The 144179-nt window shown below is 43.0% G+C and overlaps 2 protein-coding genes, 1 non-coding gene and 1 pseudogene across 6 annotated transcripts in view; 1 reads left to right on the top strand and 3 right to left on the bottom strand.

The window, feature by feature from the left end:
• Positions 1 to 11352, bottom strand: part of MAB21L3 (mab-21 like 3) — a 17832-nt gene extending 6480 nt beyond the window's left edge. Inside the window, exons 1-3 of the mRNA XM_004581874.2 lie at positions 11242 to 11352; positions 1869 to 2009; positions 892 to 1183 (exon numbers count right to left, since the gene is read on the bottom strand). Of these exons, the coding sequence (XP_004581931.2) occupies positions 892 to 1183; positions 1869 to 2009; positions 11242 to 11289 (481 nt within the window). The 5' untranslated portion in view covers positions 11290 to 11352. The remainder of the gene's footprint in view (positions 1 to 891; positions 1184 to 1868; positions 2010 to 11241) is intronic.
• Positions 11353 to 32324: 20972 nt separating this feature from the next.
• On the top strand, positions 32325 to 32431 carry LOC118758673 (U6 spliceosomal RNA). The gene has a single exon (XR_004995774.2). It is a non-coding gene; the product is annotated as a U6 spliceosomal RNA (small nuclear RNA).
• Positions 32432 to 63440: 31009 nt separating this feature from the next.
• On the bottom strand, positions 63441 to 142412 carry SLC22A15 (solute carrier family 22 member 15). 4 transcript variants are annotated; one of them, XR_009244902.1, is made up of 13 exons: positions 142247 to 142412; positions 122246 to 122458; positions 98694 to 98826; positions 97883 to 98047; positions 90059 to 90188; positions 88344 to 88559; positions 84380 to 84520; positions 82269 to 82354; positions 72040 to 72160; positions 68918 to 68990; positions 65781 to 65969; positions 65068 to 65491; positions 63441 to 64144 (listed from the first exon to the last, which is right to left on the bottom strand). XR_009244902.1 is itself a non-coding variant. In XM_058660102.1 (12 exons), the coding sequence occupies exons 1-12, from the start codon at positions 142331 to 142333 to the stop codon at positions 65402 to 65404; spliced, it is 1644 nt and encodes a 547-aa protein (XP_058516085.1). In that variant the 5' UTR covers positions 142334 to 142412; the 3' UTR covers positions 64974 to 65401. The 4 variants fall into 4 exon arrangements, 2 of the variants coding, with proteins under 2 accessions (XP_058516085.1, XP_058516086.1); XR_009244903.1 differs by lacking the exon at positions 63441 to 64144 and having other exon boundaries at positions 64974 to 65491; positions 68914 to 68990; XM_058660102.1 differs by lacking the exon at positions 63441 to 64144 and having other exon boundaries at positions 64974 to 65491.
• LOC131479607 (regulator of G-protein signaling 7-like) lies at positions 106900 to 107732 on the bottom strand (annotated as a pseudogene).
• Positions 142413 to 144179: the final 1767 nt, after the last annotated feature.

Below are 144179 nucleotides of genomic sequence, written 5' to 3'. Positions count from 1 at the left end.
ATGAAAGATTACCATTATGGAAATTTATAGAACCATTCAAGTTAGACACACACATATAAACTAATCCCTTCTGTTCAATACAGAGCTGGACACGAGTCAGTAGTCTTGTTTTTTACCTTGTTATGAAGCAGGTGCATTTTTTCATATCTGAGCATGACGCATGTGAATTCCTCTCTGTTTTTAAAGTCTATTTTGTAATCCATTAAAAACTGAAGCCACAAAATTTGCTTAGCCAAGTTTGCTTTGTAAACCACCAAGATTCTTTCTAGAACTGGAATTGCCACAAGTACTAACATTACATGATAATCCTTCACTCTGTAGTGCTGTCATCCTATATGGGCACTGGTTCATGTCCCAGCTGCTCCACTTCCAATCCAGCTCTCTCCTATGGCCTGAGAAATCAGCAAATAATGGTCTAAAGCCTTAAGACTCTGCACTCAGTAGAAGAAGCTGCTGGCTCTCAGCTTCAGCTCAGCTCAGCTCTGGCTGTTGCAGCCATTTGGGGAGTAAACAAGCAGATATGGAAGACCTCTCTCTCTCTCTATCTTTCCTTATTTCTCTGTAAAATCTGCCTTTCAAATAAAGTATGTCTTAAAAGTATACCTCAGCTTTGAAGCCAGCATGCTGGAAAGCATGTATAGCCCATAGCCTGTCACATCTGGGCCAGTGCTGTAATCTACTGAAGTCCCTCGGGAGTATTCTGTGAGCATGAATTCTACTCTTTCATGTGTCACAACACAACACAGAATGAAACAAAACGAACGAAGAGATGGGGATGAAACTTTGCAGCAAGCACATGACAGCAGCCTCAGGTATTGCACAGACAGAATTTTCACAGAACAAAAGGAAAATGTCAACCGTGTGCCTTGGACACGCCTCTGCTCAGCTCACCTGAGAGGTGACAGGTTCTGATTGCATTGTCCACCAGCTTCCGGAACACCTGGAGAACCTTGGCGGGCACTATGTCTCCCTCAATGTTCACATCGGTCTCGTACCATTGCCACATGCTCTTCAAAAACTGCTCTGCTGCCAGCCACTGCTGCAAGCCCTCAGGGTCCCGCAGGGGACAGGGGAGCCTGGTGCCCTGCAAGGTATAGTAGCGCCAGCGCTGCTCCCTGGCCTCCCTGTACCCGGCCAGGCCCCTCAGAGGGACTGTGACGAGGAACTGGCTGGGGGCCAAGACCTAGGGTCAGGGGAGAAAATGGGCTTTGAGTTCACAGGCTTGAAGCGAGGAGCAGGCCTTGGGGAGTCGGCCCACAGAGCCAGGCGGCTCACAACCCACTCACCCCTCAGTCTTGTGATGAGGTAGCCGGAATGCAAGACTTTTGCGGGTGTTGCAACAGGGATCATGTCTTTGTTCTACCACTAACCCATTATGACACTCTGGGCAAGAAAATGAACTCACTAGGATTTTGGTTTCATGAATCACAAGTACAAAGACCGAACTTGAGGAGGGATCTCAAGTTTAGAGGAGAAGAAATGCGGGCAGGAGGAGCCAGCATTTAGTGAGCATGGTAATCGCCAGCCCCTGTGATCCCTTGGTATGATTATACTATGAGGTGGGCTTTGCTGCCGCTTCCCAGTAGAGGGTCTGAAGGCTCAGAGGGGTTCAGGGAAGGCCCCAGGACACATGGCCAACAAGAAGCAGCCAGAATTTGAACTTGGGTCTTCTGTTCTCATTCATTCAATATTTTTGTTTGTTTTTGCTATGCTGGCTAGTTCTCAGTCAAAGGATCAGGAATGGGTGAAACTTTTGGAGTGAATAAAATGTAAGGGAAAATGGGTGAGCATCTGCCACACACCGAGCCCCAGCTACCCCACATCCTTGCTCTGTTGGTAGGCACGGGGAGGCAGCGAGGCTGGCTTACCTTAATGTTCACATTGTATGTATCAGAGTAAGGCACAGCTTGAAATCGAACATCTTGGTGGCTGATTTCTGTAGTCAAACGATGGACAACTCTCTGCACCTCATCCACAGTTTGGGAAATCTGCTGGTGCCTCAAGTCTACCTGGATGTGAAGGGATCAGCAAAGGTGAGACACTGGCACGGGAAATGACAAGACCAGGGCACAGCAGTAGACGACCGTAGCAGTTCAGCTCAAACTCTCATTTTCCCCAAGGACTCCAGGGGAGCTAGATGTATCGGACTCTGACCTGTCGACACACTTGTCGGTGCTCAGCATTCTCTGCTGAAATGGATGCCCTGAATGCTCAGGGTCTCTCTAGTTCCTACTGAGGACAGTTGAGAGACCAGGTGCTAGGAAAACCTCGTGATCAAGGCAACAGCAAACAAGATAGAGATACTTGCTCTAGTTAGAAATATACCTGACATTACACTGTACATATGTGCACACATACATGCATATACACCTCGCAGGGTAAGACTAGCCAATGAGAGGGCTTTCAGAAAGGGGCCATTAGAGCTCCTGTGCCCTTCATGCTGCTGTTTTTTCTTTCTGGAACCATATTCATGCCTCGTGTCCCTAACTAACTCCTACCAGTCCTCCCAGATACAACTCTAATATACTCTGCCTCCAGGAAGGCCCCTCCATCTCCAACCCAACATCCAGCCAGCACTGGATTACAGGGAGTTCAGCTTCCATTTCTCTTATCTGTCTTTCCATTGGTAAAGCTCTTGAAAATGCACGCTCAGAACTCCACACCAAGCAGATCTTCAACAAACACTGGGCAAGTGGCCTGGAATCACAGCACATGGAGGAAATCCCACACTGGGAAGGACCCTTAAGCATAAGCATTTAAGAGGTTCTTTATTTTGGGCACAGGAAATATCCTTCCCTTCTGTGATCACCTCTCTTCTCCCACTTGCATAGTCTGGAAGATGCAGACTCTCCAGAGGTTAACAATGTTCAAGGAGAGGTCCTTCAGTCCCTTTGTTATGAGCCTAGTGGGATGGACATGAAGGTGTGGAGAGGGGTGGATGGGTGTCTGCTGGTGGCTGAAAGAAGGTGCTAAGAGCTAGAATAGACTCAGGTCCCATGTTCAAGTGAGGCAAGGAATTTCGTGTGTATCATGCAGAGGCTGTGAGCTTGTCAGGACCAAGGGTCCCACCTTGGGGTTTGCATTACTCATTGCAGTGTTAGGCATCTGTGAAGCATCAGTGTGATTTTCATCCACAGTCCCGTGTGTGGATGCACGTGATGTATTGGCCTCAGCCTACTGGCTGGGTCAGCCATCTCTGTCGCACTTGGTGGCCCTACCCAGCTCATGATGCCTGCCCACACCTGCACCATCTGTTTGTCTTCCCCACTCTGTAAGTGCATGACTGCATTGCAATGTTAATGTCCAGCATATATAACAGGGGCCGCATGAACATTTCTTTGTGAGATGACTCTGTGAATGACATATAACGTGAGTATGAGCAGATACACACTCATTCCAAATCCACATGAAGTTGATTTGCTGGTGGATGGGAGACCTGAGACCCCAGAGGCCTGACTAGTTGATGATTTACTACAAGGAAACAGAAGATCTCTTTGACTTAGGCATTTTAAATGACTGTCTTGGCTACTTGATGGGCATCTCAGACCCACACTAGCTTATGTAGAAACAGCCATTATGCCAGATTCAGAAGGACTAGAAAGAATCATAGAAAAGCACTGTAATGAAGTGCCTCTTCAATCTTGGAAGAAACTTTCTGATCCTTCCCAAGTCTTTTTTCATTTGGACTTCTCTGTCCCTCTTGGAGTTTACAAAACACTCCTTTGTGTTTCCTACAAGCATCTATTTCCCTAAACTTTAAGTATCTTATTGATGTTCCATTTTCTTTGGGAACTTCCCAGTTCTCAGTGATTCACTGTATAGAGTTGGAAAAAACACAAATGTGTGGCTTTTCTTAAGAGTCTAGTAGCAAAAGGTGGGGATGAGTACAGAGGTACACAGAACCATCGTTCCTTGACAACACATGTGGGAAACATGCTGGGTGTTCATGCACATGAAGTTGTTGCTCACCAGCCCGACGAGAGGGGTGTTATACCATTCTGCAACATTACAGCAGTCACAAATCCCTTTGTGATGCTCTGGCCCTTAGTATCCATTCCACATACACCTCCAACACTTGCTGTCTCCTTTTGCAAACTCTCACTAGGGCAGCCTCTTCACTGGCTCTTGAACTTCACCAAGGATGCCGTTGCTTGAGAAGCTTTGGAATCAGCTTTCTCAAGTTGTCTGCCTGGCTCATTCAGACGTCAGCTCCTTGGGGAAGCCTTTCCTGACCCAGTGTGGGATTTCCTCCATGTGCTGTGATTCCAGGCCACTTGCTCAGTGTTTGTTGAAGATCTGCTTGGTGTGGAGCGTGCATGTTGTCAAGAGCTTTACCAATGGAAAGACAGATAAGAGAAATGGAAACTGAACTCCCTGTAATCCAGTGCTAGCTCTTCATCTGCACAGGATGTTGGGTTGGAGATGGAGGGGCCTTCCTGGAGGCAGAGTATATTAGAGTTGTATCTGGGAGGACTGGTAGGAGTTAGTTAGGGACACGAGGCATGAATATGGTTCCAGAAAGAAAAAACAGCAGCATGAAGGGCACAGGAGATCTGTAATGGTCCTAGTACAGTTGCTGGAGCAGAGATGGTCTTGCAGGAGGGCAGTGAGCTGTGAGGATAGACAGCAAGAGGTCTTGTAAAGACAGGAAGATGAATTTCAAAAATGCTTCACTCTTGCATATAGAGTTTGGAGCCTGGAACAGGATTGGTGTGGTGGGGGAGCAGGGAGCAGGGGGAGCAGATGGTGGGTTCAGAGTAAACTGGAGACAAGCAGGTGAAGACAGAGATGGGCAACTCTTCCTGGAAGCTTGACTGTGGAAGCAAACACAATGAAAGAAAACAGCAGCACACCAACAGGCTTTTCACAGTGAAACATGGGTTGAACAAGCTCAAATGCTGAGAGGAAAGAGTCCTCAGACAAGGAAGTGACTGCAAAGAGAAAAACTATTGAGCAAGAATTTTCCAGACAGAAGCAGTTATGCAAATCCCGAAACCTGAGTGAAGAGCTCATGTTGGTGTGTCACAGGAAAGGAAGATGAAAAAGTGCAGACGCAGGGAAACAGGCAGGGAATGGTGGGAATCAGAGAACCTTCCTGTCTGGTCCCTGATGTGGTGTCTGGGGTAGCATGCAGGGCACGGGGCTGCGCATGAGGTAGAGAGCTGGAAGGGAGGTGGCAGCCTGCTGAAATAGCTTCCCAAGGAATGTGGGACTGTTTAGGCACATCTGTGCAACTGAGCAGGCAGGACCATGACTCTGCTGTGGGTAAGTCTGTGAGCAATGACCATCGGTGGGCTCAGCTGTAAGATGTTCTGCAGTACCCTTCAGCCCTCCGAATGTAAGGGGGAAGGTGCCAAGACTACATTTCACTAGGCAGGATAGGAGAGAGATTCCAGAGCAAGGAGGATGGGGTAGGCTTCCAGCTCATTAGGGAATGCATTAGGCCGGTTTGGTTAAGTTAGCAAACATGGAGCCAGTTCAAGGACTGACAGGTAAGGACTGATTAGGTAAGGTGAGAAGGTGTAATACCAGATAGTCATACATGATACAAGATGATGCAGTTACAATGGTTACAGAAAAGTATTCTCTAGTGGTTAGCTTCTCAAAATGTGTTAAGGATCAGTACTAACTCCCCCAATCTTCCAAATCCACTTGAGTGATTTCTTAGAGCTCTACTGATGATTACGGAATGTTTCCTAGCTTAACAAACAGGCAACACTTTACTGACAGCATCAGTTTTAACTGATAAAAGGCTGAAGGACAGAGCGAGGTGGAAGACATGATACCATGGTTAGGCAGTGTGATGGAAAATTCTTCATTGTAAATGTCTATACACACTGTGATGTCCTTTGATGATGGGATTTTCTTCATGGGAAGGACAAGCTCATACGCATCCTGCAAGACACTTGTAATTTTCCATCATTACGCAAGACTATTGGCTCAGCTTTATGACCTGTTTGGATTTTCAAAGGTGAAAGTCAGGGTAAGGAAATGTTTTTTTGGAACCTAGAGCCACATATTCCACATTTGATTTTCTGCTTTCATCCCTTCTGATGACATTCAGAAACTCAGGGATTACAGCTGGAAGAAATCTCTGAAACCAACGTGTCCAGTGTCACTTTGCAGAATCCCAGAGCACTGAGCTGGCCCTGTTACTGTCACACCAGCAGTTAGAAGTAAAATTAGGGCCCAGCTCAGTAGTATAGCAAATAAAGTCCTTGCTTTGAATGTGCTGGGATCCTATATGGGTGCTAATTTGTGTCCCAGTAGCACTGCTTCCCATCCAGCTCCCTGCCTGTGGCCTGGGAAAGCAGTCAAGGATGGCCCAAAGACTTGGGAGTCTGTACCTGCGTGGGAGACACAGAGGAGGCTCCTGGCTTTGGACTGGCTCAGCTCCGGCCATTGTGTCCACTTGAGGAGTGAATTATCAGATGGAGGCTCTTCCGTTCTGTCTCACCTCCTCTCTGTGTATTTGACTTTCTAATAAAAATAAATAAATCTTTTAAAAAAAAAACGTAAAATTAAATGGAATGCCTGGGTTGCTCAACTTCTCTTCCCATCACATTGCACCACACCCTCAAGAACAGAAGCCACATAAGAGATTCCCACCTCTATGGTCAGTGCATAAAAACCCACTCAGTTTGGAGCGAAAGCTCACAAAAGAACAAGTCTAATGTCATCGATGGTCACTGACTGTTCTGCAAGGCAGCAGGGGCCAGTGAAGCCAGGCTTGGGCCCAAGCTGTGGGGAGAGACAGTTGTACCTTGGACAAACCTGTGCCCACAGTGCCCGAGCCTTGGGAGTGGAGTCGGGGCCTCTTGGTGGTCGGAGGAGAGACAGCTCCCTGGCTGTCCTTACCTGGTGTGTGCCTGCAGCAGCTGCTGACCTCTAAGGGTCACAGCACTGCTCAGCAGCTCAAGAGGCAGTGTAGGCAGGGGGTTTCCAGGCTCCGTTCCTGGTAGCTCTTGTTACGTAAGTTCACGGCATAAACCCAACCCAGCACTGGCACTGTTTCCCCCCACCACTTCTCCTGGCCACAAGCCTGAAGGGATGCAGCAAGAGGAGTCCACCCGAAGGTGGGGAAAAGCCAGGTCAGGGCCCGAGACAGCTGCACAGAGCCTTACAGCTTTCCTGGGATCTGGATAAAAGGGGCACTCTAGTGCAAGCAGAGCCCTGGCACAAGCCCAGGCAGCCTGCCTTCACTGCCTCTTGAACTCAGGAAGCGAGCCAAGTGCCCCCCATAGCCTTGTTACCAATTTGTTTCCAGGTAAATCTTTGAAACAAATGTAGGGTGTAAAGGTGATCATTTGAGAAAATTGAATCAAAGCACAGTCAAGGCAAACTTGACCTGTGGTGCCTATTCAAGTTTCACCCCCTCCTTCTTGTGATCACTGAACAAAGGTGTTTTTCAAAGACTATTTCTAGATCCATCTGAGTAGAAGACTTGAATTATGCTGAAGCAGTCAGGCACACGAAGCTTAGATATTAGATCAGCGTGTTCAACACCTCTACTGCATTGACCTCGGCAAGGTTCTGCTCCAGGGCCATCCATCTGGCCTGGCCACATCCTTCCTGAGCCACCTACCTATCCTCCTCTCTAGTCTCAGAATCTGGCCAGGGTTGTACTCCAGGTCAGTAATGACTATTAGTAGTTAAAGTTCATGGTGACTTCACTGTTTCAAATACAAATGCCTGTGAATTCAAGGCTGTTCTTTGTAATCACATCACTCTGACTCACTTGCTTTGCATCATGCTTTCTTGAAAGACATGGCGGAGCAGTGCTAAGGAAATTGCTGGAAATGTCACAGGGGGTCCAGTTAGTTACACTCATGGGCAGGTGACCTGTGAGAATTTCATGATGATGAGTGCCCTGGGAGCAAGGCTGAGGATTTCCTTCTAGGAACAGGGAAGTCAGACCTTTAATGCCCTTCAATCCAATCGTGGGCAGGCAGGTGGGGGGAAGTTACTTTTTACCCCCCAGGGGCTGGCAATGTAAAGGATGGAGACTTAAATGCATGAGTCCTTACAGATAAGACAGCAGGCTTTCTGCCAGTGTGTGCCCACCCCACCACACTAAATCTTCCTAGAAACTGATGCTAAGGCTGGCTGGAACCGTGGCAGCACAGGCAACAGCCTCACACTGGAGTCCAGGTCACTGGGGCCTTCCTGTGTACAGGGCCCTAAGTGAGCAAACGCTCTCTTGTCTCCCAGTGATCCTCCATGGTGCATGCCGATTATCTCCATGTGACAGATGAGGAAACGTGGGCTTAGGGGACAGAGGTCATTTGCCCAGGGTCCCAGAGAACAGCGCTCCTTACCTAGGCCATGTATTCCAAAGCCCATGTCATAAATACTGCCCCATTCTGCCTCCCAGCCAACCAAAAACAAACAGTACAAAAGCAATGGGGAATGACATCTCCTCAACCGCTGGGATGGCATTCCCATAGCCTTGACCTTTCCTGTGATTCCTGAAGGCTTGTTAAACCCTAGGCACCCACCAAGGCTTTGTCCATCCCTCTTCCTGAAAAGCAACCCTCTATTCAGAGCACCTGCCCCTCTGGGCCCTCTTGTGCTGCTCGGGCAGCTCTGGAGTGGCCCTCGCTATCTGCACTGGGAACTACCTCCTTCTCCCTTTGGGGTTTTGGCACAGAACTTACAACTGCGACTCATTTGGAATCTCTCATTTACCAGGCTGCATCTCTGCCCTAGCGCAGGGTTTGCGCCAGACTGGTGCTTTGTGTGCGCCTGCAGGGACATAAAAGGCTTGGGAAAGGAAGCAAGGCTTCCAGACTGAAAGGAGACCAGGTGGAAACAAGCCTTCTCTGTCCAGCTGTGCGACTTTGGATCAGGGATCTAGTCTCCATGAGCTGGTTATTGGCTGGATTCGATGAGCTACTGTGTGTGCCTCAACATCTTTTCTGTTACTCCTGCCTTATCTTCGATGAACCTTAGCGACATTTCCGACTTTACATGTGAGCTGCTCTGTATCAGAGGAAGAAAAGATATCCTCTACTCTATTTTTCCCTCCAGCAACTTGGAAAGAATCAAACACTACTGGAGGTATCAATTAAGGTAATCATGGGAAACATTATCAGGCATCAATATCAAATTAATTGCCAAATAAGCAGCATCTGTGGTAATGGAGTGGCAGTTTCCTTGAAGGTCAAAAACATCTTGCACTTGTGTCAGGGAAATCTTTCTGGAGGAAGTGGATTTGAAGCAGATTTTGTAGCATGAATGTGAACCCCTCATCGGCCCACAAAAAGGCAAGGATGGACTCACACCTGAGGATTGCTCAGTACGTAGCTTCTGTGGGGCAGGACACAAATGGGGGAGGGTTGGGGGAAGCTGGGCAGGGGATGGGCAAGGAGGGAAGAAGGACTGAGGTGCTCCTGAGAACTAACCAGCCTGCGCTCCAAAAGTCATTTAGTGGGGCTGGCATTGAGGCATAGCAAGTCGCTGCCTGCAGCAGTGACATCTCATATGGGCACCAGCGCATTTCCCAGCCACTCTCTGCCAATGCGCCTGGGAAAGCACTGGAGGATGGCGCAAGTCCTTTGAGCCCTGTGCCCCATGTGGGAGATCCAGAATGAAGCTCCTGACTTCACCCCGGTGCAGCCCTGGCTGTTGCCAACATCTGGGGAGTAAATCAGAGAACAAAAGATCTCCCCGCTCTCTGTCTTTCCCCTTCTCCCTCTGTAGCTCTGACTTTTAAATAAATAAATAGATAGATATTTTAAAAACAATATCTCAGTTCTTATTTTAAAAAGTCACTCAGACCAAATCTGTGTCTTCCAGTCAAGAAACTGGGACTTGTGGTGAACAAATGTCCTGATTTTATTTGTCGTTTTCCAGAAAGGATAGAAACTTGGATTTCTCTACAAAAATCTTAGTATTCCCAAAGTTTGTCAGACATTTGAAGACGTTAAAGTATAATCTGCAGCCCAAACAGAACACACGCCCATTGGACAGCATCACGACACAGCAAGTGAAGCCTCTGCCTGCAACACTGGCACAGGTTCAAGGCCCAGCTGCTCTACTTCCGAGTCAGCTCCCTGCTAATAGTCTGGGAAAAGCAGAAGAAGGTGGCTCAGTGCTTTGTGCCGTGGATTTGTGGAAAACCCAGATGAAGCTCCTGGCTCCTGGCTCCTATCTTTAGCCTGGCCCAGCCTTAGCCAGTCTGGTCATCTGCAGAGTGAGCTAGAAGAAGGAATCTCTCTTTTGCTAACTCTGACTATCAAATAAATACATAATTTTTTTTTTTTTTTTTTGGAGTGCACAGGCTGAATTCACCCTGGGAAGCACTGGATTTCTGCTATTGGACATGTAAGGGCAGAAGAAAAGAACAATGCATGTTCTTTCCAGATCAGGCTGAAATATTTGGATTTTTTTTTTCATACAGAAAATGCAGGACTAAGTAAAGCTTTTAGGTAGCACCCCTTCCATTCAGATGTCATTCTTCCAGCCCCCAAAGGGGGATTCACAGAAACCAAAAACCACTCTGTGTACCTCGATTCTTACCGTCTCAGGCCTTCCTTGTTTATCTCTCTTAATGGCTTGCTGCTTTATTTATCCCTGTGATAATGATCTTGGCTTTGTTTACTTGTAAAGGAATGAGAACCATAGATTACCCTACCTCTCAGTCAGTTTGAAAGTACAGGTTTAAACATTAATACTCTGGCGTGGCTTCCCCCACAAGTGGATGGGCTTAAATTAGATAGTAGTACTTAATGTCCCTTCTCATCTAATATTCTAAGAACTTCTGACTCTGTGCAGAAGAATTAAACTAGCTCTGACTTGATGCATACTAGAAAATAAAAAATGTAATGAAATCTTCTAAAAGCCTAGGTGTTTCACAGTGTTTAGAAAGTTTTGTCACAGTTTTGTCTTCATTTCACTTGCTCAGTTACAGCATTCCCATTCAAAAACCCTACTGCCACACCCATTTTCTGCGAAGGAAAGCTGAGGCTCAGGCAGGCTACTTGACTTAAAACATGGTCACCCAAGGATCAGTGGCAGAGCTGGAGCTCCAGCCCAGGGTTCCCTACTCAACAGGGACCCCAGAAACCGAAAGAAGAGGCTGAATCACGCCAAGTCCCCCAGCACTGTCCCAGGCGCACGGGCTTTTTGCTTCCTGTGCCTGAGGAGTGCCCTATGTATCTTGAGCAGCTGGAAGTTTCTCTGGGTCTTGGTGAGGGGCATTGGGTAGAGGTGAGGGGTGGGCTCAGTCTCTGTGCTTACCTTACTCAGCAGGGTGTCTTCCAGGCTTCCCACCGGCTGGGATTTCATGGCTTCTTCGTAGTCAATTTGGAGTCAGGCAGCGGCTTCTTGGCTTTTTTTTTTTTTTTTTTTTTTCTTTTGGTTGTTGTTTTTGTTTTTGTCTCCTTGGATGGCAACACTTGTGGGCAGCTTTCCCAGGGATGTCAGTCTCTGGGTACTAAACGTCTTGGTGTACACAGATCAGAGACTTGCCCTTTCAACTCTTCAATCAAGTTCTCCTTTGCCAATCGTGAAACTCCAAATACCACTTTTTGGGAACTTCAGAAAAGAAAAGCAGGATTGAAGAGAAAAAGAGTTGATGAATGTGAGTCCGGCCTCCTTTTATACTGCCTTTAATCTTTTCTACTGACTGGTAATTGACTCACAGGGCAAGTTTCCAAGTTGTGCTTCTCACCTCAGTGCTTCGCAGTTAAACAGAAATGCCATGCAGTTGGCTTCCCCCTGTGGTTATGCTCTTATCCTGGGACCAGCTGCACCTTGGAGCTTATACCTCAGTGTCCTAATCCTGTTGATAGTAAACACCCCTTGCCCTCCCGTCTACAAAAATCCCACAGACATAAACCTGCCAAACAACTGGCCTGCCACCCTCATTATGCCTACAAACAAGTGATCAGCTCTTGTTGAGCACATGAGGCCAAAACAGCATTTAAACACCCACACACACATACACTCGTGAGTGCACTAATGCACACACACGCTAATGCACCCATACAGAAGGTACATTCATACGCATGAATACACACACAGTAGCATGATTATACACACACGCATACGTGCGCGGGCACACACACTCAGCAATGGCAGGGCACAGCTCCTTTGGCTCACCTGCCCAACTTTAACTGTAACTCCCCTCTTCCCACTTGAAAGCTGTCATAAAAAAATCAAGTCAGTGTAAAAAGGCCCCTTGAGAGTCCAGGAGACACTCCTGCTTTGCCAGTAAAACTGCAGGAAAACAGCTCAGGCAGTAAATTCCCAGTCCGGCTGGCTGGGGCTAGCTTTACTACAGAAAAAAAAAAAAATCACAAATGTCCTGATCTCTTTGAAGCTGGTAAACATCCCAGCATCTGCTTGGCAGCTGAGTTCAGGCAATCTCAGCGCCTCTGCTGAGCAAAGCTCACTACGGAGTCAGGTTTCCAAGGCAGAAGTCTTTCCAAACCCACCTCTGAGTGCCACCTCCACTGACTCGGAGATCAATTTGGCCCTACGGGCAGCACACCGCTTTTTGTGGCCTCAGCATTTGCATATCCTTGCAGGTTCCAGCCCCAGGTGAGAGTCACCTCCAGGCTTCCAGCTGCTCCGTGCCCCACCCACCCCATTGTCCCAGCTTGCAGCCCAGCTTCTGCCAAACACCTTTCCCAACTCTGCAATCTGACACCGTACGTTGGCCCTCCAAATGTCTCCCTTAAAACAGCCATGATCTTCCATTTGTTTCTGTATCTAATTATAATCATCTTCTTATAACAAGTGCTCCCAAATATTTCAGAATCTTATCTCCCTACAGCTGCTCTTATCATACCAAACTGTCTGCTTTTCACAGATAAATCAAGAGTCTCGCCTGAGTCTGATGTGATGACCCAATAGCTAAATCATCTTGCAAGTGCTGGGATCCTATATGGCTTCTGATTCATGTCCCAGCTGCCCCACTTCCTACCCAGCTCCCTGCTTGTGGCCTGGTAAAGCAGCAGAGGATGGCCCAAAGTCTTGGGATCCTGCACCCACCTGGGAGATCCAGAAGAGGCTCCTGGCTCCTGATTTCAGATTATCTCAGCCCCAGCTGTTACAGCCATTTGGGGAGTGAACCAGTGACAGAAGATCTTTATCACTGTCTCTCCTCTTTGTAAATCTGCCTTTGTAATAAAAAAAATTTTAACAGATTAAAAAAAAAAAAGAGCCTCTCCTTCTGAACTTGGAATTCCAATCATTAAAGCCCCCTTGTTTTGCCCATGGGCTCTTGTTTTTACTCTCACTTCTCTCTTCACGGTAATCATTAACCTGGGAGTTCCTTTCCTCAGGCAATGCCTTTCCTAATGCCCCAAGGTTACCCCAGACTCCCCACCTAAGACTTTCACTTTCATCCTTTTGGTAGCTGGGATTTCCCTATCTCACTGGCTCCAGCACTGTAACTGCTCAAAATGTTACACCTGCCATCTTCTGGGACCTGAAGACCCAGGGACAATTGCCATACCTGAGTAAGGCAAACAAAGCACAGATCCACCTGAGGAGCTAGGGAGCAGAGGCAGGTGCCCTGGGCAGCTGGATTCAGCCTGATCTCCCCAGGGTGCCGGCTGTAGGTAAGAGGCTGTTATACGACACTACCTAGCTCCTCATCCCAGGGGAGAGTTCTTTAATGGCAAAGGCTCCAAAAAACAAAGCAGTCCCACAAATACAGCCCATTCACAGATTAGTGAAGACAAGCTACCTCAGTTACAGAGATCACTGGCCATTAGGACATATTGGATTAGCAGACATTTAAGAGGCAGCATGTTCAAGGCACTATGCTAGACCACTGGGGAATTACCTGAGCGGCCCCGGGGCATAGCAGGCTAAGCCTCCATCCATGGCTCTGGCATCCCAAGTGGATGCTGGTGCATGTCCTGGCTGTTTCACTTCTAATCCAACTCCCCTGCCTATGGCATGGGAACATAGCAGAGGATGACTGAAATTCTTGGGCCTTTGTATCCATGTGAGAGACCAGGAAGATGTTCCTGGCTCTTGGTTTCACGTTGGCCCAGCTCTGGCTATTGCAACCATTTCGGGAGGGAACCAGCAGATGAAAGATCTCTCTTTCTCTTTAGAATTGTGCCTTTCAAATAAAAATAAATAAATCTAAACAAAAAAAGGTCTAGATTTATTTTCTTCCTCAGGAAATAAACTGCTGCATGTCCCATGATGCACAGCAAATGCAGGTCAGGCAGTGGAGATGAGTTTGGGCTGAATTTCTATTGTGGAAACCAAGGGCTTCATTTTCTCCACAAGCTATTCCCAACCCTGGGCCATCAATGGGAGTAGTCCTGGGAAGACCATAATGTCCTTGTTCAACAGAAGTGTCTGTCACTGACTTGCTCAGTGGCTGAGATTTTCATGCCAAGAAGGATAAAGGGGTTGTTCAACTCAGACGAATCTTAAACATGCAGATGTGTTAGAGTTTGCTAGGCGACAGACCCCAGCTTACTCTTTTAAAGACTACCTTTTAATCCTGCGATGACTTCAATCTGACACCTCAGAAGACCTGACTGAGATATTGATCACATGAAACCCACAGCGGAACAATAAGAGGAGGGACCCCATCCGGAGAAGTTGAGGCTTCTCCTGACCCTCGAGAAATATTGGCTGCTCATTAGATTGCAGCACAATTGAAACTAGCATTCTAATAAATAAAATAGCTTAAGATGCATCAACTCATTCTCTAAATTATAAATTTGTAAAATACAAGATCCACAGATATAAAGGTAAACAAATACAAACAAATATTCACCTAAAGGAACTGTATAATGGAGACTAGCATACTGAGAAATGAAGATATGTTGCAGTATGCATCCCTGCTTCTGAATAAAAGGTGGACTCCCAACGAAACTATTACATATGTCTTGACATGGGCCTCCCATGTGGGTGGCAGGGACCTGGGCACTCGGAACCACGCACACTGTCTTTCCAGGGACATTAGCAGTGTGCTGGATCAGAAGTGGAACAGCCAGGACTCAAACTGGTATTCTGATATGGGATGCTGATATCTCAAGTAGTGGCTTAACCCACTGCACCGTAAGGCCAGCCCCAAGGTAAACAAATTCATAAAGTGAGAAAGTTTACTTGGTTTCTCTATTCTGGAGGCTCAAGATCAAGGTGAGGGGAGTAGGTGGCAATGACAGGACATGTGTAAAAAAGGATCATATAGCAAACCAGAAAGCACAGAAGAGAGAATGGGCCAAATCAGGCTTTTCTAACAACTTTCTCTTGCAACTCCCCTAGCATCATAATAGGATTAAGACTCCCACCCCTGCCTCCAGCTTAGTGCAACTACTAGCTTACGACTTGGTGGTATAAATTCCTTCATACGTTTAGTGGACAAATCACATTCAAACCATAGAAACTCCTTTCTCATTCTGTAATTGAATCCCATTCTGTCTATAAAGGCACAAGGTGAAGTGAGGAAAGTAAAAGACAAGTGATAAATAATACAACTGCCTTGGTCAATTTGAGAACATAATTAACAACATTAGAAAGGGAATAGGGAAATGTCCTTTGGAAAAGGTGACTTCAACTCAGAACGACCAAAGCAACAGGATAAGGTGGGTTTACACCTGAAGGAAGCCACTACTTACAGCCTAAAACTGCCAGGAATGCTGAAAACATTGCTCAAGGATTAGAACACACCAAGTGGTGTTAAAGGCCAAAGACCCATCTGTCTTTGTAAAAGTCTGGCTCCATCTGGTCATTTCAGTAAAAACTGCATCACTTCTCAGCTGCATTTACTATTTCAATATATCCACAAAGAAGGGGTAGTCCTCCAACATTACACTGACGAAAGAAGCCAGCACTTCCCTTAACACTAATGATCTTCCACTTGCGTGGTTTCAGCTCAACAACAAAAAATAAGAAATAATTAGTGCTGTCAACTCCACCTTCCTCTGCAGCAAAAATTTTCTACTTAGGTGAGAAAATGATATAAATGATCCTAGTTTGGGCTGAAGAAAGAGAAGCTGTATCTAGCTCTGAATCCATCCGCCCATTGCTCTGTGCACTAGAACGCGATCCTGGCTCTTTCTCATGCATACAGCTCACACTGGAAGGTGACACAGAGACCAGTCGGCAATGTAATAAAACCCCTTGGATGACACCTCTTTTTTAAATCCAACAGTAAAAGGTATATACATCGTCAAATATTCATTCCTGGTTAAAAGTAAACATTTGTGCTTGAAGCTGAAAATTCCTTCAGTCAGGGCCCTGAGCCACATGAGGGTAGCACTTGTTACAGAAAACACTGAGAGTGATGGGGGCATTTAAGGAAGCAAGCTTTTGGCTGTATTGTTTCTTACAACTTGAAGCTAACTGGGAATTTTCTTGAACCATTAACCTTAATTCCTGAAATGTTTGAGAGGAGGGACAGTAAAGAGCTTTCTGGGGAAATTACTTGTGGCTAAATCTTGGGCAATACAGGAACTGTTTTCCCTCCTGCCCTCTATTGCTCAGGATGTAGGGCAATATTTGCCAGTGTTAGTTTAAAGAGATCCAGGCTGAAGATGTAGACACAGATATCCTTGAAACAAAGCAGAAGGCCCAGCTACAGATTCACTCTAATCATTCATTTGGTCTTTGCCAGAGTAAACACAGTCCAGTGAAGGTTCTCAGCTGACAGTAGTGGAACAGTTGGTCATCTATGGCCATGCACAAGAAAGAGACAACCCTGCATGGGAACTCATATTTTATATTAAGACAAACCCAAAAATGAATTGTAGTTCTAAAGGAAATACAATGTGTCCAGAGGAAAATACAGGATAACTCTAACTCTTTATGATTAGAGACACTGAGAAAGGACATCAAACTGATGTATAAAAGAAAAAATATTAATAAATTAGGCTGCATTAAGATGTGTGCTCTTAATCTGGAAGTATTGCCACATACAACTTCAAAACACATTCCAAAGCTATAGTAACCAAAACAGCACAATCCTGGCACAGACCCAGATATATAGACCAATGGAACAGAATACAGCTCCTGCAAACAAAGGCAGCAAGAATATACACCTGAGAGAGGAAAGCTTCTTTCAACAAATTGTACTAAGAATCCTGGGTACTCATATGCAAAAACTAGACCTCTACCTCTTGTCATATGCAAAATTAACTTGAAATGGTCCACAACTTAACTGTAAAACCACAACTATGAAACTACTAGAAAAAAGCATAGAGGAAATGCTTTAGGAAAGTGTTCTGAGCAAAGATTTCTTGGAAATGACTTCAAAAGCACAGGCAACAAAAGCAAAAGTTGACAGATGGGATTATAGCAAACTAAAAAGCACAGCAAATAAAACAATCCACAAAACATACACAAAGTAGTCATATAGCAAAGGATTAACTTTCAGACTATACAAGGAAGTTAAACAACAGAAAAAAAAGAAACAAAACCAGAACCCCCCAAACCCCGATTTAAAAAGGGGCAATCAGAACAGACATTGCTCAAAAGAGGGTATACCATTACCAACATGAGTATGTGAGAAAAGCTGAACCTCATTAATCATCAAGGAAATGCAAATCTAAGCCACAAAGAAATATCATCTTACCCCAGTTAGATTGGCTATTGTCAAATAGAAAAAGCAACAAATCCTGGTGACAATGCAGAGAAAGGAAACTACTGCTACACCGTTCCTGGGAAACATATGAGGGTTCCTCCAAAAACTAGAACTAGAACTGCTATATGATTCAGCAATCCCACAGATGTTGATATATTATAAGGCATTGAAATCAGTATGTCAAAGGGTCAGCTGTACTCACACATTTGTTGAAGAACTATTCACAATAACCAAATGCGGAATCAATCTGGTACTCACTGATGAATGAATGGATTAAAAATGTGATTATAGACATACAATGAAATATTCATCCAACCACAATGAAAGAAGTTGTCATTTGCAACAATGTAGACAGAACTGTAGAACATTAGGTCAAGTAAAATAAGTCAAGCATATTCTCATGTATATGTAGAAGCTAAAAATTTGGTCTTAAAAAAGGCAGACAATGGAACAGCGGTTACCAGAACCTGTGAAGTGTGGGTGGGAGGGAGTTACAGAAAGAGGATGGTTAAGAGTTGTAGGGGTGTGGTTAGATGGAAGGAATAACTTCTAATGTTTTCTAGTATAAGTGGGATAGTGATGATTGATAAAAGTTAACTGAATAGCTCAAAATAAGTAAAGAAGGTTTTGAACATTCCCATCACAAAGATATGACAAATGTCTGAAGTCATAGCTGAGACCATCTAGGCCTGCTGAGGTCTTGGCCACCCCTTCAGGTGGGTGGCACCAGCATTGCCCACCCATTTCCTAATTGATTAAGAGACCACCAAAGGGGAACATCTTACCTGTAGGTTCCCGCCCAACAAGGAGAGATCAAGGAATGCTTAAAATCCCAAGACCCCTCCTCAAATCTTTGGTGTCTCTCTCTCTCCCCTTTCCAGAGGCCCCCCACCTCCTGGCACTCTCTCGGGAGGTGCTTTCCCTTCCCTCCCTTCCCTGCTCACCTGGTTCCTTTGCAAATAAACTTTTCTGTCTGCAACATATTCCCAGCTTTTTATTTCTATACTAAGCTGAGGAAAGAACCCACCTGGCTTTTCTGGTAGCATAACCATTCCAGAAAATAGTTTGGTAATTTTTCTTAAAAATTAATATATCCTTATCATATGATCCTCAGTAATATACTCCTTTACTTGTGTCCTTCAAAAAAACTCATGGAGAACTGAAATTGCAATGTAAGTTTTCCTTGGTGCAAACATTTTGACATCCTTTTCTGACAAAATTTTTGACAAAAATTTTGAAGACATGCCTGTAACTTGTCTTCAAAATGTTTGTACAAAATACATACTATGAAGAAGCTGTGCAGGAATTTTAACATTTCTTTTTTGTACCAAAATAATCTGATTCTGCTTTTCCACAGACTTTTTCAAGTTCCCTCACGTACTCTAAGGAAATGAAAACTTGGTTTACACAAAGGCATGTACGTGAGCTGTTCATCACAGTTTTATTTATGAAAGTCCTAAGCGTGACACCTCAGTGTTCTTCCAGAGGGAAAGGAAAAACCAAGCTGTAATGCACCCACACCATGGACTACTATGCCAAAGGGAACAAACCATCGACACACAACTTGGATGAATCTCAAAGACTTGGATGAATGCTGTGAGAAAATGGAGTGAGAAAACCCAATTTCAAAAGGTGACACACTAGGTGGTTTCACTTATTTGGAATTTTCACAAACACTGAGCTGTAGTGATGGAGAACAGCTCAGTAGCTGCCAGGTAACACCATGGGAGGGCATGACTGTAAAGAGATAGGGAAATTTGGAGGATGGTGGAGTTTGTATCCAGATATTGCTGAGGTTTTCCTGGAACTTTGCACTAAAATTCAGAACATAAGGTTTAACCTAAGATAATTTTTAAGCCAAGATACTCAAGGACATGGTTTACTATGTAAATATAATAGAACCACCAATCTCCTCACAGATTTTATTTTCTGTATCACTTTGCTGGGAAACATAGATTTTGTGTGAAGCATTCCAATTGTATTTGTTTTGAACTCTTATTATTTATATCTCAAATGCTTTTAATTATTAATATCGTGATGGTGATTTTAAACTTTAAAATCAGCTCACCGGTCATAACTAAGTAGTTATATCTAACAGGATGAGTGAGAAATCAGGAGGGCCTTCTGGATATGTAAATGTTCTATTTCTTGCCTTGAACAGCATCCTTTGTTCATGATATATACACAGGTATTCTGGAAAGCATTAACAGTATGTAGGAGAAAGGCGGCCTGGGAATGAAAGGACACAAATCCTTCCATTTGCAACCAAATAGTCCCAACTAGAGACCATTATGCTCAGTGAAATAAGTCACTCCCAAAAGGACAAATACCATATGTTCTCTCTGATATAATGCAAACTTCATGCAAAATGTAAGATTAATAGACCTTTCAATACAGTTTTTGCTGCATCTCATGGGTTTCAATATTTTTGCTTTTATTTTTATTTCTTCAAAATAGTTTCTTTTCTCTTATTAAATTCTTCACTGACTCATAGGTCATACCGTAGCATCATTTCCTCCGAGAAGGTCTTTTATTTTCTTTTTCATTTCTTCAGTGACATATTGGTCATTCAGTAGCATGTTATTTTACTTCATGGCATTGTACATTTTTAAAATTTTCTGCCTGTTGTAGATTTTGTTTTTGGACTTTTCATTTAAAGGAATGTATAGTAACTGTAATGGAGATTGATATCCAAATGTGAAGATACAATATAGTATGCATCTCTAATTCCAGATCAAAGATGGACTCCCAATGTAATTGTTGGCTATATCTTGACAATACCCACAATGTCAGGAAACACTTAAATAGCAGAATGATGGACTTATGACTACTTTTAAAGGACTATACTATTGTAATAATATGGGAGAATCAGTTTGAGAGATGGAATTTGGGGAGGGTGTAAGGGAAGTCCCAGAGCCTACGAAATTGTATCATAAAAAAATAATAAAATAAAAAGAGAGGGACATAGTATTGATAAAAAAATACTATGAAAAATAACAGTATGTAGGAGAAAAGAGGACTGAGAATAAAAGAGCACAAATAATTCAAGAGTTATTACTCTTGGATATTTGAATAATTGTGGGCTTTTCCACTTTCAGTGAGTTTGTTTTTATACATTTACTACAATGAGCATATGCTACTTACAATTCAGAAAAAGGTACAAGTGCCACAAATGTTATTTGAAATAAACAGAACTTATTTCTTGAAACTTCTATTTTATTTGCTCTCCAGTTTTACCAACATTCATCTGCATAATTGGAAAGTAGATCCAATTTCAATACATAAATTTTTGAAAGTAGAAAAATATTAGCATCATGGCAATGTATGTATTTCTGTGTTGGTTGCCCTTATTAAGATGTATCATGCTGAGGGAGAAAAGATATAAATAAAAGAGAATAAAAAATATATGTAGGTCAGAGGCAGTACTAGAATACTCATAAATCATTTTGCAGTACATGTCTATACTTTCAAGGTAGCTACACAATTTCAAGGGCATTTCAAAAAAATATTCCAAAATGTATTATAAAATCTTAAAAGAATCTTCAGATATACAACCAAACTCACTGCACACTTGCATGGTACAAATCAGGCACTGATTACCAAATAAACAATGACTATTGAATCTGTAAGTTCCTCCCTTAGAGGGAATTAAAGAGTCAAGGTCAAAACTTAAGGAATGGGTTTCCCAAGCCTTGCATTGATGGATCTCATCTCAACTTGCCCACACAGTGATTGCTACAGGGAAGCATGGAAGAGAAGGCAGTTGGCTAAGCCAAGTAGATCAAGGAATATCCTAAGCCAGACCTATGCACAGGTACAGTACTTTGTTGGGGTTGCTCCTGGCTTCATTGATCCTGTATTTTATTTTTTACTCAGCTGACACACCCTATCTAGCAATCCTGTCCATTTCCATCATTTCCAATGTTCTGCTGCTGTAACTCCCACTAATGATTTTCAGCCCACACCTCTTTTCCAATCTGACCTCATAGTATCTTGGTTATTTGGCAGCTCTATTTTAGGTACTTCCAAGATTTTTTCAAAACCCACACACTAAAATCTAGCTTATTGGTTTTCATTTTTTACCAGTAAAGTAACATCATCAGGATAACAAGTACAACCACTCAAAGCTACTAAAAATATTCCCCCCCAACACACACACACACACACACACACACACAAGCGTTAAAAATTATCTGAGGGAGGCATTGTGGAACAGCAAGTTAAGCAGCCCCATGGGACATCTGAATCCCATATTGGCAGAGTACCCACTTGGATTCCAGCTAAAGCAGCAGAAGACAGCTCAAGCCTTGAGGCCCTGTCACTCACCAGGAGTTCCTGGTTCCAGAAGATGCAAGCTCCTTTCTCTCACTCTCTTTCTATGTTTCAAACAAATAAATCTTAAAACAAAAACAAAACAAAACAAAACAAAAAAAAAAAAAAAAAAAAGCAAGCACATACCATTAGACAACATTTAGATTTTGTTTTTTTGCTTTGCTTTTTCACAAAAATAGGATATGATTGTATACTTTCTCAGACTCTACCTCTCACAACTTAATATGAAAATTTCCACTCTATCCCTTCATTCTGTTATGTTTACTGCTCCAGACAAAATTCATTCTTCCCATAGCTATGTAAACAGTCTATTGTGTGACTGTGCTGCAATTCAACTGTGAGCAGCATGCTCTTTGTTTTGAGGCTTCTGCCTGGGAATAAGCAATTCTGCCTTTCATTTACACTTTTTAGTCATCTAGAATGGCTTCAGTAAGAGCTGTCTTTAGAAGTTAAATACAGATCAGCTGCTGAAGCACTTTGGCCCCTTGTTTTTAAAAGCATAACATTTATTTTCAAAGAATGCATGTATTAATTTTTATGTATTTGAAAGACAGAGTAACAGAGAGTGTAAGAAAGAAAAAGAGGGAGGGAGATTTTTCATTCGATTGTTCACTCCCCAAATGCCTCCAACAGTCAGGGCTGGTCCAAGCCAAAGCCAGGAAACAGGAACTGCTGGTGAGTGGCGGAGGCCCAAGTACTTGAGCCAACATCTGCTGTCTCCCAGTATCCAAGCAGTTTTATGTGGATGCATGTGTCCCAAGCAGGGACTTACACTTCAATGCCACAAATTAGCTCCGCAAACTTAAAAAAAAAAAATCTGTGTCTTTCCAAAGTAATTGATGTGTTTAAGTTTTCTACCTCTTCTAGAATTAATATTGGCAACTCAAAAATCATCCACTTCCTCTAAATTTTCAGATTAATCATCATAGGCGTTTTTTTTTTAAAGATTTATTCATTTTATTACAGCCAGGTATACACAGAGGAGAAGAGACAGAGAGGAAGATCTTCCATCCGAAGCCAGGAACCTGGAACCTCTTCCGGGTCTCCCACGCGGGTGCAGTGTCCCAAAGCATTGGGCCGTCCTCAACTGCTTTCCCAGGCCACAAGCAGGGAGCTGGATGGGAAGTGGAGCTGCCGGGATTAGAACCGGCGCCCATATGGGATCCCGGGGCTTTCCAGGCGAGGATTTTAGCCGCTAGGCCACGCCACCGGGCCCTCATCATAGGTTTTTATACAATGTTCTTTTATAAGTCTTTTGATTTCTTTCATACTAAACTTTTTTTTTTTTTAATTTTTATTGGAAAGGTGTATATACAGAGAGGAGGAGAGACAGAGAGGAAGATCTTCCATCCGATGATTCACTCCCCAAGTAGCTGCAATGGCTGGAGCTGAGCCAATCCAAAGCCAGGAGCTCTTCTGGGTCTCCCATGCGGGTGCAGGACCCCAATGCATTGGGCCGTCCTTGACTGCTTTCCCAGGCCACAAGCAGGGAGCTGGGTGAGAAGCAGGGCTGCTGGGATTAGAACCGGCACCCATATGGGATCCCAGCACATACAAGGCGAGGACCTTAACCACTACACTATCGCGCTAGGCCCTCATTCTAAACTTGTAATCTTTTCCCCCAATATGCTTTTCCTCCAGTTTTATGAAGAACAAGAAGAGAAAAGTCATCCAAATTAAGGTCATGTGTGGCTACTCTTTGTTCTTAACTTTCCACAACTAATCTTCCATTCAACCCTGTCTTCCTCTTAAATGGCTCTTGAGTCCATCTATCTATCCATTCATCTTGAACATCACTGCCACTGCTTCTCTTCATTGCTCTCATATCCTTCCTGGAATATGGCAATGTTTTTTCACCCCTATTACCCTCCACTTTCCCACATGGCTTGCCACTGTACCACTTCCACACTGTACCACTTCTCATAGAATCATATTACTTTCTATTGAAAACCCCTTAAATGGATTGTATTACTAAGCTCCAAAGTCCTTTTTATGCCTCCATCATCCTGTATGATTGGATTCTTGCCTGTTTTACAGCTTTCATCTCTGACACGCACAGCGAAATGCTAGCTGTCAAGAAGCTGTCAAGAAGTTGTCAAGGACTTAGCGCCATGGCCTAGTGGCTGAAGTCCTCACCTTGAACACATAGAGATCACACATAGGCGTCAGTTCTAATCCCAGCAGCCCTACTTCCCATCCAGCATCCTGCTTGTGGCCTGAGAAAGCAGTCGAGGATGGTCCAAAACCTTGGGATCCTGTACCCGAGTGGGAGACCTGGAAGAAGTTCCAGGCTCCTGGCTTTGGATCGGCTCAGCACTGGCTGTTGTGGGGAGTTAATCAATGGACAGAAGATCTTCCTCTCTGTCTCTCCTCCTCTCTGCATATTTGACTTTGCAATACAAATAAATAAATCTTAAAAAAATAATAAAATTTTGTCTTGTTTAAAAAAAGCTAAATAATATTGCTTATTTTTTTAAATACTATCCTAGTACACATATCAGTATACAAATACATATTAGTACATTTATGTATCTGTACCTACATAAATCTAGATATCATAGCTATACATATACTATTTATAATATCTAAAATACATACATTTTTAATACATTCAAATATTTTTGCAAAATTACATTTTTAGTTATATAAAGCATAGTTTTATGTATTTAAGATTTATGCATTTTGATTTGAAAGACAGATTTTGGTTCACTCCTTAAGTGGCTACAATGATCAGAGCTAGGCCAATCCAAAGTAAAGAACCCCTTCCAGGTCAATCACGTGGGTGCAGAGTCCCAGAACTTTGGGCCATCCTCCCATCCTTTCCTAGGCCACAAGCAGGGAGCAGAAAAAAAGCAGAGCAGCCAGGACATGAACTGGAGCCCAAATGGAAAGATGGCTCTTGCAGGCGAAGCTTTATCTGGTTGAGTCATTGTGCCAGCTTTGCCCTAGTTTTATGTATTTATGGTATTAGTTAAAAATATACTTATTTGCATGTTTATATATTTTACATTATATGTAGAATACAGGAAAAAGTACAGAGGTACACTAACAGGTGATCTGAGTGTTTGGGCATGCGATAAAAATGGTACACGAGTAGGGAACAGAGGGGTGAGGCGGGAAGTAAAGGAAGAAATCAGAAGCATGCTACTCAGCCAAAGAAAATGCCAACTACTCTGTTGATGGTGTTTTCCCATGTTCGTTTTGTATATGCATGCATCACATGCAAGCAGAAAACCTTCCTCATAACCCTATCTTCTTCAGTTCATGTTTCCTGGGAGCTTCAGCACCATGCTGTCCCCCTCTGGGAACACTGCCTCTCCATCCTTGGCCTAGAGTTGTCCATGCTCACATCGGCCCCTCTGGGCTCGCTCACTCCTGGCTCACAGCCCTTGGCTTTGAGAGCACCTGTCATGGTTTGGAATGCTCTATGAGACTTGATCAACGGTGGGGAACTTTTGTTGTGCTAAGGGCCATTTGGACATTTAGAACACCATTCAGGAGCGATACTCAATGATCAACTTAAAAGTTAGACCTCTACACAGAATTGGAGCATTTTCAGTCCCTCCTGCAGTTGCCTCCTACAAAGAATCACAACAAGTGACTTCGTGGGCCTGTGGCCCAGATGTTCCGCACTACTGTTTTAGACTGAAATCTGTTCCCACATTCAGGATAGAACCACCGGAGGACAGGGACCAAGCTTGTCAGTGACTTGGATCAATTTTTGCACTGAACCCCTTTTACACATGCCCTGACTGCATGCCTCACTGAGTGCTCTCTGCTGTGCCAGTCCTCCGGGCATTCCCATATGCTCTACAAACTCCTGGCTGCCTCCTACATTCACAATCCTTGGTCTCTACAGTGCCCATTCGCTTTCCCCTACATGAGACTGCTTCAGTGGCATTCACTTTTGTCCTGTTGCCTAGGAGAAAGCTGGGACAAAGGTCATAAAATACCAGCATTTGAGTTTCAGTTCTTCTGACTGCACTTGGGCCCTTGTGAGTTCAAGCAGGTGGACCCCAGTCCTGAGTCAACAGCAGCCCCTTTTAGGATTCGTATCTCCCCAAAGTGCACGTTAAACATTAAATGAGACCACAGCCTTAAAAAAACTAGATCTCTTAGGGTAGAAGGAAGAGACTCCAGAGCACGTGTGAGCCCAGAGGAAAGGCCACAGGAGGGGCAGCACACTATCCAGGTACAAGCCAAGAGGGAGCTCACAGGAAAACAATGCTGACAGCACCTTGACCTTGGACCTAGAACCCCCAAGAGGTGAGAAAACAAACTTCTTTGTTGAAACCACCTGGCAGCAGAAGCTGGGGATGGCTTTCTCTTCCCTACTCATTCAGCATCCTAGGAAGATAGTGCCAGCACCAGCTCCACTCCATGCTTAGGGATTTTCTCCAAGGATCTAGCAGATACTCTCCAAGGAATTCTCCTTATGATTGTGCTGAGAACATATCTTTCCTGACTGATGCATCCAAATCAGGATCTGCTCCAGTGCAAGCTCTCCTTCACGCCTCCCCTCAGAAGGTCAGGAAAGGAAGAAAGCCCCCGAGGCTGCACAGGGCTAATCCCCTCTGTCCTCCCTGTCAAAGCCAACACACAAACCCCAATTCTCAGTTTTGCTGGTCAGAAACCACAATATTTGTTCTGGAAACATGGTTGAGGAAACCAAATGCCAAGGAAAACGTGGCACTTTACCATAGGTTTATTAAAGTTTATAATCTACAATCAATGTTGAGGAAATAGAATTTAGCCTTTTGGCCAGGTGTGCCTTCAATAAACAGGATCTGGCTCAGCCCATCAAGACCAAATGGCAACAAGGATAGGAAAGAATAGAAAAGGAATGAGGGACATTTGCTATCTGCACATCAATTAGTCATTATTATTAAACACATGACAAAAATACTCGGAGAACACTGTACCAAATGCCTGGGACTGAGCGAAATAGCTGCTTCACATTTGGCTTTAGTTCCTAGACTTAGTACCAAAAAAACTATCTTAAAAATATTTATTTCTTCGTTTGAAAGGCACAGTTAAAGAGAGAGAGGTGGAGAGACAAAGAGATCTTCTAACTTCCGGTTCACTCCAAAAATGGCCATAATAGCCAGAACTGGGAAGGTCAAAGCTAAGAGCTAGGAAATTGAGACAGGAGCTTACTCCAGGTCCCCCATGTGGGTGCAGAAGCCCATGCACTCAGGCCATCTTTTGCTGCATTCTCGGGCACATTAGCAGGAAGCTGGATTGGAAATGGAGCAGCCAGGATTCATGCCAACATCCATAAGGGATGCTGGTGTCATAGGCAGAGCTTTACCCTCTATGCCACAATGCCAGCTTCAACATTGACTATTGTCTTGCTACTGGTTCCAACATCATCAAGGCTGTGGGAAAATGGAGTAAAACTTATCTAGGTCTGCAGAGCTGGAGGATCCACTCACTGCCTTCATTTCACACTCCAGCACCAGGATATTGCCAGCCCTCTTCAAATAAAGTTTGCTAACAAAGATTGTGTAGGTCAAATGCCTTTCTTTCACAAGGCTATGCCTCTCACAGCCACCTCTATAAATCACGAGCAGCCAGGATACCATCAATTAGAAGCAAAAGGAAGCCCTTACCCCCAATGCATGTGGTTTGACTTCAGATAATGATCTTATCTTTGCCGTATTACAGCATCATGTAGCAGGTCATTAGCACTGGAGGGACCCACGGTCTTCTGGGATCCTGGCACCAACAACTGTCTCGATTCTTCTTTCCTCCTTAACATCCAATTAAGCACACAATTACATAAATCCTTAGATTCGGAGCTCAGTCTAAGACTCAATCATTAAATGAGACCATATTGGTCTAAGAGAAAAGGCAGTGTTGGATGACCCTGAGCGGCAGATTAATCATAGAGAGTCCCTATCAACAAGGAAGTGAAATCTAGCACACGGATTCACCCCATCGGCAGCTCTCTGTGTCTTGGCAAGGTGCCCACGCCAGCACATGCAATTCCTTGTCATTAAACACTTGTAGAAGGCTTTTCAACCAAAATATCTGTTGCAACTCTTCCAGGTTTATGAAGATGACCTATTTAAAGATGTATCAAGTCTTGGCTGAGCTTATTAGAGAATTACAGTATTTTTGTCTCGCTCAGTTGGGGACATACTCACTTTTCTTCATGTGGTTTGTAACCCTGAGTTGAGCAAGAACCAGCTATTTCTGGGAAGGTTGCTAGGTAAGGTAGAGAGAGAATAAATAATTGACACACTTGTCTGCTGTTTGGAGCACTATCAATAACGGTTTCATCCTCTTGATAAGAGGAGTTAATGTTTTCTCCTATAAAGCCTTACAGAAAGTCTTTCCAGGTAGCTGTGTGCATTTAAGTTAAGCGGAGGAAACCTGGTTACACTTTGCTCTACACTGAACTGGGCAACATACTAAAACATCACAAACTCAGGAAACAGAAAGGGTCCATTGCAAAGATGAGAAAGACACAGACGTTAAATAGGATGATGTTAAGTACAACAGTAAGAACAGATACAAATAAAAACATTATTTCCTGGCATGTTAACTAAACCTTCAGTGAAGAAGGGGCATTTCAATTCAGCCACAAAAGATGGAAAGAATTCAAGGGGACATTTAGAAAGGGAAGGATGCTAGAGGAAGACAAAAAAGGCTCCAGAGCATGCAGAAAGTGAAGTCAGTGACAATGGCAAAATCCTTCAAAAACGCCCCGTCCATAGAAATAATGGAAAAAGAAAGGAAGAAAGAGCAAAAGGAATAAAAGAAAGAAAAGAAAAAGAAAAAATAATGAAAATGCAAAAGTAGGTAGATTTAAGTTTCAGAAATGAGGGAATGAAAGACATACGGCAATCCGGAAAACATTCACTCAAGAAAAACATGAATCTTGATGAGAAGACTGTTTCAACATGTCTCACATTCACTCTCTGGCTCTGCAGCCCACAGTCATGGTGAAAACTGGCACCCTGACCATGACCAAAGGAAGCAGAACAGGGCTGGAGCTCCTTCCAGGCCTCATTCCTGGAGAATTACATCATGACCCCTTTGGTGGATTCCTGGAGGTATTTGTGTTTCACCTGGCTCATTCTTGCCCCTGGGCAAATCATCTTTTCTCTAGAGCATTTGTCTGAACAATTATAAGCAATTGTTTAATTTTACGGCTGCCTGACCAGTGGACAACAGTTGGAGCAAACAATACATTAACCTTGGAACACAAAAAGAAAAAGGCTTTAAAAGTCTTCTACCTATTTCTGGAATCCAGAAGACCATGCTTATGGGTAGGTAGGATTACATACATGCCCAAGGATACACACCTGCTCAGCAAAGACCCAAGAAGGCCAACAACTCTTCTCCTGACTTGACTCTGCACAAGCAGAAGGTGGAGCCCAAGGCACAACTGTTCAAACTGTTGTTTGTTGGAAGTGGATCCTATATATAACAGAGTTCCTTGGCAAACACTGGGAAACATACTAGTTTCTGGTGGTTAAGAAAATATCCAATTCTTGGGTGACAACTAGTTAAGTAAATAACTGAAGATTTCTGTGACCACACACATAATCAGAATTTTATAGAATTAGTTTTTAAAACTTACTATGCAAACAACAAATAGAAATAACAATAAACACTGGGAAGGGAGAAGTGGGCTTCCACAGACGTCAGGTGTGTTATTTAAAATTTCCAGGTTTCGACAGAAGAAAGATGACACATGCAAAAACACCAGAAACGATGACTCCCAGACAGGAAACAGAGCATCAGTAGAAGCTGCTCCTAAGGAAATCCGGACACAAAATCTATTAGACCAAGACGTTCAATCAGTTCTTTAAAATACATTCAGAGAATTAGAGGAAAATGAAAGCAATGTCGCATTCAACAGAGATGAGCAATAATGAAATAGAATTTACTAGAAAGGGGGATGGGTGCTGGGTGCAGCAGTTAAGTTACTTGTGTGGTGCGTGCAGCCCCCATGTGGTGCCTGGTTTGAGCCTCTTAGCTTTTGACCCAGCTACCTGTTCACACGGACCTTCAGAGGCAGTAAGCTGATGACTCAAATTGGGATTATCTGGTTTGACAAATGAAAAGAGAAAAAAGCAAAGAAAAATCATCAGAGACCTGTGAGGCACAATCAAGCATACCCAAAAACTCATACAGGAAGTTTCCAGAAAGAGAAAAGTGAGTAAGGGAATATTTTTTTTTTAAAAAAAAAACCACATTTGTTGAAAAACGTTAGTCTATATAACCAAGAAGCTTAATGAACTCCAGGTGAGAAAATTAAAAAAGAGTCACATCTAGATACACAAACTGGTGAAATACATAAAGAACATTATTTGTATTTGAAAGACAAATTTTATAAGCTAGAGAAGGATAGAGCGAGGAAGATCTTCCATCCACTGGTTCAGTCCCCAAAGTACTGCAATGGTTGGAGCTGAGCCAGGAGCCGGGAGTTTCTTCTGGGTCTCCCATGTGGATGCCAGGGCTTGGGCCATCCTCTGCTGCTTTCTTAGGCCACAAGCAGGGAGCTGGATGGGAAGCAGAGCAGCTGGGACACGAAACAGAGACCATATGGGACGCCGGCACAGCAGGCAAAGGATTAGCTTTCTAAGCCACTACACTGGCCCCCATAAAGAACATTTATAAAGCCTTAAGAAAGAGGTGACTTATCACATACAAGGAATTGTTAATAAAATTTCCTACCAGGAGCCATGGAGGCAAAAAGCAATGGATGATGCAGGAAAAGAAAAAGCTGCCAATCAATAATTCCATATTAACCAATGCTAACTTTCAAAACTGGGAGATTAAGACATTCAAAGATAATAAAAAACAGAGAGGAACCGTTGTTGTGGCGTAGTGCGTAAAGCCGCAATCTGCAATACCAGCATCACATACAGGTGTTGGTCCATGTCCTGGCTGCTCCACTTTCCACCTAGCTCTTTGATAATAGCCTGAGAAAACCAGTAGAAGATGATTCAAACATTTGGGTCCTTGCCAATCACGTGGTAGAACAGGTCAAAGCTCTTGGCTCCTGGCTTCGGCCTGGCTCAACCCTGGCTGTCGCAGCCATCCGGAGGATGAAACAGCAGATGGAAGATCTCATGGTCTGTGTCTCCCTCTTTATAACTCTGATTTTCAAAAGAAGTAAACAAATCTTTAACAAAAAAACGAAAGGACAACAGATATCCGATTAAATCCACATTTTAAAAAAAGCCTCAATGGGGCCCGGCGGCGTGGCCTAGCGGCTAAATTCCTTGCCTTGAACGCCCCGGGATCCCATATGGGCGCCGGTTCTAATCCTGGCAGCTCCACTTCCCATCCAGCTCCCTGCTTGTGGCCTGGGAAAGCAGTCGAGGATGGCCCAATGCATTGGGACCCTGCACCCGGAAGAGGTTCCTGGTTCCCGGCATCGGATTGGCGCGCACCCGCCCGTTGCGGCTCACTTGGGGAGTGAAAACATCGGACGGAAGATCTTCCTCTCTGTCTCTCCTCCTCTCTGTATATCCGGCTTTCCAATAATAATAAATCTTTTAAAAAAAAAAGCCTCAATGAAGGTAATTACAGGGTAACTACAAAATAAAGAATACATGTAAATTATTTTCCAGTACTTTTACTCCTGATTTAGAAGACAATTGCATAAAGCAATAATTATAAATCTGAATTATAGGGACACACAAACTATAAATATGTAATTTTGTGTGATGATAACAGTATAAAATGGGATTAAAGAACAGAACTATTGGGTCCGGCACAGTAGCTTAGCAAATAAGGTCCTTGCCTTGCATGTGCTGGGATCCCACATGGTCACCGGTTCTAATCTCAGCATCCCTGCTGCCCATCTAGCTCCCTGCTTGTGGCCTGGGAAAGCAGTCAAAGACGGCTCAAGGCTTTGGGACCCTGCACCCACGTGGGAGACCTGGAACAAGCTCCTAGCTCCTGGCTTTGGATTGGCTCAATTCTGGCAGTTGGGGCAGCTTGGGGAGTGAATCATCATCGGACAAAAGATCTTCCTTTCTGTCTCTCCTTCTCTGTGTATATCTGACTTTGCAATTTAAAAAAAATCAAAGGGTCTAAAATAAATTAGGAAATACTTTGAAATGAATAAACAAACATAACAATAGTTATAGGAGTCAGGTACGGCAGGATTTAAAGGGAATTCAAATAATTGCTTCAAAAAACAAATGACCACTTCAAAAACAAAGGAGGAGCTCAAGTCTGTTACTTCAACTTTCTACATGAAAAAAAAAAGAGCTAATTAAATTCAAAGATAACAGAAAGGCAAAATATAGATGAAAGTAGAAATAAATGAACTAAAAAAAAAAAAACAGTGAAAACAAAAGTTGGCTGTCTGAAAGCAGAACAAAATTGACAAAACTTTAGCTAGAATATTCAAGAAAACAGGGATAGAATTTAAACTACAAAATCAAGAATTAAAATTTCAGTGCTTACATTGGCAGCACATGAACCAAACCTGGAACAATACAGAGAAGATTAGCATGATCCCTGAGTAGGAGTGACATGCAAATTTGTGAAGCACTTCATATTTTTAAAAAGAATTGGTGTTGTATTAAATTGGATTTGAACCTACACTTTACTGTTTACTGCCAATATCAATACTTAAAATAAGTATGAAATGGGCCCGGCGGCGTGGCCTAGCGGCTAAAAAGTCCTCGCCTTGAAAGCCCCGGGATCCCATATGGGTGCCGGTTCTAATCCCGGCAGCTCCACTTCCCATCCAGCTCCCTGCTTGTGGCCTGGGAAAGCAGTCGAGGACGGCCCAATGCATTGGGACCCTGCACCCACGTGGGAGACCCGGAAGAGGTTCCAGGTTCCAGGCTTCGGATTGGCGCGCACCGGCCCATTGCGGCTCACTTGGGGAGTGAATCATGGGACGGAAGATCTTCCTCTCTGTCTCTCCTCCTCTCTGTATATCTGACTTTGTAATAAAATAAATAAAATCTTTAAAAAAAATAAGTATGAAACATAATAAGTGCTCCATAAATGTCAATTAATACTAAAAAAGCATTCCTTTTTCTCAGTCATCTAATGTTCCTTTGTAATGTTTAGTTAGCATTTATAATATTGTGTGATTTCATGTTGCAGTAAGATATTTACATATCCATTTTCTTCCTGGATTTTGAACTTCCTGAGGAAAGAACTTTCTCCGTTTTTTCTTCTTTTTTTCTTTTAAACAGTTATTTTTATTGGAAAGCCAAGTCAGATTTACAGAGCGAAGGAGACATAGAGAAAGATCCACTGGTTCACTCCCCAAATGGCCACAATAGCTGGAACTGAGCCAATCCAAAGCCAGGAGCCAGGAGCTTCTTCCCGGTCTCTCACACAGGTGTAGGGTCCCAGGCTTTGGGCCATCCTTCACTGCTTTCCCAGGCCAGGAGCGGGGAATTGGATGGAAAGTGGAGCAGCTGAGACATAAGCTGGCACCCACGTGGGATCCTGGTGCTGGCAAGTGAGGATTTAGCTAATGAGCCATCGCAATGGGCTCATTTATTTATTTATTTTTCATTAAACATATTGCCTGATATACAGATAAGGTATAAATGTTGGTAGGATGATGAATAAAAAGAACAAGAGACTTCAAGTGAAATGCAAAGCATTACAAGAGAAAATGATGAAGTACCAAGTGTCAGCAAATTGGGCAACCTAAACAAAAGGGTTAATTTCTAGAAAGACATAATTTTTCAATGGTGACTCAAAAAGATATAAAATCTGAATAAGTCTATGTCAATGAAAGAGGTTTTGTGAGTAACCAAACAGTTCTTGAAAAGGCCCAGCATCAGATGGATTCAAAGGTGAATTCCGCCAAATGATTAAAAACGAAATAACTCTCAGAACATGAGGAACCTTTCCCAGATGATGTTATGATCCCAGTGTGCAGCTATTGACCAAATCAGAAAAGTCATCGCAAGCAAAGAAAACTACAGGCCACTAATCTTTATAAATACAGATGAAAAAAACTAACTATGAGATACCATCAAACCACACCCAGTAACATGTAACAAATATACACTGTGATCAAATGGCATTATTTCAGGAAAGTGACCTCATTCTAACACAGGAAAATCAATCAGAATAATAAAATAGAGAATACAGAATATAGAATAAAACCAGCACAATCATCTCAGCAAATGAAGAAAAAGCACTTGATAAAACTGAATACTTCTCAGTAGTAAAAAAATATCAATAAGCTATAGATGTTTTAAATAATCTAGGAAGAACCCCTAGGTAACACATGGTTGATAGTGAAAGACTAAACATTTTCCAAGACCAGAAACAAGAGAAAAATATTAACTCCGACCCTTTTCAGTCAACTTTGTTCTGTAGGTTTTGGGCAGCATAATTAGACAATAAAAAGAAACCCAAGGCAACCAGACTACACAGGAAGCAGTAGCCAAAGTACTTTCATTTGTCGATGACACGATATTCCATATAGAAACTCATGAGGGGGTGGGCTTGTGGTGCAGCAGGTTAAGAACCACCTGGGACTATACTATGGTAATAACATGGGGAAAATCAGTTTGGGCAGGGAATTTTGGAGGGACTAAGGAAAATTTCAGAGTCTGTGGAATTGTATCATAAAATTAAAAACACAAGAAGAAATAAACCAAACGAAATAAAAAAACAAACAAAAGAGTCACTTGGTATGCCCACATCCCAATCAGAACACCACTTTGTGTCCTGGTTCCTGCAGTCTCAACCCAACCTCCTGTGACATGCCTGGAAATGCAGCAGTTGATGACCGGCAGCTGGGTCCTGCCACCCTGGTGGGAGACTGGGATGACATTCTGGGCTCCTGACTTGCGCCTGGCTCAACTGTGAATGCTAAGGGCACAGGAGGAGAGAACCAGCAGGTGCGTCTCTCCCTTCCTTCCTTTCTCTCTCTCTGTCTCTTTCTCACTTCTTAAAAAAAAAAAAAGTAAATCTTAAAAAAGAAAGAAAATCATAAGGAATACATGTTCATGCCCTCAATCTAATAACACTAGCAAATATATTCAATACAGTTACTGGGTACAAAATGAAAATCAAAATATAAAAATCAATAAATTCAGTGTATTACTATATATTGGTAATGAATATTTGAAAATAATTAAGAAAACAATTCCATTTATAGTAGCATTAAAAACAATGGTTAAGGGAAAAATTTAGAAAGAAGTACGACACTTAAATTATAAAACATCACTGATAAAAACATATGTACATCCACAGAAATACAGTCTATTCATAGAATGGAAAATTGACTTAATATTGTTAAGATAGCAATACTCTCCAAAACTACAAATTCAGCCCAATCTTTCTAAAAATTTCTGTCACCCTTCTGTTGAGCAGAAATTGACAAGCCAATTCTAAAATTCACCAGAAATTACAAGTCATAAAAAAAAATTGACCATAGTACTATCAAATAAGAACAATGTTGAAGGATTCATGCTTTCTGAGTGCAACTGAGACCAATGCAACTGCAATGACTGTTAATGGTGCTGGCATACCACACACAATGAGTACAATGAAGTGGAATTTGGAATTCAGGAAAAAATTCCATACTTCTGTGGCCAACTGATTTTCAACAATAGTGTTAAGATAATTTGATGGGGAAGAAAGATTCTTTCAAATACAGTACAAGGACAATGGATTTTCACATCTAAAAGAATGAAGTAGGTTCTCTATTTCATTCCATAAGCAAAATTTACTAACTAAACAAACAAAACAGAAGTACCCTACATCTAGGAGCTGAAGCTATAAGACTTGCATATGGGTGCAGGTTTGTGTCCTGCCGCGCTACATCCCATCCAGCTCCCTGCCTGTGGCCTGGGAAAGCAGTGGAGAATGACACAAAGCCTTGGGACCCTGTATCCACGTGGCAGATCCGGAAGAGGCTCCTGGCCCCTGGTCCCTGGCTTTGGACTGGCTCAGCTCTGGCAGCTGCAGCCATTTGGTGGGGGGAACCAGCATGTGGAAGTCTTCTGCTCTTTCTTTCTATAAATTTGCTTTTCCAATAAAAATGAAAAAAAAAAATCTTAAAAAAAAGGACTCAGAAGAAAATACTTGTGTAGGTATAAGTCTGCAGGCTTGGGAATAGTATTGATTTCTTGGATACAGTACACAAAGGAGCTTTCTCAGAATAATCCTACTTATGACGCGCTGGCTTCATGAGCTAACCACATGTCTAAGGTTGCATCACCTGAGGCACTAAGGAATTTTGCTGGTGCTGATGCTGGAGCATCCAGTGGAAGTGGTACCACTCGAGGCCCTAAAGATCAGCAGTGTGCAGGTAAGATCCGGGTCTAACATGCAGGGGCATTTGAGCTTGTCCTGTAAGTAATAGGAGTCCCTGAGTAAGCTGGGAGCAAGAAGACAGTATTTGCATCTAGAAGCCAAGCCCTCTAGTGGCAGAAAGAAAGATGGCATCAGAATGAAGAAAGGAGGCCGTGGATCAGAAGCAGATTTCCAATTAAATGACAAAATAGGGCAGGCATTTGGTGCAGCAGTTAAGATGCCATTGTGCGAGACGTCCTATGTTAGAGTGCCTGGCTTCTTCAAGTCCCAGCTCCTTTGCTGATTCCGGCTTCCAGCTGCCACACACCCTGACAGGCAGTGGGAAGGTTCAAAGACTTGGACCATTGTTCCTCATGTGGGAAACGTAGATTGATCCTGACTCCTGGCTTCAGCCTGGTCCAGCCCTCATTGTTGTGGATACTTTGGGAATGAATCAGAGGATAAGAAATCTCTTTTTGTCTCTGCCTCTCTGTCTTTCAAACAAATAAATTAGAAAAGAAAAATGTTTTAAGTAGCAAAATAAGACATCAAAATTCTTCCTCTATATCCACACCAAGCTAACTGAAATAACTAGTGGAAAAAAGAGTGTTTTGCTTTTTATTCACATTGTCACTAAGGAATGACACCATCAATATGCTCTGAACTGCAGATGGATATACAACCTAAACATGAGAGCCAATCCCTGTAACAGTAATATGAGGATAGGCATGTATTACACTAGATATCTGGGGCTCCAATTAAACCCATTGGTTAGGGAGGGCAGATCCAACCAGAGGAGAGATGTTGTACCTCTCTCAATTGTCCACTCTTTGTCTGAGCATCAGTCTTTGGAGCTGTGGTGATGGAAATGCCTGTCTAAGAGAAAACCTAGCCAGGAAGCTATCCTCCCAGAGTTGCGGAGGTTGAACCACTGGGAACCCAGAAATAGTCACATTAACCTTTGGAATGGTAGGCAGGCCAAACAGAAAATGATATATGGCAAATGGGACCCTGGTTGGAGGCTTCCCCACGCCTGCAGGAGACAAAGTCTCCCTGCTGGCACAGCCTGCAAGCTCAGCTCTAGAACACCACTCTGTAAGGTCTGGGACACTGGACCACTCCGGACACAATTGTACCAATCACAAACCAAAGATAAAATCCAGGGAGTAACATGTAAAGCATTCACGTGAGTCCAATACAGGATTGGGACTGGATTCATCCTTTTGGTTCAAATATCAGTGGATAAGAAACACGAAAGTGTGGAAATGTTACAAGACCTGAACCACAGTGGAAAATCATCACTCAAGAAGTGGGGCATAAGGCTGTTTATGAAAGATTTACTTTAAGAAAGAAGTAGTAAGCAGCTTCTATTTCATGATGCAAATAAAAATGCAAGAAACATGGAATTCACTAAATAAAAGCATCCCAATATGCCAGAAAATGGGGTTGAGGCTGGATTGCTTAATGAAGGAGTATGAGGGAAGGAACCAAAATAGTTAAAAATCAATCTAAAACAATTAAAAGCAGAAAGAGAAAAATCTGCATTACTAAATCATTTGGAAGGCTAACTTGAACAACTTCCTCTAGTTCAAAGAAAAGGAGCAAAAAACTTTACAGTGGTGAAAAAGAACGAACATAAAGAAGAGACACAGTGAGCCAACATCTAAATAACTGACATAAGAAATAGAATCAATTAAACAATGAGCAGAAGAAAGCTGTGAAACAAGCCTTAAATCTACAGAATGAAGAAGCCACATGCTCATGCAGCATAAAGAACAAAATCTGTTGCAAGCAAATTTGCAAAAGGTAACAATAAGCAAAGAAGTCCACAGACATGCAGGATAGAGAAACTCAGGCTTCTTCTTCTTTTTTTTTTTTTTTAAAGATTTATTTATTTTATTACAAAGTCAGATATACAGAGAGGAGGAGCGACAGAGAGGAAGATCTTCCGTCCGATGATTCACTCCCCAAGTGAGCCGCAACGGCCGGTGCGCGCGAATCCGATGCCAGGAACCAGGAACCTTTTCCGGGTCTCCCACACGGGTGCAGGGTCCCAAAGCTTTGGGCCGTCCTCAACTGCTTTCCCAGGCCACAAGCAGGGAGCTGGATGGGAAGTGGAGCAGCCGGGATTAGAACCGGCACCCATATGGGATCCCGGGGCGTTCAAGGCGAGGACTTTAGCCGCTAGGCCACGCCGCCGGGCCCAGAAACTCAGGCTTCTTTAAGGCAACAGTTGACCAACTATAATCATAAGTTGACAAATTTTAAGCAGGAAATGTTCTGATTAAATTGTGATGAAAGGATTGTTGTGTGCTGCAGCTTAAGTTGACACACGTAACAACTGGTATCCCATATCAAAGTATCTGTTCAAATCCTGGCTGCTCTGCTTCTGATCCAGCCGTTTGCTAATTTTCCTAGGAAGGCAATAGAGGGTGAGCCAAGTACTATTGTCCGTGATAACCATGTGGGAGACCTGGATGGAATCCCTGACTCGAAGCTTTCGCCTGGCCAGATGGAAGATCTCCCTCTGTTGCTGTCCCCTCCTTCTGTCACTCTGGCTTTCAAATTAAAACAAACACAAAAACAAAAATTAAAAAAAAAATCTGTGAAGACCCTAAAAAACATTTTCAGATATCTAAGAATTCAGAAAGCATACAATTATTACATTCTCATACTGAAAATTGTATTGGGTTTCATGCTGGACCAACTGGATTTCCACATACAAAAGGATTAAGTGGGACCATTACCTTATCTGTTATACAAACAATAATTGAAAAATGAATGAATGACCTACCTCAAGCACTAAGAGTATAAAGCTTTTAACAGTGAACAGAAGGGGAAATTTCATGATAATGGATTTCCTGCATATGATACCAAAAGTAAAATCAAGAAGACAAAATAGAAAAAATGAACCATATCAAAATTGAACTGTGCATCAAAGGACACTGTCAAGAAAGTGAGCAGATCACCCAAAGATCAGGAGAAAATCAATTTATATTTGATAAGGAATTACTATGCAGAATATGTAAGAATTCTGCCAATCAACCATAAAACTCAACTAAAAAGTAGTCAAGGGACTTGAGTAGACATTTCTCCAAACATGGTCTGCAAATGGCCAGCAAGCACAGGAAAGAGTGCTCAGCACCCTGATAATTAGGGAAATACAGATCAAGACCCCAACGAGAAATGACATCATATCCATTAGGATGACTGTAATTAAAACATAAGAAAACAACAACTGTTGCCAAGAATGCAGAGAAATTGAGACACTTGTGCATTATTAATGGGGACATGAAATGGTACAGAGCCTCTGTGGAAACTAATATGGCAGTTTCTCAAAAGGAAAACAATGAAACATAATTACCTTATGTTCCTGCAATTCTATGTACAGGTACATACCCAAAAGAAATCAAAGCAGGACTCAAATTGAGATTTGTACACACATATAATAATAACATTATTCGCAATAGCTAAGGTACTGAAAGATGAATATAAAGAGACTTAAAGAGAATTAAATTTTACAGCTTAAAAAGCTGAGAACTTCTGGCAACATGCTGCCACACAGATGAATCTTGTAGTCGATAAGCCAATTACAACAGGAAAAATATTGTATTATTTCAATTGTATGAGGTATTTAGAATTATAAAATTCAGATTCCCCAAATTTGGTGGCAATGACCAGGGCTCACCTAGACGGAAGCCAGGAGCCTGGAGGTCCATCCATGACTCCCACATAGGTGGCAGTGACACATAATCCGTAAGCTGAATTGGAAATGAAGCAGTCAGGACTCAAACTGGTGCTCCAGTGTGGGATACCAGCATTGTTCATGGTATCATAACTCACTGCACTACAGTGCTGGCCCAAGATAATATATTTTCTTATATACATTTTATCACAATAAAAACGTATAATGTATATATAAAACATAAAGCAAGGAAGCATAAAAGCAAAACAAAACAAAACAAGAAAACTTCAGGAAGACTGAAGTCCAAAATATCAATAATGACAATAAATGTCAATGAATGAAAATGTCTGGGGACTCTATTGGGACAAAATAATCTCATTCTTCTGTTGTCTACAATAGGAATTATGATGATGCAACAGTCAAGCAAAATATTTTATATACCATCTCAAATATTAAGTATGATAATACATGGAGTGGTTGTTTTCACTGCATGGGATGCCTTCATCTCGTATGGAATGCCAGATTCAGGCTCTGGGTACTCTGCATTTCTAATCTAGCTTCCTGCTGATGCTCCTAGGAGATAGTACTTGGGTCCCTGCCACCTGTCAGGAAGACCCAGGCTTAGGGCTGGTTAGTTCTAGCTGTTGCAGGCATTTGGGGAATGGACTAGCAGGTAAAAGATCTCCCTCTGCTTCTCTTCTGTTAATCTGCCTTCCAAGTTAGAAAATTTAAAAAAAAAAAAGCCTCTTTTAAAAAAAATCACAAAGTTTAAATTATTAGAAGTACAAAAAGAAGTTGTCAAGAATGCAGTGATTCCTAGCAAATACTAACTCATGCCTTTCAGTCTTTAAAGGATCAAGTAGGCACACAGTTATTAAAATAATTAGATGGGCAATTTTACCAAGTGTTCACAAAAATGTGAAACATTAAGCCATGAGAACTTTAAATATTCTACAAAGAAACTGTACTCATCATGTCCTCTAAACACAGAGCAAAAACAGTAAGAAAACATTATTCATTTAGTAATTCTAACTACCTAGGATTCTAAGGTTTATTTATTTGAAAAAGTTACAGAGTGAGAGTGAGAGAAGGAGGGAGGCAGTGCGGGAGAACAGGAGAGAGGGGGAGAGAGATTTTCCATCCACTGGTTCACTCTTCAGATGGCCACAACTGCCAGGTTTGGGCAAGGAGTCCAGGAGTCAGCAACCAGGAATTTTTGCCATGTGTCCCACATGGGTAGCAGGGCCTGCTTTTCTGTTGCTTCGCCAAGGCCGTAAAGCACAAAGCTGAATCAGAGGAGGAGCTGTGGGCCTGGCATGGTAGCCTAGTGGCCAAAGTCCTCGCTTGGACACACCAGGATCCCATATGGGCATTGGTTCTAATCCCGGCAGCCCCACTTCCCATTCATCTCCCTGCTTGTGACCTGGGAAAGCAGTTGAGGACGGCTCAAAGCCCAATGCTTTGAAACCCTGAACCCGCGTGGGAGACTTGGAAGAGCTGCTGGCTTCTGGCTACAGATGGGTGCAGCACTCGCCGTTGCGGTCACTTGGGGAGTGAATCATCGGATGAAAAATCTTCCTCTCTGTCTCTCCTCCTCTCTGTATATCTGTCTTTGCAATAAAAATTAAATCAATCTTAAAAAAACAAAAAAGAAGAGGAGGAGCTGCCCAGACTCAAACTGGCATCCATATGGGATGCCACGGTTGTAGTCGTGGCTTTACTGACTACGCCACAACACTGACCCATGGATGTTAAAAATAATAAGCGACAACAATGAGGATCCTCAAGGACACTTTGGAGAAATTACCCTGCTGAACCCATGCCAGCCAATAAAAATCTGAATAAAATGGATGACATTCCTGAAGAAAATTAATCAGAAAATCTGACTCAAAAAAAAAAAAACTAAGACTGTTTTAAGCAAAACCACCATGGAATCAATTATAAAAGTGTTCCCCAACACTGCCTCTGAGAAGATGCTGGCTCCAGTTTTGCCAAGAATTCTTTTCAACTTGTAGTGAATACACAGTTCCTATAAATGTTTTTATGGGGTGCTAAAGAAACACAGAAAACATCCCTTGGCCCATATATCCAGACTCTATAACTGAAACGTTTGTGATTTTCTGCTGCCATCCTTCTTTTGTTTTTCAAAAGCATAATGAAGTGCTACTCCCAAAGCTGAGTTCTCCTGACTGCTCAGTTTCACTCTAGCGGATCCTCCTTCTGTCTACACAGCCACGACGGCCCTGAGCTGCGCTCCTTAAGGCCTGGAGACAAGAGCTGGCATGTGTAACTGGTGGTGAGAAGAAAGGAACAACAAGTGGCAGGAGAGAAAACACTTATCTGTTTCAACAGTAAAGCCAGGCCACGCGTCACATGCCACACCAAAATAGTTCTGGTAGGTTAGAAAATTAAATATTTTAAGAAATCACAAAAAGAAAAGGAAGAAAACGAAGATGACTATGTACCTGAACTTGTGCTAGTGAGTATTATATGTGAAACATGGCAACAATTGTAAATAAAAATTTTAAACTTAATAAATAAATAAATAAATAAAACCTTTCAAATTAGACCCTAACAGTGAGCTGTCTTCCTCATCTATCTTAGCAGCATCTACAATCTGATAATCTACCAAACATTAGAAAAAGATCAGTGCTTAGGGTACTGCGGCGCGTCTGGCCCTCGCTGGCCAACAATGACATTGTAATCTGACAGGAAGATTTTCAGCAGTATTTTACACATCATGTCCACTGACCCTCTGAGTTTGTATCTTAATATAACTGAAGGAAACATGGAAGGCATGGCAACTTTCTGTATGCCTCAATATACAACAAGAAAAATAAATCCCAAATATCTGACAATTAGACATTGGTTAAATGAATTAAAACATAACCATGTAACTGCAAGCCCTTGCAGTCCTTAAACATCGTAAAGAATGGTGGGCATTTGGCTGAGCAGGTGGGACCCTGCTTGGGACACCTGCGTTCCATATTGGAGTGCCTGTGTGAGACTCAGAGCATCTTTTGACCCAAGCTTCCTACTGAGGTGCACCCTGGGAGACAGCAGGTGATGGCGCAAGTACCTGGGCTCCTGGCATTCGCATGGAATACTCCAGCTAAACTTCAGACACCTAGTGTTGGGCTGGCCCAGCCCTGGTGGTTGTGGGCATTTTGTAAGTGAATCAATGAATGGGAAAACTCTCTGTCTCTCTGCCTTTCAAAAAATAAGCAAAAATAAAACAAAAAAAGAATATTAGAAAATGGCTCCTGAAACATAGGCAAGTGGAAAAAAAAATCACAAAATAGTCTCAGTTGCATTTAATTTTCTTTTCCATTTAGCCATGTATTATGCAGCAATTAAAAAACAATCAACAGATTATTTTTACAATTATAAAAAGGAAAATAATGCACAAACGTTAAAACTCAGCACCCATAACAGAGGATGTCACACCTGCTGGGGAGTGAATACAGCGGAAAGGGAAGAGGGCTCAGGGCAGAACATGTGGCCACGAGACGGGACTGATTTTTGTACCATTCTTTTGCCTGTGAAGTTCTTGAGACCTTAAGGTAGCCTATACGATGGATAGCTGAGCTTATTTCCTTGTCACTCACTGACGGCTCTCTTGGGTTTCCTTAATTCAAGCACAGACCACACTCCGGACAGGTCAGACTTCCTGAGCAACCCTGAGGCCAGAAAAGAATTCGCAAGGATCCTCTTTTCGCCAAAGCAGCACGCAGCTTACCTCAATGCTGACCGTGAATTTGCCTCCCCAGTTTTTCTGCAGAGTCCCAGACCCAGCGCGCCACACACACACACACACACACACACACACACACACACACACACACACACGCCCAGTGACCTCTGCTCACACTTACCCTCCAGCGTATGCCACAAGGAGAGAGGTCTGTCGTCCAGGGTGAAGGCAGTGGTTTTTATGTAATGCGCGCCTCCCGCCAGGAGGCTGCAGTCTCCTCCCGGATTCCTCAGGAGAGGGGGAGCGATGCCGGTTTCCCTCTGGGGGAAGGCAGCCCACAGGCATCCACTGCTGCTGTACAGAACGCTACAGACAATAAAGACGAAGGAAACATTCTTCTAAAAGTCATACTTTCTCAGTTACATCATTAGTTGGCAATTGAAGCGGTTCAAGTGAAAATGGGCTTTCTTGCAACATTTTCCTACCAATTTAAAAAAAATTGAGAGTGGGGTGGAGAAAGTATGTCATTTTCAATAAAAAGTGAAGTGGTCACTTCAATAAAAACACTTTTAAAAGTGTGCCCCCTTTGGGCCCGGTGACATGGCCTAGTGGCTAAAGTCCTCATCTTGAATGCGCCAGGATTCCATTGGGTGCTGGTTCTAGTCCCAGCCGCCCCGCTTTCCATCCAGCACCCTGCTTGTGGCCTGGGAAAGCAGTCGAGGATGACCCGAAGCCTTGGGACCCTGTACCGCGTGGGAGACCTGGAGGAAGGTCCTGGCTCCTGGCTTTGAATCAGCGCAGCGCTGGCCATTGTGGTCAACTGGGGTGTGAATCATCTGATGGAAGATCTTCCTCTCTGTCTCTTCCTCTCTCTCTCTCTCTCTCTTCCTCTCTCTCTCTCTCTCTCTCTCTCTATATATATATATATATATACTATATATATATATATATATATATATATGACTTTCCAATAAAAATAAATAAATTTTTTTTAAAGTTTTTGAATCTTTGTTTTAAAATTGTGGACAGTTCCTAACTAGCACAATTGATTGAAGCTCCACTACATGAGTTCTTGCAACTTTACACACATGTACTCACACACACATATATCTCTTAATAATTATCATAACAAACTTAAAAATAATATTGTGAGTAGTTCATATGATAGATGAGGATGGTGATAGTGTTTTCTTGATTCCATCACTTACAAGGAACTGATTGTGAAGACCTAAATGGGAATTGGAAGTGTTTTCTCAGAATATGTTGAACTACTCTGAAGCTAACAGTTATTAAACTTCCCATAAATGTAAAGATGAATGGTGGATAGCAGAAGATCTGGTTTGTCTGACTCTTCGTAATGTGACTGATCTGATAAGGGGTAATGATGATATGCCCCTGTGCAGATAGCATAAGCTTCCTTTGCCCCACATACAGGGATTTTAGTATAATTACAACAGCTGAGGGCTAGTTTAAACGTTAACTCAGAATTTCTTGTGATTTGGAATTCTTGGAACTAAAATATATCTTAGCATGAGGTTTCCTTTCTTGAGAACAATTTCTAAATTTTATTTATGTGTTTGCAAGTTGGGGAGAAGGGAAAAGATGGCAGAATATCTTCCATCTGTTGATTCACTTCCCAAATGTCCTCCGACAGTCACATGGATAGAAGGAGCTTAGTTGTCTGAGCCATTAGCTGTTACCTTCCAGGGTAGACATTCACAGGAAGCTAGAAGCAGATCAGAGACTTGAACCCAGGCCCTCTGATACAGGATTCTGGAATGCCAAGAGCATCCTAGTGGCTACATCAAAGGCCAAGTGTGTTAGTAGTCACAGTTGGTTGCCTGAGATTTTCTCTAATTTCAACCAGGCCTTTATCTCTGAGGCTCTTGAAGCCCCTCTTCCAGCTTTTCTTCTCATCCCATTCAAATCAAAGATGCTGAGAAGACTCAAAAGGTTGAAAAACCCACTCTGACCTTTAACAGCTCTAAGCCTTTGACCATGCCTGGCACACAGTAAGCTCTTAGTAAATATTTCTTGAATGTATTTAGAGGGATGGCAGGTTAAGGATTTCCCCAGAGCAAATTATGAGAGTATTTCCCCAAGAGCACCCTGGAGCAATGGAAATGAATTTTGCCATTTTTCTTTGATAGATTCAGTCCATCAATGAGGAATCCAATTCTTGATGAATTTCTTGATCAATTATTGATTGACAAGCTTTTTCCTCCCCTGATTTAATTCTGGAAAGATGTCAATGGTTCTAAAAGACATGCAGAACTGTCTGCAGCAGAAGTCTTTTCTTTCTCAGGACTCACCAGTGTATGCTTTTCCCAGTCTCATCCTCTTGCTCCAAAAGCCAGAGAGGAGTTAGAACCATTTATGAACATAGTTGCTCTCTCTCTCTCTTTTTTTTTTTTTTGAATGAATTCTCCTCCCTAAGAACCAAGGCAGCGGGAGTCAGTCAGAATATAGGCTCTGACATATGAAATAAGGGAACTTGAGGTAAGCATTGCCACTGATGAGCTGTGATCCTGAGAAAGTTGCTTAGCATCACTTAGTTTTATGGTTTTCATCAACAGAGCAGGGAATAGAAATCTATCTACTAGCCTCGTGAGACTCGTAAGATAGAACCACAGAGTATATTATTATGATGACGTGACACTTATTGATGATCATCAATGTCCCCGGGTCCTTCCTCCTCATGGTCATCAGCAAACAGACCCCAATGGCAAAAATAGTTGATATCTCTTTGAACCCAGTACCTATAACAGGACCTACAATACAGTGGGTACTCAAAACATCTGGTGAATAAATAAATATGCTTTTTCCCTGAAATAATCTCTTGACTACTAGTAGAAGAGATTTTTTCTTTTGGCTTTTAGGTACATATTCCTTTTATTGTACAGTACAAGCTGGAAGCCTTTAGGCCGGTCTGAAATGTTTATCCAAAGCTTCGGCTGTCAGTTTCTCATTTGGGTGTCACTTTATGACCATTGCTAATCAAGCACACTAAAGATTCTGCTCCTCTGCTTAACACATCCTATTTTGGTCACACCTGCTTTGCTCTCTGTTGTTGCTCCAGGTCCTCAACCTTTAACCTTGCCATCCATTCTTTTCCTCCTTATCAACTGACTCCTTATCAAGCCTTTCCCTCTCCTAGTAGATTCATGGGAAGATTATAAATTCTTCCACTGTGAAAGCCAGTCTGCTATGCTGGTTCTGCTATGACAACAATGAGTCAACAGCTATGGAATTCAAGAGCCTAACGGCATTTGAGTGCATTCGGTTGGTTTTAGAACTTACTTATCGATTCACAAATACTTCTCAAGAGATGTCATAGGATGCAGTAATCACCAGCCTGCAGAGTTGTTTTCAAGAATCCACTCCTGTGACAAGTCAGAGGTGACCTACATTTTGGTTAACAGAAAAGTCAGCTTCTAGGTTACCAAGCAAACAGCAAAATCTGAACACTGATTAAACACTTCATAATTTTTTTTTCTGAAGGTATTGATCTCTAAATGCCTGGAATTAAATCAACAGCATTTTTGGGCTTTTGATACATTAGTTTTCTTGGGTAAATAATTTTAGGAGACCTGAATGTTACAACAGTAAAGACTACTGCAGAAATTACTCCACAAAGAATACATTTCTAGAGCAAGTCATCCCTTTGTAAGGTAAAGAGATAGTTCAAAGTTAAAATAAACAAAAAAAAGCTAATTTATTCTATATCTCAGATGCTTTAGTAAATTAGCCTATAGGCACATGGGTGATATTGTTTAATATTCAGTCCATTCTCATAGTACACATCTTAAACCTGGTTCAGAAGGATCACATTTGAGAGTGTTGTTGTGGTACATTGGGGTTATCCACTGCTTGTAACATCAGCCTCCTGTATTAGAAGCTCAAATCCTGAATGCTCTGCTTCTGATTCAGCTCCCTGCAATTGTACCTGGGAAGGCAACAGACGGTGGCCCAAGTACTTGGGTTTGTGCTTCTTATATTAGAGATGCAGATGGAGTTCTAGGCTCCTAGCTTCCAGACCGGCCCACTGGGGGTCTTTTGGGGCATGAATCAGAAAAAGAAGGACCATAGTTTCTTTGTCTTTGTCACACTCTGCCCTCTAAATAAATAAATCCTTTTTTTAAAGGATCACTTCTCTTTCAAATATATTTTAATCCAAGTCATAACTGTGCACAAAATTGTGAAGTCAGATAAAGTGAATTTAAGGTGCAAAGAAGGTCTGCTGGTTATCTTTAAGTAGCTTTCTCAACAGGAAATAATCCTTAGATGCTTTCTAAAACTGATTTGGGGGAAGATTTTCCCTTCTGAATACAATACTAGATGTGCCAATTAAAATAATGGCTTGTGACTGTTGCTCAAGGACCATACCATTTTAACACTATGTGCTAGGTTGAATGCTGAACAGCCTCATCCCCACGGTGTGTGAAGGTGACCTCTGATTGTCGAAGGAACTCACGGGTGTGATTAAGGTAAGGATCTCAGATGGCACAGATGAACACAAACCACCTGGCTGGGCTGATGTCATGATGTCACAGGTCATCTTGGGGGCGGGGGAGATTCAGTGAGTGGAGGGTTGGGTGATGACACAGCAGAGACCAAAGTGATTTCAGCACCAAGGAATGCAACAGCCTCTAGGGAATTCTAAGAGGCCAGGAGTGACTTCTCCCCTGGAGAATCCAGACACCAGCACTGCTAACAGCTTTGTTTTAGCTCCGTAGCATTCCTGTCTAACCAACCTACACTGTCATAGAACACATTTGTCTTGTCCAGAGATACTAAGTTTAGGACAATTTGTCATAGCAGCAATAGTGGAAATGAATACGATACCCTAGTGCTTACATAAACTAGAAGGGTTCCTGGGAGCAGGACTTGTAGGAAGGTTGTTTCGCTTGGCATTTTCAAACCACTGGCCTTTCCTGTAGACATTTCCCTATAAAAGCAAACAGTCTAGTTCCTCCTCCTAAGCCTCTTCTTTCTCTTCCACTCCTGCTTTTAGCATCCATTCATGAAAAACTATAGTGAAAAAATAATTGCAGTAAGTTTTATGAGAAAATTAATTTTCTTCCTTCTTTTAAGCCTCAATTTCCTAACTATGCTGCATCAGAGGCAAACACAGACGTAACAATTCATTTCATGCCACTGTTTATGTTGTGTTACCAGGAAGTGGAAGGATGAGGTTTTAATTTTTCCTCTATTTTTTTTTTACTGGAAAGCAAAAGGGTGGGAGGAAGGAAGGGAGAGCAGATTTCTATCCACTGGTTTACTCCTTAAATGCCCACGACTGGGGTTGTGCCAGACAGAAGCCAGGATCCTGGGAACGCCTTGGTCCCCTACCTGGATAGCATGGATCCAAGTACTGGAGCCATCACCCAATGCGTTTCAGATTGCACATTAGCAGGCAGCAGGGAAGTGAGCCAGGCTCTCTGATATTGGATGTGGCTGTCCAAACACCTCGCCAAGGTGGGTAACACTTTACGCATGTGTGATCATAGTCAAAGTCTGCTTCTTCCAAAAGGAACATCAGTCTGGAGAGGCACAGTCCTCACACTGCAGCTGTAGGCAGTGTCCGGCATGTTCAATTCCCTCCTCCTTGATATTCGCATATACTGGGATCCTGCTACACAAGTAGGAAAGTAAACATTCTGTATGAAGAGGATCTTTAAAACACTTGTGGAAATGCTTATGATGTGCAATGAAACGCATTTCTGTAGCAGGGAGTTGGATCGAAAGAGGAACAGCATGACTCGAACCAGCACCCATGTAGGTGCTGGCGTCACAGGCAACAGTTTAGCTCATTGCACCACAACACCAGCTGAGGATGTGCTTTGGGCTCATCATACACAAACTTGACATTCAAATTGCTGAAGTTATATTTTGAAGGAAAGCAATTGTGTCAGGATCAACTCTATTTAAAATCAATCATTCTGTAGGAACTAAAGTTCTTTTTTTTTTTTTTTAAAGATTTATTTATTTTATTACAAAGTCAGATATACAGAGAGGAGGAGAGACAGAGAGGAAGATCTTCCGTCCCATGATTCACTCCCCAAGTGAGTGCAACGGCCGGTGCTGTGCCGATCCGAAGCCAGGAACCAGGAACTTCTTCCAGGTCTCCCACGCATGGGTGCAGGGTCCCAAAGCTTTGGGCCATCCTCAACTGCATTCCCAGGCCACAAGCAGGAAGCTGGATGGGAAGTGGAGCAGCCGGGATTAGAACTGGCGCCCATATGGGATCCCGGGGCGTTCAAGGCGAGGACTTTAGCCACTAAGCCACGGTGCCGGGCCCAAGACTAAAGTTCTTTAAATTTAGTTTCAACTGCCCTGAATATTAAAAAAAAAAAAAAAAGTGGTCCCTTCTAAGCTTTATAACAGAAAGCTCTAGGGTCCTGGGGGAAAAGTGTATAGATACTCTCTGTAGGCAAGAGAAATAACACTTTTCTAAAAAAAAGATTTATTTATTTGAAAGGCAGGGAGAAGGAAAAGGAGAACTCTTCCTTCCAGTGGTTCATTACCCAAATGGCTGCAATGCCCAGTTATGCTCCAGGCCAAAGCCCTGAGGCTGGAATGTCACCTGAGTCTCTCACGTTGGTCATCTTCTGCTGTGTTTCCAGGTACATGAGCAGTAAATTAGACTGGAAGTGGAGCAGCTGTGACTTGAAGTAGTGCTCTGGTGTGAGATGTGGCATACAGGAGGCAGCTGTTTAGCCCACTACACCAGCCATACTCAAAGGGATAAAACTCTTTACCTGAGTGAAAATATGAGTGAAATATCTGCAGTTTTACAGCCAAATATCAACAGTCTTGACTGCAAAAGTATCACTTATAAAGATTGAGTCTCTTTATATGGATTCCAGTCATTCACTAAAGAATTTAATGATAAACTCATTGACTTTCACAAAAAAAACCCAACTGCCAACATTGAAACTTACACATGGCCTACGTTTTCATTCCATGCAATGCATATAAAAATTTTTTAAAGATTTATTTTAATTGCAAAGTTAGATATACAGAGAGGAAGAGAGACAGAGAGGAAGATCTTCTATCCAATGATTTGCTTCCCAAGTGACCACAATGGCCAGTGTTGCGCCGGTCTGAAGCCAGGAGCCAGGATCTTCCTCCATGTCTCCCATGTGGGTACAGGATCCCAAAGCTTTGGGCGGTCCTAGACTGCATTCCCAGGCCACAAGCAGGGAGCTGGATGGGAAGCGTGGTTGCCGGGAGTATAACTGGCTCCCATATGAGATCCTGGCATGTTCAAAGTGAGAACTTTAGCCGCAAGGCCATCGTGCCGGGCCCTATATAAAATTTAGATACACATTTTTCTATGGAAGCTATTTAGTTTCATTGCAACTATTAAAGCTGCAATGAACATCTCTGTACACAGCTTCTAGAACACAGGTGCATTAGGCTAATACCAACGCAGATACTAATGGTAGTACATTTCAGGTTTTAACTCGTTCATGAATGTGAACCATTTCACTATGTCCTAAGCAGAGTTTTCTGTTCTAAAGTGAAACATAGGAGGCTAGAATATATGATGCCATGCATATGCTAAGAAGTTATTGTTGCAGGAAGCCATTTTGGTTATATGTACATATATGGGTATATACCTAGGTAGGTTTATGTGCAGTACCGCATGTGGAACATTTTTCTTGCAATAGGCTACAGAAGCATTTCCGAAAATATTTTGCCATGCTTATATTCATGTATATATGTACATATGTTGTAGAATTTTTGAATCATAGAACATTCACCTTTTCAAGCTGTTACTAATGATGATCTAGTTGTTAAATAAACATACTTCTTTGAAGATATCAGTAAACTCCTTCTCCTTTGAGTGTTAAATTTTGATATTCTGACATTCTCCCCAATCTTATGGGTTTTAAACTGATTTTTTAAAAAAAATTTATTTTTACTTGAAGGTCAGGGTACAGAGAGAGAGGGAGAGAAACAGACAATTCTTCCATCCACTGGTTTACTCGCCCAAATGCCTGCAGCAGCCAGAGCTGAACTAGTTCAATGTTGAAAGCCAGGAACTTTATTGGAGTCTCTCACATGGCTGCAAGGGCCCAAGGCCCTGAGCCATCCTCTGCTGCTTTCCCAGGTCATTAACAGTGAGCTGAATTGCAAGTGGAGCAGCTGGGACATTGGAAGGCCAAGTACAGTTTTAGCATGATAGGTTACCACACCTGCCCCATTAACATTTTTTTTTAAATTATTTATTATTTAACTTCAGTAATTACATTGTATTATGTGACACAGTTACATAGATACTTGGGTTCTCCCCACCCCTCCCCAAACCCTCCCACCATGGTGGATTCCTCCACCTTGTTGCATAACCACAGCTCAAGTTCAGTTGAGATTTCCCCATTGCAAGCGTATACCAAACATAGAGTCCAGCATCTTATTGTCCCGTCAAGTTCAACGGCTTCTTAGGTATACCCTCTCTGGTCTGATGACAGAGCCAGCAGAGTATCATCCCAGTCAATTGAAAGCTCCAACATACCATCAGCAAAAATTTACATCATTATGGAATTAATTGACATAGTAATGAGTAACCAATATGTTAAAAGTAAATGCGGGTTCCCAGCCACCTTCTGTGACCACCTCACCTATACTTCAATTTTAGTTTATACACAACATATAACATTCAAAACATAACATGTTATACATAACATCATATCATCTTAAATTAAGGCAAACATGTGGTATTTAACCTTTTGGGATTGGCTCATTTCCCTTAGCATTATGGTTTCCAGTTTGGCCCATTTGGCCACAAAGAACTGCATTTTGTTTTTTTTAATAGCTGAGTAGTATTCCATGGAGTAGATGAACCATAGCTTTCTTATCCAATCCTCTGTTGATGGGCATTTTGGTTGTTTCCATGTTTTTGCAATTACTGATTGTGCTGCTATGAACATAGGAGTGCATGTTGGTTTCTCATAGAACAAGTGTTCTGGATATATTCCTAAACCTACATCCAGAAACCTTCAAACTTTTGGAAGAAAATGTTGGAAACACACTGCAACACTTAGGGGTAGGCCCTCACTTCCTAAAAAAGACTCCAGATGCAGTAGAAATCAAGACCAAAATAAACAATTGGGACCTCATCAAACTAAGAAGCTTCTGTACAGCTAGAGAAACAATCAACAAAGTAAAAAGGCAACCCACAGAATGGGAGAAGATCTTCGCACACGACATAGGTGATAGAGGGCTAATATCCAGAATATACAAAGAGCTACAAAACAACCAAAATGTCAAAACAAGCAACCCACTCAAGAAATGGGCACGGGAAATGGGCAAACACTTCACAAAGGAACAAACCCAAATGGCAAATAAACATATGAAAAAATGCTCAAGTTCCCTGGCAATAAGGGAAATCCAAATTAAAACATCAATGAGGTACCACCTAACGCCAGTAAGACTGGCCCACATGAATAAAAGCACCAACGACACTTGTTGGCGAGGTTGCGGGGAAAAGGGAACCCTACTCCACTGCTGGTGGGGCTGCAGGCTGGTACAGCCTCTATGGAAATCAGTATGGAGAATATTCAAACAACTCAAATTCAACATACCGTATGACCCATTAACATTTTAATGCTGTTTCAATTTGCATCTTCCTGATCCTTTGGTGAAACTGAACATCTTTTTTTTTAAAGATTTATTTTAATTTTATTGTGAAGTCAGATATATAGCGAGGGGGAGAGACAGAAAGGAAGATCATCCATTCGATGATTCACTCCCCAAATGGTCGCAATGGCCGAAGCTGCACTGATCCAAAGCCAGGAGTCAGGAGCTTCTTTTCAATCTCCCATGTTGGTGCAGGGTCCCAAGGTTTTGGGCTATCCTCGATTGTTTTCCTAGGCCACAAGCAGGGAGCTGGATGGGAGGCAGGGCTGCCAGGATTAGAACTGGCACCCGCATGGGACCCAGGTGCATGCATGCAAGGCAAGGATTTTAGCCACTAGGCTACTGTGACAGGCCCTGAACAACTTTTGTGAGTTGCAAACATTTTTCTTGTTTTCTTTTTTGATAGACAGTAATTCTTTATATAATACAGTTATTGATCTTTCTTATGCTACAAGTACTTTTGCTACTGGATTTTACTGTTCTAAAGATTTGTTTTAGTTAATTAGAAGTAGAGAGACAAAGACAAAGAAAATATTAATCTCTCATGTGCTAGTTCACTCCCCCAAATGACTGCAATAGCTGAGAGTGGGGCCAGGCCAGAACTGGTAGCCTGGAACTCAATTCAGGTCTCCCACGTAGTGGGTAGGGATACTCAACTACTTGAACCATCAGTGATGCATTAGAGGTTGAAATTGGCAACGCAGCCAGGACTTGAATCCAGGCATTGTGATATGCAGGTGTCTGAAGCAGTATCTTAACCACAGGGCCAAACATCTATTCCTTGTTTTCCTTTTATTATTGTGATGTTTTACTGTCCATCAAGCTTCAAATTTTAATTGTTAAATATATGAGTTTTTAAAAATGATTTGTGATTTTCACTTTTTGTCTAAAAAGTCCGTTTCTCCCTTAAGGTCATAATTTTTCTTCTGCCATGGGCAGTTTGTAAAAATAACAGTGTGGTTTGACATTGGAGAGCAGGGAAGGCTGTGGAATCTTGAGTTCGCACACTGCTGGTGCCAGAGACTGAGGTCAAACATTGTAGGTAATGGTCAGTGTATGGACAAAAATCTAGGAACAAGGTTAAGGTCTATGGGGCGGGTCCGCAGTTGGGCAACGGTACAAGGCCACAGGGCTGTGTACTTTGAGATATCCTTGGAGACAGTCACATACTGACTTGTGTACACTGCTACTTCCTGATCATCAAGCACTGGCTGGTTAATAGCAACGTGGGACATAGCTGTCAACGTTTGTACTACATCAATTCCTCTAACTGGACTCCTCAAGCAATTCAATAAAAGAGTGAGGCAGTGACCCTTCTAGGTCGATCTTCCTCAGAGAATGGCACTCCCCTCTAGCCACCCAGAGAGAAGTGCCCTTTATATTGCATGTCTCATTTCTTAGTTTCTCAACTGCATGTTGCTTCTCTCTCCAACCATGTTCGTGCAGCTGCAGGCAGTGATATATATACCATTTTCTAATAGTTTTCAAGTTTTGTGCTTTCTTCAATTAGGCCTTAATGTATTTGAGAACAGTTTTTGCTATAATGAGAAGATCTAATTTTATTTTTCTTGATAGGGACACTCAACTGTTGCTTTAATAATTGAAATTTACTGTCATGGATGTGTCATGTTATACTTTAAAATGCATTTATTTCTTTGAACAAGAGAAAGATAGAGAAACTTCACATCCATTAGTTCATTCCCATTGCAGCGACAGGCAGAAACTAGATGCCCAGAATTCTACCTAGTCTGTTCATGTGGGTAAGGAAGGAGCCATTGCCTGAGCCATTGCCTGTTCCCTCTCAGGGTACACACCAGCAAGAAGCTGGAATCAGGAATGAAGTCAGGCTCTGAACCCAAGTACACTAATATGGGATGCAAATACCCAAGTGGGGTTTTAACTGGTGTTCAAAGACCATCTTTTTCCCTATTATTATTATTATTATTACTATTATTACTATTGCTATTATCACTTTATGATACAGTTCCATAGGCCCTGGGATTTCTTCTACCCCTTTCCCAAATCTCCCCAAATCCCCACTGAGTTCTCCCAAATCATTACAACAGCATAGTTACTCATAAGTCCATCATTGCAGGCATGGACAATGGCAGAGAGTCCAGCATCCCATTGTCAAGACACATCCAACAGTTTCACTAGGAATCTCTCCTCGATCTGGAAGTAGAGATGCACACTGCACCATATCCTCACATCTGGACATGTCAGTCTCCACTACACAATCACTATAAATCCACCCAAGTGAAAAGCCACAACCAAAATCAACAACAGGAAGAAAAACAAAAATTTACAATGCCATGAAGTTAAGCAACATGGTTCTGAATGACTAATGTGTCACTGAAGAAAAAGGAAATCAAGAACCTTCTTGAAGAAAATGCTACTTTATGATCAGAGTCATTGAAGGACTTAATGAGAAGAAAGTGTTTTGAAGAGTTGAAACTAAAAAGAAAAACATCAAAATCCATGAGATATAGCTTCCGCTGATCTTTGTTGGTGAGACGTAACTCCTATAGGCAACAAATAGGTGGGTTTTGTGTTTTTAAACCAGTTCTACTAATCTATGACGTTTAACTGATGAGTTCAAGCCATCCACATTCAGGGTTAATATAAATAGGTGGTAGTCTGTTCCTATTATCGAGCAATGGATTGTTCATTGGTTTAGTCTTCTGTTGTTATTTTACTGGGATGTTCTTTACATTTGCCTTTGGTTTTAGTGGGTACCATTCCTTTTCTCTGTCAAGAGAACATCTGTAAGTATCATTTGTACTGCAGGTTTGGAAGAGGTGTGTTCTTTTAACTTTTCTTTACTGTGGAAGAATTTTATTTCATTTTCAAAGACAAAGGAAAGCTTTGCTGGGTATCTTACTTTGGGCCAACAATTTTTTGCTTTTTGAAATCTGGAATATGTCTCTCCATTCTCTTCTGGGCTGTAGAGCTTCCTGTGAGAGGTCAGCTGTGAATCTGATGGGTATTCCTCCATAGGTCAATTGCTTTTTTACACATGCGCATTTAAGGATCTTTTCCTTTTGTTCCATTGAAGAGAGCTTGATTATCACGTGTCATAGGAAGACAGCTTTTCGTCAACCCTGTTGGGAGTTCTGTCCTCCTCCTGGATGTTGCTTCCCAATTATTTTTGCACATTAGGGAAATTTTCTTGTATTATTTCATTTAATACTTTTTAAAAAGATTTATTTATTTTTATTGCAAAGTCAGATATACAGAGAGGAGGAGAGATAGAGAGGAAGATCTTCCATCCGATGATTCACTCCCCAGGTGACCGCAATGGCTGGCACTGCATCAATCCGAAGCCAGGAGCCAGGAGCTCCTCCAGGTCTCCCACGTGGGTGCAGAGTCCCAAGGCTTTGGGCCGTCCTCAACTGCATTCCCAGGCCACAAACAGGGAGCTGGATGGGAAGTGGGCCGCCGGGATTAGAACTGGTGCCCATATGGGATCCTGGGCATTCAAGGCGAGGACTTTAGTCGCTAGGCCACCGTGCCAGGCCCCCATTTAATATATTTTTAAACCCAGCTTTTCTTTCTACATCTTCTGGAACTCATAAAATTCATATTTTGCCTTTTAATAGTGTCTTTCAATTGCTGAGTACTTTTTTTTTTAGCTTGACCCGGCTCTGCTTCCAGCTTTTTGTTTCCCCATTGTGAGAAGAAATATCTTCCAATTCTGAGATTCTTTCTTCTGCCTTATTAATTCTATTATTGAGAGTTTCCACTGATTTTTTAATTTGCTCTATTGTGTCTTTCATTCCAACAATTCAGCTTGGATATGTTTCACTCTTGTGCTTTACTGTGTGACATACCCCTTCAATTGCTTCAACTTCTGTATGTGCTTCATTGTTAAGAACCTCTATGAGTTTTCTGAATTCTATATCCCCCATTTTCTCAATGTATTCTTCAATTAAATCTGAGGTTGGCAAAGGCTTTTGCTCCTTTGCTGCGGAGTCTTCAGTTACATTCATTGCGCCTTTGTCTCTTCTTTTGCTCTTGGTTATTGAACTTCTGGTTATCAGATTATTCTCCTTGGGAAGCTTTCCAAGCTGTGTCACCCACAGGTCTGCAATTTGATTTTACTTATTGTGGTTGGTACATGGTTCTTTGTTTGCAGTCACTTGTGCCACTCCTTCCAGTGAGTTTCAGATCTGGGCTCTTGTGTTGGACTTCCAACATGGTTTCCGTAGCCCAGCTCCTGGCTCAGCACTCTACCTCCTGTGATCCCACGCTATTGTTTCACCGTTGTCTGTACACCCCTTTACCCACTTATGTTTCAAGCAGTTCCCAGGATTAGGGCAACACCAGGTATCCTGAATAGTTAGGCTGCTGGTGGTGCTGATCTTGCTGGAACTTGCTAGCTGCTAGGTCTGAGGGCTACATGGACCTATTTTGATCCATACGCTGCCAAAGTCAGTATTATTTTCCCTGTGGGACCAGTGCAATGCACTGAACTCAGTGAATTTGCTCCCAGCCCGGCACATACACAGCTCACTGTTGTCCTTGCAGTCTCAAAGCCTTTGTCACACTATAAAATGGCTCCTTATGTGCCACTCGTGGAGTTCTTGATCTGTCGGCCATTAAATCTGGAGGCTACCAGGACCTATTTTGGGTGGAACCTGTAGATGTCACATCGTTGCAATTCAGAGTCTGGAATGAGTTCTTTCCCAGCTTAGTGCATGCACAGTCCTGTCCCATAGCCTCTGCCTCCCTATTCAAGGTAGTGCCTAATTCGACCCTACTGGGGTTTTGGGCTATGAAATCCACCCTGTTCCCGCAAGGTGCATCTGTGACCTGCTGTTCTGTCTCTTTTCTTGGTCAAATCAAACAAAGAAGTAGGACAGGCAGTTCTTTGTCTGGGTTCACCTCCTGAACTCCCAGTGAACTCCCTTTTCCCATCTGGTTGCTGGTGGAGTTCCAGCTGCTGGTGCAGTCCAGATCACTGCTTGCTGAATGCCATTGGGGTATTGGATCACTGCAGCACCACATCATTGTCTCTACTGCTTTCTTGTGTCCATCAGTTTCCAGGTACCCCTCTGTCATCGGTCTGTCCTCTCCTATTTCCTGGAATGTGCCCTCTCTGCTTCACCCTGGCTAATGTTTCTCCATCTGTTCAAATGTGTCCTCACCCTATTCTGCCATCTTGATTCTCCCAAAGACCATCTTTTTAAAATGCCAAATTATTATTCACATTTGGTATTTTTCTAGGATACCTGCTATGTTCTTTTGAACTATTACTGATCAAGTCTTCAACTTTGGAAGCATTGGTATCTAACGTAATGATCTTCCTTTATTTTTTTTTAGGATTGTCCTGAGTATTTTTCAAATTTTCTTTTTCTTTTTTTTTAAAGATTTATTTATTTTTATTACAAAGTCAGATATACAGAGAGGAGGAGAGATAGAGAGGAAGATCTTCCGTCCGATGATTCACTCCCCAAGTGTGCGCAACAGCTGGTGCTGCACCGATCCAAAGCCAGGAACCAGGAAGCTCTTCTGGGTCTCCCACGCGGGTGAAGGGTCCCAAAGTTTGGGCTGTCCTCAACTGCTTTCCCAGGCCACAAGCAGGGAGCTGGATGGGAAGTGGAGCAGCCAGGATTAGAACCGGCATCCATATGGGATCCTGGGCATGCAAGGTGAGGTCTTTAGCCACTAGGCCACACCGCCAGGCCAAATTTCATTTTTCCATTTGAGTTATGGATTATCCCAGGTTCTATGAAAAAACCCTCTAAAATCTATGTAAAATTATGATCAATATAATGCATATCAACACATCTGCTGATATAGCCTCAGAAAACCAGAATTCAGCACCACTGTGAATACTAGTAGGAAAAAAAGACCCATCAGAATTGTGGCCCCAAATCATGACGGCCTTCTAAACCCCTATCTGTCTTAGATGAAATCACAGCTAGAAGCCTTGTTGCATAGAAGTTCAGAAAATGTACATTTTACAGACTCTGGTTCATTAGTTTTCAGTCCTTATTTTTAACATTATACTTCTCTAATCCTTAAGCATAGTCACAAAATTTTGGTATGTAGTATTTTTACTGTAACTTCATTCTCAGTGTCTTTTTAATTTCCTTTAGAATAGTCTACTCACCCAATGGCATATTTAGAATTGTACCATGCCATGAGAATTGTACATATAAGTAGATTTTGGTACTGATTTGTTGCTGATATCTTAATTCAAACACACTGTAATCAGATCATTAATCACATTAATTCTTGGGTATGCTTGTGGCCTACTGTCAAGAAAAAGAGAGAATGGCATATAATTCTAGTTACTTCTCAAGTAGGCACTCTTATCTTCTATGTTGAGAATTCAGGTGTTGCCATATCAGTGCTGTTTTAAATTTTTTCAAAAGGTTTGCATACTGGTGCACACTACTGGTACTAGGCCATAACACACTGTGTGCTGACCATCAGGCAGATGCACCGTGTGGGCTTCTGAGAAAACTCCTCAAAGGGGCTAGTCTTCCCTGGATTCTTCTCCATGTGTTCCACTCTTAATTTCCCCAGGATCCCCACTTTTTAAGGAAATCTAAAACCTCATGTGTTTGTGACTATGAGGGTGAAAGCCACAATTGGAGGACACTGTAGAAACGTCCTGATGAACCTGACCTTCCCTCTGGCTCCAGCGTCTACACTAACCTCGGGCTGGTTTCTGCCAGATTGCTTATTACATGACAAAAGACAGAAGTCATAATTGGTTTAAAGCTGGGAAAAAAAAAACAAACAAACATGTTTTGACTTCAAAGCTCCTGCAACACAAAATGGAGTAGAATAAGTTGCAATCTGTTATTGGGTGATAAAATTAACTTAGTAGATCATAAATGGCATTTTATCGAATTCAACAAGATACAACTTACCAGTGTACTTAGCAATGGTAATTCTGAAAACTAGAAGAATTCCTTTGCATACTGTGTAAAATCCCATGATGTTTGGGACAGCAGATAAGAGGACACTCGGATGCCTGCATTCCATCATCTGGGTGTCTGGATTCAAATCCAAGTTCTGCTTCTGCTTCTAGCTACTTGCTATCATGCATGCCATGAGGAGCAGTTGATGGCTCAAGTATTTGATTACCTGCCACTATGTATGAAACCTGTCTGAGTTTGGGGCTCCTGGTTTTAGCCTGGACCAGCTCTGTTTGTCAGGCATTTGTGGAAGTGAATCAGTGGATGGAAGATATTTTTCAAATAATACAATAAAAAAAGCTATGCACGACTTTCAACTTATGCGTCAAAATGGATTTATCTTTTAATTCCATGTTTACATGTTTTATACATCTTTTATATATGTATATATGTATCTATTCGTAAGAGGAGAGGGAATTAAGTACACATTGAGTGTACCTTACTCAAGATGCTTGGGACAAGAAAAAGCTTGTTGAAAATCTGTATGTTCATGAGAAAACTTGGGTGTGTGACCCAAGTCAAGACTAAACTTAATTATATTTCACATATCTCTTATCTATATAGCCCGGAAGGTAGCTGCATACACCAGTTTTTAACATTTGTGTTTGACTGCAACTTATTATAAAGTTTGAAAGTTTTTGACTCACAGCATCATGTCAGTGCTGTGACTTTAGAGTCCCTCCACCCCTTAATGTGTATAGAAATTATTCCCTACTGTGCGCTAAGAAATTTTTCAAGGCAGGGCCCAGCATGATGGCTCAGTGGCTAAATCCTTCCCTTGCGTTTGCTAGCATCCCATAAGTCCTGGCTGCTCCACTTCCCATCCAGGTCCCTGCTTGTGGCCTGCGAAAGCAGTTGAGGTTGGCCCAATGCCTTGAGACCCCGTACCCATATGGGAGACCTGGAAGAGCTTCCTGGCTCCTGGCTTCAGCTCAGCTCAGCTCAGCTCAGCTCTCTCTGTTGTGGCCACTTGGGGAGTGAACCAGCAGACAGATCTTTCTCTCTGTTTTTCCTTCTCTCTGTAAATCTGCCTTTCCAATAAAAATAAATAAATCTTAAAAAAAAAAAACTTTCAAGGCAAAGGTACCAGAAAGTTGAAGGAATGACATGTGCCAATTCACTATAGCTACTACCATCTCTCTGATTTTAAGGCAGCTTTTATGTATTTCTAGGCTACTAATGACTTCTTTTTAATAAGTGCTGTTATTTTACATGATCTTTTTTTGTATTCATCAAGGTGACCTTCTGTGATGTGCTCACTGAGTCCTTCACACTGCCTTTGCATCAGAAATGATTTTTAAAAGTAATTATTTAGGGACTGGCATGATAGCCTCGTGGCTAAAATCCTTGTCTTGCATGTGCCAGGATCCCATATGAATGCTAGTTTGTATTCCAGTTGCTCCACTTCCCATCCAGCTTCCTGCTTGTGACCTGGGAAAGAAGTAGATGATGGCCCAAAGCTTTTGGACCATGCACCCGCGTGGGAGAGCTGAAAGAAGCTCCTGGTTCCTGGCTTTGGATCGGCGCAGCAACAGCCGATAGTGACCACTTGGGGGAGTAAACCAGCAGACAGATCCTTCTCTCTGTCTCTCCTTCTCTCTGCAAATCTGACTTTCCAAGAAAAAAAGGTAAATCTTTAAAGAAAAAATACTGTATTTGAAAGGCACAATCAAGAAAGTCTGGCAGACAGAATTTATCTTCTGGCTCACTCCCCAAACTTTTGCAATGGCTGGGGCTGGACAAGGCGAAAGCTAGGAGCTTGGAACTCCATGTGAGTCTCCTCATGGGGCTGCCAGGGACCCAAGAACTTGAACCTTCTTCCCAGGGGCTTTAGCAGGGAGCTAATTGGAAGTCAAGTACCAGGACTAAAACTGATTCTTATATGGGATGCTGGCATTGCAGGTGGCAGCTTAATCTCCTGTGCCACAGTTCTGGTCCTGCTAAAACTACTTTATAGTTCTGGCATATGTATGACTCCTTAACATTGCTACAGCCTCTGTCCCATGGATGATCACATGTTTTTAAGCAGTTTTGTATTTGTGCAACTTGTCAAAGATGCTACTGTATATTTTAATCCATTCTGTAAAGACAAATCAAAGGTCTATTTTGTGCTCTGCTGTTAAAACTCATAATTTGCATGTATTTTTAAAAAGATTTATCTATTTTTATTACAAAGTCAGACATACAGAGAGGAGGAGAGACAGAGAGGAAGATCTTCTGTCCGATGATTCACTCCCCAAGTGAGCGCAGCAGCCAATGCTGTGCCAATCCGAAGCCAGGAACCAGGAACCTCCTCCAGGTCTCCCACGCGGGTGCAGGGTCCCAAAGCATTGGGCCGTCCTCGACTGCTGTCCCAGGCCACAAGCAGATAGCTGAATGGGAAGTGGAGCCGCCAGGATTAGAACCCGTGCCCATATGGGATCCCGGGGCGTTCAAGGCGAGGGCTTTAGCCGCTAGGCCACGCCGCCGGGCCCTGCATGTATTTTAATTATCTAGGAAAAATCAACTCCTTTTCAAATCAAGAATCACTGAACCAGGATCTGTATGAAGGAGTAAGACAGAAATCTGTAGCTCTGATCTAATGAGGGTAATTGTTTCCACATGTGTATGTTAAAGCCAGAACTCATCTATTGAGTGCTTTTGTCAACTGGACTGTCACAGAAATACCTGCCTGGGTCACAGACATATGGCAGGCACTAGGAACTGCCTTTTCTTCTTGGATGACTGTTGTATTTCATTTGCCCATTTTTAAGTAGTATAAAATGGCTACCTTGTTTGAAAGCAAACAAGTGACAGCAGCTTCTTCATAGGTCAGAGAACCCATGCACAGCACGGGAAACCCCCACATGGGGTCCCCAGGGCCTCTGGGGAGTGAAGGCTCTCTATAACCCATGACCAAGACCTCACAGACCCTAACTTGTCTAACATTTTTTCCTGCTGCTTTTTAGAAGTTTAATTCTGACAGGAATTAAAAATGATACTTTTCGCAGTTCATCTACAGAAATATGTTCCTTATCAATTAGCATTTACAATAATTTAATTGATACAAATATGCATGAATGCATCTACTCCACGATCAATATTCTCTAACAGTTATGATCAAATGTTAAAATTACCTGCTCTTACAAAGACAGAAGAAACAAAAACCAGGAATTACTTTGTTAAAGGATTTCCTTGAAACAAAATTCAGTGACACATCAGACAAGAATAGTTGATTGTCAAACAACATGAATCTAAACTGTAGGCTCCTCCATCCTTCCTTCTGCCTCCTGGCTAGGACGCAAGGAAGCCCAGCTGCAGAACTAATGGAATCCTCAACTACTTGGCCAGAGTCAACGTCAGTCCTAACAGAAATAACTCTCAATTATTCACCAAATGTAGCCAGACCATAACACCAGTCATCTTTGGGTGCTGGGTCCAGAAACGATAAAATTTTTAAACTTCTACTTTCCAAACATTCTGTAATGAAATATGGTATTACTCTTATAATGCAAAAAGAACTCGAAACTAACCAAAAATGACAGACACATTAATGCACTGTTTTATTTTAAAAGGTTTCTCATTTCACAAGAATTAAATGTTTACACCTGCCTTCCTTCTATTGATGAGGGGCCAATCCCCAGCCTCCAAAGACAGACAAGTAGGATTCTATAGTTTGAAACTTTGGGTCAGATTTTGTTCATCACTTACAAAAAGGATAATGGCAAAAGCCCCACAGTCTGTTAGGCGGGTAGAAACAATGAAATTTATTAGATCCTTATTGTAATTCGGCTCAGCACAGAGAAATCAACAGGAGTAGAAATGACCCAGTGATGCAGAGCCCAACATACAACTGGGGCATAAAGTACATAGAAGTGCTCCAGCAAGTACAAAGGTACAGATGGCAAAACGAGCCATTGCTGCAAGACAAAACAGGATAGTGCCTGCACCCAGTGTGGGGTGACACCTTCAGGACCTTCAGGAGCAGCAGCAGCAGTTACAAGCCTCACCTCTGTTGCAATTCTTCTGTCACCAAGAGATGCCTAGCAGTGGGAATTCTGAAACCGCAGGAATGTACCTGGTTGGGAACATGACCTAAAGCAACAGCTGCCCAAACTTGCTGACTTCTAATTCAAACTTCCACTTGAGACAGTCTTAAAGTTTCAGGGGAAAACAAGCATTTTCAACATGAATTTAGGGAACTAAGCATAATGCTGATCTACTAGGAAATTGAGAACACTTAAGTAAAAGTCAACATTTCCCAGGAAATCACTGTGCTCTCCATTCTGACCTCACAGGTAGGGCAAGATCTGAAGCATCCAAATGTTGCCCAAGTCTCCTTGCACAACACTGAAAACAAACAAAAACTTAGGAAAGATGATTTTCTTTCTTCCCTTATTAAAAACCTTTTGTTCCCTTTACATCCAACTGTTGAACACATCACTTTTTCACTGCCCCTTTCCTCGACAAAGCTTTAGCACTTAGAGCGAGCATGACTTAGAAGCTAATTGCTGGTACTAGAGCCTCAGATGGGAACTTTTCTGGAAGTGGGGAATAAGCAGGAACTGAAAGAATCACATAATTTAAGTAGCAAATACAGGTAACAGAGCCATGGCCACATCCCTGACTCACAGCGCACTGCTTTGGTACAGCTGTACAGTGCGGATCCTGTGGCACTGAAGGCACATGGAGCCCAAAGCAACAACAGGCTGCGACCAAGCCAAGAACTCAAATTTCATCAATTGATCAAAGGTGAGGGCTTCAGGGCACACACATGACCTCTGAGTGCTTTTTCTTGGGCATAAAATCGAAGTGCTAATGTCAGTGGGTCCTGAAGATTCCTGGTGAGGAGAATGGAAGGGGGGAGATATCAAAGATGGTTGAAGATTAAACTTGAAAGGAGCTTGGTCTTGGTCCATTGAAATGGTGAGAAATTTTACATATCTGTTGAAGGTTAAACTTGAAAGGTGGTTGGTCTTACATATTTGCTTCTAGATCTTCGGGAAGGAAAAGGCCACATCATCCCATTTCTAGACACAGATCAGCTGACCACTCTGGAATGCTGACTTGAGTTATTTGCCCAGAAGTCATGAGTCTGGACTTGAGTTCTGGACAAATCCATAGCAACCCCCCTCAAGGCAGTGATGGCTTCTCTCGTAAAATCTCTCCTCTGGCCTCCTTTGTGACTGTAGAAGTCAGTCCATGCTCAGTGTCCGCTCAGTTCCAGCCTTGCCTGTCTTTATAAGACTCACGGACAGCCTGTCTTAGTGAGTGGCAGAAAAGACTATCATTTGGTCTTTGGGGAGGCATCCACCTCACTTGATCATCTGAGTTTCTTCATCTGCATCATAAAACTCTTCCTCTTCCTCACTCTCACTCCCCAGCGTGCTGCCCTTGTCAGCAGACTGGAACAGGACAGGAGAAAGCAGCAGTCAGAGGGTGGCATGGCATTCCTGACTGCCACTGACAGACTCATGCTTCTGCCATCCCTTCCTCAAAGCAGCAGCCCCCACTGTGTTCTGAGGAAGCTTCTGGAATCACCAGCCATTGTTTTTTCTCCTAGAATAAGCGGCTTCTGCACCCCACCCTGACCTCCCAACCTGGGCCACTGAGGCCCACTTTGCAGGGATATCCTTGTTCTCAAAAAGCCAGCATCCCTGGCTATTGGGAAGGATTATGAAGACACCCTCCTACCTGTGGAGGGTCCAGGGCCTGCAGAGACAGTGCCTCCTCCCCCAGCCGCCGATAGGAATACACTTGAAGGTCAGAAACTGTCTCGAGCAACGGATTATTGAGCGTCTCTGGCAACAGCAAACTCAGGAGGCCCGAGGTCAGGCCAGTAATTCCAAAGACAATGAAGGGGAGAGACCACTGCACATATTTCTGAGGAATAAGCAGGGAGGTAAACACACAACCTCAGTGTTAGTTTCCTTGGCAGTTGCCATCAGGCAGGCAGTGGGGGGCAGTCATGTTGGGCAAGGGTGGAGGAAACGGTCATGTTTCTCCCCCAATTTTTTTCTCTACCCATGGAGATGTATAATGGGAAATCGTGAAAGGATTCTGGGGAGATAGGACTACATGGACAGCAAGGGGAAGTGGCACAGATGCATCGGGCTGATTTACACACAGGCTGGGGATAACAGACCAGGGTTGCATCTGAGCAGGGAGGGCCAGCCCAGCCAAAGTTCACAGAGATCCTAGTGTACTTTTCCAGAAGTTTATAACAAAATGGCCCCCTACATATTCCTCACTGGCAGGCACTCCAAAATAATGATGGTGAATTTTTTTTAAAGATTTATTTATTTTTATTGGAAAGGTGGATATACAGAGGGGGAGAGACAGAGAGGAAGATCTTCCATCCGATGGTTCACTCCCCAAGTGACCGGAACGGCTGGATCTGAGCCAATCCGAACCCAGGAGCTAGGAGCTCTTTTGGGTCTCCCACGTGGGTACAGGGTCCCAAGGCTTTGGGCCGTTCTCAACTGCTTTCCCAGGCCCAAAGCAGGGAACTGGACGGGAAGTGGGGCCACCAGTATTAGAACCGGAGACCTTATGGGATCCTGGCGCGTGCAAGGCGAGGACTTTAACCACTATGCTATTGTGCCGGGCCCTGATGGTGAATTTTAAACTCCTCAACCTTGGAACTGGTCAAAGCACCCCATGTAGTTTGATGTTATAATCAACAGGTCCAGGGATAAAAGATACAAAAACTCAGAAAGCAGCCAGTAATATGATACAGTAGGTTAGGCTGCCACCCAAGACACTGGTGTCCCATATACAAGCATGGATTTGAGTCCTGGCTGCTTTGTTTCTGATCCAGCTCCCTGCTAATGTGCCTGGGAAAGCAGAGAAAGATAATAGGTATCTGCCACCTATATGGAGGACCCAGGTGGAGTTCCAGGCTCATGGTTTTGATCTGACCCAGCCTGTGCACTTGAGGTCACTTGGGGAATAAACCAGTAGATGGAAAATTTCTTTGTCTTTGTCTCCCTCAAAATCCTGTGTGTGTATATGTGTGTATGTGTAATTCTGCCTTTCAAATCAATAAATCCTTATGAATCTCTGGAAAAAAAAAACTCATACATCGCCAGGCACTTAATGCAGCAGTTAAGACAATGCTCGGGATGCAAAAATGCCACATTGGGATTTCTGAGTTCACTTCCTAGCTCCACTGCTGACTTGACCCAATTTCCTGTTAATGTGTATCCCAGGAAGCAGTTGCTGACAGGTCATGTCCTTGGGTCCCTGCCACCCACATGGGAGATCAGAAAAGGACCTGGCTCCCAGCACTGGCCTGGCCCAGCCTCCACTGCTGCAGCAACTGGAGAGCAAACCCAAAGATGGAAGATATGTCTGACTTACAAATAAACAAAATGAAAATTCTAAACTAAGATAACAACAAAACTCTAATCATGTATATTTGGGTTGTATACTGTCTAAACTGGACATGGTAAAGGGCTGGTGTGCGAGCAATTGCTTCTGAGATCTGTTAGATATTCTTTCAGAAAATTTAAATAGTTTCCTCCCATACAAACAGGTTCAAAGTCAGCACAGACAGCCACTGCATGCAGGTTGCCACTTTGGGTCTTCCTGAGCTGACGTATGTTTTAGAATTTGGGCAAATGCTGTGCTGAGCCTTAGGATGCTCTGGTTCGGACTTTTACTTCCAGGAGTAGATCCACTTTGTCGTCGTCTTCTTTAAAATCTATTTTTATTAGTCAGACATACAGAGAGAGAAGACAGAGAGGAAGATCTTCTGTCCACTGATTTACTCCCCAAGTGGTTGCAACTGCCGGAGCTGAGTTGATCTGAAGCCAGGAGCCTGGAGCCTCTACCGAGTCTCCCACGCGGGTGCAGGGCCCCAAGACCTTGGGCTATCCTCAACTGCTTTCCCAGGCCACAAGCAGGGAGCTGGATGGGAAGTGGGGCTGCCAGGATTAAAACCAGTGCCCATATGGGATCCTAGCATGTGCAAGGCAAGGACTTCAGCCATCAGGCTACCAGACCAGGCCCTAGCTCCACTTGTAACTAGGATTTCCCCTACAGACACTCCATTCACCCTTTCCAATTTTTCAAAAGTGGAAAGAGGTTGAGGAAAATGGAGAGAGGAGGAAGGTGTGAAGAAGGGAAAGAGAACGGGGAGGGAGAGGAGTGAGAAGTGGGAGGTAGAGGTGGAAAGGCTCCTGTTTCCATCCACCTTCCCACAAACCCAGGCCCAGTGCCATGGGGATACTACTGGAGCCCGGGGAGCACATCTTGTTCTTATCAGCAAACACAGTGCTGGGTGTCCCAGTGCCCCAGGGCAGTCAGCCAGAGTTGAATATCTTTGGCAATAAACACCAAATGTTATATACATTTCTCCTGATTTTCTAAGTGGTGTACTTTTGGGAAAGGATTCATCTCCATCTGCAGGACTTTCATCTTGTAGACATGAGCCAGTGCAATGCCTGTCTCACACGATGACCATGAGGATCGTGTATGATGGCACATCTCCAGCCTTCAAGTGTGGAGCCCAGCACACAGCAGAGCAGAGCAGCCCTTGCTAACCGGCTAAGTGATCAACTGGGACAGGCAGGGAGTTCCCTGGGCTCAGCTGACCCTCCTCTGGACACAGCAGGGAGACAAGCCAGCAGTGCTCTCGGGGGAAAGCACCCTTTGCAAGAGTCGTCCCCTGGACCTGGGGTCCTGGGCTCCTTATCTCCAAGGCCCAAGGCTCACATCTGTATCAGTTGACCAAAGAGAGCTGTTGTCATGACCGTGTTCATCTTAAATGCACAAGTGTTTCTAATCTGGACAGTGAAGCAAAACAAAACTAGGAGGTACAAACCAACCAGTGAGGGGACGAAGGGAGCAATGATGCCACCAACTCGGGAGAACATGGAACAAGTTCCAAGCCCAACATTCCTGAAAGATATAAGCAAAAACACAGTAAGTTCTAGAGGATACCTGAACTCCCTGGGGTGGGAGTTGTGGTACACAGGGTTAAACTGCCAATGAGACATCTTCATGCTATATGGGAATGCCTGGTTTGAGTCCTGGTTGCTCTACTTCTGATCCATTTCCCTGCTAATGCACCTGGGAAAGCAGCGTAAGATGGCTGAGGTGTTTGGGCCTCTGCCACCCACGTGGAAGACCACTATAGAGTTGAAAGCTCCTGGCTTTGGCCTGTCTCAGCCACAGCAGCCAAAGGCATTTGGGAAGTAAAACAGCAAATGAAAGATCTTTCTGTCCTTTCTGAAATGTTTTATTTTTATTTGAAAGGCAGAGGTACAGAGAGAAGAAAAAACAGAGAGAGAGAGAGAGAGAGAGAGAGAGAGAGAGAGAGAGAGAGCAAGAGCGTGCGAGAGAGATCCTTCACCTGCTAGTTCATTGTCCAAAAAATATTTGCAACGGCCAGGTTGAGCTGATCCAAAGCCACCAGCCAAGGCCAGGAGCCTCCTTCAGGTCTCCCACATGGACGCAGCGGCCCAAGGACCTGAGCCATCCTCTGCTGCTTCCCCAGGTCACAAACAGCAGGATTGGAAGTGGAGCAGCTGCAACTCAAACTGGTGCCAACAGGGGATGCTGGTACCACAGGTGGAGGGTTAGCATACTATGCCATGGTGCCAGCCCCCAGATCTTTGTTTTTGTCTTTGTCCTCTTCTCTCTCTGCATTTCAAATGAACAAATAATTTTTTTTTAAAAAAATAAGAATACTTGAGAAAAATAAAAGATCTCTGATCTTTATTACCAATCTTAGGATAAAGAGCCTGGAATAAGATTAGGGTGTTTCAAAAAGTATATGAAAAATGGAATGAAAAGATTGCTTTGGTATAACGAGTTTTGTACTTCATGCATGTTTTTTCTGTAATGAATTGTTTGAAGTTCCCTTGTAAATCTTAGAGTAGAAGCACAGGACCCCACACAGCAGTGCTGCTGGAAACACTCCATAATTACACTGTGCAGTATGGAAGCCACCAGGCACATGCAGTTATGGGTACTTGCAATGTGGCCTGGGAGGAAAAGGAACAGCACTCTTAATTAATTTAATTTTAATTACATTAAGCAGCCACACGAGGATCACTGGACGGCACATCTATAAGGGATGAAGCAGAAATGCAATCTGAATATTTCTTGCCCAATTTTTTGCGGATTTTCATCTCTTAGGTGTCAGGAGCACTGCACGTGTGCCCTAAGATGGCGCTGAGACCTTTCCTCCCCCTGGAGCTTGGTGGTACACAGGTTTCAGAAAGTGCCTTCTGATTGGCCCATAGCTGCAAGCTTAGCACGTGTGCTACGCGTGATCAGAGCTATGATTGGTGTACCTGCCGCGTGCATCGGTGACCTTTAAGCTGATTGGACTAGGATTGTATTTAGCGGTGGGGGTTCCAGGAAGAAAGGGGAACAGGAAGAAGAAGACGGAGACGGATGGACGGACTGAGACGGAGGACAGCGTAAGACTGAGACGGACGGACGGACAGAAGAAGACTAGGGGCGACGAGGAGGTTGGGGAATGAAGCAGAGAGAAACGGAAGAAAAACGGGAGGTAGTAGAAGTCGAGTCGACCGGCTGGGAAACAGACTGGTTGGAAAAATACAGTGCCTCAGGAAACAGAACCTGGAGTGTCGGGTGAATTCTTCTGCGTGACGGAAGACCCCGACACTTAGGTCTCCTGTTAAGTCAAGCTTCATGATCTGAAAGGTATTCCCATTTAGTTACACTAATTAACTATCCCAGGGTCAGGCAAACAGGAACTGACTGAGCATGTATTTTCAGGAAATCCAGAATGTTACCTTTATAGGGAGTGAAGGTGTGAAAAGAGGTAAGAAAGTATAGGAAAGCGGTCATGGTTTCGGTAGGGTGGCCACATGTCACTCTTCTCCCTTACTGCTAATTTTCTCATATTTGTACGCCAAAGTGTCCAGTTCAGACAAAATGGTTAGCCTACTCTTGTGGCCAACAGCCAGAGAAAGTGGATTGTAGGGACAGCCAGGAAATGACAACTGATCTTTGGCAAAACGAATTTCAAATTAACAAGCAGTAATACCCCTAAGACTCCCGTGTGTGGAAAGAAGATGAGCCCTAGAGCCCCAGAAACAGGTACTGAGAGGGCCGTGGAAGCAGCTCTGCAGACTGTGGGATACACCCCATTTTCCAATCTGGGTGTGCTTTTTGTGTTCAGAGTACTTCATGAGAGAAAATGTAGGATGAATTATGTTCTTGGCAATATAAGGACATCATGCTCTTTAAAACCACACTAATAATTAAGTGAAATATTCACTGAAAATTATATAAAATTCTTTTTAAAAGTGTGGATATTTTGTGCTCTAATGTCAGCTCTGTGAGATCAGGGATCTCTCTTCTTGCTATTATCTATTATCTATCTATCTATCTATCTATCTATCTACCTACCTACCTACCTACCTACCTATCTACCTACCTACCTATCTGTCTGGCAAAGTTACCCAGAAGCAGAGAGAGAGGATGTTTCATTTGCAGGTTCACTCCCCAAATACCCACAGTAGCCAGGGTCGGGCCCGGCTGATGCCAAGAACTCCATCTGGGTCTCCCACACGGGTGGAAAGGGCCCAGGGATTTGGGCTATCTTCCACTGCTTTCCCTGATGCATTAGTAAGGAGCTGGACTGGAAACAGAGCAGCCAGAGCTCCAATGTGTGCCCTTATGCGATGCCAAGTATTGCAGACAGTGACTGAACGCACTGTGCCACAGCTGTCTCCTAGTACATGCCTGATACTGCTGAATGGGCAACTGAACAGACAACCATGAAAATAAAACCAGCTTGGGGCAGACAGGGCGACGGGAAGTGCTTCTACTGGAACTGAGAGAAAGGAAATCAGCCCATAACAAAGCTGAACTTCCTCAGCCTTGCCAGCTGAGGGCAGCAGCCTACAACAGCAGCCTACAACAGATGGTCGCAGGTGAGAGGGGACAAGGAGGCTTGGGGCACACAGACCTGATGACCGTGGGGTACAGCTCCGAGGTATAGATATAAACGATGTTGAAGGCAGCACTGATGGTCAGTTTCCCCAGCAGGGACAAGGAATGGCTGTTCACTACTGCAAACACACCTGTGTCTGAGGAGGACAAGGATAAACCCCGTGAGGTCGGCAGAACGATCCCTTTTAAACCTCTCGGCATTCTAAAGTGGCCAGAGGCAGCCGTGTCCATCTAAAGAGCAAAGAGGCAGTGTAACTGTCTACCTGCTCAGATGGCTTGGTACTTACACACACACACACACACACAAACTATTTTATTTCCTTATCAAAAACACCATCAGTTATACTGTGGTTTTCCTCTTTATTCCACAAAATTCAATTATCTTCGTTCTAAACATATTTAAACTCTTTTCTTCAGGAATCCCTTTTCCTCTATCTTCAAAATAACAAATTTCTTCTTGGACAAAACATTCTCATAAACTCTGCTGTACTTCCTCCCTACACAATCAGACTTCTCAAAGGAGTGACCAGCACTCAAATGCCCCTGCCCTGGAACCACTTATCTTGCAGTGTCATTCTCTGTTGAAGTCTTACTCCTGGAGGTCAACAGCGCTGTCCTCCCCATCACAAGCAATCGCCTCTCTTCCTCCTTGACACCTGCACCAAGCACATCTGTTCCTTAGGACTGTGTGGCTCTTAGGCAGTTCCAAGAAAACACCTTCTACCTCTTTTCATCCCCACTGCCATTTTTTTTTTTTTGCCATTCCATTCAACTAGCACAGCTCAGATAACTTCTTTGACTTCAAAAACACATCTGGAGCTATCTCAGGCAAGGCTGGTGCTTTGTTTGCACTTGTGTTCAGAACAGCGCTGCACATTTTTGTGCTCTATATACATGCTGAACTAAGAAAAAAAAAACAGAAAGAACTGATAATGTGAAAAGAACAAATGCCCTTCCTCCCTCTTCTTGGTACGAGATGTAAGAGAATATTCCCCATCCCAGACAGGAGTCTCAACCTCTTCTGACCATGAAACATCATCGTCTGCCTGAAGGATGGCAGAGCCCCAGGACCACTGACCTCAGCCTTGGGGCAGGCTTTCTCCTCTCCTGTCCATGGCTCTTCTGAATGCTGAATGTATTTTTAAGCCACATTGTGCTTCTGGAAAATGAATCAAATGGACTTGTGAGATCTAACAACTTTTCCCTCAACCAATGAGTGCAAATTAAATTCACTGATTATTGTTGAGTGAACTGAGTAACTCAGGAAAACTGTACTGGGTGGCAATGAAGCAAAGATGCTCACATTTGCCTGACCGCAAATGATCTCTGAGAATGTTTCACAAATGCAGGAAGGCATTTCTGAAGCGAGTGGCAGCACCTGACAACATCTCCACTGGGTTAGAGGTCTGCCAGCCTCAAATTTAAGTTGCACGTCACAGGAAGTTCATCGTGTGATCACTTGCATGATCCAAAGCTGGAAGAAAGCTCCTGTGTGAGGCTTAGACACCTGCAGCTATAGCTGACACAGATGACGAGGGAGCCTGGCTCTTGCCACTGGCCCACAGATACTCCCATCAGTCTGACACCCCAGCTGATGCTCTGACTTCTCCTGTGCTCCTGACGATGCACTCTGTGGTCACTGCTTGAACTAGGAGGAAATCCTGCCTTCCCCAAGGAAGCCCATGTCAATTCTAGATAGCTTTATTTATTAGAAGAGAATTTCTTATCCTTTGGGGACTTGCACACCGGAGCTGCTGGGCTGCTCATCATCTTTAGTTAGAGCTAGGACGGCTTTGCAGCCACTGGGCTGGTCCTGGATTCCTGACCTGATTCTTTATCTGATAGTTAGAAATTACTGATGATTCCCAAGGAATGCCCAAAGTTACTATTTAGAAAAAAGTGATTTAAAAGGGAAAATTAAAATGAAATCTTTTTAAAACAGAAAATGCTTAAAAGTATACTTCCATGTTGTGGAAGTTACAAATTTATTCCAATGATGAAAGCACTAAAGAGAATTTTCAGAACTAGTTTTCTATAGAATTTCTCAAAGCCCTTTTGTGGGGGTTACCAGAATAAAACATACCTGTATGTCCCAGACACACATTTCACTGATCTAAAGCAGCATCCATCCCTCTTAGTAATCCACTTCATCCATCAGGTAATCATAAGGAATTTTTATTCTTATTTTTATAATTTTTTCATTTTCATTTATTTGAAAGGCGGAACAGCAGCAGCATAGAGAGAAAAAATTCAGACAGAAATCTTTCACGCACTGGTTTACTGCCCAAACGCCCACGAGAGTCAGTCCTCAGGCTGACTGAAGGCAGGTGCAGAACTCCAGCTAGCTCTTCCATCTAGGTGGCACAGGGCCAAGTCCTTGAGCCACCCCTTTTGCCAGCCAGGGTGTGCATTACAGACAGCTGGATTAGACACAGAGCTGGGACCTGAACCCCAGCACTCTGATTTGGGACACAAGCAGAGGGTTAACTGCTGTAGCAGGAAGCCTGCCCCACACTAAACTGTATTACTCATATGTTAAAAATATTTAAGGCATCGCTTCAAACATCCACATCCCATAATAGGGTACCTGGGTTCAAGTCTAGTCTCCACTTCCAATTGTAGCTTCCATCTAATGCACATCCTAGCTAACAGCGTGAGAGCTCAAATATTTGAGTGCTCTGCCACCCATGTGGGAACCCTGGTTCTCTGCCACCCATGCAGGAGCCCTGGTTCTCTGCCACCCATGCAGGAGCTCTGGTCTTCTGCCACCCATGCAGGAGCCCTGGATTGGGCTCCAGGCTGCTGTCTACAGCCTAGCTCAATCCTGGCTATTATGAGAATTTGGGAATCAAACCAGCAGACGGAGGATCTTTGTCTCTTCTCTACTATGAAATAAGTTAAGCAAAAATTTAAAAATAACTATAAGGTGGAAAGTGTCTCACATGGCTCTGCTAAGCTCACCCATTCTTTTTATTTTTTAAAGATTTTTATTTGAAAGACAGATTTACAGAGAGAGATACACAGACATTTTCTTCTTCCTCCTTTTCCTTTTTCTCTTCTCTTCTCTTCTCTTCTCTTCTCTTCTCTTCTCTTCTCTTCTCTTCTTTTCTTTTCTCTTTTCTTCCACAGTGATCTTCTATTGCCTGGTTCACTGCCCAGGAGCCAGGAACTTCTTCTGGTTTTCCCACATGGTCTCGGGTCATCCTCTATTGTGTCCCAGTCCATAACAGGGAGCTAAATGGCAAGAACAGCTGCCAGGACTAGAACTTGTGTCCATACAGGATGCTGGCGCTGAAGGCAGAAGACCAGCCTACTGGGCCAGTGCACTTGCTATTCATTTACTAGTTCTAAAAGATTTGTTCTTAGATTCCTTAGCATTTTTCAGTGCAGATGATCACAGTGTGTCCAAGAGTCAATTTTATATCTGTTTCAAGTTAGATTGCTTTAATTTCTTTTTATTGCCTTATTGTATTCATTAGTATTTTCTGCACAATGTTCCAGGAAGGGCTTAAAAGAGACGCCCTTTTCTTCTTTCTAATCCTGAGAAATAAGCATCTAGGATGCCAACATGTAGCGTAAGTTAACTGGAGGTTGTCTTTTCACATCTATTTTCAGATTAAGTAAATTTCTCCTACTTCTGGTTGCTGACTATATATCTCTCTCTACATATATAATTTATATATATATATTATATATATAAATCAACAAGTAAGTTCTAATGAGTGTTTTTTCTGCAAGTGTTGAAATGACTTTTTCTTTTTCCATTTTTTAATATAGTAAATAACACTGACTTTTGAATAGTATATTAGCTGTCTATCTGTGGGGTACACTTAGCTTGGTCAGGATCTAGTACATTTTGTATGCACTGGTGTGTCTACTCTGCTAATATTTTGTTATGAACTTTCATATATGTTAATGAGGGACGTAATGTAGACTTTGATATTTTTTGTAAAGTCTGTCTGGTTTAAGAACCAGGGTTAATTGTTGGCTTCACTAACTAAGCTGGGAGTTTTCCCTTTATTTTCTGGAGATGTATGTAGAATTGGTATTATTTCTTATTTGTGTGTTTCACAGAATAATCATTTGGACCTGAAATTTCATTTGTGAAAATGTTTCAAGCTATAATCCAGTCTCTTTATAGGGCTTTATAAATAGGGCTGCTCAGGTTTCTACTTATCTTTGAGCAAGTTCTGACTGTATCTTCCCAGGAAATTTTCCATGTTGTCTAAGTTGAATTTACCAACACAACAATGTTCATAATATTCCCTTAATAATGCATAAGCATTTTAGAATGATACCTCCTCTTTTATTACTGCTATTGATAATTTATACCCTCTCTCTTCTTTCCTTAGCTTGGATAGAGCATTTCTAATTTTATTGGTCTTTTCAGAAAAAAGATTTACTTATTTTTATTGGAAAGGCAGACTTTCTTACTTATTGGAAAGGCAGACTTACTTATTTTTATTAGAAAGGAGAAGGAGAAACAGAGAGAAAGATCTTCCATCCGCTGGTTTACTCTCCAAGTGGCCACAACGGCTGATGCTGAGCTGATCTGAAGCCAGGAGACAAGAACATCTTCCAGGTCTCCTACATGGGTCAGGGCCCTAAGGCTTTTGGAGCCATGCTCTACTGCTGTCCCAGGCCATAAGCAGGGAGCTGGATGGGAAGCAGAGCAGCCGGGACACAAACTGACACTCATATGGGATCCCAGCATATGTAAGGACTTCAGCCACTAGGCTACCACGCAGAGCCCTGTTCTATGCTTTTTAAAAACTGTAATTTATTTATGAAAAAAACAGAGGAACAGGGAAGGAGGGTTACTCCTATTTAATGCCTGCCATGACCAGTGCTAGCATATGCTGAAGCTGGGAACTTGGAACTCAATCCAGGTCTCCCATCTGAGTTTGACAAGAACCCAACTTGAGGTAGGAAACTGCAGGCTGAAGTGAAAACCCAGTACCATGATGTGGGATCAGGCATCTTAACTGACATCTTTAATTGATAGGCCAAAAATGTGCCATTTAACTTTTTCTTAAAGGAAAGTAACTGCACATGAAGTACACATTGATGTTCTGGTAAATTTATATATCATTTATGGATCATTTTAGGATGATGGTTTATCCATCATATTAATGATTCATCATTTCTTTGTGATGAGGTAATTCAAAATCCTCCCTTCTGTTTACTTCAAACTATGCAATATCATATTGTTAACTGTAAGATCACCTTTCTGTGTCAGAAAAGACCTGAACTTACTCCTCCACCTGGCTGTGTATTTTATCTGCTTATACAGTTGTTTAAAGCAGGGAGATAGGCGGTCTCTGTTTACACAGCACTTCACTGCCAGATCTCACAAGGTACTGTCTGCCTTCTACTGTTGTCTTTGAGTATCCAATTTTCCTCAATAAATTGCAATCTCTGAGAGCATGGATTGACCTTATTTATTCATATAACCTGTGTATCACAGATGCTAGTGCAATTAAATGAATAAAGAATGAGCAGACCAAGATTGGGAAAATAAATGAGATCTAAAGGTTCCACTGGAGTGGATTCTAAAGACAGTCTCTTGAGCTATGAAACTTGTTCATCTATATATGTGCATCACTTTTCTGGTAGTCAGTTTCTATATAGGAGCACAACTGCAACAAACCTTGCCAGCATCAGGCCAGTGCTATTCAACAACCCACATTTGGAAGTCATGACCCAACTCCCACAAGGCCTGCCCACTGAGCTGACCCTAACCAGGCAGTGCCAATATGCTAAGACTACTTTTACCATCTGCAATGAATATATTGGTTCTAAAACTCTAAGGGAAAACAATATCCCTCGAAGAGGCATGATCACAGAGTCAGAAAGACTTGAAATCTGAATCCCTTAAGTGCTACTTACTCACTATGTAACCTTGAACAAGCTGCTTGGCTAACCTGATCTTTAGTTTCCTTATAAAATGAGGATACATAATACTTTCTGCATGTGAGCCTAGCAGACAGTCAACACTTGGTAAATGGTGGCCAGTGCAGTTAAGATTATGATCCTCCAAGCAAGGACAGAGATTAGGTAAAATGTCTGACTGATCTGTAGAAAAAAAAATAGTGGTCACCTGCTAACATTATTCCCAGAAAACATTTATTTGGAGACCAATCTGTGTGCAAGAAGTTATCACCTAGGACACTTGTCTGATACAGTTTAAACATCTTTTATTCAAGATACTTTAAACCAGACTAAGTTCTTTTTAAACTATGGAATACTTCTCTGTTCATTTTATATATAATGAGCTATCTTGGTGACATGCCTTAAGACTAAACAGAAAATAAACAGGTCATAGATAGTTTATAAATAATGACCTAAAGGTAATGATTACATTGCTTTACACCTACTCAAGGAGCACAAAGAAAAAGAAAACACAGAGAGCTACCTTCTGCTGGTTCAGTCTCCAAACACCCACAATTGTTGTGAATGCACTTGACCGAAGATGGAGCCAGGAGTTCCCCCATGTCTCCCATGAGACAAGGACCCACCTACTTCAGCTAACACCATTGGCTCCAGAAGTGTGTATTAGCAGGAAGCTAGACTCAGAGTCAAAGCCAGGAACTGAACCCAGGCTCTCTGATGAGGGATGTGAATGACGAGTCCGAACAGTGGCTCCGTGAGGGTCACTGTAATGCAATATCACTGGGACAGCTGCATATTTACTATAACCAGACATGAGAGCTGGTGTGGCATTTTCCATCTTTGATATGTGTCAGTACTCAAAGGGTTTTGGATTTTAAGCATTTTGGATTCCAGATTTTTCGGATTAGGAATGCTGATGAATGCCAAACAATCTATTTTTCAGATTATTGGATGTTTCTTAGGGATATAGTCATAGAAACAACAAATCCTCCAGACGCAGAGAACCAAAGTCTAATATAGAGATGTTCAAATAAGTTGGGAGTGGGAGAGAGCACAGCTGCTGCTAGGGAGCTGATATCCCATATCATTCACAGTGCCTGGGATCAAGTCCCACCTCCACTTCCAATCCAGTTGCCTGCCAATGCACCAGGAGGCAGCACATGATGGCTCAGGCACTTGAGTCTCTACCATTCATGTGGAAATACCCAGATGGAGTTCCTGGCTCCTGGCTTCGGCTCGGCTGTACCCCAGCTCTTGCAGGCATATGAGACATAAACAAATGGATAGAAGATCTCTGCCTCTCTTTCAAATAATTAAAAAAAAGAATAAAAATAAATAAAAATTGAGGGGGAATAAATAAATAAAAAGTGAGTTGGCAGAAAGGAGAGAATGAAAGCAAAAACACTGACAAAAAAAAAAAGAGTCCAGGTTGATGGAGCCATTAACAGAAATCATTGACCTGCCATGTCTGTTTCTTAATATGTATCATGAAAACTGTCATAATAAGTAGAGCAAGACCTTGGGGAAAATAGAGATTTAAGGTAGAGCCATCAAAATGTTTTAGAAAGTAAATATAGATAATTTAAAGAAAGTACAAAGGAGAAATACTTTTTAGTTGAAAGAGGAGAAAACTCAGGACTGGCTAGAAGCTTCTCTGCAAGTATGAAAAGGATTATGCAAAAAGATAAAAGGGGTGGGGGATTTGCCATCTGTTCTCCATGTCCAGTAATGATCCAAATGAGGGGAAATGGGCTCAACTGTCGCGCACGAGGATCACTCTGACAGTAATGGTTATTAAAATAGAACTCATTTACGAAGGGACATCATGGCACTTTTCTCTCTGGACATCTTTAGGAACAGACTAGACACCCACTTTGTCACCATGTAAAAGAGGCATCATATTCCCGCGGCACGTCTGTGGTGTGGGAGGGATGCTCTGCTCTGCTGCTTCACACAGTGCCCGCCCAGGGGGCATCATCAACAAAGAACCCAAGCTGCTCTCTTAACACAAAAGTCTGGAATCAAGCAGAGAGAGGCTTGCCACTCAATATGGTGACCAGACATTCACACTGCTTTGTGTTTTGTTTATAATAAGAGATAATTTCAGGAAAGGCCCATGTGCAGCGTCCTGGAGCACAGGTTACATCGTACACACAAATGAGAGGAGGAGACCTGTTAATTGGCCTGGCTTGGGAAGTGTGATATGTAATAGGTGTGTTGCAAATTAACAATGAAGTTTTTCCTTTTGTGGTGACAAACAGAACACTGGATTGCTGCTGGAGAAACTGAATTCTCCAGGTGCCTATGCAAAAACAATCTGGGCTGAATGTAAAGCCTAATCGCTTCCCATCCTCTTGCCCAAGACACACAACTGTATCCCTGCTCTGCAGGCCCCTGGCTGTGCAAAAACTGAGGAATTTCTCCTGTCTCCGACACTAGCAGAGGCACCAATATACATGTAGAGTAAGAAACGGGCAAGCTGAATTCCCTAGTTTCCATGAAAATCACTTTAGGCTGTTCTACATACTGGGTACGCTCGTTAGCTAGTGAGCAATGTGTACTCTGGACTCAAAACACAAACGGCAGGCAGGCAGCATCTAACAGCTGAGCAGGTGTCCTGGGGGCATACAAACAAGGAAAACATGTAGCCTTGGAATCTCCAAGGGGATACCAGCACAAACCAAGCCTCAAGGAGAAGCAATTTACCAAAGAATCATTAAAAACATTCTCTGATGGGAACGGAATTCTGCATGCATCTTCAGCAGTCACCCTAACTTGATGTTGAATCAGCTCACGAGGAGTCCCACCTGTACAGCAAGATCCATTGTAGAGTCTTAACACCCAAATGCCCTCAAAAGGAAAAATCATCACCAAAGCTACAGTTCCTAATGCAACAGCTGGCATACTTTGGCTGTACTATTGCAGAACGCAGTTTGAAAGCTAGCAGCATCTACATTTCTATATAGGGACAGTAACCAGGCTAGATGAAGCTGCCAAAAGGACCCTTTTGGAAGCTGTGTTTACACAGGAATGCTACAAATATCTAAGTGTACTTCTTTTTTTTTTTTTTACATCTTTTTTTATTTTATTTTATTGTATTGTTGTTGACAATCTTTACATAGTTAATTGTGGTTTTAAAAAAAAAGGTTCAGGGGGTATAGAGAAGTGGGTAATACTATTATGTCTATATTGTTTCCATCATGTATCTGAGGTAAAGGGGGATATTGAGGGAGAAGCCCCACCTGGTTTCGTGCCCACCCCAAGTCCCGGATGTGGGGCATGCTCTGAGATATTTGCTCAAGTGGTTTTAATAGTTCTCCAGTTATGAATTGCTGCCAGTTTTGCTCAGGGATTCGGGCCTTGGGTTTGGGGGCAAGTGCCGCTCCTCACAGTGTGACGGCTGTGGGGGGTGCCCCTGCCGGGTCGGACCCAATGTTGGGGGCTCACGCCAAAGACACTGCCGCAAGGCAGTGAACGAGTCCTCGGTCTCACCCAGGGCAGCCAGTGCACCATGTGGTGCCAGGCTTTGCCTGCTGGCTGCCCGGCAGCCTGCTCTGGGGTATTTTAAGATATGTTTGCTGCCTGGGGACACCCATGACTAAGTCCAATTTTAGTGTAGGTGAGTAAGTGTACTTCTTAAAGCTTCTGGAAAAGTGGGAATTACAACATTATTTTAGTGAGAAAAAACATGGAAATTTATGCATATAAAAATATATTATAAAAAATGCACAATTTTCCAAAAACTTTTTACACTGAAATAAACTTACGTTTAAATTCCATTTTCCACAAACTTTCTGAAATGCCCTTACAGAAAAATATCAAAGATGTCTAAGGATGTTTCATTTACATTTTCTGTAAGAAACAGAGAATATCACACTTAGTTGCTATTTTTTTCTTGTGGTGAGGGGGGTGGTGCCTTGAGAAGAGTGCTGATGGAGACACTGAGTGGTGCCAGGCCACCTTTGAGAACCAGTGGCTCTGATTTCCAATGTTCCAATTGGCCAGGATGAGGAGTGCAATTTACAGCCTTGGATGGAGTTTCTCTCTGCACAGAACCAACAGGTCTTCCTCATTATCAAATAAACAATTCTAACATCACCAGTCCTGCATCCCAGCCACCCCAGATGGTAGCTTAATAGCCTGAAAGAATTAATAGTGCACCTCAAAGCACATTATTCACCCAGAGAATAGTTCAGGCAATGGAAAGAATCTGGCCCATTATAGCCCATACAATTGCTAAATAATATGCAATCACAGAAATGAAGCATGGCATATGGTAATCTCTCCACTATACTGAGCTTCATTGTAATAAAAGTGCCGTTCAAAATCCTAGTAGAAATTTGAAGGGCATACCTTTTTTTTCTGGAAGAAACATTACAATAAGACAAGCCAATCCTCCTAGGCACAGAAATGCTGCTAATGTCCGCTTCCGACCAAACCTGAAAAATAATAATAAAATGCCCCATGTCTCTTAAGAATCTTATAAATCCATAACCCATTCCCAATCTTCGTATTTAAACATTGTCTGTTTCACTAAAAGCATTGATCTTTCCTTAACGAGTGGATAGCAAATGTGTTGGATCAGCAGTCTGGTGAGAGTATCACCAAACAATGGGAAACTTGGCTGGATGGCAGGATTAAGTGATGTGGACAGAAGAGAAGGGAGAACGATTCTATTTCCATGAATGTTTGCTATGTTCCTGGCACTGTTTTAAATGCTGCTGGTGTATTATTTTATCTCATTGAAATAATAAGCCTGGGCCCGGCGCGGTGGCCTAGCAGCTAAAGTCCTTGAACGCACCAGGATCCCATATGGGCGCCGGTTCTAATCCCGGCAGCTCCACTTCCCATCCAGCTCCCTGCTTGTGGCCTGGGAAAGCAGTCGAGGACGGCCCAAACCCTTGGGACCCTGCACCCGCGTGGGAGACCCCGAAGAGGTTCCTGGTTCCCAGCTTCGGATCGGCTCGGCACCAGCCGTTGCGGCTCACTAGGGGAGTGAATCATCGGACGGAAGATCTTCCTCTTTATCTGTCCTCCTCTCTGTATATCTGACTTTGTAATAAAAATAAATAAATCTTAAAAAAACCAAAAGAAATAATAAGCCTGTGTAATGAGTATGTACTGTTACATTCTTCAACTTCTAGCTCATTTCATTCTTTGGTTACCTGAATCTTAAGTAGTTAAGAGTTTGAAACACTATTTTAAAAGTCTCTCTTTTAAAAACAGAAAAAGAAGAAACTTCTTGTCAATTAGAATTAAGTGAAATGTACATACAGCACAGCTTAAATGAAATTTTTAAGTAAGAGCTCTCTCGACTTGAAAGAAATCAGCTTTAAATAAACCTCTCTTTTTAGAGGTTTGTAGCACACAAGGTGCTTGGCTAGAAGCTCCAGAATTGTCACTTGGATCACAATTTTTTTCCCAGGGGAATTTTATAAGCCCTGGTTTGAGGATGAGTATGAATGGTGGCTTAGAGAGGGAGTCTGCCAACATCATAAAATTAACATGTGGCTAAGATGGGATCTGGATTCAGGTATGTCTGTCCCAAAGATAGTGTCAGTTGGTGGGAGATGGGACAAGACTTAAACCTCTCTCCAGTCACTATGTTCAAACACCTTTCAAGAAACAGCTCCCATGCCAGGCAGGCAGGAGGGATGTCAAGAGGCACAGGATGTCACCATGGTCAGGCTGTCAGAGGTGTCCCCATGAAGCCACAACAACACAAAATGGGGGAGTCAGGCACAAGTGAGGGAGCTGGGGAGAATTCCAAATACGATGAGTGACCTAGCTCTCAGGATGATGAGAGCAGACAGAAGCCACCGAGAGGAGTCAGCAGAGGCAATGGGAAGATTTCCTGGCTGATAATCCCTCCATTTACCAGAGCTCACACCTGCCCTTCAAATGCTCTAAGCTAAACGCATGACGTCAGCACTGAGCATGACACTAAAGGAAGCCTGGTAGGGGAGAATGAGGAACAGCAGTCTACACACGACTGGATCTTTACTAAGTGATCTAAAAACAATTTAAGAAAAGCAGGCTCCATAACTTGTAAAATGTGTTTTGAAATTGTGCCCATAGACACTGAACAGCAAAAACAGGATACACTCCTTCCCTCCACAAATTAAAGAGGACTTAGCAGAGAAAGAGAGCCTAATGCCCTCCGCTCTTTGCCTTCCAGTGAGAACTGCTAAAAACCGTTCACGGAGTTTACAGAGCTTATAACTCTACCTCTTGGGACAAACAAATTAGACACAGACCACTCAGTAACCCTCACATGATGAAGCCATTCAACGCTGGAGTGAAACCTATATAAAAACTCACACATACCAAATGCAAGAGACACTGCACTAAACTCTATACCCAACAGTACTATTTAGATGCTTATGCATATTACACGCACGACACACTCCACAGAGAGCATACAGGCACACTCCACGATATGCTTCACATTCACCTATACCCACCACTTTCGGTTAATCAGGTAGATGCAAAGAGGGTAAGATGGGATCTCTATGAGGCCAGACAGGGCCAGGTTGGCATAAATACTTCCACCGAGATCACCTGCACTCAGTGTTAGGCCATAGTACACCAAGCTGCACACAAACCTGAAATTGGAGACCAGAAAAAGCACATGAGGATTTGTCAGAGGAGACTCAATGTACAGTACAATGTAATCTGCTCTAAATAACTGACTCTCCTACTAATCCTTCAGTCTTAACCTGGATTTCTATATTAAGAAGAAACAAAAGTAATGAGGGGGACTTGGAAATGACTTCTGCTTACATGTTATATAAAGGAAATGATGCTCTGCCTTGGCAGCAGTAAAGATACTCTTTCAGCTTTCTCAAGCACTGTTGCATTTAATATAGGACAGTGACCCTAATCTCACTTTGCTTCATGCAACATATACATAACACTTGCCTAAAGCAGTTGTGATATTATCGAGACGATTCTACAAAATAACTCCCACAGAAAAAGCCAGCAGAGGATGGCATTGAGAACAGCAGCTGATCTTCAGAGGGTCACCCATAGGCCAGTCACTTCCAAACCTAAGTGTTAACCTCACTCACGGCAGGTATACATGCGACACACACCCAGAATAAGGAAGAAAAGACACAGGGCACAGCAGAGGCAGGATCTTCCACGAAGATTAACTTGGGAAAGTCCCCTGGAAAAGTGTTATTTTACTTATTCACCCTGTTCCTGAAACGAACATTCATGGAGGGCAGGCACTGGGTTGGGCATTCAGCCTATTGCCTGCAGCCCATAAGCAAAGAACCTAAGAGCTCTGCCAATCAAAGAGCCAACCAGGAGTTCCCAATCAGGGCTTTCTAACGACAGTGAAGGGGCCACTAGGAACTTCCATGCTGAGCAAATTGTAGCATTCCAAGAAAACAAAACAGAACAGGACAAGCAAAACAAACAAACAAAAACTCTGCAGCTGGGCTTTTCTGGGACACAAACACAAATCACAAATTCCTTTGCCAGCAACAAAACACCTGGACCTGGTTACATTGGTTATAGGTTATATTGATCAGTTTGACCACTGAACCATTAAAGGGAGGCTCTCACTGCCTCCCTTTAGTTTGCCTTAGAAATAGCCCAACGAGCAGCAGTTATGATGATCAAACAGGAAAGAGAAAGCTTTATGTCAACTTCTGCCAAAGTTGTCCAAGCTACTAGGAATGGGCCAAGGCAACTCAAGGAGAGAAGGCTGGACAGGAGGGAAGGGGAACTCTTAGAGCTGCTCCGGTGAGTATTTCACCCCTCTGCAGTAAATAAGCCAGAAAGAGCAACTGCTTTCTGGTACTTCTTATCGTGATGGAAATGCTGTCCATATGCTAACTAGCATGGACAGTACTGCAGCCAGGCTACCATGCTATTCTATGTTAGGATGCAAGGTGCAGTGAGTGGGCCCATGTTCTTTAATCCCCCAGGCTCTTGGCATGTAAATTACAGTCCAAACACATTTAGATTCATGTGGATTTCTAAAATACTTTGAAAACCTTTTCTAACTATAATAGATACCCTCCTCTACATGATGTCATTTTCTAAATTATCTGTGTCCATGTGTGTCAATCTGCACTGAAAACAATTCCAATGGAATAACTGCAGCCATGAAAACACACCCCCCCCCATTTAAATCAACTTGTAATGCTGTCAAGCCAGAGAAAAACAATGCTAGTTCAGGACAAGGGTGGAATTCAGTCCCAGCTGGCAGTGACAGAACACCAGGCAGAGAGGGCACATCATCCCTGAGGCTAAGCCCTGCTTGGCAACTTGCCTTCCTGGCCAAGTTGGTCCCTGGATCTGTAAATACAGTTATGAAAATAATTTCAATCCTCTTTATGCACCCCAACCAAAATTTAAAATGCTTCTGCTATAATTCACAGTGTATTGGGGCATCAAGGAAGAATTTGGAAAGCATACTCCTGGGGAAATAAGCAAAGCAGCAGCTGTTAAACACAGAGGTATATGTCTACTCCTCAGTTAAGGATCTCTCCCACAACAGCCCCACAGGACAGATTGCAGGATTTTACAGCTTCTGCATAGGAAAGGCGACATGGAGAACCACAGCATCCCTATCAGCGTAGATGTTAGCACTCTGAGCCCAGGGGAAAAAGTCATGCACCAGACCTGCTTTGTTTGCGTAAGAAACATGGTAAAACAGGAGTCTCTCAGGCCCCCAAGTGTAATTTTTTCTTCTTCTGCCAAAGGCCAGAACCCAGAGTTTAATATACCAGGAAAAAAAGAAAAAATTAAAAAATAAAGATAGTATATAATTTCCCACAAGCAGGAGCTTCCTCAAGGCACAGTGTCTGCCTAGTGTGATACGCCAATATAGTCTCACTGAGACATTGTATCTGGATTTATTTTGTATTTGCTTTTAAATAGGGAGGACTCAAATCAGCAGTTCCTAGGCTGTTGCTGGCTACAGGGGTCCTCTTCATCTCCAGACTCAAGCGTATTCGTTAGTTGGCGTGTTATGCATCTGTGATATTCCCAGCCCTGTCCTGCAAGGGAGAAAGAGCAGTTGGTGGGACATGGCCCCTGATCACACAAGTGGCATTTGGGACTTGAGTAGAAAAATTATGAAAAAAATTTCTTTGCAGTTTCTTGTTATGAAAGCCCTGTTTTCTTAAGCTTTATATACAAAATCATTTTCAAATAAAATCACATTTTTTCTACACTTGAAAAATTTAAGGTGCCATACAACCTTTATGGCAGGTACCTGTGAAGCACAGTACAATCATTAGGTCAGGAGGTATGATGATCCTGCTAGCACCACACTCAGCAATGCTGACAGCATCTTAGAACAATGGATAAAACACATAAGGTTAAGCCAAGGGCCTGCAATGCTGGCATCCCATGGTGAACTATTAGCTCAAGTCCCAGCTGTTCCCCTTCCAATCCAGCTCCCTGCCACTGTGCCTGCTGAAAGCAGGAGATGGCCCAACAGTGAAGAATGAAAAAAGAAAGCTGTATTATGTATGTAAGACTAATTCAGGTGGTAAAATTCTATTGCTGTCATACACAAAATTTAACTGTGGCAACAGACATGTTAATCTAGGTTCAGTAAATATTTTTAAGTATTTCATACAATCCTATATCAAACCTCAAATATACACAGAATTGATTTAAAGAAAAAAAGCTAAACAAATCCTACATTTTTTTCTGGAAAAAGACAAAGAAAACAATCTGACATCATGTTAATTACACCAATAAAATTATATTTGAAAAAATATTATGTGTAATTCACAGATTGTATGAACCATCCATTTTTCCCTTTTCTACAACTTCATCCTTTAAGTAGACTCATCTTGAACCACTGAATGAAACTGCCATTCACACTGACAGAATTTTGAGAACCAAGAAGGAAACCCTAAACAAGCAAAAATCAGGTTCTGAGAATGACAATTTGTTACTGGTCAACTTGCACAAGTGATCTAAGTGATCTGGTACACATCCTCAAACTCCAGGGAGGCCTGAGTCCACCTGTGTGAGCTGGTCAGTGAAGTACCACAGGACACAGCCCAGAGCACCACACCAGGAATGGACGACAGAACTGCCAAAGCAAAAGCAGAAATTTTTAGGTCCTTTCTGGAAATCTGTCTCTAGATGCTAACTGGCTTCCTTTCCTTTTGGGAGAGAGCAGGCAGACAGAAGCTATGTTTCTGATGTCTACTGACAAAGGCTCAGCAAACCTACCCAAAAGGCATCACCATTTCCTACATGTCACAGGCGGTGCTGTGAAAGCCGAGGTGGGTACATCACCAGGTGCTAAAGGATGGGGGCCTTGTTTCTGGGAAACAACCTTACATGCACCCAAAGCTATCGTTTTCTGCAACCATGAAGAAGGAATAGACCATCCAAGAACTATAGCAACTTGAGCTGAGGACGAATGCAACATCCCTGAGGGATAATTACCAGATGAACATCAGGATGAGTGTGTGTCCCAAGAGGATGCGGTAGCGGAACAGATCCAGGAAGCTCCCAGTCTCCCTATAGCTCCTGTTGGCTGGGTATGTCAGTGAGAACGTACACTTGAGCTTGCGGTTCCTCCTGGCGATGAGGTACAATGCCTCTTCAGCCTCACTCAGTCGACCCTGGGAGTATAACCAACGAGGTGATTCAGGAATGAATCTGCAAGAGACGTCATTAAAGGCTGTATATTCATATGGGCACACATATATAACAAAGACACGAGTCATTTCACCACTACAAGATTTTGTGTTGTGTTTACATTGACTTTCCCAATGCAATATGTGGGTGACAGCCAGGGAGGGAATAAGAGATAGGGAAGAGGAGAGGTGGGAGAGGAGGGGAAGCCTCTTCCAACAGTGTATCAATGTTAAATGGCAGTTTATCAATGGAAAGCAGAATCATGCTTTCAAAACAGCAGTAGCAAAGTAATCAGCATGCATTTGTTCTTACAAGCACATTTTAATATAGCAATGGGAAGCTAAGTTGACAGTACTAAATAATACAAAGTCTTCGTAAAGCATGGGTCAGAGATATGACTCAAAATCCTACTCCAGTGGTTGTTAAAATAATATAGTACAGACTTAAGAGTTTCTAAGTTCCTAAAAAGACTTACTTGAATGCAGAAATCTTTATTATCTCAACTCAATGAACTAAATGTTTCAAAAGTGATTACAACATAGAGATACGCTATTTAGGAGATAAGGATTATTCTGAGATTCAATGTAAAAATAAAAATGGGTGGACCTTAGGGATTCTAGTTAAGACACACATACCCCATTTCAGAGTATCTTAGTTTGATCCTTGGCTCTGTTTCCAAATCCAGCTCCCTGTTAATCCACACCCCGAGGGCAGCAGGTTCAAGCACACTTGTCCCTGCCACACACACAGGGGTCCTGGATTCAGAGTCAGGTTCCTGGCCTCTGTGTGGTGCAGCCCTGGTTGTTACAGATATTTGGGGAGTAAACCAGTGGAAGGAAGATTTCCATCTGCTAGTCTCTCAAATAAATTTGTTTATAAATTTTAAAGATCCCTGGGCCAGGCTCAATGGTTAAATCCTTATTTGCAAGTGCTAGTATCCTATATGGGCACTGGTTCATGTTCCAGATAATCCCCTTCCTATCCAGCTTCCTGCTTGTGGCCTGGGAAATCAGTAGAGGATGTCTCCAAGCCTTGGGACCCTGAACCCACATGGGAGACCCAGAAGAAGCTCCTGGCTCCGGTTTAGCTCAGTTTCAGCCATTGTGGCCATTTGGGGAGTGAACCAGGGGATGAAAGATCTTTCTGTCTCTCTTTCTCTCCATAAATTTCTGTCCATAAATTATCTCTTCATAAATTATTTGTCTTTCCAACAACAGTAACTATTTTTTAATTCTAGCTTGAAGATTTTTAACTGTGAGATATTAAGTTATAAAAGAAATTTGTTTCCTGTGCCAACAAGAGGATGTGAAATTGCTGTCTATGCAAAGATCACGTTAAACAAGGAGAACTTGTACTTGAATTAATTAAGCATCGTTCTTTTCAGGGGCTAAGAGTGGGAACACCTGCACAATTTAGTTCTCCACCAAAGCTGCAGAGGCAAGCTTCTGAGAAGGAATGGCCAGCATTCACATAACACATTTCTTTTGCTTATTAAAACTCTGAGAGGAAAAACTACTTACAAAGATAAGAGAAAGACCACTGTTCCCTGCAGGTTAACCAGAATGGCCAGGGTCCTCCAGGAGCGGATGAAGTACCCTAACAGGGCGTACTGAGCGATGCCAACTGCGAAGAACAGGCCACCAATCGATCCTAATTTGGGGAAAAGACAACCGTCACTGGAGAAGAGCCATTCATGGCACCATTCTAACCACCCCCCATCACAATCACGGCCTTCCATGTGATATGCCAGTCACATCCTGGCAAGCACAACAGGCAGAGCTGAGGGGCAAAATCTGCATAAATGTTGACCATCCAACGATTAAACCAAAAAGAGGACAGAACATTAGTGGAAACGGAGGAAGAACAGATGCCAAATAGAAAGCACAGGTGTATAAAATAACTTTATGGTTTGCCCAAATGCTTTCTGTATTAAATGCTGTATTAACATCTGCCTGAACTGATCGAGACTTGAAAATATTTTAGCCATATGGGTGGCACAGTTCATAGGACAGGAAGCTACTGTAACACTGCAACTTAATTTCTATCACAGAGGCTAACCTTGAACTGCTTATCTTAAATCACAACACATTCCCCCGTTCTCCTTGTCATCCACCATCATTTAACTTGCCATCATCAGATACATGGCATTTTATATCTCTTTGTTTCTTGTCTCTCCCAAGCAGAACACAGGCTTCAGAAAGCATGGATTTCAGTTAACATTACAGATAGAAAACTATCAATCACAAGATTCTAAAGAATCCTGTACATTTTGAAGAAACAGTGAGATGGAAATTTAAACCCAGTAATGTACCTGATATTCTTATAAGTTCTGTATTGCTGACATTTTATTCAACTGCTATCATCACTACTGCAGAAATAGGCACTACTTATTGAACACCATGGTCTTTCGCATCAACGCACTGTCCAGTGAAGCAGGTTTTATTCTCTACCAGGTACTGAAGTGGGGAATTCAATCAGTAGTGAAGTGAAGCTAAGGACAGACTAGTGTACATGACAGAGGACTTGCGTGGAGGTCTGGCTGACTGGAGGAAACCATTCCTCTCTTTCCCTTCCAAGCAGAAGCAATTTCTGTGGGTTTGCCAGAGCAACAGAACTTTGTTACAAAATTTCACCTATAATAATCCTATGGGACAAATGTTTCATTTGATTACTGTTCCCAGCTAAATATTCAATAACAGAAACCAGTGACTGCATACTGTTTGCAGTTCAGGGGGAAAGAGGATGTCATTAGTGGTATAGATGTGATGACCATTTGGCATGTTCTTGGACTCTTGCTTTGCCATGCCACTCAGTGACCTTGGGGATGTCATGAAACGACTCTGAACCCTAGCTTTCTCACTCAAGAAAAAGAAATAAGAACGTCCACCTGGGCCCAGTATTGTGGGCAAAGCAGGCATCACATATGGGTGCCAATTCAAGGTTGCTCCACTTCTGATCCTGTTCCCTGTTAGTGGCCTCAGCAAAGCAATGGAAGATGGCTCATGAATTTGGACCCATGCACTCATATGAGAGCCCTAGGTGAGGTTCCTGGCATCAGCCTGGCCTAGTGCTAGCTGTTGCAGCCATGTGGGGAGTGAACCAGCACATGAGAGCTCTCTGTCTCTTATTATTTCCCTGTAACTCTCAAAAATGAATAAATAACCTTTAAAAATAAAGGTAAAAAGGTAATAATATTAAGAAGATGATCTACCACAAAAGGTAGCTGTTACTAGTTACAGATGAAATAATCTTTGTCACGCAGGGGTTATGCTGTCCTGTGGTAATCTGGGTTTGGTCCCGTAGTTTCTATCTGATTCTCCTAATTCCAACAACCCTGCATAACTCTTGTGTTTCTACCGCTCTGCAGTTCTCGGCGGCTGCCAATCAGTTTGTCCAGCTGCATGGGTGACCTCAGCTAAGCCTTAGCTGATCTCAGAATTTTTTTTTTAAGATTTATTTATTTTTATCGCAAAGTCAGATATACAGAGGAGGAGCAGAGACAGGAAGATCTTCCATACAATGACTCACTCCCCAAGTGACTGCAACAGCTGGTGTTGCACCGATCCAAAGCCAGGGCCTTCCTCCGGGTCTTCCATGTGGGTGCAGGGTCCCAAGGCTTTGGGCCATCCTCTACTGCTTTCCCAGGTTACAATCAGGGAGCTAGATGGAAAGCGGGGCTGCTAGGATTAGAACCAGACCCATATGGGATCCCAGCACGTTTAATGTGAGGATTTTAGACCACTCTAGGTCGCTAGGCCACCATGCTGGGCTCTGATCTCAGAATTCGTATTAAGGATTTTAAAATCTGAACTTTGGCTCCAGTACTGAGTAGAGGAGGCTTTTTGGAGACAATGGTAGTAGACTTCTATCTGAGGCCTGGCTCAGTTGCGTTAAGCAAAGGACATTTGTTACCAGTAAGCTCATCAGAATTGAGTGCCTGTCACACAATAAGAAAAAACTGGTGTTAACAGGAAGTGATGAACAGGAGGACATGATTCACATGTATCTAGTTCTGGTGCTCTGAACTCCTGTGATGGTATCTCCCTCAGCAGAAACTCAAAAGATGAGGGAGATTTCAGGGGAAAGAAAACAGTAAGTTTGATTTGAAGAGGCCAACTGACATGCATATCTGTATCCAGCAAGAAAGCCAATCTGTGTCTGGAAATGATGAGGGGGAATCAGGCACAGATACAGAGGTGATAACGCTCTGGATAATTTGGTTTAAAAAATTAATAAATATTCAGCATTTTATATGTTTTAATCCAGGGATATATATATTTGAACTTACATTTCAGATTCATTTTCTGTTTATTTTTAACTGATTTCAAGCCTGTTATTTCTGCTCAGTTTGTATGAAAGCTACATTACAATAGGTTTTGCTGCCGTTTTTGTGAATGACACTGATGGTTCATCGGGTTTTCAAATACAAGCCATGAGGTCCCCTGGTGTTTTTTTTCCTCTTCTCACTTTTGATCCTTAAGCAAGCTGTATTTCCACCAAACTCTAGCTCACAGCCAGCTTTAAGCCTCATGTAACCAACAACAGCCTTGATCAGCGGTGGGAAATGTCCCATCCTTAGACTGTCCAAGGCCTGTGAAATCATTAGGTCTGGCCCTGCCAGAGCAACTGCAGGTAGAACTCAAGAGGGAACAAATATACTGCAGGTCAATTTTAAATTGATAATTCTGTATGGCCTGCAATGATGTTATAAATATCCAAGTGGCTCTGGGCAGAAAAATGTTCCCCAGCTCTGCTGAAATGATCCCTCTATTTCCACCTCGTCCTCTACCATCCATATTTCTAACACCCACACAGTCATCTCTGTTTATATTCATCTGTTAACAACCCACTGACTTTACTCTCAATGAGCCTTCTCCAGCTGGTCCCTGATGGTATTTTGCTTTACTCCTAACCTAACTCTCTATAGTGGAGAGCCAGAGCAAACACTCCAGGCCATTCCCCAGGACCTTGGTCTCTGTCTTCTCATTTGACTGGAATGTTCTTTCCCTACAATTACACATATTCAGGTCTTTTATCATTCACCTCTTAAGATATTTTAATCATTCCATTTAGTGGAATGACCCTTTGAAATTGCTACCTAGCCCGTTATCCTGTTTAAGTATTTCCAGTGTGCTTACATAATTTCCTTTAAGTTGTCTCTTGTTACTTCCACCTGAGGGAACATGAACTCCCTGAGAACAGACTTCCCCACCCACCCTGCAGTGCTCACCCTTTTGAACAAAGTACTGAAAACAGTTGCATCTGGTGCAGGGCAGACAAATGAATGCTGTATAATGGGCATGCAGACACAGAGATATGTTAACTGTGGCCATCTGCAGAGGAGTACAACACCATGTGCATTCTTCATGTTTGGATTGTACAGACTTGGAAAAGTTCATGGGAAATAAAATTAAAAGATCAGTTCATTTATTGCAAACAGTTCTAGTCCAGGCATGATTTTTTATAATATGGATTTTTTATGAATTTAGGAAGAACCTCAAATATTTCTTATTTTTTGTTTTGTTTTGCTTTGTTTTTGATTTAGCGATTTACTAGGAAGTCAGTTACAGAGAGGGAGTGACAATCTTCCATCTGCTGGTTCACAACTTTGATAGTCATAACAGCCAGGGCTGGGCCCAGCAAAGAGCCAGGTGCTTCATTCAGTCTCCCACATGGCTGGCAGAAGCTCAAGCACTCAGGTTATTTTCTTCTGCAGGGAGCTGGACTGGAAGTGGAACAGCCAGGACTCTAATTGGCACCTGTATGGGATCTTGGTGTGGCAGGTGGTGGATTAACTCACTATGCTACAATGTTGGCCCTCTTCAGACTAACTTCTGACTGTTGAATAACTAGGTTGTTTCCAACAAATTCCCTACCCTAAACCCTCACAGTTCATGAGTACATTTGAAAGCACTGGGAAGTATCAGATTGTACTGAAGAGAAGGCAGTTTGAAAATAAAGTCCAAGAAAACCTCTCTGGGGACCTTATTTCATGAAGTGGGAACAGGAGGTTGCTCATACAAAAACATTTGAGCAGCCAGTAGAGCCCTTTTTCATTCTGGGCGCAGGTTAGCACCTGCCCCCAGGAAATTCTCTCACATTTGGAACTTCACATAGAATTTGGCAGACTTCTGGAGATGCTGTTGCAGTTTTCTCCTCTTTTGGTTTTTAAAAGTATTTACTTATTTGGGAGATGAAGACAAACAGCAAGGAGACCTCCTATCTGCTGGCTTGTTCCCCAAACACCTGCAGAGGCTGGGGCTGGAGTTAGGAACTTAATCCAGGTCTCCCACTTGGATGGCAGGGACCCAGCTACTGCAGTCATCACCATGCGTCCCAGGGTCTACACTAGCAGGAACCTGGAGTCATGAGCCAGAGGCGGTGCAAAGCCAGGTACTCTGATGTGAGACACAGGCATCCTAAGTAAATCTCTCTCTCTTTTTTTTTTTTTAAAGATTTATTCATTTTATTACAGTCAGATATACAGAGAGGAGAGATAGAGAGGAAGATCTTCCATCCGATGATTCACTCCCAAGTGAGCTGCACCGGGCCGGTGTTGAGCCGATCCGAAGCCAGGAACCAGGAACCTCTTCCAGGTTTCCCACACGGGTGCAGGGTCCCAAAGCTTTGGCCCGTCCTCGACTGCTTTCCCAGGCCACAAGCAGGGAGCTGGATGGGAAGTGGAGCTGCCGGGATTAGAACCGGCGCCCATATGGGATCTTGGGGCGTTCAAGGCGAGGACTTTAGCCACTAGGTCACGCCGCCGGGCCCAATCTCTCTCTCTTCTTAAGATTTATTTATCTTTTTAAATTGGAATGGCAAATTTACAGAGAGAATGAGAGACAGAGAGAGAAAGAGATCTCCAGTCCACTGGTTCACTCCACAAATGGCTACAACAGCCAGAGCTGAGCTAATCTGAAACTAGGAACTTCTTCCAGGTTTCCCACATGGGTACAGGGTCCCAAGGGCCTGTTCCATTCTCTGCTTCTTTCCCAAGCCATAGGCAGGGAGCTAGAATGGAAGTGGAGCAGCCAGGACTGGCACCAAAATCCTTAGGGGATACCAGCACTGAAAGGCAGATGATTAGTTTGTTGAGCCATCGCATTAGCCCCCCCAAGTAAAGCTTAACCAGAAGGCCAGCTGGGAAGAATGCCAGTTCTCTTGTTTTCTTCTGCTGCAGAAATTTTAGTTACTGCATTTTGGCCCAGCTTTAAGGACAAGAATGGGGATGTAAAGTACTTCTACAGCAATCCTTCCATGGCTTTAGGTGGCTGGTGAGGGAGCAAGACACCAGAAGGCCTCAGGGTAAGGGTGGTGCAGATGCTCCTCACATATGATGGGGTTATGTACTGAAAAACACACCACGTCTGAAATGCACTGACTATACCGCACTACTGAACTTGAGCAAGACAGTTCACTGCTGTCAGTAGTTTCTCAGGGGCCTGTCTGGGAGCGGGAGTTGCAGCTGCTGCAGCGGAGTGTCTCACTGCACACTGCTCTCCAGGGTAAAGACCAAATGCAACCAAGTGCACCTTCAACCAAATGTGTTCTCAAAGAACTGAAAGCCAAACCACTGCAGGTCAAGGACCTTCTGTAGTGTCCTTTATACGAGAGCATCTTCATGGGCCAGCTAAAGCTAAAGATGAATGTATAATAAAGATGTGACGGACATGAAAAACATGCACTGGTGATGCTCTAGGTGAACAAGATTTGGGACCGGAGGAAGACCAAAACCAAAGGAAAGGGTGCCTTTGTGCCTTCCTTGGGCACAGTAAGTCGTTGTGATCACCCTGCTAATTCCTCAGAAAGTCTGGCTCAACTGCTTACAAAACAAAACAAAACAAAACAAAACAAAACAAAACAAAAAGACACTGAAACATCAATACAAACTGAAGGCTCTGAGAAAGTTTTCTCATTGGTCCTAGACGAGAAGCTGAGCTACAGGGAAAATAACAAAGCTTTGGAAACTGCTGTCAAGGGGATGAGAGGCTGGCAGGAAGCCTATCCAGCCAGATGGGCTAGGGTCTTCTACAGCCTCATCCTAGATGCAATCAACGCAACCCTGGCACTGCACAACTGCACATCAGCTTTGGGACACAAACAGAACAGCATTCTGCTTTATTTAACTTCTGTTTTCTAGCTCAATAACAATCCACAAGACTTCTAAAACAAAACAAAACACGTCAGGGTTCCCAGGTTGACAAAGCCAGCACTCACACTCAGGGTGATACATGAAGTTCCCAGAGGACATCCTCTGGGAACAGCAGTGAGGACATGGGTCTGGGATTCAGACCAGCCCCTGACTGTAGGATCTGTTACGCATCCCTTGGATTCATTTGTATCAGTCATATGATCAATCTGTTCTCCACATTAATAAAAAAAATCAATGGTATCAATTAATGTCAAATGAATGAAAGAAAAAACAAAGGCCATCTCTGTAACAACTAGAGTCTCGAGACACACTCACTCTGCTATGATAACATTTTATTTAACTCAAGTAACTTTTAAAATAATCGACTTTGTTATATATATATATACTATATATAACATACAGTATATATAGTATATTCTCTCTCTCTCTCTCTCTCTCTATATATATATATATATATATATATATATATATATATATATAGTCCTTGAAGACATGATGGGTGATTAAAAATAATTCAGAACATGGTCTCAATGTGGAAATAACAGATTAGTAAAGAAATGTAACAGTAACACCTGCTGACTAACAAAAACAGAGAAGGGCCACAAAACAAGGTTTTAATAGAACAGAATAAAGCAGTTGTAAGAAATGGGTTCTTGATATTTCTGTGTCTGCATCGCTCCTTAGTTTAAGGCCAAAGGTGGCTGATGCCCTGTGGTGGCAGGCTATGTGATGAGCAACAAACTCACCATCTGTGAGGTGAACCCCATGGGAGACTTCCATTTAAGGTCATACAGAACAGGAAAGCAAACCTAACACAGGTGGAACATCCAGTCCAAAAATCCAAAAGCTGAAATGCTCCAAAATTTGCAAGACTTGTGTACCACCCTGAAACTACAAGTGGGAAAATCCATACCTGGCCTTACAGGTGCAAATAAAAACACTGTAAAAATCACTCATGAAAACGAATCTTGTGTTTAGGTTAGGTCTCATCTCTAAAGTATTTATTATGTATATGCAAATGTTGCAAAATCTGAAACAGAAAACACACATTTTGAGTAAGAGATACTCAACCGCTAGTTGAATACGGTGTCTAAAGTCCAAATGCATTCTCAGACTTTGGGGTTTAGCTGGTTCCCTTCAAGGTTTTCTGGGTAGCTCACCACATCCAGATCTACACAGACTGAAGCAGTACCTGCAAGTGCCCAGTAGGCGGTGCCCACACATTCATTTAGCAACACAAAGGCCACCAGCGACATCCCTCCATTCATCATGCCCACCAGGAAGCGAGTTATTGCAAAGAACTCATACGAGGGAGAAAATCCATTTGCAATAGCAAATAAGATGTCAAGAGCAAAACCTAGAAAGAAAGGAACAATATTCAATGATCCAGAGGCAGAACAGCTTCTGAGGAAAGTAATAAATTACATTCATTAGTTTGTAAAATAAACCTTTGTGAACTTGAATCTTCTCAGCTACTATTTTCCCCCCTAACAGTTTCTCCTGAACAGTATAAAGAAAAAACTGAGCTTTACTGTGCTATATGATTTCTGCCAATCACACAGTTTTAAATTGTTCACAGCAATGGTGGAAACTGAAAACTTCTTACTCTTCCTAGGCTGGTCAGGGAACCGCGCTGGGTCCTACAGAGCTCATCTGAAATGAGTCAACACACAGCTAAATGGAAACAAACTCAATGGACTATCTTGATCTTACTGCTCTCCTTAGAAATGTGGCATACATCGGATATAGGAGTGGCAGAAAGCACTATCATCTAGCAAGGTTTACAACACCAACATTTGGCTGTAATCAGAACAGTTCATCAGTAAAAACTGCTTGTCAAAATCCGCTCTGGCTGCACAGTGATTTCTGACCAACCTAATGAAAATCACCTGTGTCCACGCAGCAATTCCCTGAGAGCCTTAAGGAAAGTGTCTCCTAAGGATTTTCCCAAGACCTCAGGGAACAACATTCCCTTACTCATTCACCAAAACCAATAACATTACCTGAGAGATACATCTTCTTCCTTCCAAAGCGATCTGAAAGCTGACCAAAGGAGATGACTCCAACAAACACACCACTGAAGAAAAAGGAGCTGGCAACACTGACTTTGTAGGATCTGTTGGCGATTAAAAACCACTGTAGGAAGAGGAGATACAGAAGACATTCAGGTCACAGGAGAGGATGGATTGAGAGCTGTTAAAACCAAGTCTAAGTTAAAAAAAAATGTGTAATAGAGCTCCTCGACTGCCTGATCCACAACTAACCAAGATTTGAAGAACAGTCATCTCAAACATTAGTCAAGCATTGTCATCTTCAGAACACCAGAAGCCAGTGTTATAATGGGCTCCATGGTCATCTTCATGTTATAACAGCACTAAATGCAGTCTATGTCAGCTAACAGCTTACATACATGTTGACTGAGCCCGTACGTCACTTGAGAAGAGCCTTTTCCCATTCATTTCTGCTTTTCTGATACCTAACACACTACCTTGCACATAGAAAGCAATAGATGAGTGATCCATTATTCAAATGACCAAGGGATTCAAAATATCTTGAATACTTTGCTAAAAAATTAGAGAGAACCATATAACCTAGCAATTTCCCTTCTGGGTCTATATATCCAAAAGAATAAAAGGGGTTAACATTGTGGCACAATAGGATGCTTCTGATGGTGGCATCTCTTAGGAATATCAGCTCAAGACCAGCTGCTCAATTTCCAATTTAGTTCCCTACTTGGCACCAGGGAAAGCAAAAGATGATTCAAACACCTGGCTCCTCACCATTCACATGGGAGGCCTGGATAAAGGTCTGGAGCCCTGGCTGTGGCCTGAACCAGCCCTAACCATTGTGGCCACCTAGGGAATAAACCAGCAGATAGAAGACAAATTTCTCTCTCTCCCTCTATGTGTGCATGTGTCTGCTTCTCTGTAAGTCTCCCTTTCAAATAAATAGACCTTAAAAAGAAAATAAGAATTTAAAGCAAAAAGCAGGAAGAGAAAGTTATACATCCATATTCACAGCAGTACTATTCACAATAGCCAAAGGTGGACATAACCTCTATCTATTGATAAATGAGAGGATAAACAAAATGTCATACACTTACACAATTGAATTTTACTCAGCCTTAAAGAAAAATGAAATTCAGAGTCACATTGCAACATGGTTGAACTCTGAAAACATTATGCTAAATACACTTAGCCAGACACAAAGGGATAAATCACTTATATGAAGTAGCAGGAATACTCATTTTCAAGGAAAGTAGAATAACCGCTATCTGGGGTGAGAAGAAGAAAACCAGGAGTCACTGTTGAATGGGCAGAGAATCAGTTTAGAACTGATGAAAAAATTTCTGTGATTTTGTAGACTACACTTGCTGCCACTGAACCATAATACTAAAATATGATTAGAATGCTAAATTTTAATTTATCACATTTTTATTTATCACATACACAAAATACCTTTTAAGTACTACTCTCTTCTAATTTAGGGAAGCTTATCAATTTAAGAGAATGCCATCAATCAAACACCAGCATCTAAAGTAGTATCTAGTAATGTGTTAATAAAGTCTGGTCATCAGGATGAAAGTGAATCTGTGTCACAGATGTGACCCCAGTACCCAAAAGCTGGTCCATCCTTCCTCTACCCAGTAACACCTCCTAGGGTCTGTGATGACAGGCTTGTGAGGAGCACTTCTCACAGAGAAACTGCCAGAAGGCATCTTTTTGGTTGTTCTTGTCCTCCATGAAACTCACTTCTTTCCTACACGTTAACCAGTACTGGGATTCAGACAGCACACCAAACTCCACTGCTTCCCTTGTATTTTGCTCATCAATTTCTGAACATCTCTAAAGAAAAAACAAGTAAATAGAAGAGAAGAAAAGAAAAGAAAGGAAAAACCCCAAAGCGAGAACTAGGTAAGGCTGACAATTTCACACAAGTTGTGCTTCATTCCTGAAATCTGACATTCACATAAAATTTTTGACAAGGTCAATTAACTAGTTTTTCCAGTTTGTCTTGGAATTATTGTTTCAAGTCAACAGTTATTGCTTCAGAAAAGATAATCAGGATACTGATGCTGTTGGTGGCAGTCTAGATCACAGTAAGATAGATAAGCTACTAACTAGGGCCTGAGCCACATCTACATGCAGAAGCTGAGCAGCAGACACACCAGTACAGAGACAGATTATTCAGAACAACAGTTAAGTCACTGCTTGGGATGTCTATGCTCACATCGGAGTACCTGGTTTGAGTCCCTCTCAGCTCCTCTACTTCCAATCTAGCCTCCTGTTAATGTATACCTCAGGAAGCACTAAGTGATAACTCAATTACTTAAGTTCCTTAGTGCCCACATGTAAGACCTGTATTGAGTTCTGGGCTCCTTTCTCCAGCCTGACTCAGTCCTGGCTGTCACATACAATTGGGGAACAAACAATGGATGGAAGACCTCTACTTTTGCCTCTATCTCTGTTTCTATGCCCTTTAAATAAAGTTAAAATAAAGTTTTTTTTTTTAAAGCCTGTTTCAGAAAACCTACTAGTATCATTAAGAGATATAAGAAGGCAGGGGAGGAGGACATGGCATCACAGAAGCCATAAGAGGGAATCTGACTCAGACAGGAAGGATCAGTTAAAAGGATTAAAATGGAATACTGCCTTACAGGCAAAGCAAGATGAGGACAAGGACATGGCAGCTATCTAAGGAAATAAAACTGGACACTTAAAAAAAAAGAAAAAAGCTCAGGTAAGAATAGAAGGCTTATAGAATTCTAGAGAGCTGGAGGAGGTTGAGAAATTAAAAACAGCATATATGTATAGCATGATGATGGCAACTGTGGTTATGAAGAGAGCAAAGAAATGGGACAGTATACGTTTGGGCATGTAATGTAAAGGATGACTGCAGGCATGTAATCCAAGTGATCTAGTAAAGCAGACACGAAGAACTTACCAAAGCAACAAGGGATGTATACATATGTACTAATCTGGGACACTGGCCTCCACAGAATCAGACAGACTGCCACCATATGGGAGGAAGTAGAAAGCTGATAACACCCAATCATTCCACTATTGCTCACTGAAATACACAGTGAGGCCACCTTACTTAAAGGAAGGAGAAATGCGGGAGAGTTAGAAGTTTAAGGAAGAAGCTGACAAATACAGTCCTCTAATAGCACATTCAGGATATGCTGCACAGTTGCCAGGACACACTGAGTGTTCACCTGAGCTTTGCGGTCATCACTTGCTTGGGCAGGTGAAGAGTTAAAATCACACAGAGTTGGGGACTTTCCAGGACTAGAACAGCAGATGAGAGGTACCAGAGTGGAAGATATCTGCAAAGCAGTGATTATAATAATGGAATATATGCTGGCTGAGAAGACAAGGCAGGCATATAGGTCATGATGGGCAGTTAAACAATGCCACTATCATGAAAACTCCCTCAATCTCTAACTTCTGCTCTGTACTTCCGATTCTTACCTTAACTGCAATCGGGTTATTTCATAAGGAAATCACATGATAAGGTTGGTACCCCACAACTGGAAGCTTTCTCTTTGCATCTATGAATAAGGGGACATTGGATGAAGCAGATAATAAAACATCAGAACCATGAGCTCATCTGAGGATCCTATCAGACTCTACATGCAGCCCACCATCTTTCTGTGCCACAGATACTCCTTCCACTGGAGCATTTAGCTGGCCATGTGGTGGTTCAGAACAAAGACAAAATAGCCCATTCTTTCAGTTAGGTACGAGCATATGGTCAAGTTCTGGGCAATGGGATGTAAGTAAAAGCATAATATTACATGTGACTGTCTTTAAGATTGCTAATGGGCTTTTTGCCCCTTCTTCCTCTGAAGTATACACTTTTTAGATGCGCAGGTGGAAGCTGCTTCCTGGGGCCATGCCAAAGGATATGAATTATTGCAAAGCTGGATGGAGCTGGGGCTCCTGAGAACACTGGGGGAAGACCTAGGCACCAGTACATTTATTTGTTAAAATCCTCTTGATGATTTCATGGAAAATTAGGCTAAGAACCCCCATCCTGGCCCCTCTTCTGTAGTAATTTTATTGTCTTCTACTACCTCTCACATTCCCTCACATTTTTAAGACCTCTAGTTAGCAAACAGTACAAGAATAATGGCTTGAGTCAAATTAGCTCACACGAAAATGCCCTGCTTTAAGGGTATGCAAAGGAAGAAGGATTAATACATTCTAAAACTGCATATATAAGAGGTTAAAAAAAAAGAGTTCTGGCATTTGAAGAAATATCAGAAAGAATTAACTTATTTACATGAGAAGACCTATTTTCCACTCTTAAAGAATCCTTACACTGAGGCTATTCTAGATCTAAAACTGAATCTGTATCAGTTATCAGGTTGTCCCAGAAAAGCCAAAGCTGTCATGGTGATGTCTCTTCTCTTAATGGCCTGTAAGCAAGGTTTCATTGTCTTTGCTTACAGCTTCTTAAAAGAGAAATCTTGCTTTTATGTTTCTCATAATACTAGGGTTTGCTTTAGCATTTTTGTGCTTTTTTTACATTTTATTATTATTATCATTTTATGATACAGTTCCATAGGCTCCTGGCATTTTCCTTATCCCAGCCCCAATTCCCTCACCCCCACCTAGTTCCTCTATATCATTACTAAAATATAGTTCTTCATACTCAGTCTTATGTCCGTCATTGCGGGAATGGACAATGGCAGAGAGTCCAACATCCTATTGTCAAGATATAGTAAGCAGTTTCATTGTAAGTCCATCTTTGTCTGGAAGTAGAAATGCATACTACATTGTATCCTCACATCTGGATGTTAGTCTCCATTTCACAGCTACTGTACATCTCCTTAAATGAAAAGTCATGATTCAAAATCAACAATAGAAAGAATATAAGAAATTTACAATGCCATGAAGTTAAATGACATGTTACTAGATACGACAGTCTCCATTACACAGCTACTATACATTAAATAACATATTACTAGATATGACAGTCTCCATTACACAGCTACTATACATCCCCTTAAATGAAAAGGCACAAAACAAAATCAACATCAGGGAGAAAAAAGAAATTAACAACATTAAGAAGTTAAATAACATGCTACTAAATGACTAACGTATAGCTGAAGAAATGAAAATCAAGAACCTTCTTGAAAAAAATGATGCCACTGTATGATCTACGAGTCATTGAATGATTTAATCAGAAGGAAGTGTTTTGAAGAGATGAAAACAACAGAAAACAACAAAACCATGTGACATAGTTTCCGCTGATCTTTGTTGAAATGTGTCTCCTCCAGACAATAAGCAGAGGGGTTTTGCTTTTTAATCCAGTCTACTAATCTATGATGTTTGATTGAGCTTAAGCCATTTACATTCAGAGTTTAATATACATGGGTGGTACTTTGGTCCTGTCATTTTAGGAATGGGTTGTTCATTGGTTTAGTCTTCTGTTGTCATTTTACTGGGATGTTCTTCCCATTTGCCTTTGGTTTTGGTCGGTGCTATTCCTCTTTTCTGTCAAGAGAACTTCTTGAAGTATCATTTGTAGTGCAGGTTTGGAAGAGGCAAATCCTTTTAGCTTTTCTTTACTGTGGAAGAATTTTATTTCATTTTCAAAGACAAAAGAAAGTTTTGCTGGATATGTTATCCTGGGCCGACAATTTTTTTTGTTTAGAATCTGAAACATGTCACTCCATTCTCTTCTTGCCTGTAGAGTTTCCTGTGAGAGATCTCCTGTGAGCTTAATTGGCACTCCTTTATATGTCAATTGATTTTTTTTCACGTGCACATTTAAGGATTTTTTCCTTATGTTCAGTTGAAGAGAGCTTGAAGATCATGTGTCGTGGTGAAAATCGCTTTTGATCAAGCCTGTTGGGAGTTCTGTGCCCCTCCTGGATCTTGTTTCCCAATTCTTTCTCCAGATTAGGGAAATTTTCCTTTATTACTTCATTAAATACATTTGCAAACTCAGCTTCTCTTTCTGCACCTTCTGGGACTCCCATAACTCTTATATTTGGCCTCTTAATAGTGTCTTTCAATTCTTGAATACTTTTTTTTTGCCTGACCCAGCTCTGCTTCCAGCATTTTGTTTGCTTCCCCCTGATGACAGGAAGTATCTTCCAATTTTGAGATTCTTTCTTCTGCTTGCTTCATTCTATTTTGGAGACTCTCCACTGTACTCTTAATTTGCTCTACTGTGTTCTTAATTTCTGATATACCAGCCTTGATTTGCTTTGTTGCTTCCTTAAATTCTTTGAACTCTTGTATGTGTCTCTCATTTTTGATCAGAAGCTTTAAAATGAGTCTTATGGATTCTGTGTGCCCCATTTTCTCGATGTCTTCCTCGGTTAACTCTGAGGTTGGCATAGGGTTTTGCTCCTTTGCAGGGGAGGTTTCGGTAATATTCATTGTGCTTTTGTCTCTTCTTTTGCTCTTGGTCATTGCACTTCTGGTTAGCAGAGTCTTCTCCTTGGGGCAGGTTTCTAAGTTGTGTCACCCACAGGGCTACAATGCGATTTTACTTATTGCGGTTGGTACACAACTTTTTGCTTACAGCCACTTGTGCCACAACCTCCAGCAAGTTCCAGGTTTGTGTTCTTATGTCAGATTTCCACCATGGTCTCCAAAGCCCCAGCTCCTGGTTCACTATTCTCCACCTCCTGTGATACTGTGGTGAGGCTGCACCGCTGTCTCTGTAACCTTTCTCCCACTTCCCGGTTGGAGCAGGTCCCAGGATTAGAGAGACACCAGGTATCCTATACAATTAGGTTGTTGGTGGCGCTGATCTTTTTGGAACCTGTTGGACTTTAGGTCTGGGTGCTACACGGACCTATTTTGACCCGTATGATGTCACAGTCAATATTATTTTCCTGCGGGACCAGTGCAATCCACTGAGCTCAGTGAGTTCTTGTGAGCTCAGCAAATGCGCAGTTTGCTATTGTCCCCTGCAGTCCTAAAGCTTTTGCCATAGTGTACAAGATGGTGCCTGACGTACTCCTGCTAGAGTTCTTGATCTGCTGGCCGTCAGGTTTGCGGGTTACCCAGACCTGTCTTGGGTGGTACTGTATTGTAGAATGCCACATTGCTGCAGTTCACTGAGTCAGAAATGAGTTCATCCCCAGCTCAGCGTATGCTCAGTCCTTTCCCTTGTCTTTGCCTCCTTACACAAAATGGCGCCCAATTCGACTCTAGGGGGCTGACTGTACTGTGAACGCCACCCTGTTCTCACACTGCCCATCTGGGATCTGCTGCTCTGTCTCTGCTCCTGGTCAAATCAAATGGACCAGCAGGACGGACAGTTCTTTGTCTGGGTTTACCTCCCAAGCTCTCAGTGAAAGTCCCTTCCCACCTGGTTGCTGGTGGAGTTCAGATCACCATTAGCTGAATGCTCCTGGAGTATCAGTCACTGCAACACCACATCGTTGTGTCCACTGCTATCCTGTGTCTGTCAGTCTCCAGGTACCCTTCTGCTGTTGTTCTGTCCTTTCCTGTTTCCTGGAATATGTCCTCTCTACTTCATCCTGATTAAAGGTTTTTCCATCCGTTTAAACGTGTCCTTACCCTATTCTGCCATCTTGATAATGCTAAGCATTTTCGTGCTTTTGAAATATGGCTTGCCACTTTGGCCTTGATTCCTCTGTGCGTCAATCTTTACTAGCCTACTAATGTGGCAAAAATGTTCAGGCTCATGCTCATCTGTTTGGTGTCTCTTCAGTAAGAAATGGCTAATTTGGCTACTCAGTAGTCAATGATTCTGTTGACCACAAATGCAGAACTTCTCTGATCCATCAGAAATGCTACTTTCCACCGTTTTAACCCCTAGATAGCTGTCAGCTCAGGTGGCACTTTTAGGAAGAGTAGCAACCAATGGGATATTGGACCAGCAAGTTCCAAATTCTGATTTTCTTGTTGATCTCTGACATAAGAGATTTCCCTTTTTCTTTGCCTGTAGAAGTTCCTAATAGACACTGGATTTTTTGAAATTGGTATGAATTACTTTTCATCAGCTTGCAAATATGATCCTGAGCATCTCTGAAAGTGAATCATCTAAATTCCTTCACATTCTGAGTGGTCTTGTCATAATTCTTAGAATCCAAGTTAATGCCACAGAGGGCTCCTGAAACCAGACATTCTTGCCATATTTACTTGCTTCAAGCTCCAAAAAAGTGGTATCATCAGACGGTCATGGATTAAATGAGTGTCACAAGAAATGGGTCATATTCTAACACTGTCCCATGCAACTTAGTACACTATCAGTAACTTTTGATATTTTAAACTGATATCTATCTAACTGTGCAATATTTTTTCTGCTAGTGTAACTCATCTTCTTTTGGAGGTTTGAGAACTGTGGCTTCTAATATTCTGTAAATCATGGATACACTTGTGTGATGTATTGTTCCACATTCTGAATAACTTCTTAACTTTCCACTTTAAGTAGTATTTTCACAGCCAGGTATGGTCATTCTGGAATGCCCTCTCCTGTTTCTCAAGGACCTTCCTTTTGATTTGTCTCTCTTCTTGTCCACTTTCACCTGTTCTTCTGTTGGCATGAAAATGAACTACTACTTCTGGGCAGTCTCTCTGTGGCCTGGTCAGGCTCTCAGCTTCATAGTCTACTAGCTCTCATTTTTACCTTGTTTCGCATATTTTCTTACAAAGGTAAACAGCATAGTCTATGCTTTCTGGCACCCAAAACTTTGATTGCCAAAAACAGGGTATTTGAAATGCATAAAAACAAGTGCCTTCATCCTTTCACGTAAGGATATAGTCTAAGATTAGAAAGAACTAGACATGTTTAGCCGTTAATGATCCTAAATGAAATGGTTCCTTTGGATCTTCTATAGTTAACTTCTTTATTGACAACTGAACAATGTCTGATTCAGAAAAGACAAGCTTTTTGGAAGAAAGCTTTGAATAGTATGACTAAAAATTCCTGTTTTTTTTTTCATCTTGTAAGTTTGCTATGACATATGGCATCTTTATGTATATCAGCATGTTGGGTGATTCACCTGCCACCCCAATGCTTGTTTGCCCATAACTGTTCCCCTAGGCCATGTCACCCAAACCTTGGTCCACTTTCAAATGGAAAACTTACCACCTGCCAAGGTTCACAGCCCCACAGTTTCTCCACTCCTCTGTGGGCTGGGTACAGGGCAATGTCAGCTGGTGGAGAGTGGAGTAGGGAGATAAGGCAGCTTTATCACATTCAATGGATGCCAATTCTGTGCCTGCCTGGGGCTTTTGCTGGTTAAAGCAACTGTTATGCTCACCACTGCCGACATACAGGCAGCTGAGGCAGTCACAGCAGCCACTGCACTCAGCGACCTCACTGGCTCCCTCCCTCCTCTGCTGCCCCTCCCAGGACTGGTAAAGATAAAGATATATATATATATAGATAGATAGATAGATAGATATCTATCTATATATATATATTTAAATCCTCTAAAAACACATAGCAGGACAGAAATCTCCATAATATTATGGGAAGATATTGGTGACTTGCTTCTAAAGTTTTAGGAAAAGGTCACCTCAGAGCAGACTCAATTGCTAGCTCATTTTCTTGATTCTTCAGTCAGTAATTAGTAGCAGGGAAAGTCTCAAGTCAGGATATCACCAAGACATTAGAAAGTAGTGACACACTTGAAAAATGCCCTTTTTATTTTAAAAATCACAAATGTGCAAGTCACTCAAGTCCCTCTGAATAGAGATTATTAAAGACTTTGTTTTCTTGTTAATGACAGGCCAAATTCCAAAGCTGTCAAATGAATGTTCTTTCTATACTAACTCACTTCAAATTGAAAAATCAACTGAAAGGTGCAGAAATAGGAACACCATTTTTCTTTCTCCTGCAACTGTCAGAAGAGGAAGAACATAAAGACAACATTTTTTCAGCCTCTCAGGCTGACCTATCTAAATCTGTTTCTGTTTTTTAATCATCATCTGCTCTACTACAACACTAGATGAGTTCACAAATTGGATATTTATGGTGCTCTATTTTCAAAAGGGATTTGAAGGATCTCACATTAAAAGCACTGGTACAATCATTCACTCCTATAAAGAAAATCGATGTAGGAGAAAATCAGGAATAACTGAGGATAGAGCCAATAACAGGTGCCTCCGACATAAAAGATGAAGGGAGCGTTAGTATGGCAACTGCAAGCGAGCACAAAATCAGGTGCTATGCAGAGTGTGCCAGCTCTTAAAGCGGAAAAAAGAGTAAGACAAACAGGAGTGAAGAGAATAGAAACAGTTACTCTTGGTTAGGTACTTGGGACCCAGTGAGAGGTTTCTGTTTAGTATTTGAATTCTCCCTGCTTAGAAGAGGATAAGTAAATGACATAATAAATGCATAATCCAAGAGAAGCGTAAGTATTGGCACATTACAAGAAAAACTCCTCTCCCTGAAAGCTGGAGAACGCATTGGAGGTGAAAAACATGGGTGCGTGAAGATCCAATCATTCAGGTGGGCACGACACAGACCAGGGGCTTCAGGAAAAGGATGGATTCAAGCTGGACACAGAGCTGGAGGCCGGACGTGAGGTATGGACTGAGTCATCCAGAATAGTTATTACTTGAAGCCTTAAGGATAGATCAAATAAACCACAGACTGAATGAAAATTAAAGAGAAAATTTAAAGGAACTCATAAAACATGTCTTTGGCAAGTTCCCTGAAATCAACAAACCTTAAGCATTATGAATATGTCACAAATCAATCATTTTTCAGACATTGCAGAAGTATGATTATTTGAAAAAGAGAAATATTGTTTTGAAATAAGGTGCATGCTGTGCATCTCCAAAAGCAAAATTAACATCTGAGTAACAAAATATACAGAGATGGGTAGATATTGAAAATGTCAGGCACGTTGTTGCACCTTATAACGAGGTAATTGATAATAAACCACTCTTTTCACACATTACTCTGCTCTCATCTCCACAGCCACCTTTGATACAGAAGTTAAGTAAGCTGGTTAAACAGCCTCAGCCTCAGTACTCTGCTCAAGAAACTATGGGGGAAATCAACTGAATGTTCAAAAGAATACAGGAGACAAGTAGGACATTTTGACAAAGACAGGAAAATAAAACCAAATGTCTCTAGAAAGGAGGCAAAAGGGGATGAAAGATGGCTGCAAGCCCAATGTGCAGTGACAGTTACACCACCCATGGGCTTGGCAAATGGCAGTGAAGAAGAGAGAGGCTCGTGTTTTAGAGTCAACTTCCAAAGTGGTATTTATTTGGCTGGTCTTCTCCCTTGTGGTTTCTCTCATTCCTCACTGCGGTTTTTAAACCCAATCACTGATAAAAGTTCTGTCTTTCAAGGTATCCACATCAGTGGCTCCCCAGCTGACATCCTAGTGTAAGCAAGGGATACACAGCAACCTTTCTTACTGTTCTAGAATACAGAGCTTAACAGCATTGGGAAGACCAGCGAGCACAAGAACCCCTTCATACTTGCTCCCTGAACTCAGACACACACCCACTCTCTGTTGATACCATAAAATTTGTCCCTGCGTCTATTTTTCCATGTGACCTAAATTTCCTGTTTTTCCTTCTAATTTACAGTGGCAGTTCATGGAATACAGATTGAGAAATACACTATAGACATGGAACACTCCAATGGAGGGGCAGTGCATGGTAAATAGCAACCATGCATACCCTGCCTTTGCAAGCACTGAACCATCGGATTTGTTCTTTCTTGTCCTGCTCCTTTGGGCTCAGAGAACATGATCAACTGCAATGCCCACACATGAATAATGCAGAATCACGAACTCATACAAGTTAGGTGGGGGTATGGCTACCCTAAGAAAAACAAGCAGATTTTTCCCTCCTATTTTGTCCCAAGGCCTGACATCTGACAAGAACTAACATTCATGTTGTGCCTGCCTCCCGTTCCCCACTCAAGCTCCACCTTACACCTGAAGTCTTGCCCGATTCATCCCGGCAGAGTTAGATCCTCTCCTCTGGGTCTGTCTCCCTATCTTGCTGCTCCCATAATGCACAGTAAATTATGTTTTCTCTTATGTCTCCCTTTGAGGTTATGGGCTCCCCAAGGGCACATACGTATTCCAAGTGTTAACTCCACAGTGTCTGCTAGTACTAATTAAGTATCTGTTGAACCCTCTCTGCAGTAAGAGTGAATGCCACAGTCCTACAAGCTTCTTCACATATAGTAGCTCAATGTGGCCACTTCAAACATCAAATTGTTTCTTATTCACTTGGAAGGCAGAGCAACAAAGACAGAGATCTTCCATCTGCTGATTCATTCTCCAAATGCCAGGAATAGCTGTGGCTGGACCAAGCCAAAGTCAGAAGCCTAGAATGCCATACAATTTCCTATTATCAAGGTCCCAAGTATGTAAGCCATCATCTGCTATCTCCTAGGTGCCTTAACATGAAGCTGGATTGAAAGCAGAGTACGTGGGACTCAAAGTGGCACTGCATTCCAGGACGGGCCCAATGGCAGCTTCATGCTGCACTGCAACTCCTACCCTGCAGAGTGGTCTTATGAGAGGGTTCCACAGCATCATGCTGAACACCATGGTCTCTGCCTGGCATTTCCACAAGACAGAGTGTGAGAAAGATCTAAAATTTCAGTTTTCCCTCTGGTGAAAGCTAATTTGATACCTAGAGCACTTCAGTTTTACCCTCAGCATGGAAAAGTAATTATTCCACAACTGTACCCACTGACAGAAGCATAAGGGGCCAGAAAGGATTAGAAGATGGGTGCAGATGATACGCAGTACATGAATGAACCAACAAACCAGGAAGTGGCTACAACATTCACAGAGCAGTCTAGATCTGCAGCTGGCTGCTGTGTCTCTTTCAAAAAGTAGACTTGCTCAGAAGCCTATTGTAGTAAACGAACCAGGACCAACTCAGCCTTCTCTGATAGGGGACAAGCAAATAGACTCCGTGCAGAACCATCTGATCATAAAAAAAAAAAAAGAATAAAAAGGGCAGCTTCCCTGGCTGTCCAGGCCAGCTAACCAAAACAGGCAAACATGGTTGGGCATGTGCCTATAGATCAAGTACCTCACAGCTCACAGCTGTGTTTTGACTAGCACCAAGTTGTGCTATGCCCCCTTGCCAGACTCCCAGCTTAACAGTACTGGGAGGCTGTAGGGCTGCAACAAACAACAACTTCCCCGACAACCCTGGAGCACAGCCTCTATGCCTCTCCACAACCAGAGAGCTAATTCCTTGTTCTGCTGCACAAAATTCAGACAACAAAATGGTGCAGACAACAACCTTTTTTTGAAAAAAAAATTATTGCATTGGAAAGGCAGATTTACAGAGAGAAGCAGGACAGAGAGAGACGGTCTTTCATTCACTAATTCACTCCCCAACTGGCTACAATGGCCACATCTGAGCTCATTCAAAGGAGCCTGGAGCTCCCTCGGAGACTCCCTCATGGGTGCAGGGGACCAAGGACTTGAGCCATCCTCTGCTGTTTCTCCAGGCCGTAGCTGGGAGGTGGATCGGAAGCAGAGCAGCCAGGATACAAACCAGCATCCATGTGGCATGCTGGTGCCACAAGGAGGAAGATTAGCCACAGCACTAGCTCCAGACAATATTGACTCCAGACTAAAATTCCAAACCACTCTTGACCACTCATCTGTTCTCTGTTGCCCATAAAAACATTCACAGTTTTGTATAGCACAATCTGCCTTCTGGAGAAAATTGGGTAATCAGAGGCCTCCTGTGAGTAGGGAGACCTTGGGCAGGGTATCTCAGGAACAGTTTCATGGTGATTAACTAACTTGCTTCATTTCAATGTAGTTGTCACTCTGAATTACCACTTAATGGGTGAAGTGTACCGGCTATAACAATCAGTAGCACAGGCAAAAGGAAGCAAAGACGTTAAAAAAAAAATTAGCTCCCAAAGCAATTAATTGCAGTGAAATTTTTGAATTGTTTTAATGCTCTTGTCTTTTGACCCCAGGGTACAACTTGAGAAAATATATTAATCTCAAGATAATAGTCAGTCAATTTCAGCTCTTCAATATCCACAGTGATATTAAAGATTCCAGTCGTACATTTTTTTGGTTGCAAACATTAATTAAGCATGATAATTGTGTGTCTCTGTGATATTTGGTGCTTTCTGAACGAGTCAGAGCTCAGGGAATAATTTGAATACAGCAGACAGCAATTTGCTACATAAATTCACCCCAATCACTACCAGCTTACGTTAGAATAGTCAAGACTCTGAGGTTATAGTTTTTTTTTTCCATTAAATACCAAGTTAATCATACTTACCTAACCTTTTATTCAACCTTCTTCAAACTCTCTACTAAAAATCTGCAAAATCCAATACGACTGCAATAACCTTCAGGGCAGGAATTTCAAAACATGCTTTTTTAACACAATATCCTACACTAAAGTCTCCTGTAGACTTCGTATTTCTTTTCAGGAATTTAAGTCAAGAGGACTTCATACTTGCTTTTGCCTTTGACTTTATACTAAAATTTTTCATTAAAAATCAAATATTATTTGTAGACTAGATTCCATATTAAGAATATACATCAACTTGAGTGACAAATTCAGGGATTGATTTCAATATTTTGCACTTTGGTGATTTGGAGAGTCAACTGAAGATCTAAGAACAGTAACTGAAATTGAATTACAGCCACAAATTAACTAGAGGGTTTGGTTTGAGACCACCTTCCCTGTAACAGTGAGTCCCTAACTCGCAAAGCAGAGACCAGGAGTTCCTATGGGATGCACTCAGCCTGTAACGCTGGCCACGGTTGCTCCTTCACCACTATTCTCATCGTTCTCTGCTCTGCTGCCATTTCTCTGCTGACTCTTTTTGTTTTGGTAGCAGCAGCAGCAGCAGTGGCAAACCTACAATTCACCTCTCTTACCTGCTCTAAAACTCCCTTAGCACATTGCAAAACTAATTACACTGGACTCCACTGTCTAAGACAGAGTACTTGAGCTCATGTGTAAGTCACATTCTCTGAGTAGGGACATATGCCCACACAGGGTGGACGTTACTTGTGCCTGGAAACAAGCTTAACGGACTTTAGGAAAAACAAGACCCTGTATTAAACATGTAAAGCATAGGAGCTGCTTGTCAGACCTCCCTGAACCTACTCCAGGAGAGGAAGATGTGGGTGGCAGCTCTGCCACTGGAGCCAGTGGCAGCTGGGTCCTGCCTGCAAAGGAGACCCTGGGGAGCACAGGACTTTTTGCTGTTCTGTAATTCTCCTTTGTTAGTTTTTGTTATGAGGGAAGAAGTAGCTTTACTTGGGTTTGACAATTGCAACTGAATCACTACTTTTCCACTGTTACTTGAGTGGGTGGGATGGAGGTGGGTGGACAGAAGAAGGACATCAGTCAGCAACTTCATACATCTAATACCAAGATCCTGAGTCACATATCTCCTTAGAGAAGGCAAATACAGGACACCACTCACAGATGGGCTACCCACCCCTGAAACTTCCCTGTCATGCATCACAGTGGAACAACCATAGTCAGGAGCAGCCTGGCTACTCAGTTTACTAAATGTGGAAGCCTGAGCAAGCCACCCAACTACAATTTAATTTGCCAGCTACAACACAGAATTACTATCCTTTTCCCCTTATAAGCAGATACTCACCTATCAAAGGCTCCCTTGTACAGGTGGCTGGCAAAGGGGAAGGTGAGTACTCCTTTTACTTAGCTTTCAGTTCACGGGTACACACCATGCACTGTCATCTCACAGTCACAGTACTCATTGGCATTCTTGCCAGTCTGCCCACCCATTCTGCCATAGAGCACTTCTTGTACTGTCATGGCCAAAATACCACAGGTGGAACAGAATCTTCATTCTGTTCTTTGAGGATGGCTGGAGCTGGCACAGGAGCTGGCACAGGTGCTGGAGTCCTGGATCCTGCTCCTCCTTCTCCAATGACAGCATCTACCTCTTTTAAATGCCTAGGATTTCATTTAGGGTTTCTATTCTTTTAAATAAAACTTTGAGAATCAGTGGTATAGTGAACTCATGGAATTCCAAACCAATGGCTAGCTAGTTGTATGATCCAGGGCAATTTTTTTTTCTTTAAAGATCATTTCTTAGCATTATGGTTTCCAGTTTGGCCCATTTGGCCACAAAGAACTGCATTTTGTTTTTTTTAATAGCTGAGTAGTATTCCATGGAGTAGATGAACCATAGCTTTCTTATCCAATCCTCTGTTGATGGGCATTTTGGTTGCTTCCATGTTTTTGCAATTACTGATTGTGCTGCTATGAGCATAGGAGTGCATGTTGGTTTCTCATAAAACAATTGTTCTGGATATATTCCTAGGAGTGCTATTGCTGGATCATACGGTATGTTGAATTTGAGTTGTTTGAATATTCTCCATACTGATTTCCATAGAGGCTGTACCAGCCTGCAGCCCCACCAGCAGTGGAGTAGGGATCCCTTTTCCCCACAACCTCGCCAACAAGTGTTGTTGGTGCTTTTATTCATGTGGGCCAGTCTTACTGGCGTTAGGTGGTACCTCATTGATGTTTTAATTTGGATTTCCCTTATTGCCAGGGAACTTGAGCATTTTTTCATATGTTTATTTGCCATTTGGGTTTGTTCCTTTGTGAAGCGTTTGCCCATTTCCCGTGCCCATTTCTTGAGTGGCTTGTTTGTTTTGACATTTTGGTTGTTTTGTAGCTCTTTGTATATTCTGGAGATCAGCCCTCTATCACCTATGTCGTGTGCGAAGATCTTCTCCCATTCTGTGGGTTGCCTTTTTACTTTGTTAATTGTTTCTCTAGCTGTACAGACGCTTCTTAGTTTGATGAGGTCCCAATTGTTTATTTTGGTCTTGATTTCTACTGCATTTGGAGTCTTTTTTAGGAAGTGAGGGCCTACCCCTAAGTGTTGCAGTGTGTTTCCAACATTTTCTTCCAAAAGTTTGAAGGTTTCTGGATGTAGGTTTAGATCTGTTATCCATTTAGATCTGATCTTAGTGTATGGTGAGAGATGTGGATCTATTTTTTTGTTTCTGCAGGCTATTAACCAGTTGTCCCAACAGCATTTATTGAACAGACCTTCCCATTTGCCTGGATTGTCGTTTGTCTTTTTGTCAAAGATTATTTGGCTGTATCTGTGTGGGTTCCTTTCTGGTGTTTCTATTCTGCTCCATTGATCTTTCTCTCTATCTTTGTGCCAGTACCATGCTGTTTTGATAACCACTGCCCTATAGTATGTCCAGAGGTCCGGAACTGTGATTCCCCCTGCTAACTTCCTGTTCTTCAGGATGGTTCTAGCTATCCGTGGTTTTTTGTGTTTCCAGATGAACCTTTGGATCATTGTTTCCACTTCCATGAAGAATGTTTTGGGCAATTTAATTGGGATTGCGTTGAATGTATATATTGCTTTTGGTAGTATAGACATTTTAATGATATTGATTTTACCTATCCAGGAGCATGGGATGTTACTCCATCTTTTGAGGTCTTGTTCAATTTCTTTTTTAAGTAGTTTGTAGTTTTCTTCAAATAAGTCTCCTACATTTTTGGTTAGATTTATTCCCAGATATTTCATACTTTTCTCTGTTATTTTGAATGGTATCTTGCTGGTTAAGTCTTTTTCCATCTTGGGGCTGTTCGCATACACTATGGCTGTTGATTTTTGTTCATTAATTTTGTACCCTGCCACTCTACCAAACTCTCGTATAAGTTCTAGCAGTCTCTGTATTGAGTCTCTTGGCTCTTCTACATAAAGAATCCTATCATCTGCATATAGTGAGAGTTTGACTTCTTCGTTTCCCATTTGGATTCCTCTGATTTCTTTTTCTTGTCTTATGGTCTCAGCGAGTACCTCTAGGACTATGTTGAATAGTTATGTATAACATGTTATGTTATGAATGTTATATATTGTGTATAAACTAAAATGGAAGTGTAGGTGAGGTGGTCACAGAAGGTGGCTGGGAACTCGCATTTACTTTTAACATATTGGTTACTCATTACTATGTCAATTAATTCCATAATGATGTAAATTTTTGCTGATGGTATGTTGGAGCTTTCAATTGACTGGGATGATACTCTGCTGGCTCTGTCTTCAGACCAGAGAGGGTATACCTAAGAAGCCGTTGAACTTGACTGGACAATAAGATGCTGGACTCTATGTTTGGTATACGCTTGCAATGGGGGAATCTCAACTGAACTTGAGCTGTGGTTATGCAACAAGGTGGAGGAATCCACCATGGTGGGAAGGTTTGGGGAGGGGTGGGGAGAACCCAAGTACCTATGTAACTGTGTCACATAATACAATGTAATTAATGAAGTAAAATAATAAATAATTAAAAGGAAAAAAATTTTTAACAAGAAAAAATCAAAAGCAAAAAAAAAAAAAAGATCATTTCTTTCATTTATTTGAAAGGTAATGACCATAACAGCCAGGGCTTAGACAGGTGAAAGCCAAGAACCAGGAATTCCATCTAGGTCTCCCAAGCATTCTAGTTATCACCTGCTGTCTCCCAAAGCGCATGTTAGCAGGGAACTGGATCAGAAACAGAGATAAGATTGGATCATGGGCATCCTAACATGGGATGTGGGTGTCCCAACCAGTGGCTTAGCTCACTATCACGCATCTCCTGTCCCCACTTCAATTCTTTAAATTCTTCATCCCCTGAAGTTCTGGGCCTATCTTGGAGCAATGGCTAAGGAACAAAAGATGACTTTGAGAAGTCTTCAAAAAGGTCACAGAAAATGCTTTATGAAAAACATATCCATTTATTTCAAGATGTTTTACACAGAAATAAATTACATCCTAATTCCATTTCAGGTAACTCATACTCTGAGCAAGGAGACGTGGACTTGGATATGCACCTGTGCATGGAGAGCTGTCATCCAGACAGGGTGAGAAATGCAGCCTGTCTCTGCACTCTGGGAATGAAGTGCCATGTACGTATTAACCTCTAGCTACACACCTACATCAACACTGGTCACCTCACACACACTCAAGTCTGTGCGTCTTGGTGGATACACCCTGGTAACAGAAAGGGACAAATATAACACAAAAAAAGGAAGGGAGAGGGGGCAAGAGACAGACATGCCAGAGAGGGGGAAGAGCAAAACACTCAGTGAGATTAACCTAGAAACAAACAAGGAGGCAAGCAGACACAGGGAGCCACAAATGATGAGAGAAGGGATCAACAGACTCAGGCAAAAACAAAGAATGACAAGAGACAGAGAAGGAGATAAATACAGAAGGGGAGTAGCAATAGGGTGAGATGACACACTGACAAAGACGGGTGAGCCAGAAAGGCAGCAGTTCCAGGCACACTCCAGAGGACCAGGATGCAAGTACTAAAGAAAACATGTAGCTACGATCACATGTGGTAACACAGGAGCCAGGTGAGACTGCATCCTTCCCTTCCCAAAGCTGCTTTAAAGCTCTTCAGCAGAGTGGGAGTTTGTTTAGTCCCATTTCTCCTGTATCTGCCAACTCTATCCTGGGAACAGCAGCTCCTGGGACGCCCTTTGTCAACCCGTCTTCCCATCCCTCCTGAGCCTCTGGCCCAGCAGTGCTTGCTGGGAGCCTCCTAGATGTCTGCCCAGAGGAAACAGTGGGGACCAGAAAATCTCAGTCCCTGCTGCTCGTCCTCCTACACCAGGCCTACTGGAGCATAAGGCTAGTAACAATAATGCAACAAACAGTTGTTAATTATAGCATCCTTCTCACCACATCTGGAAGGGCTGCTAACTATACATTTCACTAGTATTGATTGCATTTGGTTGCATTAAATCGTGTAGAGTGGTTGCCATGCTGAACACTGGTGCCATGCGATCTAACTCACTTTAAAGCGCTCAGCACATCCAATAAGATACTTTGCATAAACAGCCTGGCACCACAAGCAATCTCATCAAGGCTGCATTTGTCCAGCACCAGCCAGCTGCCTTCTCTTTAGAAAGCCCCTTCTCCACAGGGAGCTGCTACAAGGCCTGCTGAAATCCTTGTCTTTCTCAACAAAGGGTGCTTTGCTTATTCTTGACTAGAATGGTGGAGTGCTGGCTACCAATCATGAATGTCAACGACAGGCTATCACTGGTGAAATGAATGGCATCCAAGGCTCATGGATTAACTCCATATATTTTAGGTTTTTCTTACCCTTTCATGAATTTATGAGACAATCAAACATTGTGATGCCTTAGGCTAAAACTCCTCGTTGTTCCAAAGTCACTATAGAATTCCATGACTTTGATGTTGGCTGTGAGCAGAGATGTGATGACAGCACCTCAGACAGCCCATAGACAACTGGGTTTTTTTTAGCTGATCACTTGATGTGGTGCATTGCAGGGAACTGGATGAGAAGCACAATAGCCAAGATTTGAAATGATGCTGATTCAGCATGCCAACGCTGCATATAGCATCTTAACCCACTGCACCACAACACTGGCCCCAAAAACATTTTTTGAAGAGAGTTTTAGGAAAACCCTTTTTATCAAGAATAATAATAATAAAAAACTGTAAGTGAAAATGTGGGGTAAATGCACTAGACTTTCCTTTTTTATGTTACACTGTAACACTGCACAATGTAACTTAGTCTAAGAACATGTAGGAAAACAGTGAAGACAACAATAAGTGATGGAAGGTAGAGTGAAATGGAGTTCTTAAATGTTGAACCATTATCTGGAAAAAAACAGTAGACTGTGACAATTTATACAATACCAAAGTAATCGCTAAACAAAAAAACTATACAAAGAGACACTGCAAAATCCCTGTACATAAGTCAAAATGGAATTTTAGCATTCAGCCTTTAAGAAGGCAAGAAAAATACGGAAGAAAAAAAGCACAGAAAACAAAAAAACAAAAATTTAAAAAGGAAGATGCAAATCCTAACATGTAAATAATCACAGTAAGTGGTATATTAAATAGATATTAGAAGTGTGGATTTTAGTACCTGATCTAGCCATAGACTGATCACAGAACACTAACTTCACAAGCAATGATACATCCTGGAACATGAAAGAAAGCTCAATAAGTTTATAAGAACTGGAATCACACATAGTACATTCTATGACCATACAGAATCAAACTGGAAATCAACAAATGAAAGCTAACAGGAAAGTCCTTAAGCACTGGGAAACTAAACATAATACTTCTCCCCCGTGTCCACCCCCCAAAAGGAAATAAAAGAGGGATTATAATTTCAGTACCTATAAATAATAATAAACTCTGCAATACAAATCTTCAAAATTTTTGTCTATGTTTATTTAAAAGGCAGACACAGAGCGACAAAGATAGAAACAGAGAAAATCATCTAACCATTGGTTCACTTCCCAGTTCCCACATCAGCGAAGACTGGGTAGAGAATTCCCACCTACTTAAGCCATCATCTAACATCCTAAATTGTAGTGCTTGGGTTTAATTCTTCATTCAAGATATCTCAACTGACATATTAATCTCTAGGCTAGACGTCTACCCCAGAATTCCTTATAAAGTATCAGTGTCATAAAAGATAAAGGTCAATTGATGGTCAAAAGATGCTGAAAAGCTTTGACAACTAAACATAATATGTGAACCTGAACTAGATACAACACTTGGAGGAAAAAAAAAAAACACTCTATCACAGACAACACTGGATGTGACAAAGCTGTCTGCAGATGGATGGTACAGCAAGCCGGGTGTGGTTTAAATAAAACCACAGCACCATATCAATGTGAGATTTCCTAATCTGATCACTGCAACAATGCCTTCTAAAAGATTATCCTTATTTTTAGAAAACTCACATTGAAGTTTTTCGGAAACACATACTGAAGTAAGCACAATTTTCCAATGGCTTAAGAAAAAAATAGAGCAAAAAAATTAAAGAAGCAAAATATTCATAAGAGCCTAGTCATTCTTAGCCCTATTTTTGTGATATCCACTTGGCATTATTTCCCAATTATGCAAAAAAAGATAAATTAAATTCTTCTGCTACCATTACCTACAAATCAACCTAAGACATTTTCATACCAACTTTTAAATTGGATACGTTCCTAAAAAGTGAAATAATTAACAGCACATTTTTTCAGACTTAAGACAAATTTGGGTTCAAATCCCAGCTCTGCATATATTGAATTCCTAGCCTCAAGGAGTCCCAATTTCTTATCTGTACAATGGAGGAAATTAATGCTTGGCTCAGAGAAATACTTGGAGGCTATAAAATTTCATAAGTACCACTCATTATTTTAACAGGTCAGGAATGTTAAGTAGTAATGTTGTTAGTAGGCCTGGAAATACAAAACTGACCAAAATGTAGTTATGGCCTAAAGAGCTTCTCAAAAATAGAGCTGAGTCTCAAACAATAACAGTCTGAAGTTGCAGTGTGTTGACTTGTGGGGAGCAAGCTGGGAAGGTGACACTGGAAATGAGTCTCAGGGGCAGGTCGAGATTTTCCCAGGGTGTGGCCGAGTGAGGATAACAGATTTAGGATGAACTCCAAAGGCATCCCTAGATTAGGCATCTCCAGGCTGGACCAAGCAATGAAACGCGAAGGCCGCTGTGCCCTCCACACCACACTCAGGTGCTCACCTGTGTTCTGGGTACGCTGGGAGAATCCCTGAGGTGAGTTCTGGGCAAGGGGTGATGTGACCAGACTGATACTAGAATTGCTGCTGTGGCATAAAAGCAGTCTAGTGATTATCCCTTTCAATGAGAGACTCCCAAGGAAAGGCTAAGCAAATACCTCTCTGAGCGCATCTTTTCAGATCTAGTATGCTACACACACAAGATGGCAATCAAAACTGTCAGTGACAGATATGGCTAGCTACAGTCATGATGCAGACCACACTCCCCCACCCCCCCCACACTCAACAAGACAGTAGGGGGATGGATCCTAGGCCCACATTGGTGATGGGAGCACAGTGGGAGGGCAAAGGAAGTGGGCACAGATCACTACAGCTAGCTGGCAAGGCTTCCTACTGCACCAGGCACTTACCCTACAAATTGGGTCATAAGGCCATGCGGTAAGGAGGTGGGGAACAAACAAAAAGCACCTGGGTAGTGGCTGGGGAACAGGCAAAGGAGACAGTGCCCTCCTGCTCTGCAGCAGCCCTGGCCCTCCCCTCCCAGACTACTCCTCGAGATAGCATCAGCCCTCAGCTTTGTTACCTCTAGGTGGCCTTGGACCTGTTGAATCTTCCCCTTGGCTGAATCTTTTCTCTTTGAAAGTAAAGCTTTCCACCAATGCCATGTGGTGCCCACAGGGTGTTCCAACAGATGACAACACTTTGAAATAAACTAAGGATGTGAGATGGGTCAGTACATTTCTCTTTTCACTTTAATATTTGCATATACAATAAAAAGAGAGGTAAGCTTTAATTCACTTTTGTAAAGGATATCATCATCAAAATTGTGGCTCATTATCATTACAGCTTATATCTTATGTCATCTGACTAGTTTTGTAAGATTCATGCTTCTAATGTGTGTAGTGAGAGGGAAAAAGCATGTATTTTCATGGGATATTCTCCTATGGTAATTAAAACCTTTAGCTCAAATATGCTAGAAAGTTGTCTGAAGATGTGGCCGGAATTTACAGCACAGAACAATAAGGGTGTCCCATTCCCGGCAAAGCATTCATCTCGTGACTGAAGGAGCCTGAGGTTACCTCGGAGGCGATGGAAGTGAAGCTGCTGCTGAAATGCACATGCTTGTGGATCTCGCTGCCGTTGGCGGTCAGCAGCCAGTCTCCGAAGGCCTGGTCTCCACCAACTGACTGGTTGCCGTGGCTCTGGTTGGGCAGGAGCTCTGCCAGGTCCCAGTGGTACGTTGGTGTGGCCCCCACGAGCGCAATGAGGATGGCCTCTGTGGCCACATAGAGCTGAAAGAGCAAACACAGAATCACAGCCTGTAGATCTGCAACACCTGTAGGGAAACCCAAGTGGGAAGCTTGCAAACCTAGAAAGACACATTCCTCACTATGGTGTTTCCATGAGCTATAGAAATACCAGAAACAAGGGGGGAAAGATATGCCAAGAAGCTCTGAGATCTATCAGAACAAAACCATCAGCAAGCTCACACAAAGAGCACTTGGGACTTTTCCAGGGTTCTTGATAGGCCTGATGCTGAGGATTCAGCATTTTGCTAGATGGCATGGGTAAGGGAACAGAACTGGCTCTGATTTAGAAGATGCAACATGGAGGCAGGTGTTGGGGCAGGTAAAACTACCACCTGATGCTAGCATCCCTCTTGGGTGCCAGTTCACATCCCCACCACTCCACTTTCAGTCCAGCTCCCTGCTAATGGCCTGAGAAAGTAGCAGAAGCCGGACTGACTGTGCTCTTGTGCTCCTGCCACTCATGTGGGAGACTGGATGAAACTTCTGGCTCCTGGCTTCACCTGGTTCAGTCCTGGCCACTGCATTCATATGGGGATGAAAAAGAAGATGGGAGATGTTATTCTCTCTGTTTCTCCTCTCTCTCACTATTACTCTGATTTTCAAATAAATAAATACATTTTTTAAAACATAAAGACTGAATGTTACAGCTATCTCCTCTTCTACATGCATCTTCAGCTCAGATAAGTAGTCATCAGAGGGTCAGGAGCCTGTGGCACTTGGTTTCACTACCCAAATAAGAGACTGTGGCTTAGTTAGGTGTCTCTGAGAATAAGATATATATGTAGCTTTATTATATACAGCTTTATTATATACAGCTTTATTAAAGCAGATCAGTTTAGTATGTACTTCAGTAGATACTGTTTTAAAATACAGCACATTGGGCCCGGCAGCATGGCCTAGTAGCTAAATTCCTCGCCTTGAACCCGCCCCGGGATCCCATATGGGTGCTGGTTCTAATCCTGGCAGCTCCACTTCCCATCCAGCTCCCTGCCTGTGGCCTGGCTGGGAAAGCAGTCCAGGACGGCCCAAAGCCTTGGGACCCTGCACCCGTGTGGGAGACCTGGAAGAGGTTCCTGGTTCCCGGCTTCGAATTGGCGCAGCACCAGCCATTGTGGTCACTTGGGGAGTGAATCATCAGATGGAAGATCTTCCTCTCTGTCTCTCCTCCTCTCTGTATATCTGACTTTGTAATAAAAATAAATAAATCTTTAATAAAATAAAATAAAATACAGCACATAAGTTATAATAAGATGTAGAGAGAATCAAAATTCTAAGTGTAGCTAGTGTAGCTGTTCATTTCACAACTTTTTAGTTGTATTTAATCTTTTTTTTTTAAGATTTATTTTTATTGGAAAGTCAGATATACAGAGAGGAGAAGAAACGATCCAAAGCCAGAAGCTGGGAGCTTCTTTGCTTATCTCCTGTGCAGGTGAAGGGTCCTAAGGCCTTGGACCATCTTCGACTGCTTTTCCAGGCCACAAGCAGGGAGCTGGATGGGAAGTAGGGCTGCCGTGATTAGAACCAGTAACCACATGGGATCCCGGCATGTGCAAGGCAAGGACTTTAGCCGCTAGTCTACCATGCTGGGCACATTTTTAATTTTAACTTAACCATAGCTGTCCCTTCAGCACAAAACAATATTTCAGGCATTCACTCATTCATTCATTCAAGAAGTTATCACCAAATACATATGCCAAGTGTCACTAGCATTCACTAATTTAAGAAATACTTCTTGAATCCATACACTATGTGTTATTGATTGTTTCAGGTTTTATAGCCATGCACAAATGGGCATTTAAATCCTAGCAGTTCTTTTACTCTATGGATATTTACTTATATTATTTCTCATTGTTAGATGATTGCTTCAAATTTAACATTTATTTTTAAAAATACATAAGATTAGTCTGCTTCTGAATAAGATGATCTTATTTTATAAAATATTCCTATTAACTTAAAACATAGGTCTTAAAAAACATTTTAGCCTTAAAACATGCAATACATATGCAAGAAATACAAAGCATGAGATTTCTCCACAGCAGGTAGTAACAAGCCCTCTAGATGGATGAGCTGAGTGAAGCCAGGAAGGCAGAGGGACTTGCCAACAGACTCTCTTAGTTCACAGAACTCTCTGTCGGTGTTCCTCACACTCAGTTCTGTAGGGGTACATTCACCTGTTAAGTAGATATGTTAAAAGAGCCAAAGACATAGTAATTTATCACCAGAGGCTGATGAAATTACTCCCAAGCAAACAGAAGAGAAATGATGACATTGTAGTGCCATAACAAAACCTAATGTAAAACCCAGTATGTGAATTTTTCTCCTATTCTCAGTAATGCTGAGAAGATATGGTGGTTCCAATATATTTTGAGTTGATTGACTGTAGGCCTCTGCAGATAAACAAAGCTGGCTCAGGTCATGATGTGTGGGAGATTTACTGTCAGACACAAAGGAAAATATGTTGCCAGATTTGCAGTTTCCTGGCCCTATTTGCATTCTATTAAGGATGTTCTAGAAGAGGAGCAATCAGCTTATAAAAATAAAAACTTTGGTAATTACAAGAATAGAGATCATACATTCAGCAGCAGCTATAATTACCAACCCACTCTGACCCATTTAGTAGCTGCCCATCAATGAAAACCATGATATTGAGGATTCACAAAGAGATGATACACATTCAGATAAACACCCAGCCTTCAGGAGGCAAAGCAAGCAAGATGCTGTCTCGGCAGCTCATTTCATCCAGAAGCGCCACTGTGCCTATGTGAGCTTTTCCCATCTTCCAAGAGGCAGCTTCACACATCACCTCCTCCAGGAAGTGTTTCTAACCAGCTGGTATGCCCCACAATGCCTTCCAGAAATCCTGCCCTGCAGCCACTCACCTCAAAGCTCCAACTAGCCTTTTCTGGAGATGTTTGTCATTTTTTTCATTGAATTCTAATTATAGATTTGCTCACCCTATTTTTTCAAGGGCAGGATCTATATTTGATTCACTTTGGGGTTCCCAAGACCAAACACAAGGGGAGGAACAGATGCAGGACAGAATACCAATCCCCAGGGCACATGCAAACTATGTGCTAGGGCATAGCCTCTTGCTGAACTACTATTAACATGTCAGGCTTTTGGCTGGGTTGTTCTAGAGTAGGCAACATTCAGATAGAAGAGAAAACTCTAAAGGGTCTTCTAACCCAGCATGGGTCTCATATTGAAGACCACCTCCATCAGGAGCAACTACAACTTGCAGAAAGCAGCTCACAAAGCAGTGGTGTTGACAGACATCCTTATTTATAATTTAGGGAACAGCTAGACCTTGTCAGTGAGCATTACCTGTATTACCAAGCTTTATTTCTAGCAACCTGCATGCAGCATAAGTAACTCTCAACCTCTCTCATTCTCCCTGTCCTTCTTCCACACCTCATAATCTCTCCTTCATTCACCCTTCGCAGGCATACATACAAGTATGCATGTGCCCACATACACATAACCACCTCAGCAGAACACTTGGGACCTCTGAAACCCACAGAATGCTCAGTTTTCTAACAGTAAGAGAGAGACACAGTCCCTCTTACACAGACAGTAGTGATACTGCAGGGTAAATGCTATGCAAGGTGCATCCTGAGAAATTAGGCCAGATAGCAATGCTTAAACTCTGCAGACAGGTTAACATTAAATCCTCCATAACACAGCCACATGCGCAGGCTGGAGTCATAGCAAGCCAAAGACATTTCAGTGTTTAACCAGCTATGGGAATGTACCAAATGCACATAGGATATGGGGGTGTTTTCCTTGGTTTACATCCTTGGCTGTGACAATTTCACATAGCTCTAATTCTGTTCCTTTTCCTCAGGGAAGAAAAGTATTCTCTCATTCTTCTCTTGTCCATTACTCTACAACTACCATACACACAATGTAGTTCTGTCTAATGAAATCATACCCATCAGCAGATAGGCCTTAAAGCCACAAGAAGAAAATCACCATCCACCCTTCTTCAGAGTAGGACTAACATCATCTCAAATCAATCATTATCTTCCCTAGCTCTACCTCCAGGGAAAAGGAACAAGTGCCACAGATGGCTCACTGTTTTTCCTCTTTGAATGTAGTCATAATTAGAAAAAGGACTAACATGCACTAGATGATTGAAAATTTGAAAGTTTCAGAAAGCAAAGATTTTAAATGTAATTATTATGAGGTTTTAATAATGCTTCTCAGAAACCCCCCAAAAAGTATCCCACAAATTATCTCATCACAGTATCCTGTGCTGTGAAATCATGATTAAGCCGCACGTTTATTTTGTAATAAGAAAAAAAAATGAGATACAGAACAATGACACATATTGGTCAAAGATAGGTATATAGCAGTAATAGTAGGACCAAGCTGAGAATAGGGGCTACCTAACTTTGGTGCCAGCATTTCACATAAGAAGGGAAATCAACATGACTTTAGAGGTTAGCAAAGTGGCATCAGCAGCTCATCTGCAGCTTGTAATACTGGCAGCCCATTGCAGACAACTGGTTTGGGTCCTGGCTACTCTGCTGCTGACCCAACTCTGCTACTTTTCCTGGGAAGGCAGAAGACCTCCTGGATGACTGCCACCCACGTGGGACACCAGGATGAAGCTCCGAACTCCTGGCTCTAGCCTGGCCTTGATCCAGCTATTATGGCCATTAGGAGAGTGAGTCAACAGATAGAAGCTCTATCTCACAGCTCACTCTCTTTCTCTCTGAGAGATTTATTCTTTTCAAATTAATCTTTAAAAGATGATTATTTGCTTTTTTTGTTTTATACATTTGGCATTGTTACCTAATTAACTCAACTGAAAGCACTGCATAAGCAAGACCATAATCGTACAGGCAGGCTTACATACCCAGTGTCCCAGAGTGCACCTCCCAGTGCTGCTGCTTTCCTATTCTGCCCAACCCACATTATGTTTCCAGATTGATTCACATGGAACCCTGGTCAAAGCACAGTCAGGGATATATGCTAAATTTTCAATCAGCACTCCAGAGCCTCCAGATACACATTCAAGCTTTCTGTACTATTTAGTCCATTTCCCAAGCACGACTTACGCATTTTGTGCTGTTAAAATCTATGCAATTTGTAAATCTGAGTCTTCGACAATCCAAACCTCTCTGAACTTCACATGTTCTTCCAGGAAAGCTAAAAGCTGATAGTAAGTTTTTTCTAACTCACTCCTATCAAACTCACTATCCCACAGGTCAAACAGAATGCTCCTCTAATCCACAGTAATTTGCAGAGTGCTATAAACACAGTAAACACCAGTACTTTCCAAACTGTAACATGCAGAGTCCTACCCCCAGGTCTAGGGAGGTGTTTGAGTTTCTGCTTTCCTAAGACGCTCCCACAGTGCTGCTAGTAACAGGGATACAGCCTAGCCATTTTTCTCTGCTTTTTCCAAACCTATGCTTTTCCACCTGAAATGATTTCACTTTTCTCTCCAATGCAAGTTTCAAAGTGCAGCCTAAACTCAGCCATCCTCCTGAAAGCTTCAATGAACCACTCTAGACCACACTGCCTCCTTTGTTGCTTTCCAAAACATCATTGTGCTGTATCACTGAGAAAACACTACTTATCCCGATTTGTGTAGATGCAGTTAAGTTCTCATTTTTCTAATGATTTGCCATCTGCCAAAGACAATGAATTCTACAGCCCTCTAACAAACCCAACGGGCTACTCCACACATGATATCTAACTGTCTACATACTCCTGCCAGAAAGGCACAGCCAAAAATAAAAAGTGTGACAGACTAAAAACTAGCAATCTTAATTTTGGTTCTAACAACTAATGAAGACTTCAGAAAAACTGTTTTATCTTTGTCTCTTATAAATAAAATGGGAATATCACTATTTGACTACCCCCTCCTCTGTTATTTTCAGTTTAATTTTTTGTTATCTTTATTTATTTGGGGCCTGGCACGATAGTGTAATGGTTAAGGTCCTCGCCTTGAACGCGCCGGGATCCCATATGGGTACCGGTTCTAATCCCGGCAGCTCCACTTCCCATCCAGCTCCCTGCTTGTGGCCTGGGAAAGCAGTTGAGGACGGCCCAGAGCACTGGGACCCTGCACACATGTAGGATACCTGGAAGAGGTTCCTGGTTCCTGGCTTTGGATCAGCACAGCACCGGTTGTTGAGGTCACTTGGGGAGTGAATCATTGGACGGAAGATCTTTCTCTCTGTTTCTCCTCCTCTCTGTACATCTGTCTTGCCAATAAAATAAATAAATCTTTTAAAAAATTATTTATTTACTTGAAAGGCAAAACTTTATACAGAGAGGGAGAAACAATGAGAGAATGATGGACAGAGAGATCTCCCATGTGCTGGTTCACTCTCTAAAGGCCTTAACAACGAATGCTGAATCAGCCTAAAACTGGGAGCTTGGAATTACACCTACATTCCCCATGTGGGTGCAGGGCCCCAGCACTTGGACCATCTTTCATTGCTTTCCCTGGTACATGAACAGGGAGCTTGATCAGCAGTAAAGAAGCCAAGACTATTCTACTGTTCATATGGGATCCCAGTTTCAGGTGGGAGCTTAACCATCTGCACAACCATGCTGGCCCCAGTTTGACCTTTTAACATTAGCAAACACCACCACTCTGCAACACACTGTATTAAATGCCTCCAGTAAGAGCAAAAATGGATGAGAAGCTATTCTTTCATTCAAGGAACATACACATTGAAGTGAGGACCAAAGCTAGAAATACAAGGTATACTGTGAGAGATGATGTATTAGCCATAGTGCAATGAAGTTCATGAAAACACAAAGGAAGCAGCTGTGAATTCCACCTAGAGAAATCAAAATAGCTCTAAATGTGGTATTTTTAAAAGGTAGTAAAATACAGCTAAGGAGCTAATTCAAACTGAACTTGAGAAGGAATTCTTTCACCAAAGCAATCACCAAGAGTTAGAAAAGGAGAGAACATACTTGGGGTGCACCGATGTTCTCACGACACTAGCTCAGCTTTCCCCAAAGTGCAGACATCTGAGTGCATTCTGCAAGAGACTTACATACCTAATTACTCCTCTTCTTTTTCTTTTTTAAATATTTATTTTTCATTTGGAAAGCAGATTTTTACACTGAGAGAAAAGGAAAAATAGAGAAAGGTCTTCCATTCACTGTTTTCTTTGCCGCTTTTCCAGACCATAAGCAGAGAGCTGGATCATCTGGGACATGAACTGGTGCCGACATGGGATAATGGCACTAGCAGAGGATTAGCATGATATGCTACCATGCTTGCCTGAATTTTCTTTTCTAAAGATTTATTTATTTTTTATTGGAAAGGAAAGGTTTACTCAGAGAAAGAGAGAGAGAAAAAAGAAAGATCTTCCATCTGCTGATTCACTCCCCAAATGGCTGCAACTGTATGAACTGAGCTGCTCTAACTAGGAGGCAAGAGCTTCTTCCAGTTCTCTCACGTGTGTTCCAGGTTCCTGGATGTTGGGCCATCCTTTACTGCTTTCCCAGGCACAAGCAGGAAACTGGGTAGGAGTGGATCACCAGTACACAAACTGGTACCATATGCAATACTGATACTTAAAGGTTGCTAATTAGCCAATTCAGTCATCTCACAGGCCCTAGTCCAAATTTTCTATCTGTGATTATTAGTACTTTTTCTAAAAAATCAATTTCAAAATTTGTTGTTAAGTAAATCAGCATAAAAAGTTTTACATCAATACAGATTATCACTTGCCAGATGGAATTATAACACTAAACAATGCTACAATGCCAAGTGTTGGTCAGTATTTTTTATGATTTATTTATTTGCAAGGCAGAGTTACAGAGAAAAGAAGGGACAGAGATAAAGAGGTCTTCCATTATCTGGTTCACTCCCTAAATGAACTCTCTCAACAGTTGGAGCTGAAATAATCCAAAGCCAGGAGCCAGGAATTTCTTACAGGTCTCCTACATGGGTGCAGGGGCCCAAGGACTTGAACCATCCTTTACTAGTTTTCCAGTCTATGAGCAAGGAGTTGGGTGGAAGTGGGGCAACTAGGACATGTACTGGTGCCTATGTGGGATGTGGATGCCACGGAAGAAGGCTTAACCTACAGTGTCACAGTGCTGGCCCCAACCACGGTGTTTTTATGTAAGGTGGATCACCAGAGCTATTTTCAGGCAGGAATGAGGGGTGGTTAGTCAATATAAGAGCAGTATTTTTGTCTTCTGTACATAGAAGTCTGGTGCGGGTGTATCTGTGCCTTGCACACATTATCTCTTGCTATCTCACCTCTTTGATATGGCAGAGTAGCTGGGTCTCTCTGGATGCCCCCTCAGCTGCTCCAACTCCATGATCAGCTATGTTTGATGTGATGATGAAAGGGACCCTCTTCATCAAGGCTGGAGGCAATGAGGTGACACTGATTCCAGTTGATTCTGATGGGCTCCAAATCTTATGTTTCCTGCCCAGTCTCCTGCACTATAGATTCAACCTCCAATATCATTCACAAAGACAACAGCCTGACAGGGACTGCTGAACCAGAGTTTTCCATAACTAAATCTCCGTAGTTATTCATCAATCACATACAGCAATACTTCTAAGTATGAGAAGATAGAAATGAAAACATGCTGTTTTTGATACAAAAATTCAAAATCTATGTATGTGTTGTTTACATGAACTTTTTCAACTCAATCTAAGTCTCCCATGAGGGTGGCAAGAACCCAAGTGATTGATCCATTATCTGTTGCCTGCTAGTATTAGCAGGAAATTGTATTGGAAGCAAACTAGGACTTGAACCAGTATAGAAGACATGCATCTAAAAGAGCAACTTAATCTGTTATCAAGCACCAGGCCGAAGGACCTCTTGCTTCTAAGACTGTCTCTAACAGCAGTGATAAACTAAACTAGTACTCTGAAAACCTCATGGTCAACACCAACCGACACAGTGTCAGTTACAGGAATGGGGCAATGTTAAGAAACACTAAACTTGCAAAACAAGTTAAACTTTCCCAACCTAATCCTTGCCAAGTGCACAGTAAAGGCAGAGGAGTCACTTGGCTAATGTACATATCAATATTTTCTGCATAAAAATGGTTACATTTTCATTATTCATAAACTTATTCACATGCTATTCTTTTTTTAATTAAAGATTTATTTATTTTTTATTGCAAAGTCAGATATACAGAGAGGAGGAGAGACAGAGAGGAAGATCTTCCGTGCGATGTTTAACTCCCCAAGTGAGTGCAATGGCCGGTGCTGCGCCAATCCGATGCCGGGAACCAGGAACCTCTTCCAGGTCTCCCATGCGGGTGCAGTGTCCCAATGCATTGGGCCATCCTTGGTCGCTTTCCCAGGCCACAAGCAGGGAACTGGATAGGAAGTGGAGCTGCTGGGATTAGAACCGGCATCCATATGGGATCCCGGGCGTTCAAGGCAAGGACTTTAGCCACTAGGCCACCATGCCAGACCCCACATGCTCTTTTATATAAACACACACACACATACCACCACCACCACCACCACCACCACCACCAATACCACCACCAATCTCTATCCATGAGATTTTGCTTCTGGCTTGTCTGGTTGTGCTGTTACTGACATAATCCCAGGCAAATAGGACATATTATAGCATTTATTGAATCCAGAACTTTCTGACACTATTCTTTTTCCTTTTTTCAGTTGAAATGCTTCATAATTCACAAAAAACGTTTTAAAAGGAACTGAACATAATGGAACAGAATAAATCCACTAAAATTAAAATGTAACAATACAATGTTTTCTCCTAAATCCTGAGCCTTCTTTAATTATAGTTCATTATTTGCTAAAAATAGAAATACTGAGGCCTGTGATGTGGCATAGTGGGTAACTCTGCCACCTGTGATGTTGGCCTCTCATATGGGCACCAGATTGGACTCCTTCACTTCCATCCAGTTCCCTGCTAATGACCTAGGAAAAGCAGTAACGGATGGCACAAGTGTTTGGGTTCCTGCCATCCAATGTCAGAGATCTGCATGAAAAGCCTGGCTTTGGTCTGGCCCAACCTAGGCCACTGCAACCATCCAGGAAGTGAACCAGCAGATGTTAATGTTCTTTATAACTCTGACTTACAAATAAATAAATACTCAAAAACCATTAAAACAGAAATATGTGCAAATGCTCTGAAAACTGCCAGCAACGAATGAAGCTTTTCTCCGTAGATAAACAGGATTAAAGAACTAAAAACGGAAAAGCATTGCTATTTTATAAGCCAATGCTATTCAGCACACTTTCCATAAACCACCGAAACTTGTTGTTCTGGCTATTTCCTGGGATGTCAGAAAACTCAGAAGTAAATAGGATTAGAAATCACTGGCAGGGCAGGGATTGGGCACAGCAATTCAGATGCCACTTGGGAAACTCATGCCTGGGTTTTAGTCTGGCTCGGCTTCCAATTCCAGCGTAGTGGTAATGCACACCTTGGGAAGCAGCAGGTGAGGATGGCTCAAGTAGTTGGATCTCTGTCACCCACACAGAAGACTGGAAGCAACTCCTGGCTCCTGCCTTTGGTCTGAATCAGCCCTGGCTACTGGAAGCATTGGAAGTATAAATTAGCAGATGGAAAATCTCTCTCACTCTCTCTCTCTCAAATAAATTAAATAAATATTTAAAATATAGCTTTTAAGGGTGGTGGGAGCTTCCAGCAGCATGGCAGGTTGGACTCAATTTCTGGGGCCCTAGCCCCAACCACCACTGCTAGGTGGAGGGCAAATCCTGAGGCAACCAAAGCACTGATGGTATCATCTTGACTCACCCACTGGCTGCCAGGTGGCAAGCTCCGGGGTCTTGGGGATGTGGAAGTATTGCCTAGGCACATCCATGGATAAGGCCAATGTTAGTGTAGGTGAAAACTGAATCCTGAAGGACACCCAACAACAAGGTCACTGTCCTTGCAGGTAAGGGAGGGAACTAAGAAACGATGGTTTGTAAGAGAGAAACCAAAAGATCTGCATGGGTCAGGCTGATACACCGGTCCACGTGGGAGTCCTAAGTAAGGCTTGTTATGGAAATCGCTGACTGCCACATGCCAGTCCATGTGAAAGCTATGGCTGAGGGCCTGTCTGGCAGGGCTAGATCCCAGTACCTGACTGACTGTCGGAACAGGGGATGGATCACATTAGGCAGGCCCATGACACTAACCAGCACGCAAGAGGACCAAGTCCAGGGATAGATTCTGCGGGGAATATGTGGGCCCAACCTTGTGGAAATACAAGCCCTGCTGGTTAGCTCAAGAGTTGGGGTGGGGATGGGCTGAGTTAAGTGTGACTATAAAACCTGCCATCACTCATGGGTAAAGGGACTGAGAATAGTCTGGGCAGGTCCAGGTTGTAGCACCCACATTTGCATCCTAAACAGGGCATAGGGCAGGGTGGACCACAATATTTACCAGCTCATGCAAGGCCAAGACGGAGAAGCAGGCCATGTTGGACAAGGACCTAAAACCCGCTGGCATACATAAGATCTGGATCTGGGAGTGGGTCAAGTGCAGAAACTTGAGAAATTCCCATAGTGAGTCACAGTTCCCTCTGATGATCACATGGTCCAGGCCTGGAAGTTGGGCAAGCTGGGCAAGTAGTTCCAACTGGTGGCAAATGTGTAAGTTTCCAGCCTCCCTGGAAATCAGTGTCTGTGACAGATCTACAACGTCACCTGCTTTGCACCAGGGGGCAGTGTCTGCACAAAGACAGAAATAGCTTTCCAGAGGGTATGTGAGGGTGGGGGGAATGTAACAAGCATGATGTCTTTTCCTGTGAGGCCACACTCACCTAAACTGGTGAACAGCAGGCAAAAATTGCCCAAGATCATCCCATATTCTTACAAAGTCCATGCCACCAGTGGAGAACTCACAGAACTAATATTTGAGAGTAGAAGCAACACAAAACACTCAAAGGATCAGCATCATGGTGTGGCAGGTAAACTGCACAGCAATGGGTACTGGTTCGACTCCAGGCTGCTCCACTTCCAATTCAGCTCCCTGTTAATGAGTGTGGGAAAGTAGAAGATGGGTCCATGTGGGAGATCTCAGTGGAGTTCCAGGTTCCCAACCTCTGCCTGGCCCAGCTCCAGCTATTATGGCTGCATGGGGAGCAGACCAGCAGATGGAAGGTACCACTCTGTGTCATCCCTCCCTCCACTTCTCCTCTCTCTAAAACTCTATCCACTCAGCAAATAAATCTTATAAAAAGGAGCAAAGAACCCTGAAGGATAACCAGAGAAGCTCTTACTAATGCCCTTTGTTCTCGTCCAGGTTGAAATCCTTGCTGGTGGTGACAGTAGCCCCACATCTTGATGACTCACTCACATTTCGTGTAAACATCACACCAACTGTCTCATGGGAAGAGGCTCACCCAGCTGTCTCGGTGCAGGTGCTCAACCATCAATGTTGTGTAGAGATAGTGACAAACACAAGCAAGTAGGAAGGTAACTTGTGACAGCCTCCTATAGTCAGACAAAACTCACTCTGTGATACTGGCACAGTGGCACAGCATGCTAATCCTCTGTAAGTACCAATATCTTATTTGTGTGCCCATATGAGTACCAGTTCATATCCCCTCTAGTCCACTTCTGATCCAGCTCCTGGAAAGGGTCTTAAAAGTAGTGGAAGATGGGCTCGGCAGCATGGCCTAGTGGCTAAAGCCCTCGCCTTGAACGCCCCAAGATCCTATATGGGCACCGGCTCTAATCCCAGCTGCTCCACTTCCCATCCAGCTCCCTGCTGGTGGCCTGGGAAAGCAGTCGAGGACGGCCCAATGCATTGGGACACTGCATCCGCATGGGAGACCTGGAAGAGGTTCCTGGTTCCCGGCATCGGATTGGCGCGCACCGGCCGGTTGCGGCTCACCTGGGGAGTGAAACATCGGACGGAAGACCTTCCTCTCTGTCTCTCCTCCTCTCTGTATATCTGACTTTGTAATAAAAATAAATCTTTAAAAAAAGAGTAGTGAAAGATGACTCAAGTCTTGGAGTCCTGAACCCATATGGCAGACTCAGAGGAATCTCCTGGTTTCAGACTGGCTCAGCTCTGGCAGCCGTGCCCATCTGGAGAGTGAATAAAAGACCCTGTTCTGTGTCTTCTTATGTCTCTGCAAAACTCCTCCTTTCCAATAAAAATAGACAAATCATTAAAGATTTAGTCTTAAAAAAAAAAAAAACTGACTCTGCCCCATTCACCCATGCTGAATGACAACAATCACAGCCACACTTAATTAGGAAAAAAGTGAGCCATCATTCTCACATAGCAAACTACCACCCCCCCTTAGATATACTTGTCATTAAAAAGAAAAAAAAATATTTACTTTAAAGGCAGAGTAGGATAAAGAGAGGGACAAGAGAGATCTTCTGACCACTGGTCTTCCAACCAGTGGCAACAAAGCTTAGGCTGGACCAAGACTAAGCCAGAACTCCAGCTGGATCTCTCATGTGAATGCAAAGGCCCAGGCACTTGGGCCATCTTCCACTCCTTTCCCATGAGCATTAGCAGGCAGCTGGATCCAAAACGGAGCAACTGGGAGTTGAAGTGTGCCCACACATAATGTGTGTACCACGTCAGGCGAAAGGAGCCCTCAGCAGCATGGCAGATGCAGGGGGTACCCGAGCCAGATCGCACCCATTGCTTCTGACTCTGGCCATAGACACCGTTGACATGCGGTGAGCAAATCTTGAGTTTCTGAGAGTAGACCAGCCTCCAGAAGACCAGCATGCCTCCATGCTGAGTACGCCATGAGGGAATCTCAGGAACAAGATTAGGCCACTGACCCCGCTCTGCTGCCACCACTTTGTGGCAGGAAGAACCTAGAGGATGGGGGTTCGGCCACGGGGCTTGGGTGAAAGGAGCCCTCAGCAGCGTGGCAGGTGTGGAGGGTACCTTAGCCAGGTCAGACCCGATGCTTGGGAGTCACCATGGACACTGTTGCCACATGGTGAGTGAATCCTGAGCTTTTGGGAGGCCAGTGTGCCAAATGGCATGAGGTTCTGCCTGCTGGTCGCCCAGCAGCAAGACCTAGGATTTATGGGGTATGTGATTGGTGCCAAGAGACATCCATGGGTAAGGCCAATGTTAGTGTAGGTGAGGGATGAATCCTGTGCAACCCCTAAAGACGGGGTCACTGAACTTGCTGGCAAGCATGGGGATTGAGACCTGGCTGTTCAGAGAGGAGAGTCTGTATGATCTCTTTGAATCAGACTGATTCACCGGTTCACATGGGAGTCCAGAGATGGGCTGTTAGCATAGAACATCGCTGACTGCCACATGCCAGTCCATGTGAAAGCTATGGCTGAGGGCCTGTCTGGCAGGGCTAGATCCCAGTACCTGACTGACTGTCGGAACAGGGGATGGATCACATTAGGCAGGCCCATGACACTAACCAGCACGCAAGAGGACCAAGTCCAGGGATAGATTCTGCGGGGAATATGTGGGTCCAACCTTGTGGAAGTACAAGCCCTGCTGGTTAGCTCAAGAGTTGGGGTGGGGATGGGCTGAGTTAAGTGTGACTATAAAACCTGCCATCACGCATGGGTAAAGGGACTGAGAATAGTCTGGGCAGGTCCAGGTTGTAGCACCCCAATGTGCATCCTAAATCAGGGCATGGGATGGGCCAGGCCACAACATCTACCAGCTTATACAAGGCCAAAAAGGAAGAGCAGACTACCCAGGCACTGGCCTAACACCCGCTGCCATCAATGAGATATGAGTCTGGGAGTGGGTCAAGTGGGAGGACTTGGGAAACTCCCCTAGTGGGTCATAGCTCCCACTGGTGAACATATGGTCCAGGACTGGGGGTCGGGCAAGCTGGGCAAAGTAGCTCCAACTGTTGGCTAATGTGTGGGTTCATCATGGAAGGGGGCAGACCAGGCAGGATCAAGCAAACCTTAGCTCACCGGCAAGTGCAGAAGTTAGGTTGGAGCATAGGTCATGCTTAGCTAGACTGTTACACCAACTGGTTTGCATGAGTCAGGGATGCTAGGTCACAGTATCTAAGGCCAAGGCCAAGACAGGTGAGAGGCTGCCAAGCTGGATCAGAGCAACCACTGGTACATGCAAGATCTATAGCTAGAGCAAGCCTGGTTGGGGAACTAAGGGGACACCCTAGCTGGGCTGTGGTTCCCACTGATGAGTGTGGGGGGCCAGGGTGGAGGCTGCATTCTGGTCTGGATATGGCTGCAGTGTCCCTTGGTACAAGGGTGGACTGGAGCTGGGCACACCAAGCCAGACTAGACTCCAGCACCAACTGCTGCTCTGGAGTACCAGGGTAGGTAGGTATAGGGTAGGCTAGGCTAGGTTTTAGCCCCTGCTGAGCCAGGTGTGAGCTGTGTCTGAGTGTGAACCAGCCATGGCTGGGCTGAAATACCCAACAATAAAAACCAGAATGGGTTGAAGGCTGATCAGGAAAGTCCACTGTTCCTGCTAGGACAGGATGTGGACTGAGTAGGGTTGGCCCATGGACCCACCGGTGTGCATGAGATCTGGCATTGGAAAAGGTTCTGATGGAGGAGCTTGGGAAACTCTTCTGCTGGGACACAGTCCCTGCAGGTGAGCACAAGAGCCACAATATGGAGCAGCCCAGACCAGGTCAGGGAACAGTACTCACCAGCATAGATTTGGTGCAGGTTGAGGGAGTACCAGGCAGGGCCAGTTCACATTATGCACTGGCAAATCCAAGCACCAGAATGTTATGTGGGTCAGGCCAGGTGTGGTCACAACACATACCAGTATACATGAGGACTGGGACTGGGTACCAGCTGGGCTAGACTAAGCTGTAACCCCCACCAACCTGAGCTGGAATTGGGGGGTGGGCCAGGCTAGTCCAGGCTAAAGCACCTACTGGCAAATGCCAAGGTGAGTGGGGGCATGCCAGACTGGGCTGCAGCACCCAACCAACACACATGGGAACCGGGGGCAGGAAGGGAAGGGGACAAACCTGGTAGGGGGCTGCATGGAGCTCCCCTGCTGAATCACCACTCCCACTAGAGAGCATAACTTGGCCTAGGGGCAGACCAGACCGGGCAGGGCTACAACGCCTGTTGGCCTCATGTGAGCTGGATCAGGGAAAAGCCCAGTTGGATTGACTATTCCTACTGGTGCAAGCATAAGTGAGAGTGGGTGTGGGTTGGTTGGGCTCTGCTGCAGCATCAACTGGCAGATGCTGGCACTGGGGGCTAATTGTGTCAGGTTAAACTGCAGAACCACCTGGAGAGTGCAACATGTGAAAGTGGGAGTAGGCCTATTATGGAAACAGCGGGTATCTCCCTCTTGGCCTGCCACTTTGACTCATGCAGGCATGGCTAGACAGAGAGTGGCACCCACTGGCACGTCTGTGGGCTGGATAGTGGGGCTGTTTTAGATAGCTATCTCCATTGCTGCAGAAAAACCTAGTTCATTCATTTCAGCGGTTGTGTTCACCAATTTGGTGAACATTTTACATGCTCCTTTTATGAAAATCATTTAGGCAGCTTCTACGTTTTGTTACCATATACACACAAGGATGTAATAAATGTTCCATACCCATCTCCTTGAATACATGTCCAAGTATGGTAAATGGCCTAGGGATCCAATACTAGGTTTTAATTTTACCAGAAACTTCTCCCTTCCATCCTTTTACTGTTAGACTGCTCACTAATACATAAGTGCAAATGGTGTTTCCTAGTCATTTTAATATGTCCGTCCCAGATGCCTCCTCAAATTAAACATCTTCATGTATTGCCTATTACAGCTTCCTCTTGTGTAAAATACCTGCTCAGTCATTCCACTTTCCAAAACACTGTAAAAAGATACTTTACAGATAATCCTAGTGCAGTGGTAGTTCTAAGAGCTGAAAAATTAGGCTAGAATCTTTATAAAAGTTTTCTGAAAATAACATATTTCTAAACAAAATGTGGTTCAAAACACAGCACCACAATTCTGCTGGTGAAATCAATGCTTGTTACAGGTTATACGACCCTATCACTAACCTGATGTCTTAAATTCTGGGTGTATAAGAAAAATGAAAGATCTGGGGCCTCTAGCTTAGAACAAGGAAGGGACTATTTTCATTTTATGTCTACATGAACCAAAAACAGCCTGGCAAATAAGCGTGTACACACACACAAGCTTATGATAGCTTGAACTGTAAATAATCATTAGAAAAGAAACAAAAAAAATAAACAGAATTTTTCATGTTTAAATGCCACAAACAGCTCTGACCCTTAAAAAGGCAAGGCTTTTTGACAGTAAAAACGATCAATCTAATTCCCTGGATCATAACTCTATCACTTTTACATTTTTCTTCTTTAACTTTTCCTTATGTAGTTGAAAACCAATGACTGCTATTATCAGGACATGCTCTATTCTGTACATATTTGAAAGTAGACCATGATGAAAACTGCTAAGACTGTTGGCAAGGAGTGTGAAGGGCAGTCTCCCACCAAAATAAATGGATAGCGAGGTTACTTTTGTCCATCTACATGATGGTATCAATCATCTGTAAGAAGAGTTGACCTAACGACTTTTAAAGCTGGCTTGGTGTGTCAGTTTATTCTCTTAGTTTGAATTTGAATCATTTGAAATAAAGGGAGATAAAGCCATTTAAAATCTGATGATGACAGTCCAAGAGGACCAGGTACATGCTTTCATCCAGTTTCCGTTTCTCTCCCTCTACAGGGATGTGCTGCTCTGCTGGGGTAGGTCATTATCAGATCTCTGGCAGTGTTGCTGTGCATGCATGTAGGTCCACACCTTCCCGGGCAATGGCAAGGAAACAGTGACTGGTCCTAGAAAGCCAACTCTGTAAAAACGCTTCGTGCCCTATCTCCCTGTTGTTGCGGGAAGCCACATCTCAGTCCCAAGAAAGCTGACATTGCCCTTAATCTCTATGCGTAAGGCAACTCCTCAGTTCTCCAACTCCACAGGGCAGCCTCACAGCTCAAAATAGCTCCAAGCATTGACTTGGCAGACAAGCGTTTGGGGAACTCCACGCTTATATGCAGGACAGCCGTGGTGGGTGGAATACACACCTCAATGGACTGGGCAAGTCCTCATGACATGGAGCAGCTGTAACAGATTCGCTTCTGCTGGGACTGGAGCTGATCTTCCATTGGCAAACACCCAGCTACTGGGCACTTCCCAGCTCCCATCCACCAGACAAACAATGAGTCACTCGTTCTCACACTCTGACACCCAGTCCTGGTATGCCACATACTGACCATATGTCAAAGAAGGTTTATTGAACAATGACCACCGTAAGCTTGGAAGTCTGATAGCAAACTCTAACTCATGAGGTCAACCATAAACAAAAGTAGGTGAATTCAACACACAGGTCCTGAGCCCAGAACACACCACTCAACACAAACTTATTCCAAGTGGGTAGACATGTGACTAGGCAGCCTGGTTGACAACACAGGAAGGGGTGGGGAGTGGTGGAGGGCCCGGAAGTGCTCGGGCTGGAGTGTGTTCTCCAACTCTTAGAAAAGAAACACTGGGCCTCGTGGTTGACACTTAATTTTCTGTGCATTAAGCACTCTTCTGTCATTGTGCACGAACATTTTCTTTTCCTGAGGCTAAGTGCATTTAAAGCTAAAACCATAAGCTTAAACAGAACTTCAGGATACTGCAGTATTTCAAAAAGACATCACAGAATCAGCACCTCATGAGAAAACTATGCAAGGATTTTTAAAAACTTTTAGCACTAAAATAAATGTCATCGTCAGTTCCATCCTCCACAAACTTCTGAAGCAGCCTCATCCTGCATATTTGTGAACTGAGACCTGGAACTGATGCCAAAACTAATCTATCATTTGAACCATTTGGTTTTTTTTCTTCCTTGGTGGTGATGCAATCAACAGAACTTTCCAACGTTTTATGTGAAAAGAGAATCACTAAGTCAACCCTTCCTCTCCATCCGGTCCTCCTAGTTAGCCATTGCCTTACGTAACGCTTAAAGCAACTTATGGCCTGGCATTTTGTTTACCCAGCACCGCCCTTATCACACATTCACTGCAATTACCTGGTTAAAGACCCACCTGCAGGTACCTTCCCATCACAGCCGTTTGGTGCTCAGCACATATTAGGCACTGGCAGTATGCACTGACTGAAGAAATGAGTAAAGTGGCTGGCTCACCCTCAGCATTAACAGAGGGCCTGTGCAGAAACAACGAATGTCCATGGGCCACTTAAGTTGGTCAAATCTCATTTGCGGTCACGTTAAGCATGTGGAACCCACATTTTTCGGCTGGGGTGTGCACACAGGTTCTGAGAATTCTCAACAAGGAAGGAGAGTACCCAATGGAAACCATACTCCGTTTGTTTATGAATACCACAAGGAATTGGCCTTGGGTTGAAGCACCTAAACTAGAATCAAGGCCCCTAAACTACAGGGAATAAACCTTAAGCATTGGGAGAAGGAAAGCTGCCAAGTGGGCATCCATACTGCACGAAGCTGCCCTAAACCCAGCCTTTTGTCTGAGGGTTATCAGGACTGTGTCCCAGATTCCAAGGTGACAGTGCCACAGGTAGGGGACAGTCCCTAGCACACTGACACCATCTTTTGGGAAACATCTACCGCCGATAATGCCACTGCATTCCTTCCTAACTAGCTCACGAAGGACCTCTTGCACACTTCCTCCACCCCTCAAGGTGGCGGCTCGGCGACACCGGAGAGGCCCGCGACCTTGGCAGGGCCCACCCGGGCTACTTGCGTGGCGCCCGCCACGCCTCGGGCATTCGCAGAGCTCCGGCCTTGGGTTCGGCGGTCCAGCCGGCGGGCCCCGAGCCGGGAAGCGGGCCGGCCGCCGCGGCGGGGACTCACCTGCAGCAGCACGGCCAGCAGGAAGCACAAGTACATCTGGTAGATGCCCATCTCTCCCACCGCCTGGAACGCCTCTTCCACCTCCATGGCGGGTCCCGCGCGCGCGAGCCTTCAGGCGCCGGCAGCGGCGGCCCCGCCGCGGCTGAGGGGCGAGCGCGGGCGGCGGGGCCGGGGCGGGCCGGGGCGGGCCGGGGCGGGGCGCCTGCGCGGGCGGCGGGGCCGAGGGGCGGACCCGGGCGGGGAGCGGGCGCGCGGCTGGGCTGCCAGGGGCGAGGGGCCGGGGGCTGGGGGCGAGGGGCCGCGGGCCGGGGGCGAGGGGGCAGGGGCCCAGCGGCCAGGGGCGAGGGGACAGGGGCCGGCGGCCAGGGGGCGAGGAGGGCGTCGCAGCCGCTGGACCTTGTCTGAAAAAGTACCGGGGAAGGCGGTGCGCGCCGCCCCAGCCAGAGGCCGGAGGAAAAGGGCCGCGCGTGGTGACCACCGGGCCTGCCCGCCGCCCCGCGTTGTTGGGCACGTACCGAGGAACCGCGCGGGAGCGGAGAGTTCCAGAACCTTTGAGACACTGTGCTGTGCTGGGTGTCCCCTCAGTCCTCCTACGGGTTCAGTATTGAAATGGGCGACTGAGTGACCGCAAAGCCGTGAGAGACAGTTGGAGGAGTGTAAATGCCAAAGCAGAGAACCGGCCCTGAGAGCTAGGGTGGTATTCCAGATGCTAGAGAAAGACTTTGGGCAGAGGGGCTAAGGGTTGAGTAGCTGGATTTGGGGGCTTTCAGGTTTGAGTTTTTGCTGTGTGGTATTCCAGTGTCCAGACCAAAACCCCCACTACAACGTTGAATATAAATGGTGACTGGCTGACAGGCCTTGTCCTGCGTTCTAGAATTCTCCACGAGTTACCATGTCGGCTCTAGTTCACCCGTAGCCACAGTTTACTGGATCACCTGCGTTCTGTCATTAGCATTTAGAGGACTGTGCAGGGTGATGGGATGTCATTAGCTGTCACAAGGAACTTTTGTTTTCGCTCTCTCAATGGAACACTTTCTGTATAGGTTATAGTGGAGGAAATGTCTTGAAATTCTCATCATGGGTGTTCAAGTTTAGCACATGTTTTGTTTTTATTTATTGACCTATTATTTTCCTCCTTGATTCTGGTAATCTGGCATCTGAGGGAGTGGGGTTTTTTGGTGCTGAACTTTATTGAAGTAAGCCCTACTTGTTGGTGATTTTTGTTTGTGGTGCTGAATTTGATTTTGTCCAGAAGTTTTCATCTGTGATTAGTGAGACAGGCCTGCAATTTTCTTTCCTACTGCCCTTGTCTGCATATGTAAGCTTATAGTAGCTTCATGACATGAATTGAAACTCGTTGAAGTCTCTAGATTTAGCTCATCTTGGAGAAGTGAGGGGTGGGAGCGAGAAGGTTATATGGCTTTGTGTTTCTTCTTGAATCGCTTTTATTTCTTTATTTATTTTTTCTTTCTCTGGAAATGTTTCTGTATTGTTTAGTTTTTCTGTTGCTACTGGAATGAACTTGTTCTCTTAGGATTTTGTTCTCTTAGGATTGTTGTTCTCTTAGGATTGTTCTTAGGATAGTGTTCTCTTAGGATTTCTAAAATTAGCATTTTTCAAAATTTTTTTTATTAATTACATTGCATTATGTGACAGTTTCATAGGCTCTGGGATTCCCCCAACCCATCCCCATGCCCTTCCCCCATGATGGATTCTTCCACCTTGTTGCAGTATTACAGTTCAGATTCAATCAAGATTCTTTCATTGCAAACATATACCAAGCACAGTCCAGCATCTTATTGTCCAGATAAATTGAACAGTTTAAATCCGCCAAGTTCAGCAAAATTATGCTTCAACACTATAAACGCCTAAATACTAAAATGAAAATAGACATGAGGCAGCTGAATAGTACCCTGTAGCCATTTTAAGGGGT

The sequence above is a fragment of the Ochotona princeps genome, chromosome 2 (assembly GCF_030435755.1).
Source record: "Ochotona princeps isolate mOchPri1 chromosome 2, mOchPri1.hap1, whole genome shotgun sequence".
NCBI classification, from domain to species: domain Eukaryota; kingdom Metazoa; phylum Chordata; class Mammalia; order Lagomorpha; family Ochotonidae; genus Ochotona; species Ochotona princeps.
Note: the sequence above shows the minus strand (reverse complement) of the source record. Positions and strands in the feature narration are given on the sequence as shown.

Bases quoted from the DNA above. Each gene is read 5' to 3' on its own strand.
- SLC22A15 (XM_058660102.1), bottom strand. From the start codon at position 142,333: ATGGAGGTGGAAGAGGCGTTCCAGGCGGTGGGAGAGATGGGCATCTAC. The intron at 98,827-122,245 runs GTAACCTCAGGC...CTCTTCCTACAG, and splicing joins TCACTTCCATCGCCTCCGAG to TGGTTTTTAATCGCCAACAG. The intron at 68,991-72,039 runs GTCTGTGTGCCC...TATATCTTTCAG, and splicing joins CTGTACCCCACGGTCATCAG to GAATGTTGGGCTTGGAACTT.